The sequence below is a fragment of the Beta vulgaris genome, chromosome 3 (genome assembly GCF_026745355.1).
Source record: "Beta vulgaris subsp. vulgaris cultivar EL10 chromosome 3, EL10.2, whole genome shotgun sequence".
In the NCBI taxonomy this organism is placed as follows: domain Eukaryota; kingdom Viridiplantae; phylum Streptophyta; class Magnoliopsida; order Caryophyllales; family Amaranthaceae; genus Beta; species Beta vulgaris.
In genome coordinates this window covers 52,745,782-52,888,359 of record NC_079204.1, presented here as the reverse complement: position 1 = coordinate 52,888,359, position 142,578 = coordinate 52,745,782, and the positions used below count along the sequence as shown (strand labels likewise).

Here is a 142,578-nt window from a genome sequence, read left to right as displayed (position 1 = left end):
CACAATAGCCAAAAGAGAACAAAACACATCAGATCATTTGAAGTCAAAATTTCATGAAGTAGAGGTAGAGAACAATACATCAGAAGACAATGAAATTTAGAACCTCTATCTATCTTTTTTTTTTTTTGCAAAATGCATGTCCCGTTAAAAATGAAAATAACACCGTCACCCAAATACAAGCATGTGAGACAAAGATCAAGAATTCAAATGCCCAAATCTGTAAAAAGTCCACAACCCCAAAAGTAATTCTCCCTCCTTCACAAACTTTTTCACTTCAACAATCTTATAATTTTTTTTCCATATAACCACCTTATAAACGTTTTTTTTTAAAAAAAACCACCTTATAGGGTCAAATTTTTCCAAATAACCAACTTATAAACACTTCTTTTATACACTAACCATCTTATATGAATTGTTTTCCTAGCTTGCATCACTTAACGAATTCTGTCAAAGAATTTGTCAACTCTCACTGAAATATTCCCTTTTATTTCATGAAAATTTTCATTAGTGGCAATCTAAAAACAAAAGTGTCATATAAGGTGGTTATATAGATTAAAGTGTTTATAAGATGGTATTTCAAAAAAGTCGAAAATCTTCATTTCATTTAGTTGTTCCACTTTAACATTTGCGTTGGTTACTAAACCCCATTTCACCTTTTTTTGATAACATTATGGAAACACATATTTTCAAGTAAGATGTTAGATTTGCCGCAGTGTATACTATCATAATATCAACTTTTTATAGTTTTTATTAATTGGTAATTTTTGGTCTAAGTTCTGCATTAGCAATCGTTAAAGTCGAATAAGTAAATAAAACTAGTGGGATAATTGACACCAATAAGACAGTAATAAACATCATCTAGTTGTCTCAGCTCCTCAATTTTGTTGAGCAAACCGAAAAGAAATGGGTAGCATTTTCTAAATCACATACAACTAAAAAAGAAGTCAACTTTCCAAATTAAGGACTTGACGCGGCAAGTTCATAACCTAATTGAGGTGGGAAAGTTAGAAAGAAGCAGCTAAATGATGAAACTGACCGTTATACGTTCATCATATATCTTCTCCAACTTCTCCTTCTTACGCTGCTCAATGTAGGCATCATATGCAAATGGATCCGCTATTGCCTTTGCCTGCAATAAACACCAAAATATTTTCGCTCAAATGTACATATTAAGGCATATCCAAAAGTTATACTACAGCAAAAACAAGATTTCAACACACTAACCTGGTGTAAACAAGGCTAATGTGTCAAGCTAGGGTAAATGGGGCAGAGACAAATGCATGCTTAGTCGAAAGTAAACATCATAATAAACTTGTAGCAGTATAAGCAAGGATATTTTTTATTTTTTATTGATAAAAAAACAAGGACAGTAAAGAAACATAGTGAAACAGCCAATTGCAGCCACATAAACAATGCATGCAAATATACGTTGCAATTTATAACTTAGTTGCATCTCCTAACATTCACAGAGTTGTAGCACGGAAAAGTCTTGCGTTAAAAAGCATCACTCCAGTCAGTTAGGTTATTGTAAGATCGTTAAAAGGATAACAAGCCCCACGGTCCCACTTAGCCAAGTGCTACATTGCTTATATGTAATACTTTTCAACTATCAAAACCCCAAGATTGCTATTGCTACAGTAGCATAAATAAGGAACTGCACTTACACTTCTAAACATAGAAAAAGCAGTCACGAACTCACGGTGTCATAATAGCGGCATCTTGTTACATCACGACGTGATTTGACAGATTATATTTTCACCCTTTTTCATCGTAACCAAAGCTATGTAACATAGAAGTTTTTCAGATCATAGCTAGATATCTATATATATATCTAAATCCCAGAATAAACAAATGTCATGCTACCACATGTACTCTCCCCTCCTCCACACAATCAAATGAGACATTAAGCAATAAAAAAACATTTCAAGACTCGAACACGTGACCTCTCATTTGATACGCTAATGCACTTACCAACTACACTACAATACTCATTTTGGTCTTTGTGAGGGAAAAAATCATTTAAAGACAAGATACTATTTCTATTTTTTAAGACTTCAAATGCACGTGGGTAAATAATCCGGGGCGTATAGCCAGTGACAAGAACTAGTTCTACTTTCTAAAAGAAGAGGCTCTAACCATATATAGTAACTAGATATAAGTTTGAATGTATCTTACATGTGAATTCAATTGTAGTCATATGTTTCACGATTATAATAGCAGGTCTGGTACAAATGGTACAAAAACTGATGGTCTTAAATACATGCTACGGTGCGTATTTCTAAAATTATTGTAAGATGTAGCCTTTCATAGCGGAGTAGCCTTATTTTAACTCCATGCCTCATAATTTATACTTCGTTTTTTTAGATGGCCCATTTTGACTTTTGATACTATTCACATGTGTAACTTTGACTATCTTTTGTGATTTGTACTTAAAGGAAAAATATAGTCATATGGGATCTTGTTAGATTCGTCTCAATGTATATTTTCATAATATCAACTTTTTGTAATTTTTGCTTATTGATAATTAGAGATATAAAGGTTTAAAATAGTACATTGGCATGTGCGCCCAAGGGAAACAGGTCAACTAAGAAAAATAGAGGTAGTATTTCAGGATGAAGAATACCAATATGTGAAGGTACGAAACCACAAACTACTACTAATCCATAATTTCACACAAAGAACATAGAATTAACTAATATGTCTCGCCACTCTATACTGATCTATGATAAATGACACATATATCATGGATGTCGACCTAATTCGAAATTATGAAAAGGCTAGTTAATTGGATGCCCTTTGCCTTATGAAAAGTCCGACGTAATTTGCTCAGGAGGTAGAAGTTAGAACAGACACACATCAAACATGGCATATTCGACTCTCGCAACATATGCCAGGTCCACCACTCCATGCATATCCACACGCAGAAACAAAAGACTCGAAAAGCGTTAGAAATAGATTAAACTAACTGACCTTTTTATACAACCGATAATCAATGAAGAATCCATGCATATAAGCTCTAAGAAGATTGGTTCCAATTAAACTTGTCAAGTTAAGTTTCTCAAGTTCTTCTTTGGTCAAGAACTTGTAATCATCGTATATAGATGTCTGGGCATTTTCTTCCAGCTCTTCCTGCAAAGACAAGGCAAATTGTGGTAAACAACTGCATAATTTACTTTTTAGAAGGATCACCTAAAGATAACTCAAGGTATATTCAGATCTACATACAGCAAGATCCACGCTGACAATCGCACAATAATAAAGAACTAAGGCAAAGTACATACCGTCAGGTTTTCCATATATGAACACCACTTCGGCGCAGGACCAACAGCAGGAATGAAGTAGGAGGGTATACTGCTAGAGTCTAGGGCCAACAACATTAGCCCACTTTCACGAAATACACAGATATCATTGATTGTGCCACCTGTTGGCTCAATACTGGTCATCCCTTCACCCTGCATTTAAAGACCATTAATGATTAAAGAGTTATAGTCAGCTTAAGTGAGAGTTGATACAATAGTTGGAATACAAGTGAAGGTCAAAGGTGCCAAATAAATTGCCAAGCAATGAGCTAAACTTGGGCTCAGCTCCAGCCAATCAGAACTATGAGGCTCGCTATTTCATCGCAACTCAGATGCTGATAGACCTACTAATCATGTTACAGCTTACAACACCGAGCAAAAAAAGGGAAGACACAGAGTCTTACCAATGGCTTCTAGAGAGAGGTGAAAGAGTCTCACCGTTTCAGGATCCCAAATCCTGACAATGTGATTATCTGTGCTGATTAACTTAGGATGTTCTGAATTCAAAGTTCGATGCCACTTGATATCCAATATTGGGCTTCCATACCTGTTAAACGGTCAAGATTTCAGAAGCCTTAAAGTCAGTCAGAAGAAGTATGAATCATCACCCAGACAACCAAAAAAGGACAAGTAAAACATGAAGACAGCATGCTTACATGTGATCCTTGACCCGAATAGGTTGAGAAGATCGCAAATCATAGATCAGTACCTGTAAGAAGAATTAAATTTAAAATTTATCATCAAACCCTACCAATCACTTAACAATGGGACTCATAAGTATTAAAGAGACTTGACATCAAAGACATATGTAGTTTATATATAGCAACATTCAATGTAAATCACTTTCAGTTCGGTATCCAGAGGATATATGTTATCTTTACCTGCAAACTAAGCTGTTCCAGAATAATAACAAGTTTTAGAATAATGCATCTAAGGTTATGTGGCAACTATAACCAGACCTCAAGTGGCATGAAGTTACCCCAAATGTGAATATGACTCCAGCTATATAGTTGAGATACAATTCAAGTCTTGAATGCTTTTCTGCACAGTACTTAAGAAGTTCACTGAGAAAACCAAAAACCTGGAATGCCAACATCTAAGGCACAGTCTCAGATTCACGTTACAAATAACAACTATCCTACACAGTAGGATTTCTATATGTATATACTAGTAGCACTCAACCAGGAGGCTCAATGTTACCCTTTGAATATCACTTTCAAGTATTCTACCTTTTTCATCCAATAACACACAAAAATTCGCTCCAAAGAGGCAAAGAAATAACTATAACAGGTCTCCATATCTTTAATTGACCGTTTCAATCCACAACGTCCCAACCCCTACAACCTCCGAATTCTTATTTCATGATGGTCCTGAATGAAAAGCCTAATCCTCAAAAGACAGTGAGAAATCCGTTAGATATCATCTTTACTTCTCTTTCTTGATTCTTCAAAAATTTCTTAGAAAGCAGATAGTGAGATTCGAATTCCCATAATGATGGGAACTTCTTCAAGCAGAGCCTTACATTCACATGTTAGTAACGCTGCTTCCTTCATATGGGTCCATCAGTTCGATGTCAGTTCTTTGCAAGAGCTATCAAATCAATATGTGGTCCAAACTTAAATGATTTTACCAAAATCAATACCAACCATCTATCACAGTAGTACAAAAGCATGATAACAGGAGATTGCCCCATTTAAGATTCTGCCAGACATTACAAAGAACATTCGAAGTTCAGCCACACACCTGATGAGAGCATATAATATCTTAGGCTCCTATATATGTAGTCCAAGCAACTGAAAGAGCAGGAAAATCTACAATCACATAATACCTATTGCAGTATTTTTGTACGAAGCAGTTTCTTTAGGCAACCATGACCAAACCAATAAAAAAACAAAAGTACGCCTGACAAAGTTGGACAGTGGAATAAATGTTAGACTTACTAAAAGTAGAACATCTTACCTTTCCCTCACTGCTTCCTACAGCCATTTGGAAGCCTCCATCCTCATCAAACTCAATTGCAGTGACCTTTCAGTGATTTCAGAAAATAGATTATCAAATATTCCTCATCTAAACAACAAGTACAGAAAAGACAAAGGAGCCCAAAAATAAAACATGCTGCCACGAATAGAAGAAAATAATGAAATACATGGTCCATCACTAACATGTCAGAATATCTACAATATGATTAGCTTATCACTTCAAGCTAACAACAAGAACATATAGAAATATTCCACAGCCAAGTCCGCAATCAGAAAGACAAAATCTCCTTTCATACAGCTCAATATAAGGATAAAGCACATAAAAAATCGAGAGCTTGATTTGTTGACTGTACAAACAAATGATGTTCCTGTCACATCTTGCAAATAATTAACTGTACCTGCTCATCCTCATCAGAAGCTGAGACAGCATTAATTCTACCAACAGATGATCTTGTCCTCATGTCAAAGCATTCAACAGCCCCATCCTCACCACCACAAGCAACTAATCCATGAAGCTTGCTGATCCAATTCACAAAACCTTACAGGTCTTAGAACAAAGATATGTTTGAGAGACAGAGCAAAGGCAAATAAAGTATGAGTGGAATTATTACCTTCTAGACACTACATTTAATCCAGGAGATTGAGTAGTGAGAGGGGCAAGAAATCGACCCTATAAAATGAAGCCACATAAAATTTTACAATTAGATTTACGCTAAGTCAAAACAAAGCAAGATAGAGCACGCTGAATCAAGAAAGGGAATTAACAAGAATCAGATAAGAGTGGTTCATCCTTCCTCTTATTCTTAGTCTTTGTATCTATCGTAATTGGGTAGAACACAAGAGTGGAGATAGCATTTTGAAATATGTCAATCTAATCGAGTACTAGTATCCGATGTGCACAGGTATTAAAAACTTTTGGATGTCAGATATGGGTACTGTATTTCTAAGTTCAGCTCTTGGAACCAATTCCAAATCGTCCATGATTCAAGCATGCCTCATCCACAAGCTTCAGCTATGCCCCAAATTCTTTTCCACAGATGGCTATAATGAAGGTGTGAAAAGTGGCATTTAAGCCATGCCCTATAATCTATAACTTACTATAGTGCATCAGCAAGGTGCTATGACGACATGGTATTTCAGAAGACAGTACCGACTGTAAAAGGAAATCTTGCGTGGCTGTGTATTTCAGCAAGCAATATAGTATATAGTTGTCTCAAGTTAAAACAACTAAAACCCACAAGGATCACTGACTAAATGTGACATTACATCCAACTCATTTATTAATCTTCGAACCTCTATGATTTATAACATTATTCAGTCTGATTCATAAATCCAGTCTTTATGAGAGCAACACAATTCACCGAAAGAGTCTGCTTGGGTAATAAATATTGGTGATAAGAAATAATATAAAAGATATCCTCCTCGACCTCGATAATGACAGGCAAATGCAGTTCTTAATCAGCATCTATCATTTGAATACGCACAGAAGCTGAAACGAAGCAAAAGAACAACCAATCTACAAAAGATCATTAGAGCAACCAGGGCAAACCTGCGCTAAATTTATTCTGTAAAGATCTGGTGAAGAGGCAGCACAGAGCAAATCGCAAGACCAGGAATCATATGCCAAATCCCTTCCCATCCTTTTCACAATACACGAAAAAGTTTAGTCCATGAGCAACAACAAGCATAATATTACATGGAAAGTTTCATGTGAGGACAAGTGAAAAATCAGGTCAATCTACTGCAGTTTGTTTTCACATTTGTTTTTCCTTCATAGAATTTCTGAGGCATCACAAAAAGATGAAAGTTCAACTAAAGTGGAAGTTTCTTAAATTTCTTTTCTGAAGAGAGAAAACAAGCCAGGATCCGTCAACAGCAGAATATACCCTTGAAAACCAACAGGACTAACAGAACAAAAATTAGCAATGTAACTGATCTTTATTGTAATTGTTATATAAGATTATGATCCTAACACATAGAACTAACAACTAAGTTAAGAACATCTTTAAAAAAAAGCTTCCAGTAAATTACTCCCTCAATCCACAGCAATGTCTACTTGGAGTGATCACTAACTTTAAGAAAGTTACTTTGACTTAATTCTGCTTATCCTATGCTAAAAGTTCCCTCACTTTATATTAAACTATATGTTTCCATTGAATAGTGTATCGAACATTCTTTTATGAGAATAAGGTATATCTAAGATGGGAAATTCAATGATATGCAGATCCTCCCTCTATAGCTACATTTATTATGTGAACTTTTCAAGCAGATTCTAAGAGTCAATCTAGAGGAGCTTTGGTAGTAAAAACTCTTTTTAGGCACAATTTAAAGGCATGGGATCAAAACATGGCACTTAGTTCCATTACAGAAATGGCCAAGTAGTAATGAATTTTTGAGATCTCATTTGCACAAAACCCCTAAACAGATTGTCGCAATAAATTCAACGTCCTTCGCATCATATGTTACATGACAGTGAATCACTGCGTTAGAACAGTTTTTCCCGTTATGCTTATTATTTAGGTCAAATTTGGCCCCATATACTTTCTTTGTTTCAAATAACTTGCTACACTTCCCTAAAAGGAAAATGTCATAATACTTGCTACATTAAATAGACTTCTTTTTACCCCTAAACTTTCTTTAATACCCTTAAAAAGCTGGGGGTCCCCCCTCCCCTGCCCTTTTCTCCTTCAAAATACCCAAACTTTTTCCTAAACAAATGTTTTTCTATTGAAAAAGTAGTGGTCCCTCACTTTCTCTCTCTACCTTTCTTTAAACTCCCCACTTTCTCTATGTAGCATATAAATTGAAACGGAAGAAGTAAATATTAGTAATTAATTAATGACGCATATTATTTATAGAAGCTCTTTCATTCGCCAAACCATGGTGTCAAAAGAAGGCCGCATCGTATCGTACTGCCCACGTCGTAAAGGTTTTCAATTCTATCGAATTGATACTACCCGCAAAGGTGTAAAAAAACTGTGTTTTAGGGAGGTTCAAGGGATATCTCATGAGGTTGAAAACCCAACAACGAATTTTTGGAAAAAATTCACACTGCTTTGTTGATTCATTTCAAGGTGCTACCATGATGATGTGACTGTTAAGACGACCGCTTCAGCAATTTTATTCCATGTGTAAGGGTATCAGGCTATGAGCTTAAAAAAAGGGACTGGGAGAATCCAAACCTAATAGTTTCAAATAAATTTAACATAAAGCTTTCTTAAAGTTGCAGGGTAAATGTCCCAACTTCATTGCTTGCAAAGCTGCCTTCCATGGACCTACCTAAAATCTCCTTATGAGTTCTGAAGGGCGGAAAGGTCTTATAGGCATTCATTCAATGTTCAATTGAAGAGAAGATAGCACATATTCCTAGGATGAGCATACCTCGGAATCCTCAAACTATAGTGACTTCCATATTTAGCATGAAGTCTGATTGACCGATCAGCACACATAAATGCAAGCTTTGAGTAATCATCAGAAAGCACCTGTTTCAGCAACCAATATATATCCAGTTACCAACAAGAGTTATGCACATACAAAAATGTTCGACAAAATTTATTTGCTAACAGAAAACTCAGCCATCAACTAGTAACTCAAAACAGATAAATCCTATCAGCAAAATATCTGTTGGCTTAACAAAGAAACAAGCATGTAGCTTCATACATATAAATACTTTATTTCTTTCTTTTAATCTCCTCATTTTTAAGAGGACTCAAGAGGAGTAATTTATGTAGATCTGAAGTCAAAAGGTTCCAATGCCATACCACACAACTCGAAATAAAGTACCTGGAAATCAACTATTTCAGAATCCAAATGTCTTTCAAACTTCAAAGAAAGTTCTCTTAACTCATAGACTTTAACTTGTGGAGGGTAAGTACCTAATATTCAGGATATCAGGCATCAATGTCGTGTTGAAGAAAGTTGAAGGGACATGAATATTTAAACAACTGAAAGAGTATCACCTGAAGCAATAAGAAATTCTCCATCAGGTGTGGCCTTAATTTTGCTGGTTGCAGTTTCAAACCTCAAGTCCTGAATCAATTCTACTCTTTGCATATAATCTGAACAAAAGAAAACAAAATTTCCAACAAATCAGCAATCATATAAATAGAAAGGACAAACTAAGAAGCAAAAGATCAATAGGGGTGAGTTTACACTAACATAAAATGTTCACACCAACATAGCAACATCCATGACATTGCTTGAAGATTGCAAATTGCTTACTTAATTCATAAATAACCAATGTCCAAAGATAACTTACTAATTTCCAACAAACCACGGTCCAAAAGGTACCTTCATCCTGCTTGTAGTGACATTGCTATGAAGATTGCAAAATAACTTACTAAGTTCCCAAATTAACCATAAAGCCGTCAAACAACATCAATTACATGCAAAACAAAAGAATGCCAGGCTAAGTTGGCCACGACAGCTGGGATACTGGACACTAATTATCTGTCGATGGAATCATTGCTAGTATATTGTATCTTTTAGCTCAATCCTATAAATCACCCTGATTCTTCTGAAATCCGATAACCAATCAGCACCATATCCCCTCACCTCGCCACAGACTCAAATTACAATCTACGCCTCCTAAATCTGTTTCCAAAGGCATAAACCACTACTATTATTCTCCTTACCATCACTCATCCCCAAATTGTAAGGTGCTGTCAAGAATGCACAAGGTAATTGCCATTTGCCAAACACCAATTGTGCGCCTCTAGACCACTCACATTGAACATCATATATACTCGGAACGTTTTTTCTCAGTAGTTCTTCCTTTCACTAAACTCTTCCTATTTCACAAATATTTACCGCTATGAAAGGAAGGATCGGAAACTCGAAGTAATAAGATCAATGTGAAGCTCAGCAACCTTGAAACAATTACTTCTTGTTCCCAAGCAGCAACATAACTAACAAGTGCAAAATCAAGCAAATTCTCAGCAACATAACAAAATCCCACTTAATTTTCTCCTCCCATGGTTAATTATACATCCAATACTAAAACATCAATTTGTGTTAGCTTAATTCCACCATTAATTAACCTCTTTTAGCTAAAATAATTACTGAACAGTTACACCATAAAAATTTCCACGTGCATTATGTTGTTTTGCAAATTTCACAGGCGTTTACTGTATATAATGATAATCTTACAGATGATATATTCATACATAAAAGAAGTTAAAATTCACCCCAAAAAAATCAAGAGGTGAAAAAAGTTAAACCTTGGTCTTTGCGAAGAGCGCGCTGTTTCTTAGGGTTTAGCCATGTGGCTAAAGAACGGTGTTGACCGGTCAAAGAATACATTTTGACGCCATTATTGGAGGTCGACTTGAGAGTACCACCATGGTAGGCCATTTTTGCAGAACTTGAGTAATTGATCAAATATGTGAGTAGAAATAGCGAAAAATTAGGGTTTCTCAAAGAAAAGAAGTGAAGTGAAAATAGGAAATTAGTGTGAATGTGAAAATCAGAGGAGAGAGAGTGGAGTAGAAGAAACGAGGTTTTGGTTATGCCTCGACGACGATGAAGACGGCAGCCAAACCGAGTGCTTTTCTTTGCTTTGCCCTTCGTTTTTTTTTAATGGGTTTTTTGTCGACAAATTTTGTGGGGAAGGACCTAATAAAAACTTTTTTGTCAAAAAAGACCTAATAAAATACTTTTAATTGTGAACAGCAATCACTTTATCAATTTCCGGCCAATTTATCATTTACTGACGTTGACTCTTTTTTTTTTACCCCTAGTTGACTCTTTAATGTTTTGTTCCTATCTTAATTGACCCAAACATATTGAATTCTCACACTTTCCTCCCAACAGCGCAATCTCCATTGAAGGGAAGCATCAACCTATTCGATCTTATCCTGCAACCTTCATCAAATCCAAGATATGTTTTGCTCTTCAAATTTTTCTCTCTCAATGTTTAAGGGTTTTTGAAATTTAGGGCTCCTATTATACGTTTTTCCCAAAATTGCAAATTAGGGTTCTTAATTTTACGGTAATTTATCTTCTCCTCCTAATTTTACGATAATAGAAACAGAACATTAAAGAGTCAACTAGGGGTAAAAAAAAAGGGTCAACGCCGGTAAATGGTAAATTTGGCCGGAAATTTATAAAGTGGTTCATGTTCACAATCGGAAGTATTTTATTAGGTCCTTTTTGACAAAAAAAATTATTAGGTCCTTCCCCACAAAATTTGTATTTTATTAGGTCCTTTCTGACAAAAAAACCTTTTTTTAATTACCGTTTTTTCACACGATACTTTCGAGTTTTCAAAAAATTCACCTGATACCCCTAATATTTTCAAAAGTCACCAGATACCCCTAAGTTTCACATTAATACACTCAAATACCCTTAATGACTAACAGTGTTAACCACCGTTAGTCTTAACCCCAATTAACCCCTAAATAAACCTCAGTAAACCTAATTAAATACTAATTAAACACTAAAACCTAATTAACCATAACCAAACTTCTAAACCAAACCCTAACCCCCCCTCTCCCCCACCCTCCTACCACCCATGTATCCCAGAACCCACCCTTAACCCATGTCAAGAGCCTATCCCCCTACCCCCCGTCGCGATCGTAGAACCCCACCCCTCCTCTACCCTACCCCTCGTCGGGATCCCATCCCCCCCCCCCCCGGTTGTGAGCCCATAAAACCCCACCCCTCCCCTACCCCTCGTCATGAGTCCAAAACCCCAACCCTCTCCTACCCCCCCGTCGCGAGCAGCTTGTTCGGGTTACTCAGCGAGACCTTGTTTGCAAATTTACCAGGAGATCTCGAAATGGAAGGGGGTGGTGCTGTGGCGGGAGCAAGAGTAGGGGGGGGCTCTTCCAAAATCGAGGGGGTGATGGTGAGGGAGGGTTGGGGGAACTGAGATTGGGTTGTGGGCGCGAGGAAGGGGGAGGGGTGGGGAGAGGGTGGGGCAGGGGTGGAGAAGGTTGCAGGGGTGGTGAAAGGGTAGGGAGGGGTGTTTAGAGTTAGGTTTAGGGTTTACGGTCAGGGTAAGGGTTAGAATTAGAGGTTAATTAGGGTTTAACGCAGAAAATTAGGGTTAATGACTAACGGTGGTTAACGTCATTAGTCATTACGGGCATTTGAGTGTATTTACATAAAACTAAAGGGTACCTAGTGAATTTTGAAAACATGGAGGGCACCAGGTGAATTTTTTAGAAAATTCGGGGGTACTTGGGGAAAAAACTGTTTTAATTATTGCGAGTCGGGTTATATATGTGGGTTTTTAAAGCATCGACTATTTTGTTGGTCCGAGAGATGTTCCAGGTTACAAAAGAAAGTAATATTACTCGATGTTAAAATGATGATATTTTATATTGATGGTCAAATAATTAGGGATCGCGGGTTGGGGAGCTTTATTAAACTTAATTTTTAGTTTAGAAAAGTTGAGAAAAAAATTTATGTTATTTTCAAAAAATTAAGAAAATTTCGTGAAAAGTTAAGAAAATTTTTAAGAGAATCAAGAAAAGTTATGGAAATTAAGTTGTTTTTAAGAAATGTAAGTTTGACTTGTTCAACTGGTGAATATGATGAAGTTGTATGTTATAGTTTATCAAGTTTTAATTTTATATGTCCTCTCTCGATCTTCCCCCTCCTCCACTTTTATGAATCTCCTGTCTTAGGGGATGCTAATCGGACATTATTGAATGTCGATGAATTCTAGTTTATCTGTCCTCTCTCGGTCATCCCCCTCCTCCACTTTATGAATCTCCTGTCTTAGGGGATGCTAATCGGACATATTGAATGTCGATGAATTCTGCTAGTCTTGAAAAGGGTTAGAATTGAACATTGATTGAGTAGTTGCTAGCTAGTTGACACGCTCGATTAAATACCCTTATCTTCCCTTAGAATCAAATTTGATCAAATAAATAAGCCACGTACTGTTATCTATTTTGCAATTCAACGTATTAATTTCTATTCACAAATTATACTTCTAGTTTGCATGTTATGGACCTTATGTAATTGGATTAATGATTTGTTGTATATAGTAAATTTGCATTACACCTATAATGGGATTTATTTTCTTTGATCGTGAGTTTTGGACCTCCTCTCCCCTTGGAATCAGATGTACTTCCTTCCCTTCTTTTCAAAGGCAACAAATGCATTTTTACGTATCCTGATACATTACTTTGACCACAAATATCTATAAGTACATATAACTAAAAAATTATAAAAATTACATATTGTGAAAGTATGTCATGCGACAAAGCTAACACGAATGAGTATCCTTAGCCTCAAATCTTTGGACTCACTTACAAGCTGTTCTTGTTACATTGTGGACATTACAAATATTCTTATGAATAGAGTAAACAGCAGACTATCCCATGTTAGAGTTACTATGGTACATAAATCCATAAAATATTACTTCTGTACCATAATAAACTCTAACTTCCCAAAGGCTGAACTCAAACTACATTGAACATTCCCAAACATGTCACAACTCACAAGTAAGAAAATTCTTTTAATAGAAACCCATTGTCCTGCATCCTTACACTTTAAGCATACTGTGAACAGAGAAAATAATGTAATTACATGTCATATATACAGTTATGGCTGGATGTGCTCTACATTTCACAAGAAAAACGTTACTTACAGAACATGGTATTCACTGAACAGAGAGAAGAAGATGGTGGGGCCCACTACAAGTGAAATTACAAAATTACAACTCTCTTTGCTAAGTAGAGAACAAGTTTGTTATATTGCCAAACTTCTTTCACAGTCGCGCAGACAGTAAAAAAATCAGTCGCGCAGACAGTAAAGAAAATGTCGAGTGTTGTACAGCTTCCTAGTTAGTTAAAATTTTATCAAGATATTTGCAATTTGTTTTGTTCAAAAAAATTAGTAGTCTTTCAGTTGAACATCATGTATTCAGGAGTTGCACTAAACTTCCGATATCCTTTCATGACTTTGTTCACTGCCTCGATGAAATCCCTCTCCGTCACAAACTTCCTTCGAGCTCGAATGGCATAAATTCCAGCTTCTGTGCATATACTGCTTATATCAGCACCTGCAACAACAGCTTCTGTCAAAAACTGGTAGATTTATTTCATACATCAATATACAGTTCAAACCACCCAATCTCTTGCCAGTTTATGCTACCTTCAACTTTTTTTTGGTCTGCAGTGAGCTATTAAGAGTAAATGAACTAAGCTAGTGGACGAGAAAGAATAAACCATACACAGATTAACCAATATCTCCCTTTTTTTGGCCAAATAGCCCCCTTATACACCCGTACCTATGTAGTCATAAATCATAATACACCCAATTTACCCGTAGTATCCCATATATTTAAATTTATGCCCCTATGCATGATCCATCATTCCTCACTAATGGACATCCATTAATAAGAAGGACGAACTTAGTCACCTGTACAGTTGGGGCAAATGCGAGCAAGAAGATCCAAACGAATACCCCTTTCACAATTCATTTTTCTGGCATGAATCTTGAATATTTGAGTCCTACCCTCTAAATCTGGAAGGCCAAACTCAACCTTCCTATCCACCCGTCCAGGACGCATGAGGGCTGGGTCAAGAGTGTCTGGTCTGGAAATTGAAATATATTAATCTAAAAAACTAGATAGATAATGGGGTATATAGATGTTGGTAGTAACATTAGGATCAAATATAACCTGTTCGTGGCCATGAGAACTTTGATGTTTCCACGGGCATCAAATCCATCAAGCTGATTTACAATTTCAAGCATAGTACGTTGTACGTCATTGCCACCACTAAAACTGTTAGAAGAACGTGCACCTCCAATGGCATCAACCTCATCAAAGAAAATAATGCAAGCCTTTTTTGACCTAGCCATCTGTAGCAAAATATACATGCACTTATCTAGCAGTCAAGCAACAAAACAAAGAAGGGAAAGAGCACTCAAGAAGTATAGTATTGTAGCATTCTCTGAGAAGAAAACTACCCGGAATATTTGACGCACTATTTTTGGGCCCTGACCAATATATCTACGGACGAGCTCAGTTCCAACTACACGGATGAAGCAGGCGTCAGTTCTGTTAGCCACAGCTTTGGCTATCAGTGTTTTCCCTGTCCCAGGAGGACCATAAAACAATACTCCCCTAGGTGGATCAATTCCGAGCCTAACAAACTTCTCTGGGTGTAACATGGGTAATTCAACAACCTGCAGAGACAGAGATGATATGTTTAACATTTACATATGGCATGTGATGATGTGAACCACAAGAAAACTTCACAGTGAAGTTAGAAAAGGCTCACTTCTCGGATCTTCAAAATCTGCTCTTTGCATCCACCAATATCATTGTATGTTATATCCGTCTTCTCCTCTACTGTGAACATGGCCACAACAGGATCAATTCTCGGAGGTAAGGGCATTTCTATCTGAAATGTTTTTGAGACCCTGTAAAAACAAGCACAGTGTTGGCGAGGACAGAAAAGATCTCTACATGTTAACCACAGAAACCTTCTGAAACTGATTTGTTTCATACATGCAATTACCAGTTTATGTATCTAAACTAACATATGCCGCGTAAGGATGGATTTTATATAATTGAGGAACATACCCCACTCGCATGCCTTCATCTATATCAATTGGAGAAACATGATCACCAAGCCCAACAACATACTGAAACAACAACAGTTAAGAAAACGCAGTCAGAAAAAATATATACTTTTATAAGTAGTATAGAACAAGTCATAATACATATCAATGTGTGACAGGTATTAAAGCTATTCAACTAGATGACACTTGACAAGTTGACAGTTCATACAATAACCCATTTTGTAAAGGGAATACAATAGTTATCCTCGATTTTTGACACTCTACATTTTACCTCGATTACCCATGATGGATTCAATAGGGCACTTTAGCCCTTTAGTTTGGACCAAAAACACAGATAGTTTTCATCAAATAGTGAGACAGACACTTGGACACATCCCACATATCTACTATCTAGAATCCAGAGAAATGGGAGATATAGTTGGGGAAGAGGGGGAGGAAAGAAACGCTACATACCATTTTTCCTCTGTTATATTTAATCACATATTTAGCTTCTTCAGTGTAAGGGTTGATTATGCTGGTGCATCTCGCAACCTGCACATCAATCAAAACAACTATTAAAAGATTTGGAGACTGATATAAATGAGAGAAGAACTAGACATAAGCTTACCGAGAGAGATCTTTGCTTCGCCATCATTATAAGATCAGACTTAAAATCCCATTGATTAGAAGGTAATAGACCAGTGTTAGATTCCTTAACACCTGTCATACATGAAGATCATTAGCTCACTCAGAAAAAAAAACTATATCATGATTCATAATCGAGAAACAACAAGCAAAGATCCCTAAAAGGAAAATCCAGTCTATATGCCAATAGGTGACGTATATGAGTTATATCATTTGTAAGTTGTAAACCTGGCATATGTGACAGGCCAGACCTTCTAGTACAGAACATATGAAAATCCTTTTAGCTGTTTAGAGAAGATGACCTTATCTCATTGAGCTAGCAGTCTTTTCTTGCGGGGTATGTATGTACGAAATGTTACATGGATCCTTCATCTTTCCTCAAGTACCCATGTTGGATCCTCGAGACATCGACATGGGTATGGACAGTTGAACACTATATACATTATTTTGGACGAACATGTTGAAAATTTACAATCAATTGCTAAGATTGAGATTTGGTTTTGTAATCACATCTTCCACAAGTATCCAAATCCATGTTATCTAACTGTAATTGCCAATACTACAAGGCAAATTTATGGATACTAAGGAAAACTACTCATTAACAAAGCAGATACACTAACTGAATAGAACAACTAGAGACGATTGACTGAATGAATTATTAGTAGTAAAAATTAAGTAATAATCTTTGGACTTGAACATAGATCATGGTGTAGATTTCATACCACTTATGACTTTGATTTTCTTAACAAGTCTCTTTATATCTTTTTCGACTTTCGAAATACTGCTTGAGTAAGGTCCAGCACCCTGCATATATTGTCAAACTAAAGTCTCACTGTCTCAGGAACAAAAACAATGTCACTACAAAAATAATAAAGCTGAACCATCTTAATCTTTTCAGGTAATTAAAACCATCTTAATTAATAGAAGGTTATGCTTAAGGTGGCTTACATAGGTTCCCAAATAATCAGGGTTCTCCTTCTTGTGCTTATTTTTATGCTCTATCCCCATTGTTGTATCTAAGAATTTCTCTGCTGATTTTTTTTCCAGTAATTAGGAATTTGAAACTAACCCTGCAATAAAAGAAAAAAAATTAACAAAAAGTTTACCCATTGAAAAGAACAAAATTGGGTTCCTTAAATCAGTTTTTTTTAGAAAATAAACAATAAGCCTGATTACAAACTACAAAATTACAATAATTAAAATAATTTGTTTTAAAAGATTGCAATAATTTATTTCAAAAGAATGCAAAATATGTAAAGCTTCAAATTCCACAGTAGATGCAATTTTTGAAAATCACAGTTAAATACATAAAATGGTGCACATTGTACAACATTTAATAAGTTCTTCATCCAAGAATTCAAGATTATGATAATAACCTAACATGGGTAAAATTCTACACAAACATATCGGTATAATTCATAGATTAATAACCAAAAATCAAGCGTAAATTAATATAAAAAAAGTACATACTAACTATACATAAAAATGGATAATCAAGAAACTTTTACAATTCTTATATTTGCATTACCATAAAGAAAGCTCGTGACCAATTTAAGGACCAAATGATCAAACAATCAACATGAATAATTACCCGGCACAGTTATTTTTAATGGGTACATAATTAAAGGAAAGAAAGAAGAGAGTAATTTCATAATTTGCATGTAAATAGTAAAATACTAGAATTACCTTAATCAACAAATGGGGTTTTATTTACTGGAAATTTTTGATTGAATTTGAAGCAAAAAGAAAGACTAAATGATCAATGTTGAAGAGAGAAAAGAGAATTCTCTAATTAAACAGAGTTTTCTTGAAAACGAAGTTTTAGTTACTGCATGACTAAGATGAAATGGGTGATGTCAACTGATTGACTCGACTAGAAAATTTTTATGGTAGTAACAAATTTGTTGGCTCTTGTTGGATGAGTGTTCTTACAATGATAGAAGATAAATTCCTTTGCATTATCTATGCGGCTGCCTATGGTGTTGAGATCCTCTAAAGTTTCAAAATAATTAAAGGCTTGTATTTTCTTTCTCAAAAATTCTTCCTATTTTTTCCCGAATATCCTTTCCATATCTTTTCCTTTCCCACTAATCATGAGCCCTTGATTTTATCAGGATTCAACTCTACTTTGTAGAGTTTTCATAAAACTTGAAGAGGATTCAAACCCATGCGCTATGGTATTCTACTATTCTCTACTTTAACAAAAATTGTTATGTGTCCAAAACTTGTTATTGACACATGGATCTATTGGATCGTGCTAGTTTGTGCTTTCAAAAATTCAATCGATCTTAATTAATATTAATTCTAATTGTTTTTAATTTGAAAAAATTTTACGAATTACTTTCACCGTCTCAATTTATCGTGCTTGTATATTATTTTGGATGTTCCAAAATATTCTTGTTTTTATTTTTGAAATGGTACTTTATTTCTTAAATTTTCTCATTAAACAATTTTTATTCCTCTTTTGTCCTAATCTATATATATATATATATATATATATATATATATATATATATTATATATATATATATAAAACAGGTTCATTTTGCTTACGTGTCAAGCCAGCATTATTCAATGTTCACTTCGCCTACGTGTCATGCTACTACTACATCTGCCACGTGTCATTGCCAAATTCGACACTCTATTATATACAAAAATTCTGATGTCACATGGCGTGATAATTTCCTTCCAAAAAAAATACCTTGAAATCAAACAATGATATTATGTGGGAAGTTTTAAACAACTACCTAAATTATAGCTACCGGTCAAATATAATTAAATATTTTTTTACTTAAAATTCAAAATTCACCCACCAAGAATTGTTATTATAGTTGCGGAATAATAAAGGTAAAAAATGTTAATTACTCTATTATATAGATGTTTATGTATCACACCCTAATATAAACTGATTGTCCAGAAAATTAGAATGTGCATTCATCCTAATTTCAATTTCAATTCTAAATTCCTAAATGACAGTTATACTACTAATATATTAAATTAATTTTCACTAACTGTTAAAATTTAGAATCTTGATTTTTTCAATAGGTTTCTCACTCACTAACTGTAATAAATTAGAATATTTTCTATAGATTGGCATAGTCACTATTTCATTTCAACCTCATGTTATTGTTTCAAATAATTTGAATTTTGATTCTTCCCACTCACTGTTATCAATTTTAGGAATTATATGACTCATTTTAGTATTATAATTATAAGATATAACTAATTGCTAAAAACTACATGCAAACATAAAATCATGGAAATTTCATCATAATTAGTCAAAAATCATTTTTTTAAAAATAAACTTACCAAATAATTCCAACCTATATTGACCCATTTAGAAAATTTCTTCGAACTCCACTCAATCCAACTCCTTCACAGATTTGTGATTTTGCATGCGGTCTTTAAATCTTCTTCACTTTGTAGATGGAATGATGTATACCTTGGTTGCATTAAGGGATTATAGTAACCATGCTTCAAATGCAAAGAACATAAAGATAATCAAAGGCTTAATTTCTTTACAAAACCCACATGCGTGAGTTTTATAATTGTTGTTGCAAAAGTCGATGACTTGAGAAGATAACAATTCAAGATGTTGGAGTATAATTTTGATTGATAATTTGTGGCTTTAAAGTATAAAAATGTAGCTACTTATAAATGAGAGATTGTAATTTGATTTGCTTGAAGGCTCTAGATTTTAGAAGATGAGTAGGCGTATTTTTTGGACTTAATTTTTGGAGGGTTTTGGTGGAAAATCAAAGAGGAAGAAGAATGGCTGTTGGTAATGGATAATTATTGTTCATAAAAAAGTTTATATGGTACATCAATATAAGGAATAGGAAGAAAGAATGCATCTCATTTAAGTTCCCTGAATAATCTGAATACAAACAATTGTATAAGTTTGCTATAAAGTGTAACAACTTATAAAGTATTGTATATAAAGCTTGATATAAAGAGTTGAAAATAAAGTCTGATATCTTATTGTATAAGTTGATATTAAGGTTATATAAAAAAATACAATTTTTAAACATATTACTATGGTTTTTATTTTTTGATGTATACATAACTAATTATCAGGTTAAAAAATTGGGTTTTCTCTTTTGATGCATAATGTATGTACTTGATATATGATGTATGCTTTTAGATATAGTTGAAGAATATTTTTGTGGACTGTGCTACATAACAATAAGAAAAAAAATTATATTCTTAACTCATAAGAGCCCTTTATTGGATATATCTAACAGTACGACCAATCATAATTTCAGTACTAAAAATCATACAAGAGTTATTGACTTGGTGCTCGAAATCTAGATCCTAATTTCATAAGGAGCGTCTTAAGGAAAGATATATATAAATGAAATATATTGTCTATTTGATAAATAAACTCACATGTTTTTTTTAAAAAATGATGGAAAACGTAATCACTCTTTACTTTGATTAAATAATATTTAATACATTGGCTTAATTATAATATTTCGGTAAATATTTATGAACTTTACAACATATTTTTGGCGAAACTATCATAAAATCTTATATTTATCATTCCCATGTAATTTGCAGGGGTCAAAAACCTATACTAAAAATTTTCAAACAAATTTATTAGTAGCATATATTATCTCCACTCACACATGAGAACCATGGTATTAGGGGGGCTATTCTTTGTTTTTGTGTGTAAAGAAATTGATATAGACATTTAAAATTGACTATAAGGAACAATGGCATAAAATTACGTGAGTTTAAAGTATCTATGAGACAAGTTTTACCGCTAAAAAGTTAGTTAAAGTTAAATAAATGACTCTAAGCAGGTCCATTTTTTATAGGCCCGTTCTAATAAAACAAGAACAATCATACTACTAATTATAGATAATTCACAAGTCATAATCTTACAGCACAAGGTCGTAAGCCAGTTTTAAACTATTCTCATTACAAGATTCTAAATTTTTTGATCACAAAGCCATAATAAATATTTCAACCTAAAATTACGAGATACACCTCATTCACGAGCATGTTGGAATGTAAATATAGAAGTTTGAAATTGTTCTACAATACAATTCTAAAAATCGAAAAGAATATGAAAAAAAAGATCATATGGTGATTAAGAAATAAAAGGCAAATCAAGAAAAAAAATACCATATTTGTATAATTTTCTTGAGTGATTGCCTCTTTAAATTAATTTTATCACTTAGAAATTTAGAGATAACCCCATTCACTTTGATGAAAATCATGCTATATAAACTTTGAGATTGTTTTTTAATACAATTTGGATAATCATATCATTAAAAAAAAATTTGTAATAAGATAGTTTAATAAGAGAGAGGAGTTGAGCGAAACTGCAGAAAGCAAGGAGTGAAAGTTGTTGCATGATTGAGTGACAGTAGTGTTGCGCATTGTGTTTTTATATGAGCCTCTGTATAAAACGATAGGCAGAACAAAAGCTTCTTCTTTTAACTTTTGTTGTTTAAGAAAGTTTTTTTTGCTAAGCAAGTAATAAAATTAATTAGAGCAAATAGTTACAACCTAAAACCAACTAAGAGAAAGCAAACCTTTGCTAAGCAACAAAAAAAAGTTGGTTGGTCACATGTGTTATCATGACATTAGCTACATCAATCACTGAACATACGGGTCGTAAGTCTGTTTCAAAATTTATTTTTAATACACGATATGATTATGAAAACTTGAAATCAACCAGCTACTATTCAAATCATGATTTTAGGAGAAACATCCTAAAATTTTAAATTTATAAACAAAGTATTCCCCCGCATTTTAACGTGTTTTTTGTTTATTTACGTAATTATAAATGTATATATCACGATTACGATATTTTTAAAGTTCAAAATGTTGTAACAAAGGATTTTTATATATATTAAGTATAATTTTACTTTTTATATTCTTTTAATCTTAAATACATGGACATGGATTCTAATAATCACGGATTCAATATATTTTGAATAAATACAACTACTTAATATAAAAAATAATGTTGTCGTACATTATACACGGCTCCAAATCATTTCTACATAAAACCTCCCGTGCAGTTTTGCACGGGTGGAAAGCTAGTCTATACTAATATATTAAAAAGTGTGCATAACAACGTCAATGCGCCACGTGGCACACTCCTCTTGCCACCAGAATTTCGCCACGTGTTTGTTAACCAACAAAGTCAAGTGGTCATTATTTTAAAAATAAATATGCTGAAGCTTGGGCTCGAACCCCTGACCTTATGTAAGGATTTTCAAAGAATCACCATCTCATCTAACTTCTCTTAGTGATCTATGTTTCCACAGTTAATGTTATTAAACATATCCCTTGTATCCTTAAAAATAAATAAATTTGCATGTTCATTACAATAAAAAAATTTAGAAATTGTGTAGTATAGGGTTTGATCTCGAGACCTCAAGTACATATACTAAAGTCTTAACCACTAGGCTAAGTTGTGTTTATTGTTATTATCATAAATTATTATATTAATAAATGAAATTTTTTCTTACCCGGGGCATAGTCCGGGCCTAATAACTAGTTTTTACATGAAAAGTTGTAGCTACATGACTCACATTTCATTTTTGTCAACATTTTTACATGAAAATTTGTAGCCTCATTTAGTATTGTACTTTCTAATACAAGTAGGGGTGAAAGTTATTCGGATAAAATTTGAAATTCAATCCAATTCGAATTAGTAATTCGTATCTGATTCGAGTTGTGTTTGAATTGAGTTTTTTTGAAAAATTGGACTTTCAGATCGTATTATATTAAGGGCAATTGGATCCAAGAATCCAACACATGCAACCTAAGCCTAAGCCTCCAACTACAGATTTCACAAAGAAAATGAAACAAAGTAATCGAATGAAACACACATTGACATAGTTACCTCATGTAACGCGGTATTATTGAATAACAATTCATATATTGTACCTTTGCCCTCTTCTCCTCAACTCCAGACACAAGAAAACTAGGAACAAATTAACAAAATTATTCTAGTAATGAGACATTTGCTTCTATTGCAAAAATGACTATTGTACGGGCGTTTCTTACTATTTCGGCTTTCAAAAATTGGGAGTTTCATCAAATGGATGTTCATAATGCATTTTTTAAAGGTTGATCTCAAAGAAGAGGTTTATTTGAAACCCCCTCTTGGATTTGCAGGCACTAACTCCAATCTTATCTGCAGATTAAGAAAATCTTTATATGGTCTCAAACATGCTCCACATTGTTAGTTTGCCAAACTTGTCACAACCCTCAAAGAGTATGGTTTCCTTCAATCCTACTCTAATTACTCTTTGTTCACTTATACTAAGAAAAATGTGCAGATCAATGTTTTAGTATATGTTGATCTCATTAATTCTGGGAATAATTTCACTGCGTTACATACTTCCAAAACATACTTAAGCACTTGTTTCAAAATGAAAGATCTAGGTTTCTCTAAAATATTTCTTGAGCATTAAAGCTGCTAGGAGTGACATGGACTTTTTTCTTTGTCAGCGCAAATATACTCTTGACATTATTTCTGAAGTTGGTTTACTAGGTGCCAAGCCTAGCAGGTTCCCAATCGAACATAATCACCATCTAGCGCAAGAGCAACAGGCGCCCCTCTTACTGATGTCGTGGCTTATCGCAGTCTTGTTGTTCGTCTGATTCATTTGGCAGTCATTAGACCTGATCTTGTTTATTTTGTTCATGTCCTATCTCAGTTTATGCAGGCACCTCACCAAGCATTGGGAGGTCGCCTTGCGCGTTGTTCAATATCTTAAAGACACTCCTGATCAAGGTATTCTTTTGCGCGCTGACAGTGATCTCTCTCTCCAGGGATGGTGTGATTCTGATTGGGCTGCTTGCCCTATTACCAGACGATCCTTGATGGTGGGATTGTGTTCTTAGGTCATTCTCCTATTTCCTAGAAAACAAATAAACAACATACAATTTTCCATTCTTCTGCAGAGTTATCTTTCTATGGCTTTTGTCACTTGTGAATTAAAATGGTTGAAAGCTTTACTGTTAAGCTTAGGGTTCAATCATCCCAAGGCTACTCCATTATTGTGATAGTTAATCTGCTCTACATATTGCGCATAATCCTGTCTTCCACGAAAGAACAAAGCACATTGAGGTTGACTGTCACTTTGTTCGTGATGCTATTGTTGGCGGTCTCATTGCTTTATCTTATGTCTCCACGAAGACACAGCTAACTGACATATTCACTAAAGCTCCTGGCAAACAACAGTTTGAATTTCTTGTTTCCAAGTTAGGCATTCTTGATCCTTCCCATGCCCAATTTGAGGGGGGAAGGGGGTGTTAAAAAGTATTGTATATTTATGACTCTAAACATTATTTGTTTAGGATTAGATTTGATTATCCTTCATGGATTATGATTTCTTTAAGTGAAAGTATTGGGTCAGACCGTCTGACCCAATACTTTCCGTCGGACGGCAAGTTCTGATTGTCCTTCTTACTTCGCCGACATCAACAACGTCGACTATGGCGAGGTTGAAGACCAAGCTCAGCAGAAGATGACGATTTGTCAGTGTTTGTTTTAGCAGAAGATGATGATTGTCCTTCTTACTTCGCCGATGAAGACTAATATATGTTTTGAGAAAAAATAATACACAAACACCACCATGGTCTTCTCCAACCCCAACTAGATATCTGTGGTGATTTCATTAGTTCTACTTACATGATTTCTCATATGAAGTGAGGAACAAATCAACTATAAGAGGAATGAAGAAGAAGGAGAAATTGAGAGGAAGAGGTTAGTGTTTTTTTTTTTTTTAATATTAGTTAGTTGTTAAATGAAAGAATAATAAAACTAAGAATCCAAGTTACTTTCATTTAGACCTAACTTACTTTCATTTAGACCTAATTTACTTTCATTTAGACCTAAGGTACTTTCATTTAGACCTAATTTACTTTTATTTATACCTAAGTTACTTTCAGTTAGACCTAAGTTACTGTCAGTTAGACCTAAGTTACTTTCATTTAGACCTAAGTTACTTTCATTTAGAGGTAACTTACTTTCATTTAGACCTAAGTTACTTTCAGTCAGACCTAAGTTACTTTCATTTAGACTAACTGAAAAAATGAAGACTAACTAAAAAAAAAAATTAAGACTAACTGAAAAAAAATTGAAACCAACTGAAAAAAAAAGAAGAGTAACTGAAAAAAATTAAGACTACCTGAAATCGTCCGACGAGAATATTGTGTCGGACGAGTTCGACACAATACGAACTCTTTCTTTAATTCCTAGGACTCTTGTATACTATATATTCATATTACACCAATATACCACAACACAAAATTCATCATTAATCAATATCTTAGCATACTCCCTATCGTCTTTATTAGTTTACCCATTTCTTTTGCACAAAGTTTTGGGAGAAACAATGTTGTGGCACATAGAAGAAAAGAGAAACTGTTATTTTATGTTAAAGTTGAATTTATGTGTGATGGAAAGTTAGTGTTTCGGTATCGAAAACGGTGCCGGACCCTTTGAGAGTTGTCCGACAAGAGATGGATGTCCGTGAGGGATCTGTAACAATGACAAACGTGAGCTATCCTCGGGGGTGTTTCGAGGAAACCCCCTCCGACGCTCAAGTCAGCTAAATGCTTAAGAGAATTCTAGAGAGAGAGAGAGCTTAGAGAGAGAGAGATAGGCTATTTTTAGTATGAGAGAATGTACCTGCAGGAATAGTACTGGATGGCTATTTATAGGCGTACTATTCACCTGACAGGGCGTATAATCTTGTGACACTTGTACTGTTGTGATTAATCTGTCAGAGGGAAGATTCCCTTTGCTTTGTCGTTTTCTATGACCGTGACGGCAGTCTCGGCCCGAAGAATGAATTAGGGTTTGCCTCCCTTTTGCGAGCCCACGTCACTTTGGTTTGCTCCCGGCCAATAGGTAATGTCCGCTAGCAAACTCGGGTCATACCCATACAACTAGCCCCCCAGCATCTTTGACGGTCGTGACCGTCATGGATGTTCTAACTTGGTGACGTGAATGAATTAGGGTTCCTCTGCTGGTTGGTTTTTTCCTTATTTCCACGTGTCAATCTGGGTGAGTCGTTGGTTTTTGAAAAAGTGTAATCATTACTTAACTCTGGAATCCCGCTTGTTTTTTCCTTTTTGGACTTTAGGGTATGCTGCGCAAGCGACATTTGTCATGAATCCGTAGAGGCAGTTGATACGGTTTTAATCCTGGCCCCTTATTTCGGTATTTAAAAGCAAAATCCCTTTTTATTTCCACTTTTACTCAACTTCTTCTCCTTCCTTCATACTCTTCTCTAGTTTTCTCCATTTTCTTGCGAACTTTGACCTCACTGTTTCCTGGCTCTAGATTGTTTCTTTTGCTTCGAAATTATCAAAGTTTGTTGCTTTTCTTCCCCCTCTTCACAATTTCCGAAAAAGTTTGCTTTTTTTGGCTGTGTTTCTGGGTTTGCTCTGTGGGAATTTCTTCATCGTTGTTGCGACATCTTTTCCGGCGAACTTTTGCCTGAGAGGCGGTTTTTCGGGGCGTTTTTAGCTTTCACGTGTGTCTCTGTCCAGGTACCTTTTACCTTTTAGTTTTTCTTTTCGTTTTTCGTTTTTATTTTTCTTCCTTGAAATCATGTCGGACCAGTCAGATAGTCAGAACTCTTTAGGAACTAACTTTATGACTGAGAGTGAGCCCTCTTCCCCTTCCCTTCATGGCGGGCCCAGCTCGTCAGATTCTAGCCCCCGGATGGGAGGACTCGCCTCTTGGCCGACCTTCCTCTTACTTCTGACCGGGAGAAAGAGCTTAGATCTAAGTTTTTAAACGACCGCTCTTCTCCCGAACTGGCCAACTTGACCACTCAGTTCTTGACCGCTAGGATGAGTGGGGACAATCAAACACTTAAAGAATTGAGACACCAAATTCTGGCCCGTAGGACCCTTAGGCATCCTCCCCCTGATGCTGTTCCCGGTCTGGATGTTCAACCCTTGAGGGAGCATGCCTGGTTGGAGAGTTTAGCGGATGCTGGCGTCGTAACCGATCCCAGTGTCTTTGACCGTCTTGGCCGAGATCCAACTCCTTCTCATTCCTCTCACCCTCTTGTTGTCAATTTAGGTTCTGATAGCGACTCAATCACCAGCATGGATACTGATGCTCCTCCCTCTACCTCCGACCGGGACCAGGGTTTTCTTCCCCGCCAGATTGACATAGGTGAAAGCTCCAGTATGCCTTCCCCTTCTCGTCCCGAGCCCATTCCTGTCCGCGATGATGTTCTTCATTCTGGGATATGTTGCCTCCCGACTATAGTCACGGACCCAAAACCACTGTTATTTGTAAGGGTTGCGGTCTAGCTTTGGAGTTAGAATATTGTAAGGTGGCGAAGGAGTTGTATGGTTTTCCTCCTGAGTACAACCTGGTGATCCCAGCTGAGGGAGCCAGAGTAGTCGATTGCCCGGCAGGGCATGTAGCCATATACGCCCATCATCTGGAGTTTCGGTCGCGATTTCCCATGGACTTGGTGTTGGTGAAAATCTTGCAGGCCTTCAATGTCTGCCTTGCCCAGCTGACTCCATTGGCCGTGAGGAATATAATTGCTTACATCTTGGTCTGCCGCTACTTGGGCTTCCCTGAGACCTTAAACTTGTTCCGTCACCTACATTGGCTGAGACGAAATGGCTCTGCGGAGAGAGGATGGTGGTCTCTGATGACGGCCAAGGATAAAATGACCATTTATCCAAAAATGAGTGGCCTGAAGAGCTGGCAGGGAGCCTTCTACTGGCTTAAGGTCCCGGACGATTTTCCTCTTCGCCGCCATTTTACCAAACCTTATCCTCGAATGGACGATATTCCCAAATATGATCTGTCCGAGGCTGAGAAGAAGGCTGTAAAATACTTTGGCACTGTGGATACTAGCCTTATATGCACGCTATACGTGCGAACTTATTTTGACAATTAATTTAGTTACATATTTATATCTAATAAAAATTTGTAAGAAATATATTTATAAAATTTTTAATGTAACAATATATTAATAAAATAAGACATAATTTATTTAATCTTTCATGATCCATATATCACAGTAATCATAATATTAAAAAAAACATCACAGTAATCTCCAAATGTCTCAGATCAAAATTTTCATTCAATGCCTTAAAGAAAGGTACATCACTTCCTCTAAAGTCAATGCAAATTCAAAAGAACTCTTATTTTTGGGTACTCCTCGTACAATTTAGCTTCAACCTTTTAACACTTGCTCTCTCTCTCCTTAGCACCCCCATTATCTCTTTAAATCCTTTGCCTTTATCTCCTTCCTTCCACCAAAATCCACTCCCTCCCTCTGCTCCCAACTCTCTGTCTCTCTCCACCCAACAAAATACCCATTTCTCATCCTTCTAAATCTGAAATCTCTAAAAGTTCACAAATGACGAACTTGAATAAAAGGAAAAAGAAGAATAAATTCAAGAGTCTATTGAGAAAATGAAGAGGAATGAGGAAACGAAGAGGATTGAGAAAATGCCGACACCATTTTTCTCAAGAAAATCTGCCAAGTAAGTTTTTTTTTAAATGATATTTTATTTCGGATAGTTAATTTCTAAGTTGATTTTGAGGAAAAAATTCTCTCTGTATTCTCAAAATGATGTAGGTCAAAATTAATTCAATTTCTCAAATTTGGGTCAAAAATCTGTGTAGAATTATAAAACTGTCGACACCATTCAGGCGTTGGGTTTAAAATTATAAACTTTTGGTATTAACAGTTGATGATAAATTGATTTAATTGACGAGTTGGTTCTCAAATATTTGGAATTGCTTCTTTTTTTTTCGAATATTTGTTTTGGAATGACTTTTAAGAAATTTAATGGCCTTGATTCTTGAAAGTTTGTGGATGACTTGATGGGGCAGAATTGGTCATATTTAGAAATTTATGACAAAAGTTTGAGACTTGATGGGGCAGAGTTAGTTATATTTAGAACTTTATGAGAAAAGTTTGAGACTTGAAGTGTGCAAATTATCAGATCATTTATATCAAGTTGTAGGGTGTAAATCAGAAATTTATCAGTTCGTTTAGTACGTGCAACTGTCACATTTGCATCGCAGTATTAGTAAGAATTACCTTTTTTCGTTTTTCTGATTGAATTTGTTGTTGCTCTGTTTGTTTGCTCCTCTTGATCGATAATGGTACTCACTTCTCATTGTGTCCAAAATTAAATGTTGGACTTCAATAGTTTAAGGGCTTGTATTTTTTTTCATAGAATTATGATGAGCTTTGTTTGTTTTCTTTTGTTTTGCAGGCTATTTAAGTAAGAATTCGATAATAGAAGGATGGGAAGAGAAAGAAGATGAAGCAAGAAACTGCATGTAGTTTTGATTTGGTTTCAAGTGTTTTTGAATTTTCTGGTGCAGTAGTAAGTTAGTAACCGTAATAATCGAATTTTCCTTTTTTTTTTAATTTTTTCCCCTAATCTTAGTGAGGGCAAAATGGGGCTTTCATTATTTTGGTGTCCCCCCTCTCTTCCCATATAGAATAGAGATGGTTGTTGAGGGAGAAGAGACTGAAATAAAAGCTCCCCGTACTTGGCTTCCTCATGCCAAATACATTCTGGGTAACGGACCGCTGTCTGCCGTCTTTCTATGTCGGACTCATCCAGAAGGTGTGTAGTGTTATTCCTGGTCCGACATGGTACTTGGAATTCTTTTTTGCTTTTATTTCTTTTTGCGTACTGACGTACTAGTTGGTTTACATTTTTTCTTGTATTTGCAGGTGATGTCAGCTTAGATTTGGAAGAGTTGGGATTAGACGATCAGTTACGTCCAATGTCTAACATCCCTGAAGAGCCCGTTTTCGACCATGATACCGTTCACGGTTTAACTGGTGGTCCGCGAGGCGCTGGCCGGAATGCTGGACGGGGTGGTCGAGCTGGACGGATTGTCCGCCGTGCCGGTCATACACCGGGTCGTGCTCCCGGCCGGGGTGAGCCGACTCCATCCCGCTCTGCCATCCAGGTTCCCATTAACCGAGGTGGTAGCACCACTTCGCGTCGCCGCCCCAGGGATCCTGAGGTTGAAGTTCCTCACAAACGTCAGTCTGTGGAAGTTAATTCTGCAGACGTGACCGTGACTGGGAACCAAGGGCTTCCTACCTCTCCTGCCCGGGAACCGATGCCGGAGGTTCAATTGTCTCCTTCTTCCCTTCTTCGCAGTCCCAGGACTGCCTTTGGATCTAGCTCCTCCACCCGCCAGAAGGTGTATGAGCTTCTGAGCCGGCCAAGCTTTCTCTCGGACTTAGGTCCGCGAATCTACTGCCGGGCCCAAGAGTGGATTGAGACTAATGTCGTCCCTCTTTGCGCGTCCGTGAAAGCTGCTCTCTTCCATCCTCCTTCAACTGCTGGCCAACTTTTCAGGCCAAATCTGGACGTGAGGGAGGATGAGTCTATTTTTGTGGACATCCCAGCTAATGATGGTACTTTGGGTATCGCCTTCTGAAAGGACTCCAACTGCCTTTCGACTGTCCGGCAGATAAGTTGGTGGCGCCCGCTGCTCAGTTAGCTCACGACCTTGTCGTGGTAAGTACATGCATTTTTCTTTCTCTCTTTCTCTTTTTTTTTTTTTTTTTTTTTTAAAAAAAAAAACTCTTTTTTGTGTTATGCTTCTAGGCCGGGAACTCTGCTGTTGAGCTTATAGCTCAATATTTGGAGTACCAGCGCCTGGCTGAGAGCGCTGGCGGGACCATCCAAGGCTTGGAGGCCGACAAGACTGGCCTTTCTGCTCAGATCGCTCAATTGGAAACCAGCCTAGAATCTGAGAAGAAGGCCAAGGCTGAGGCTGATAAGGAGCTGGAGGAGCTGCGCTTAAAAGCCAAAGATTTAGAGGACCTTCAGCTGAAGTACTCTAATTTGGAAACTGCTCTCCAAGCGTCCAAGGATGAGAGAGAGACTGTTGTGAAGGCTGCTGCTGCTGAAGCCCGTCAAGCTGCTGTGGCGGACTTTAGGAGGTCTGAGGAGTTTGTTGGTCTTCTCGGCGAGCGGTATGACGGTGGTTGGGTGGCCGCTAAGAGGTGTGTCTGCCACTCCCATCCCAGCTTTGACTGGGAGCAGATGGAGGCCGCCTTTGGCGAGGGCGTCCATAGGCAACCCTTAGCAGATGAGCCCTACATCTGCTCGGAGGAGATCATTGCCAACATTCTGCCTACCGCTGAAGATGATGCGCCCCTTCATGAAGACTTTGGCGGTCATCTTCAACCTCCTCTATAGCGTCCAATAGCTTGTAATAGTTTAGATTGTCAGCCTTTGAATGGCATGTAAACTTTGTTTTGACTTTTGCTACTGGATCCATAAATGCCTTGTTTTGAGTGGCTGACTAATTTTGTTTGTAGTTGGCCGCCAAGCCAGTAATTTATGATTCTCCTTTGATAGACAAATTTTCCTTGTATTCAATTTGAAACTTCTATGTCTGTTACACAATTATATTGTTAATGTTCGTTTTGCTCATTATGTGTCCATTTAATCCTTTTATTTTGCAACAATTGTTTGGCCTGTCATATGGCCGCTATCGCTTATTTTGCCTGTTATGTGGCTGTTAGCGTTTGTTTTGCCTGTTATATGGCCGCTAACGTTTGTTTTGCCTGTTATATGGCCGTTAGCGTTTATTTTGCCTGTTATGTGGCCGCTAACGTTTATTTTGCCTGTTATATGGCCGTTAGTGCTTGTTTTGCCTGTCATATGGCTTTGGATAATTGCTTAGCCTGTTATATGGCTGATTATTGTTTAGCCTGTTATATGGCTGGCACGATTACTTAGCCTGTTATATGGCTGTTAACTTTGTTTAGCCTGTTATATGGCTGGTAACACTCGTAACAACTAGTTCACTTTACTTAACGAAAATATGGAGGGTAATGGACAAATAGAAACAGAATATATCGGAATGCTAACAGAGTTTTATTTATGTATAATGTCATCAAAGGCTCTCGGCCCATTACATTTCTCTTTGACTACACATAGTACTTTTTAAGGACGTCAGCATTCCAGCAGTTCTTCAGCTCTTTCCCATCCATTCCCTTGAGAATGAAGGATCCCGGACCTATCTTTCGAGCTAGGATATATGGGCCTTCCCAATTGGCAGTTAATTTACCCTCTGCATGAGCTTTTCCGGTGGCGGCTGTCCTTCGCAGAACTAACTCACCTTCAGCTAACGACCTTTCCATGACCCTTTTATTGTAGGCCTTGCGGATCCGGTCCTTGTACACAGCCGCTCTCAGCTCCGCCTTCAACCTTATTTCTGGCAAGAAATCCAGATCCTCCCTTAATGCTTGGTCATTCCTTTCCAGGGCTTGATGTTTTATCCGGTAGGTGGGCAGGCCTACTTCTACCGGCAGCACCGCCTCTGCACCAAAGGCCAGCTTGAAAGGGCTTTCTCCCGTCGCTTCTTTCTCAGTTGTCCTATTTGCCCATAGAACAGCCGGTACCATCTCAGCCCACTTTCCCTTAAACTCATCGAGCTTCTTTTTCAAGGCGTTCAAAATTTGCTTATTAGTGGCCTCTGCCTGACCGTTACTCTGGGGATGGCACACTACTGAATACGCAAATTTCACGCGGAAATCCGAGAGGAAAGCCTGAATGGGTCTGCAGTCAAAGTGAACTCCGTGGTCAAACACGATCGCAGCCGGGATGCCAAACCTAGTCATGATGTTCTGCCAGATGAACTTTTTTACTTGGTTGGCCTTTATCTTTGCTGTCGGCTCTACTTCGATCCACTTCGTAAAGTAATCAATACCCACAATCAAGAAACGCCTACCTCCCGTCGCAGTAGTGAACGGTTCCAAGATATCCATTCCCCACTGTGCGAACGGTATCGGACATAGGATGGGCTGCAAGTCGTTAGCGGGCCTATTTATCACTGGTGCAAATTTCTGGCACTTATCACATTTTTTCACATAACTTTGCGCATCGGCCAACATGTTGGGCCAGTAAAATCCAGCTCTAAGTGCCTTTAAAGCCAATGCTTTACCTCCAATGTGGTTTCCACAAACACCTTCGTGGATTTCTTCCATTATCTTCACGGCCTCAACAGATGTTGCGCACTTTAGCGAGCAGGCTAAACGATTTTTTGTATAACTCGTTCTGGTATATCACGTACCAATTTGCTTGTTTCTGCAACTTCTTGGCGGCCATGGGATCCGCTGGGAGTATTCCTGTTTGTTTGTACTTCACTAGCTCTGTAAACCATTCCCCTTGTTGGTCAATGCTGTTTATCACGGCCACTTTCTGGGCAATGCTCTTTTCTTTGAGGATGTCAACCGTTACCATTCCTTCTACCTGGAATGAATCTGAGCTAGCTAGTTTAGATAGGGAGTCCCTTCATGTTCTCAGCCCTTGGAATTGCTTCTACTTCAAATTGTTCCAGCTGTGCTATTATTTCTTTGGCTTTCTCCACATATTTGACCATGTTGGGCTCTCGGACCTCAAATTCTCCCTTAAGCTGACTGCTAACCAACTGTGAGTCTGTTTTCAAGAGGACGCTTTTAGCTCCTGCTGCAATGCACATTCTTAAGCCAGCAATGGCTGCTTCATACTCTGATTCATTGTTTGAGGCTGGGAAAGCAAATTTGATGGCGTACTCGAAGGTGTTTTCCTCTGGCTGGTTATCACAATACAGGCCCCAGCTCCGCTCGCGGCCGAAGAACCATCTACCTCTAGCAGCCATGATTCTTTTTCTTTTATCTCTATCTCCTCATATGCCTCAGTTATGAAGTCCGCCAACGCTTGAGCCTTTATGGCTGTTCGTGGCTTGTACTGAATATCATATTCCGACAATTTGACAGCCCATTTCAACAAGCGTCCAGAGGTGTCCATCCTTTGCAGAGCTTTCTCCAGCGGTTGATTTGTTAACACCTGTATCGGATGGCAGTCAAAATAGGGCCTTAACTTCCGAGCTGCTACAATAACCGCCAATGCCATTTTCTCTATCTGTTTGTACCGGCTTTCAGGGCCGTTAAGGATGTGGCTGACGAAATATATTGGGTGCTGCTGCTTTTCCTTCTCTGTTATCAGCACTGCCGCTACCGTTTTAGGGGAGGCCGAGATGTACAATTGTAGTGTGTCTCCAGCCTCTGGCCTTGATATTGTTGGCAGCTTTGCAAGGTGTTCTTTGACGCCCGAGAAAGCTTTACTCTGCTCTTCTCCCCATTCGAACTTCTTATTCCCCCTTAGCAATGCGAAAAACAGAAGGGACTTATCAGCTGACTTTGATATGAATCTTGTCAAAGCGGCCATCCTTCCTGTTAATCTTTGGATGTCTTTGACGCCTTTGGGCTCTGGAAGGCTCAAAATTGCTTGAACCTTGTCCGGGTTCGCGTCAATACCTCTTTTGCTCACCATAAACCCAAGAAATTTTCCTGCTCTAACGCCAAAGACACATTTCTTTGGATTCAATTTCATGCTGTATTTTCTCAATGTTTTGAATGTTTCTTCCAGATCCGCCAGATGCTCTCGGTCCGTTTTACTCTTAACAATAGAATCGTCCACATACACTTCTATATTACGCCCTTTCTGAGCCGCAAATACCTTGTCCACCAACTTCTGGTAGGTTGCCCCAGCGTTTCTCAGGCCGAAAGGCATTGCCTTATAATTGTAAACACCTCCATCCGTGATGAATGCCGTTTTCTTACGGTCCTCTTTTAGCAAACTGATTTGATGATACCCTGAGAAGGCATCCATGAAACTCAGTAGTGCATGTCCGCTAGTGGAATCCACTAGCTGGTCTATCCTTGGCAGAGGATAACAGTCCTTAGGGCATCCCCTATTCAGGTTTGTAAAGTCCACGCACATACGCCATTGGCCGTTGGCCTTCTTCACCATGACTACGTTTGCCAGCCATTCAGGGTAATCACATGGCTCGATAAAATCGGCCGCTATCAGCTTTTCTACTTCTTCTTTGATGGCCTTATTCTTTTCGGCCGAAAAGGCTCTCTTCTTCTGCTTTACCGGTCGGACTGCGCTGTCGACGTTTAAACGATGGACCATCACGGCCGGATCTATTCCCGGCATCTCGTCCGCCGAGAATGCAAATATGTCAGCATTTTCTCTTAGGAGAGTTACCAGGTTGACCCGGACCTCTAGGTCCATGTCCATCCCGACCGCGACCGAACGAGCAGGATCATCTGCCAATGCTTCTTGTTTAGTTTCTCCATCAGGCTGTGGCCTTGGCTCATCCTCTGGCCGGGACTCAAACTCTTCTAGCGGCACTTCCTTACTCTTCCGGACAGTGATTACTTCCTCTTCTTCCTTACCTTTACTTCCCTCAACCTGAGCTCTTCTCTGGGCCCTCCTCTGCTTTCTTGAGGGTGGTTCCTGATTTTCTACCGGGAACCTTCTGGCTGGTTGCTTTAGTGTCGTTAAGTAGCATGATCTTGCTATCTCCTGATTGCCCTTCAATCTTGATGTGGATCCGTCATTGGAAACATATAACATGGTCAGGTGGTAAGTTGAGACGACACCTTGGACGTCATGAATGAATGGGCGTCCAATGATTGCATTGTATGCTCCCGGAACATCCACCACCAGAAACTCGGTCATGACGTCTCTGGCTGACTCATCCTCCCCAATACGTACTGGGAGTGAGATTAACCCTTCTGGCACCACTGATGCCCCTGTGAATCCAATGACGGGATACCTGACCGGCTTCAAGTACTCACGGCTCAGCATGAGCTTTTCAAATGTTGATAGGTACAGAATATTTGCGGAGCTTCCCCCATCCACCAAAATTCTATGTACCAAGCAGTTTGAGACTTTCAGTGTTACCACCAGCGGATCATCATGAGGGTACACCACATGTTTTGCATCCTCGAGAGTAAATGACATCGCCGGCATTGCTGGCGGACTCTTCCATGGTAAACTGGCGTTGAAATTGACATGATGTCGGAATTCCTTAAGACTTGCCTTTGCGCCGTTAACACTTCCTCCATGGATGGGACCCCCACTGATAACGTGAATCTCGCTGATCCGGGATTGAACATTTCGAGTCACGGGCTTTACAAGATCACCCTCTTTTGTTTGGGCCTTGTACTGACTGAAATAACCTCTTCTTATTAAATCTCCAGGTTATCTTTTAAGTGCCGGCAATCCTCAGTTATGTGGCCGTGATCTCCATGGAAATCACACCACTTACTTTTTCACATTTTTGTGGAACATCTGTCTCGGACGTTGCCACTTATCACTGTCCTTATTCATCAGAAAAATTTGACTTCTTGAAGTGGTGAGTTGGGTGTATGCATCGAACCTATCCTTGCGTTCACCTCCTTCCCGGCCACTTTTTTCACGATCTCTGCGATCGCGATCTACCTTTCATTCTCCCTGTCTCGGTCATTTCCCCTTTTGACCATTTTGACTCCTGCTTTCTCTCCTCTCGGCCCCGATCCGCCTCGCGGGCCTTCTCCTTCTTCTTGTCATCCTTCTTTCCAGCCTCCCGTTGCCTACAGCTTTGTCAAATTCTTCCCCTCTTATATAGTCATTGGCCTTGCCAAGGACGGGACCCAGGGTTGTATACGACTTTCGACCCAGATAATTCCGGAAGGGTGATCCCTCCTTGAGTCCGTCATTAAGGCCAAACGGCCACTCCTGCTGTAGTCGAGGTATTGAAACTGCCTCGACATTGAAGCGGCCAATTATATCCTCAGGCTCTCATTTTCTCCTTGTTTGACTGACAGCAATTCCCCAGTGGTGCGCTCACGGCGCCTATTGCTTACAAAGTGCGTACTGAACATGGATGACAGCAGAGAAAAGCTAGAGACGCTACCTGGCTTGAGCTTTTGAACCATGTCTGAGCTATTCCCAGTCAAGGTTGAGGGAAAGACTTTACACCATATGGCATCAACTTGAGTGTAAAGGAACATATGTCCTTCGTAGGCCGCGACGTGTCATCGGGTCTGATGTGCCATCATACTTGGAGGACGGCATCTTGATTCGTGTCATAGGATGATTCAATATCTCCGGAGTGAAGGGGGAGCTTAGGCTTGATCAAGAGGTGACCCCCAGCCGAATAGTTACTAGCACCGACGGTACTGTACTCACGGCGGGAGTGACCTTGCGTTTCTTCTTCAGAATAGTATATCTCCTCAGTTTCTAGAATTTCCTCCTCATAATCAGATCGGTCTATTTTCTTCTCCATCTCCCGTCCCTCTTTTCCCAAGGACTGCATTTTTCGAAGCGGGATTCCGTCCGCGTTCCTACCAGCCATAGCCGGTGGTCGCTTACGGGTACCGCCAGAGGGTTGGGGATGAGCATTTTGTTGAGGATTACCTGTCAGCATTTGGATAAATGATGCTACAGTTTGCAATTGCTCGGGAGAGAATTGACTTAGTTGTGCTAAGTTGAATGGTACTGTGTTTGGGTGTTCCTCGTTTCCCGGTGTCCGGTAGTGGAACTGCGGGTTTCCCAACGCCCCAGTGACGACTGGCTGCGAGGAATTCTGGCCTTCCTCAAACTCAGGCTGACCATGGGTAGCGTTGTTTGTGCTTCCATGACTGATACCTTAGAAAGGGTGAAGTCCCCTCCTTCTAGCGCCAGTTGTTTCGGTATCGAAAACGGTGCCGGACCATTTGAGAGTTGTCCGACAAGAGATGGATGTCCGTGAGGGATCTGCAACAATGACAAACGTGAGCTCCTCGGGGTGTTTCGAGGAAACCCCCTCCGACGCTCAAGTCAGCTAAATGCTTAAGAGAATTCTAGAGAGAGAGAGAGGCTTGAGAGAGAGAGATAGACTATTTTTAGTATGAGAGAATGTACCTGCAGGAATAGTACTGGATGGCTATTTATAGGCGTACTATTCACCTGACAGGGCGTATAATCTTGTGACACTTGTACTGTTGTGATTAATCTGTCAGAGGGAAGATTCCCTTTGCTTTGTCGTTTTCTATGACCGTGACGGCAGTCTCGGCCCGAAGGATGAATTAGGGTTTGCCTCCCTTTTGCGAGCCCACGTCACTTTGGTTTGCTCCCGGCCAATAGGTAATGTCCGCTAGCAAACTTGGGTCACACCCATACAGTTAGTGTTTTCATTCCAAAAATAGAAACAAAAGAAATGGGTAAACTAATAAAGGACATCCCAAAAAGGGGTAAACTAATAAAGATTGGAGGTAGTATATAAAAAGAAATTGAGTAAAAGTACGTAGTGCTATTGAAAATTTAAAAATAGTTTTAATCACAAGAAAATGATAACAGTGAAGGAAATGACAATAATGATAACACTCGGGAGTTTTTTATAACATCAGTATCAGTTGCATTTTTGCAAGCTAAGTGAGACCATGTCTGGCATTAGCTTTGAGATAGCCACTAGAGGTTTTTGACGAGATAAAAACGCAACTTAGAAAGAAAAAAAGAGTTAGGTAAGATAGTGGTTGTAGTAGAGTGTAGAATTATCAGGTTAATGAGATATTTTTCTTATTGTCATATGGTTTTAAAGTAGAAACTCTTAAACGGCGTCAAACCATCCAAAGTGAAACCAATTTAACGTCGTTTATAATTCCATCGGGTTTAATGACAAATTAAAAATTTAAAGTTATTCGAGATAGGGGTGACAATGTAGGAGTTTTATTTGGGACAAGACTTATAAGTTAGGGTTATTATCTGAGATAATACCACTAAATATTAAGGTTTTTTTTAACAATTTGCAATATCTTAGCACCAATTTGCAATAGTCCACGCACATAATAATCCATCTAGGGTAACTTTATACTACTTATTAGGATTAGAAATTTATATAACATAAAGATAAGTAAGGTACCAAGATAACACGGTCAATTATTTAGGATTGGAGATTTATATATGTAACTAGGGGATTTTTTTTTTGTTTTGATTGGGAAATTAAGTCAGCTCAAGGGTTAATCCCTACCAAGGCTACTAGCCTTGTAGGAACTACCAGCACATTGGCTAGAGGGGAGTGCTCTAGCATGCTAAGGAAATGCCCCAACATAATGTTGGGAGTAAGGATCGAACCCCTGACCTCAAGGATTAGAGGGGAGTGCTCTACCACATGAGCTAGCTCCTCATCCTTATATGTAACTAGGGGATGACTTTGGACTAGATTATATGTATTGATAACATATGCATGCATATGTATATATACATATGCATGTATATGTCTATATACATATACATGTATCTAGACTAAAAAAATTACGTCTAACTCCAATTCAATTTTTTTCAATCCAATCCACTAAGACAAGTTTGGATTGGATCGAATTGAATTAGGCTCTTAACTTTTCGCAACCCTCTTACGCCCATAGTTGTGAAGTAGACTGATTCTTCAACTCTTGGTGCAGTTCATACCCATATTTAACATATTCTTATTGTCATTTTTTTATTAAAGAAAGTAATAATAATATAAGCACTTGAATAAAACGAATGGAATTGAATGGGAGAACTCGAAATCGGACTCACGAACATTTACATATATGTAAGACGCCCTGAGCATACACAATGGTTGATCCAAAAATTTGGATCATCAGTTATTCCACCTCACTTATGATTTATCATTAGTTTTTATGCTTTTTTTTACCCACAATGGATGATTTATAATTTAGGCTTTTTAACCATTGGATTGCTTTTCTTAATGTCATTATATTGTTGTCAACTCATCATACATGGGGCCTACCAATTATTCTCTTTCATGAGCTTTAACTATGATCCAACGATGATTAGATCATTGTAATGATCTGATCATCCTTCTCTCTCTCCTCTTTTTTTCTCTCTCCTAATTCTTTATAATATATTTCTCCCTCTATCCTCATGATCTAGCTTGTATATCATCCAATGGGCTCACTCTAAGCCACTAACCTGAAAAGAAGATTGTCGGGGAATTTTACTATTAATTGAGATCTGCGATAATTTTTTAGTGACTACAATATTATTTATGCACATAACCTTGTTTAATTCGAACCATCTATTATAATCTTAGATCCACACTATTCATTCAGTTTACTTTATAAGTAAATTTTTTTTATAGGAATTAAATTAGTTACACATTAATATATTTGTAAATTAAAATGTGGATATTAATTTGATTTATATTTCACAAATCTTTGTTAATGGTGATAACGAAATTTCTAAAGAAAAAGAGCGAGGAACAATACTATACAAGGATGAAGATGAAGATGGTGGGAATATAAACCACTTTAACACTGCAGCTGGTATTGGAAAATGATATGCCTAGCTAAAGATCAAATGAAGATGAAGTTCTCTTATCAGCAGAATCACTAACATGACAGAGTACTCTATTAAGGATGTTCACAAAAAAGATGATTGAAGTTCATCCTGCTGTTCCTTGGCATGGATTTGTATGGAGTAGATACAATTTACCAAAGCACAAATTCTTATGTTGGTTGATGATGTTGGACAGATTGAACACAACTGATAGATTAAACAATGTGGGAGTGATTGATGATCCTGCTTGTCTGCTGTGTGGGAATGAAAGAGAGACTCACGATCACTTATTTTTTTCATGTCCTTTCAGTGAGGCTGTAATTAGGAGATGTTTGAGATGGCTGAACTTGAGCTGTCAGGATAGATCAATTCAAGAATTGATCTTGATGGTGAACAACAGTGGAGGTTCCAGATTCATGCACTAAGTGAGAAGTGATGTGATTTGTTCTGCTACCTATCAGATATGGTGGGTCAAGAATGATGTGTTGTGGAATAGTAAACTGGATATGGTGTATAAACAAGTATATAGGATTAAGCACACAATTATAGATAGAATCTATAATGTTATGCCAAAAAAAGTTTCTAGAAGTGATAGAATGTGGTTAAGAGAGCTTACTCTTGATTGTAATCAGTTCTCTTGGTGTAGGTTGTAAAGTTTTGGCATGAAATATAACTCTTATTAATTACTTAGCGAAAAAAAAAATACTCTACAAGGAAGAAGATGACTAAGTAACTAATATTCAACGACAATTTGCTTTCTTTTTTAAAAAAAAATTGAAACTAGTTTTTTTTTTCATTTTTCTATGTTTTTAAGGTTCAACTAAATTAATGGACAATCCCGTCAAAAAAAAAAAATTAATGGACAAGATTGGTCTATTGTAAGTGGCTTAGGTTGTTATGGTTGCAAGGTGGTTTAGTCTGCTTTCATGGTAATATAACTTACGTTTTACCGAAATAAAAATAAAAATAAAAACAAAAGGTTAAGATTTCAATAATTATTGGCAAACACGTGTCGGGCCTTTTATAATTTTATATAAGTTCACAAATTAATTCACTTTAATAATAATAGGTTTCAAGTAAGCGTATATTTTTTTGTTGTGTAGAATAAGACTTAACCAATTCATAATCACATAAGAATTAACTTTGTATTGAGTAATTAATTTCTTTGTAATTTGTTGTGTATAACAAAGCTTTCGTATACAATTCATTTTGTACATAACTACAATCATATTTGGGACTTAGCAAAGCTCAATGCAGTATTACCAACACATTTAACTCTGAAATTAAAATAAAAGGCATTCCGCGATCCTCTCCTTTTTCATGATGTGCCCGACACTCCCATTTGGGGCCCTAACTCTAGTGGGGTGTTCTCAGTTAAATTAGCCACTTGGCTTGCTCATGAATTCCCTCCAAAACCACCTTGGCCATATCGATGGATATGGAAGCTGGATATCCCTCTAAATCTCCAGATTTTTACATGGCAAATTTGTCATAATAGTTTGGTTGTTAGAGACATAATGTTCTCTCGTCATATCATCCCCATTTCAAACTGCCCTCGTTGTGATATAGGCATTGAAAATATTGACCACTTATTTTTTCAATGTCAGCACTTAAAGGATCTATGGGGCCTACAACAGGTTACTGATTGGTGCGCACCTATTCCTAGATTCACAGCCACTCTTCAGTTTCTCCAAGATGGAAAAAACTCTCCCTACTTGCCCAAAATTATTTTCATTTTTTGGAGTATTTGGAAGGAGAGATATGTTATCATTTTTAATAGTGACAAGTGGATTCCATCTCGTGTGGTTCATAGAGCTTATTTCGCTTTTCATGAATGACAGACACGTACCCACTTAGACATTTGTCAAGCTAACGAATCTCCTTTTATGGGAGCACCACCCCTTCCCCTTTCCCCCTTCACCCAACTATTGACGTAGCTTGGGATCCTCCTCCCCCAGCTATGTTCAAACTTAACTTCGATGGCTCGTCCGTGGGTCAGCTACAGCAGCGGGCTTCATCATCCGCAATCATCAAGCTAAGGTCATCTTATTCAAGCAAAAATGTTCAATCTTGGTCATGCCTCAGTCACTATTGCCGAGGCTTCGGCACTTCACCACGGCCTAAAGGTGGCTTTAAAAATGGGTATTCAAGACATCATTGTAGAAGGTGATAACCAACTGGTTATTAATGCTATAAATAATCTTTGGTCAGTTCCCTGAGAAATTGCTACCATCATTGAAGATTCCAAGCTTACTCTCAAAGTTCCACTCTCATCGTGTACGACATGTCTTCAGAGAAGTCAATAGGGCAGCCGACTGGATTGCTAATGTTGGCCACCTAGTTTGTTCATCTTATGAGATCTCATATTGTAATTGTTCTTCTCTTTTCCCCATTCTTGTATCCGACGTATTAGGTGTTACCCTCGAGATAAGGGTAGCCTAATTTTTTTTTTTATCTTACCTTTATAAAAAAAATACAACTTGCTGCAGTAATATTATATTCATACATGTACAGTTATTCCAAGTATATCATAAACTTCAACGATGAAGAAAAAAAATTAAAAATAAATGCAAGCATGGTACGTCAATCTAATTAACAACACATTTAAGCTTTACTGGCATAATCATCATCTTTATCGCTATCATTAGGAATAAGCTCACCAGCTGCCTCCTCAAGAGACAAACCCTTGGGCTCAGGCAATAACAAGGTGAAAACCATACCTAAAAAGTTGATGACAGCAAGTACTATGAGTGAGTTCTTTTTTCCAATACCTGCAGGATAACCTGCATTCCTCTTAGCAGGGTCCTTCTCTTGGGAAGCATACAAAAAACCATAGGCACCTACAACAGCTCCGGCCTTGCCCGCCGCAGCTGATATCCCATGGCAAGTAGACCTCAACCTACCCGGGAATATTTCAGCTGGTACTACAAATGTTGTGGCATTAGGCCCAAAGTTGGCGAAGAAGAAGGTAAGTCCATACATGATTATGAATCCTACCCTATTTGCCCTTTGTTGCCAGTGTTCATAAGGGATAGCAATGGCAAACATGAAGACAGTCATGAAGAAAAAACCCATCATTTGGATCGTAAAACGCCCTATAACGTCGATGAAGGCTACAGTGAACCAATATCCAGGGACAGTTCCACATAGCGCGATTAATGTTTGTGCTCTAGCAACCATGTATACTTCACGAATAGCACTCATTTTAGATGCATCTGGAAGCCACCCAATTGAGCTAAAGATGTTGCTTTGAAAAAGGTTCTGACTGTAAAATGCAATGTCAAGTAAAAACCATGTGCTTGTGGTACCAAGAAGACGAAGGCCATATTTTCGTGCAAATTGTGCAGAGAATAGGCCAAATGTGTTCCCGTCATCCTGGACTATTCTTTTAAGCTTGTCTTCCTCACCTTCGAGTTCAAGTTGTAACACCTTGGACATATCCTCGGCAGCCTTTTTAGCGTTCTTTGCCACCAAAGCAGTATACCTAGCAGTCTCAGGTATTTGCATTCGCCAATAGTAGGTCATGGCAGCAGGAATGGCTCCGAAAATCAACACAACTCGCCAAATGTAGTCAGCTTCAGGTGTAAGCGATCCCTCATGATCTTGTTCAAAAGAAGGTGGGTTATACCTATTTTCAAATGCAGATGATACAATAAGTGCCACTGTTCCCCCAGTCAAGATTCCAATTCCTTGCATGGCAAAAACTGTTGCAATGAAGGATCCACGAGTCTTTTTGTTGGCATACTCGGACATAATAATGGCGGATAGAGGATAATCCCCACCAATACCGAACCCAAGCCAAAATCGAAAGAAGCAAAGGGTGGTCATGACACCTTTTGGGGTGCTTCCAAAGGAGAGGCCAGAGGCGATAGAACAAGTTGTCATGAGAAGCAAGGTGATACCATACACTGACTTCCTACCCATTTTGTCGCCGAGCCACCCAAAGAAGAGCTGGCCAGCGAGGGCGCCGCACAAGGCTACACCACTGACAGCAGCAGAGACATTGATGGGTAAGGAGCCTGGTTCTGTAGGGTTAGAAGAAGTGTAGTATATACGGCCAAGGAGCTTGGTGACCACAGAAATGCAGAAAAGATCATAGGCATCTGTGAAAAAGCCCATACCAGCAATGATAATTGTTGTAAAGTGGTACCATTGTGTTTTTGCTACATCAAGTGCCTTCAGAACATTTAACTGTTCTTTTGCCATTTTATGTTCGGTTTTGTTTTCTTTTATACAGTTTCCTGTCAAATAAATTTCGAGTTAGAGATGGTAATTTTATGCATCAAAATCAAAGCTTAACAAAACTTGAAGAAAATGGGCGTAAATTATATGGTGTTGTTTGGTTGCATTTGGAAAGTTACACTTTCTTTGTTTTTGTAATTACTATATATTCTCACTTCATGCAATTGAGTAATATTGTGTGGTTAAGCATATGGAAATGGAATTCCCTCATTTTGTGGATCATGTCAATTGTCAATCAAAACAACCTCTTTCTTTCTATTTTTTTTAGGAAATTAGACTGTCCATGAATATAATGTCAACCAAACAACTACTCCCTTCCTCTTAAAATGATGTCCCTATTTGTAAGTTTGGCACTATTCAAAATAAGTAAAACTTAGCCATTTGGATCTTGATTGATTCATTTCAATGTTTATAGTACGATAATCAAATTTTTATAAATATAATTAACATGGAATAAATATTAATGATACAAAATATAAATTATTACACGTGAGAAGAAGAAATGGGAACATATTTTTGGGATAGATGAAGTAGTAAATGTTCAAAACCTTCTTCCCAGTTGAATATTGTAATATTTCTTAGATCTTACATCAGTGGAGTAATTAATTATAGCGAGTATATATGAAAGCAATACTGGCTGCTTATGTAATTAATTTCATAATTTGATAACAGTGAGCTCTATTAGTTAAATCAGAATTTAATTGGCTGAAACAATGTTTTCATGCTTTACTCTCGACCATAGTATACTCATTGGCTCTCATTAATTCTACAATAATTTGCTTGTGAGTTGTGAGGGAAGCGATACGTCGTATATGAATAAAAAGCCAACTATCTTAACTCACCTAATGATTAATGACTTAATGATATAATATACTCTCTTCGTTTTATATTATTAAGTATTACTTTCATTTGACCGCATATATTATAGTATAAAAATGATCAATTAGATTCGTCTTGAAAAAAATACTATAACAATATTATTTTTTTACTATATTACCAACATAAATTAAGAGTAATTAACGATTAAAGATTGACATCAAATATCGTGCGCACCTTAAATTGTGACTCAGAGTTGTCTAAATGTATATTTTCTAGAGATAAGTAGTAACAAGTTGTTATTGATATTATTATTAAAATTATATAGTGAAAAGTGTAAATATCTAAATATTATAATTTGTATTAAAATACAAGTCAACAGACTACTACTAGTAGTAGACGATACTTTAAACTAAGTATTACTTGGTCTACTTGATGAAACAACATTATAAGCACTTTAGAGGTGAAATTTTCTTACCGCCTACATACTCTCTTATTCCCAAAAGGAACTACCTATAAAGTTGAGTTAGATTAACTTGTATCAAGTTTCGGTCTAATAGGGCTCCTTATCCCCTTACTATAGGCGGATCCAGCGTGGGTTCAGTGGGCTCAACTGAACCCACGAAAATCTGGAGAAAAAAAAGAAGGGAATTCGCGAAAAATAAGAAAAATAAAGGGCTTTTATAGACTTTCCGCACCACCTTAACTTTTGTTTTAAAAGTTTGGCTCAGTGTTGTGCTAGCTTGCAAATCTTTAGCTTTTGTTGGACCACGCGGTACGCAGGTTCGATTCTCTGGAGGACTCTTTTTTGCTTACTTGTTCTCTTCTTTTTGTTTCCATTTAATTGGTGGTTTACATTTTCATTTTTTACTCTACTTTTTATATCCCTTTTTTAATTCAACTAAACTACTTTCTAATTTTGTTTGCTTTCTTTTAGTTTTAAGTTTTATGGAGCATTTGTTCATTTATTTTTTGGGGAAAATTCTCAAATAACACCAACTTTTATCCATCTTATAATAATCTTTACTTTACTATTTTCAAAAACACTCAAGTTTAAGTGTACCATATCGAAATAATATGAGCTCTTAAATTTCCTATATACAATGTACCCAAAATATATTTGCTAGTATAAAAAGATAAGAGTTTGGATTAATATGAGAGCCATTCCAAAATGTGAAAACATATACGGGTTAGTCATATTAACTTTTACCTATTTTCAATTATTTTTAGAATCAAAACTAATGTTTGATTATGACTCTATATTATTTTTGAATTTTTGCCTTCCAATTTTTCAGTTTATAAATAGTGAATATGTAGCTACTTGGATTTGTATTTATTCCAAAAGAGTTGGATATAATTATCCTTTTGTAAATCTATATTTTTGAATACTCAAATATATGTTACTGTTGCATAACTGGTAATGCATAAATAGCTTTAATTTAATTTCTCTCGGATTTTCTGAAAGACTCTAAACCCACGTAAGTTAAATCCTGGATCCGCCACGATCTTTTTAAAGAAAAAGTAAACATTACTTCAATTTAGAAGAGACACAAACCTGGTCAGAAGAGTTGCATAACTTGCGTGGGCACAATGGAATAAAAAGGTAGAGGTGAAAGAAATGGAAACTCGGATAGCAGGCTAGCAAGAATTTGATTTGACTATGGTCTATGTATGGGAGTGAAGTTACAAGAAAGCACGACATAAATATTTATATGCAATTGGAACACACAATTTATGTGTAAATCTCCTGCAGCATCTGAAAGGCATATGCTCTTATGAGTCAACCATTTTCCCTCATTTCTAGGCCATTGTAGTCATGTACTACAGCATTTAGTCAACGCTTTAATTTTAAGCTGTTTGTCTTAATTGGATAACTCTAGTATAATAATTACGCAATTCATGTTGATACACCCTCCCTCCCATAATATAATTCTTAGTTCATTTTTGGTGGGTCAAACTTTAAAATATTTGATCGTATATTCTCATTTGTATATATAAAAAACATATTAATGTGGGATCGTATTAGATTCGTCTCAATATATAGTTTCATAATATCAACTTTTTATATTTTTTATTAATACGGAATTGAAGATATTAAAGGTCAAAGTTACGTCTTGCAGTCGGTGTAAAAAAGAAATAAGCACTATACTATGGGACGGAGGGAATAGATACTACATTAACTAATATCTGGTCTTGCATCAGCTGTTTTTGTAGCAAAGTATATATCCATTGGAAAAAACTTTATTTACCTAATGGGTCAACAACCCACTACTAATAGAAATAAATAAATAGTGGGATCCAACTCATCAGTTATAATCGTTTTTTAATGCTCTTTTTCTAGTAGATTAACTACATACTCGATAGATGTAGCATTGCCTATATTGATTGATGCACCTAAAGAACATATCACAGAATCCCAAATTTGTCGTGCCTCGCATAAGACTCCAGTTTAGTGGTTGAGGCCGTTTAATGAATAATGAATAAGCCAACCTTAGACAGAAGTTTATGATTAAAATTCCTCTGTTTAATTAATGCATCATTATTCAATGGCTATAATAAAAAAGGAGCTACTATAATTATTGAAATCTTAATCCTTTATTTTATGTAGACTAATCTTACTCGTTAATATAAATGGACCTTAAAAACATTAAAAAAAAAAATAGAGAAATGGCTAGTTTCAATAAGAAAAATGAAAACAAACATAAGTTGCTTTGTCATCTTCTTTTTAGAGTATTGTTCCTTTATTTCTTAAGATGTTTTGTTATCACCATTAACAAATATTTATGGGATATAAAGCAAATTAATAAGTTCAAATTTTAATATATAAATTTCGTTAGTGTAAAATTTTAATTATAAAGTCAAGCAGATGAATGGCGTGAATGTAATATTAAAAATAAATGTTTAAATCAGACAAATTATAATGGCTACAATTTTTGTTTAGCCATTATAAAATTATCCTTAATTATTTATTGGTAAGATAATAACTTTTATTTTCAATATCTATCAAACCACGACTTTGATTGTTAAAGCCGTTAATTATTTATAAAATATACAAAGTCGAATAGTTTCAATTCTGGAGAACAAAGAAAGTGTAAAATAATAAAATCCCTAAGTGTTGCATTGGCTCTGTTCGGGAAAATATTTTAGTTACCTTTAATGATAAGGTGCTAACATATTTTGGGTGCTAAAATGATTAGTAGTGTTTGGGAGTACCTAAAATAAAATTCCAGGTGGCTAAAATGACTTAAATAATAAGTTAAAAATTTTACCTTTTCAAATCAGGTGACTGAAATTTTGAAAAATCTTTCCAAAATTTTAACTAATTTTGCCAAAATAATTTATCAACTTAATCAACTAATTTTGCCAGACAATTAAACTAATCAGTTACCTTACCAATTTCAATACCTTATTAGTTTCAAAATTATCTTATCAATTTCAGTTTATTTTCAGTTAGTAATGCCAAAAAGAAACATTATAATAGATCTCAAATCTTTTGTCCTATAATTTGAATATCACCTGCTACATGCCACTTTTTATTATAATTGGTTGAATATACTTTGTTCTATGATTTTAAATCTAACAAAAAAGTTGTTGGCCATAGTAATAATACCAACCAACACGATAAGGTAGCACAAAAATCATAAACAAAAAAGTCTATGAATGTACGTTTTCATTATTGTAATAAGAAAGATATGACATATGAGCCTCCTTTTCTTTCCTATAATATTTCACTCGTGATGTAATTAAATCTAATATAAATAAGTGCATATTGGGTATAATATTTTTACACCGTCATTATTGTGTAACATGCATAATGAAATACACTTTACTAAGAATGACATGGACTACATAAATAATGATATGAATCTCATGTTATTTTGACATTTACTTCATGTCATTGGAGTTCTTTTTACAGAAAAAGTGGTGATTTGTAACAGTTTACAGTTACACGCAAGAATTTGTGAATAAAAAATAGGTTCAGATGCATAGCCACATGTCTCTTTATTTTAAGAATCAAGGATTCAAGGTCGGTCTAATTATTTGGAAGCTCTCCGTCCATCCTCATGACAATTGACAAGGGTTATGATTCTTGCCCCTTGGAGAACGGGATCCTCAAATTTACGCAGTCTTCACTTGTACATGAGATATTGATCTTAACTTTAAAAAAAACCATAATAATATGCACATCTTTATTCTTGTGGGAGTTTCTCTCGCATAGATATATTACTAGTTCCTAAATAATACACGAAGGGAATATACAGTAATACAATCTTTAGTTTATGATCCATCATGAAACATGAAATCAGTGTGAAAAGGTTGTCAAAATCGCGATTCTACTTTAAATCGGAAGGGCGTGTCAGAATCGGATCGTAAAATCGTAAGATTCTACGAATTTTGCAGGAATAAGATTCTATATAAATATATAAACTATTTACCTATTTTTTCAATGAACAACACTAAAAATTCAATTTTATGCGTAATGGTATCAATATGAGATGAAAAAAGACACTATCAATAAATTAAAGTTGAACAAAATACAAACATACAGTAAAATTAAAGTTGAACAAAATACAAACACAATAGTTGTCCTTAATTTTAAAAAAGTACTCAATTTAAATTAATAATATTCATTAATCATTAAATCCAAAGCTCCCATCGTCGACATCATCACTCCCATTGGTAGTTCTCGTGGTATTGCCCCATTTCATCACCATAATCATCAATACATCCAAATCAATATCATTTGAATCAAATGTTGTTGCAACTTCATCATCATCACTTAGCATTTGAACTTCAACATTCTCATCTACATATAGAGGAAAAAAAAGAGAAGTAGAAGATTAGATTTGCAATGTTATTTAATAAAGGGGAAGAAAGTTAGGGAACAAAGCATACTTTGAGATCCATTTAACTTCGTACTGATGCCTTCATCTCCATTTTGCACAGCTCTTGCAAGTCTCCTAGATGCTCTATCAAGAGCACCTAACCATGTGTTGGTAGCTGGAAGAACAGGTTCTTCAATTTCAGTTATTCACTCATCATCTGAAGGCAAGTCATCCAAAACTATTGGTTGTTGTATTATGGACTTGCTTGCTCGTATGTCATATCTCCTTTTTAATTTCAGATTGTACATCACGAACACTAGATCATTCATCTTTTTCTGATGTAATCGATTTCTTTTCTTAGTGTAGACCTAAATCACATCAACAAACATTAAATAATGGGAAAATTCCTCAGCTACCCCTGAGGTTTGAAGTAATTCCCAAATTACCCCCCACATTTGGGGAATTCCTCAGATACCCCTGAGGTTTGTGTTTGGGCTCAAAATACCCTTACTATGGACGGAACCCTAACGTCGTTAGGTTTTCCCTCTCTCTCTCCCCAATTTTCTCTCTCATCCCATTCCCCTACCCACTGCCAACCCCCCTCCCCCAGCCGGCGACCAACAGTCGACGACCACCACCCACTTCGGCGCCGGTGACCCTACCCTCTTCCCTTCGCCGGACTAAAGAGCGGCACCCCCGACGACCCCACCCTCTTCTCTTCGCCGGCCAGAACAGTAGCACCTCCCCACGACCCCACCCTATCCCTTTCCCCCACCCTCGACACCCCACCCTAGCCCTCCCCTTCCCCATTCTCGATTCCCCCACCCCACCCACCCCGACACCACCCCCTCCCCCCTTCCGTGTCTCCCATCATGAGTCGACCCCCTCCTCTTCCCCACCCAGATACGCCGCCCCCAAACCTTTTTAACTCACCCTCAAAACCACCCTAGGCACCACTCTAGGCTGCGGTTCTGCTATTCTGGCTGGCGCCAACGTCGAGGGTAAGGGAATCGGGAATGGGGAAAGGAGGGGGTAGGTCGCCGGCGCCGGAGTGAGGGGGGTTTGGTAGTAGGTGGCAGAATGAGAGGAGAGAGAAAATTGGGGAGAGAGAAAGAAAACCATACGGCGTTAGGGTTCCGTCCATATTAAGGGCATCTTGAGCCCAAACACAAACCTCAAGGGTTTCTAAGGAATTCCCCAAATGTGGGGGGTAATTTGGGTATTACGCCAAACCTCAGGGGTACCTGGGGAATTTTTCCTTAAATAATTTGTAATTTAACCAAAATCATAAGTTCTATAAAATAGGATAGATCATTAATATACCATCTCGAAGGCACTCCAATTTCGCTCACAACCAGGAGAACTGCAAGTCAAGCTCAAGATCCTAATTGCAAACCTTTTCAACTCTGGACATTCGTCCCCATATGAATCCCACCAATCGGCTACACAAAGATAATTACATAAATATGCTTGGAAAATAACTATAAATTTCAAAAACTAATAATAAAATGAAAAAAAATGCACCTGGAGTTTTTTTTTGTCCTGGTCATCACAACAGTAGGCAACCCAAAGAGTCCTTTGGCATTTTTAAAAGCATCCATTTGTAGATCAATAAGCATTCTTTCATCAGGATCAAGGACCATTCTTTGTAAACAATTATACAAACCGATTTTAATGTCTGCACTAACTTGAAAATCAGCACTATATTGAAATTGTGGATTCAAAAAGTACGCAGCAGCATGTAAAGGTCTATGTAGTTGATCCACCCAACGCTCATCAACAATCTCTAAAATAGGTTTATAGCTACATGGAAGAAAACACAAATAAGCTTAACAAAGTCAATAACTAGCTACATGGAAGAATACACAAATAAGCTAAAAAAAAAACGTATTTTTTCTCAACATTGTTGAAATTTGTTTTGATTTGATTTTTCGCTTGTGCCATTGCTTCATATATGAATCCCATTGCAGGGTTCTCATCGGAATCCACCATGCGAAGAATTTTCACAAGTGGCAAGGCTCCCTTTAAACATGTTAGAACACTTTGCCAAAATCCACGAGTATCCAAGACAATTCTTTGGATTTTTTTCCCTTCAACAGTTGAAGTAAACTTGCTTGATTTCCACTTATTAGATGCAAAAAGAGCTAATAATGACCCTTTATTCTCATTTAAGCACCTTAATGTCAAGTAAGAAGTTGCAAATCGTGTTACACCGGGTCTAATTAGCTCTCTACCCTTAGTACTTTCTCTCATCCAAGTAAGCAACAAAGTCCTAGAATATATGTATGTCGTTATTTTCCTAGCCTTTGCAATTGTCACATTGTGAACCTTAATCTTTTACTCTAAATCCTCTAGCATTAGATCAATGCAATGGGCAACACATGGAGTCCAGTATAACCTTGTTCTTTTCTCCATTAACTTTTCTCCAGCAGCCTTATAATTGGCAGCATTGTCAGTGACAACCTGAACTACATTCTCCTCACCAACTTGCTCTACAACAACATCTAACATCTCAAGGACTTTGTCTGTTGTCTTAGATATGTCTGATGTATCTATAGATGACAGAAACACAGTCCCCTTAGGGCTATTCCCTAAGAAATTACAAATAGAACGCCTTTTTCTATCACTCCAACCATCAAACATAATAGTACAACCAGTTTTTTTCCATTCTTGTTTGAACTCATCAAGCATGACCATGACATTAGTCACTTCTTTATCTAGGAATGTGACCCTTCTTTCATGATAACTAGGAGGTTTAAGACCAACTCCAAACTTAGCAATCTTTTCAATCATGGTTGGAAATTCAAGATTATTGACAACATTAAAGGGAATAGCACTTGTATAAAAAAAAACGAGCAATTTGTTGGCAAACTTCCTCTCTTTCTTCCTTTTTAAATTTCTGATTAAGTATTGTTTGCAATCCTGCCTTACTTCTACCCACAAAAGAATACATAGTACCCCTTCCTCTTTGAAACTGAAAATGTTCTTCTTCCTCTCCAATGTCATTAAGTTTGTTTTTTTTTTCTATTAGACTTCTCCACATTAGCCTCTAATAGTTGCATAAATTTATGTTTAACATCATCAGGAACTTGCAAGCAAGCTTCCACATTAAAACGAGTCCCAACAAGATGATGTTTGGGTCTGAAAATACCACCACCACGCACAACACCACAATATTTGCATCTTACCTTTGTAGGATCACCATCTGCCTCTGTACCGTGCTCCCATCTAGGGTCTGTTCTATTACCAGCAACATTTTTTCTCTTTTTCCTAGAACTTGAAGCAGAGCTTGACATGTTTCTACAAATGATTCAATAGAAGGAAGTTAATTCAGTACTAAATTATTCGAAAATTACCGGAAAAAAAAAATAGAAAACTAAATTATCAATTAAAAATATAAAACAACTATTGATGAGACAGAAAGAAATAGATAATACACAACAAAAAATCGAAAATAATTACCTGGAGTGGACGAGTGGTAGCTGAATCTGAAGATTTGAAGAACACAATGCAAGAACTCAAGAACCGAAGGAGAGAGAGAGAATTGGCAGCGTGTTATTTTCAAGTGAGTTTACTGTGGAATTGGCTGTATTTACTGAGCAGCGGCAGCGTGCATGTTTGATGAGGGTGAGAAAATGGGCTTGGCCCAATGTTTTATAAATCCCCAGCTACAAGAATTGGGCTAAAAAGAGAATAGTTAAAATCGGTTTTAAATCGCGATTTTAGCGATTCTAACCGATTTTAATGATTCTACTTGTGATTTTTTTTAAAAACGATTCTGTATGCGATTTAAATCTTTTAGCGAAAATTGAATCGTAAAATCGTACGATTTTACGATTCAAATCGCGATTTTGACAACCTTGAGTGTGATCATACATATAATTTTAAACCCATTCTGATTATCCATACATTAGCTAGGAAGATCAACCCAAGTGTTAAACTCTATCGGTGTTAACCTAAGTCAATATCAGGGGAATTTGATCACATATAAGACATAAGCTAATTCGTTTTAGATGGAGTAGCCCATCAATCTTATAACTATATTAGTAATTCTCTCTTTGATTCTTTAATGTGGAACAACTAATTTAAACTTATATGTGCGATATACTTTTAAATGTAAGCATATAGAGATTTTGTGGTTAAGAAACTCTCAATGATTTGTCTTGTTTTCAGCCCGTTTATCATTATATCAGTTGTAGGGATCTCATATTGTTGGGTTGTTAGCTATTATTTCTTTTTCCTTATTTATTTTATTCCTCCTCTGTTATTTTAGGAAGGTGGTTCGAGTTGCTTTTGTTGATAAGTGGTATATATGTCTTTCTTTGTAATAAGATTGATTTGACTTTCTAAATCAGAAATTAGAGAATTTTTCTCTCTTACTTTCCTTTCTCTCTCTTCTTCTTTCACTCCATTTACTTTATGTTCACATATACTTTCTCCGTAACAAAATAGATGTCACACTTTTCAAAACACACTTTTGTAGGCAAATTTTTGAAGAGGATAGAGATAGAGAGAAAGAAAAAAAAAGACACGTGTGATAGGAGAGAGATAGAGAAAGATTGTTGCCTACAAAAAGAAAATGTGACATCTATTTTGTTACAACCATATTTAAAAAGTGTAATATCTATTTTGATTTGGAGAAAGTAGGAAATATGTGTTGTCATTGAAATTGAAATTCATGGTCAACAAATCACTATAGTCATTAAACTGACATGGAAAAGTATAAATGTAGCATAAAAATTTGAGTTCAGCCCGAGATAGTTGATAAGTGTGTTTCAAACGTACTTTATGGACTCCTTTTAGCTCATTTTGATCATCTTTCTTCCCTTTCTTCCCTCTTTATTCTCCATTTTCCCTTCTATATCATTCACTTGATCATACTTGATCATAGTGATTTTTGCTAGATTTTTAGTCATTTTTGACCGAATTTCTAGTACATTTGCTTTCACCTTGTTTTGCCATGTTCTTGATATAGGTGAAACTACTAAGATGGCTACGATTTGTAAAGTTGGAAAAGGTAGCAATGAAAACAAAGACACATTGATAAATGGTGCACTTGCACCATTCCCCATGTCCGCTCGCACAAAGGAGCACATTGCACAATGAAATCTTGAACATAGAAATTCAAATGGACATAACTTTCAAACCACAAATCGGATGAAGGTAATTCTAGTTGGAGGTGAAATATCGTTTCGATATCTTTCCAACGACTGGTCATAAGCTTGATTTGGATATAAAACGAAGAAGTTATGCTCGTTTTAAGTTGAACTGTCCGGTTTGAGGCAGAAGGGTTTGGTGCGCCCGCACCTGTTTTTGGTGCGCCGCACCTCTGTTTGGTGCGCCCGCACCTCATCTTGGTGCGCCCGCACCAGTCGTTTCCGGAAAATGAAGCTCGTGGCTTCATTAAACGAGTTTTTGTTTTATTTCGAGAATCACGCTTTATTCTAGTTTTCACACAGTATTTTAGGGTTTTGTATTAGAGAGAAAAGACTTGAGTTTCATTGGTAATTGAGATTAGAGATCATAGTTTGTGATTCGATTTACATTCAAGGTACTTTTTATTCAATTCAATTCAAAGTTTTAGTTTTTATTTCATTCTCTTGGTATTGTTTATGTTCTATATTATTTAAGATCTTCATTCTCTTAGTTTATGAATCGCGATTTTCATTAGTTTAATCATTTCTTAATCATGTTTAGCCTTAGATTAGTCATAGATTTTAGTTTAATTGCTTAAACTCCATGATTAGTGAGTAGTAATTTCATATCTAGGGTTAGGGTGAAAGTATGAATTAGGGTTTTAAATATGTTGTTGATGTGATTGTGATGATGGAGAAGTTTATGCATTGATCTTGGTGTTTTGAGACCTTAGGATAGATATTGATCACATTTATACTTGGTATTTTGATTTCAAATGTTCTTAAATCGGATTTTGAACTCTTTTATCATCCCCAAGAATCAACTTAATTTCCATACCAAGATATTGGATGGAAATTAAGGGGATCCTTCATTAGGGGTTTTCCAAACTTATCGAATCTCTTAATCAATTAACTAAAGACCATTCGAGAGAGGATTTAGTTGATAGATTAAGCGATTACTCTTGAGGACCATTCGAGAGAGGACTCAAGTATTTTAGAGGAGAACTAAACCTTGCATAATCGTCTTTGTTGCTTCACAATCGCATTAACAATCATCATCCGTTCTTATTATACTAGTAGCCTTAACTCTAGTGTCTTTTATTTGATATTTAAACTCGTATTAGTTGCTTGTTCTTGTTATTAGTTAGTCTTAATTGATACCAAAACTCTTTCAAACCCCCAAAAACTTCTTCAATTAGGCGTCTAGACTTGTTAGACTTTAACCAATCCCTGTTTCCCTGTGGATCGACCCTTGACTTGCCCTTACTATTCTCTTAGTAATTGCTTGTTAGGACTAAATATTGTTTGGAAAGCGGTTCTTAGTGCCTTAACGACACACTAAAAACCTCTTATCAAAATGGCGCCGTTGCCGGGGAAATTGTGCTATTGATTGAAGTTTTTTTAGTTTAGTTTGCTTAATTGATTTTTTTTTTTTTTTTGCTTTTCTTTACTGGTTTTTTTTATCTTGTCTTTATTTTATGTGGTAAGTGTTGTTTATATGAGTCTAGGGTTTTGTACATAATTTTTTTTTTATAATTTTTTTTTAAAGAGAATTCCAAAAAATGACAAACTTCTTTTTTCCTCAATATGAGGATGAACCATTTTGGAATTATTATCAGAGATTTGAGAACACTCTTCTAATTAAGTATAGACTTGAGATTTGGGAGATGTGTGAGGTGATATATGATGGTTTGAATATGCATACAAGAGAAATTGTGGAGTCTATGTTTAATGGTGAATTTCGATCCCAACACTTTGATGAAGCATGGAGTTTTTTTGGGTGGTTTTCTAGAAATACTTATGAGTGGGACCATGGAAATACCACTTTCTCAAATTTAGAAGATGTATCTAGCTGTGAACGCCATGTTTATTCTGAAATTCTTAATTCACTTAAAGAAAATATGGCATTGTTAAAGAGATGTGATTCTATGATGGACAACATTGTCGAATCTAGCAAAATATCAATTGAAACATTGGGTCAAATTATCAATAATCAAAATCACTCTTGTATGACCATAACTAATAATGAAGATGATGATGATTGGGATATGGATGAGAATCCCATAGTAGAGGAATCATTTGTTGAGAAAGCTTGCACTATAAAGTCTAATGATGTTGAAAAAGTAGTTGATGAGACTTTTGTTTCTACTCGTTCTCTTCATATTCCTTTTTCAAGAAAATCGACTAGTTCCTTCCTTTCCCATCTTATTCCCTCGCCTCAAAGTTTCACCATTGGAAGAGCCTTTGACCTCTTTAAACCTTCACAATACCCAAATGAAAGTCATCGAGGACATGACCAAGCTTAAAATTTGCAAGAAGGATCATCAAAGGGAGAACTCATTGTTTTCTTCTTTTTATGTGAATTTTAATGTTTGTTCTTCATACTTTTCAGGATTCTCTTGGAAATTTCATTATTTCCGGCACTCATTACTTGGCAAGCATATAGATGCATTGAAATTTGTGCATGCTCTTTATCTATATCATACCTATTTGATCCATTGTGAAATGTTTGCTAATGCTTATGACAAACTATTGAGAGCTTTTTCAAATTATTTAGTGGTGAGGTCTAGCTAATTATCCTAAAAGAGTTTTTTTGGCAGGTATGTTGAGACCTTTCTCCTTATTTTACTTGGTTAGGATTTTTGCTTGATTTTCTGCCTTTACCTCATCCCTTACTTTCTCTTTGCTTGTATACTCCGAGGACGGAGTTTGTATTAAGCTTGGGGGAGTTAGCATGTGTTCTCTCCATCTCAACATTTTTTTTTCTCCTTTTTTCATTTAGGTTCTTTTTAGTGCTTTTGCATGTTAGGTTTGCATAAAAAAACACAATTTTTTTTTTATTTTTTTTTGTCTGCATTTAGGATAGCTTGGTTGCATGCATGATTTGTGGCTAAAAGTGTTCATGACTTGATTGGAAGACCTTCTCTACATTAGACTGATGATTTTGGAAGCCCTGTTGTGACTTTAAGCGTCTCTTGAAAACAATAACTTTTGGTAGAGTCTCTTTGAAATTAGGCGAGTTGGATGAATGGATTGCCTTGCCCCTTGTGCGACGAATCCCGAAGGAGGGCCAAGAACCTCGTAAGACTCACTCACAACCCTCACCATTGATCGCCTAACTTGTGACTTGCATTTTAGCTCCCCAAGATTACATAAGAACGAGCCTCTAGAAGAATGATTTAGGGCGTTTCTTTTGCTAGTAATAGGAGCTACAAAACCAAAAGCTTGAATACCTGCATAATATCCACTTCTCAACCCATCTGAGCCTTTCTATCCTATTTTTGCTTAACCCACATAATGAGTCATAGCCAAACTTTCCCCAAAGTGGAGTGCATATCTAATTTATGTTGAGTTGAGTTGTTATGGTACTAAGTCTTGGTTGAAAGTGAGTTAATGTGCTTGTATGGTCACAAAAGTAAAAGAAAAAAAAATTTGTGAAAAAGAAAGACAAAAGAAATAAAAGAAAGAAAGATCAAATTGATGAGAAAAATGAAAAAGTTCACAAAGTGAAAAAGAAACAAGTGAAATTCAAGGTTATGTGTGAGATTTCTTTAATTGAGATTGGTGTTAGGACTAGCTTGGGGGAGTATTTACCCCTAGTTTGTACTCCACTTACCCTTTTTGCACCACATTCCTAGAATATAATCCACACCCCTAACATAGCCCCGTTACAACCTTAACAAAGTCCCTTTTGACTTCTAGTTTGGACTTGGTCTATTTAGTAGTGGCGGGCGAGATTTTGTGCAAGTCATGATGAGGGTCATCAAAACATGGTAGAGGCGAGCAATTATGGTTGAGCATCCCTAGGGAGGAGTCAAACTTGGGTCTTGGAAGTGGAGAAGAGTGAGAAATCATTCTTGGAAAGCTTTCTTTCAAAAAGACTCGGTTGATCGGTGGATTGAGCCCTTAGAGTCACTCTTGTGCTTCCTAATCATCAGCCCTCTTGTGTTTGGTTGGTCTCCTAAATCTTGCTATGAACTCATTTAGCTTGCATGTCATGTTTGTAACCTTGCATTTAGAGCATATAGGTTAGTTTGTTGCATGTTTCCCTTTTCTATTTATTCTCTTTTTCTTCTTCTTTCCTTCATTCTCACTCTTGGTTTACTTGAGGACAAGCAAAACGCTAAGCTTGGGGGAGTTTGATAAGTGTGTTTCAAACGTACTTTATGGACTCCTTTTAGCTCATTTTGATCATCTTTCTTCCCTTTCTTCCCTCTTTATTCTCCATTTTCCCTTCTATATCATTCACTTGATCATACTTGATCATAGTGATATTTTGCTAGATTTTTAGTCATTTTTGACCGAATTTCTAGTACATTTGCTTTCACCTTGTTTTGCCATGTTCTTGATATAGGTGAAACTACTAAGATGGCTACGATTTGTAAAGTTGGAAAAGGTAGCAATGAAAACAAAGAACACATTGATAAATGGTGCACTTGCACCATTCCCCATGTCCGCTCGCACAAAGGAGCACATTGCACAATGAAATCTTGAACATAGAAATTCAAATGGACATAACTTTCAAACCACAAATCGGATGAAGGTAATTCTAGTTGGAGGTGAAATATCGTTTCGATTCTTTCCAACGACTGGTCATAAGCTTGATTTGGATATAAAACGAAGAAGTTATGCTCGTTTTAAGTTGAACTGTCCGGTTTGAGGCAGAAGGGTTTGGTGCGCCCGCACCTGTTTTTGGTGCGCCCGCACCTCTGTTTGGTGCGCCCGCACCTCATCTTGGTGCGCCCGCACCAGTCGTTTCCGGAAAATGAAGCTCGTGGCTTCATTAAACGAGTTTTTGTTTTATTTCGAGAACTCACGCTTTATTCTAGTTTTCACACAGTATTTTAGGGTTTTGTATTAGAGAGAAAAGACTTGAGTTTTCATTGGTAATTGAGATTAGAGATCATAGTTTGTGATTCGATTTACATTCAAGGTACTTTTTATTCAATTCAATTCAAAGTTTTAGTTTTTATTTCATTCTCTTGGTGTTTGTTTATGTTCTCATATTATTTAAGATCTTCATTCTCTTAGTTTATGAATCGCGATTTTCATTAGTTTAATCATTTATTAATCATGTTTAGCCTTAGATTAGTCATAGATTTTATGTTTAATTGCTTAAACTCCATGATTAGTGAGTAATTTCATATCTAGGGTTAGGGTGAAAGTATGAATTAGGGTTTTAAATATGTTGTTGATGTGATTGTGATGAATGAGAAGTTTATGCATTGATCTTGGTGTTTTGAGACCTTAGGATAGATATTGATCACATTTATACTTGGGTATTTTGATTTCAAATGTTCTTAAATCGGATTTTGAACTCTTTTATCATCCCCAAGAATCAACTTAATTTCCATACCAAGATATTGGATGGAAATTAAGGGGATCCTTCATTAGGGGTTTTCCAAACTTATCGAATCTCTTAATCAATTAACTAAAGACCATTCGAGAGAGGATTTAGTTGATAGATTAAGCGATTACTCTTGAGGACCATTCGAGAGAGGACTCAAGTATTTTAGAGGAGAACTAAACCTTGCATAATCGTCTTTGTTGCTTCACAATCGCATTAACAATCATCATCCGTTCTTATTTATACTAGTAGCCTTAACTCTAGTGTCTTTTATTTGATATTTAAACTCGTATTAGTTGCTTGTTCTTGTTATTAGTTAGTCTTAATTGATACCAAAACTCTTTCAAACCCCCCAAAAAAACTTCTTCAATTAGGCAGTCTAGACTTGTTAGACTTTAACCAATCCCTGTTTCCCTGTGGATCGACCCTTGACTTGCCCTTACTATTCTCTTAGTAATTGCTTGTTAGGACTACAAATATTGTTTGGAAAGCGGTTCTTAGTGCCTTAACGACACACTAAAAACCTCATACCAATAGTCCAATATGTTGGTATGAGGTGTAGGATGAGCATCCTACACCAGCTCCAAAACGCAAGGCAAGAAGAATGAAACGCACCATTCAACATGCAAAAAGTAATTGATTTGACAGCCAATGTACATTCCCATTACATCCAGTGTACATGTCGAAAATTCAAAAAGTAACTGATTTGACAGTTACTGTTCACCATTTAACAACTGATTTGATGTCAACCGCCATCATTTCCCCCCACATACTGTTCACCACTTCTCTCTTTTCCACACTCAACCTCCTTGTACATTCTTGGCTTTCGTGGTTGTTCATTAACAAAATCAAGATGTACAATGACAGCCCCCAAGCTGAAAGTAACCCAGTTCCTGAAGCTGATGTCAAGTGAGTAATTTGCAATCTTTGTACACTGGTGTGTTGATATTTGTTCACTAATGAAATTCAATATGTACAATTACAGTCCTATACCTCATAGTGCTCCAGGTGCCACAATTCAAAGTGATGAAATTCAATATGTTCACTGGATACGAGTCAATGTACAATATTATTTATTGAATATTCACTGGTTATGACTCAATGTACAATGTTATAGTAAGATTAAATAAGAAAAAATCACAATGTACACTGATGGTCATTACTTTGATCACTGAAAATTCCCAAATGTACACTCGTATATTATTGTACACCAAACCATATGCATTTGTACATTAAAAAAAATTATTTCAGCAAATAAATGAGAGAGAAAGAGAGTGAATGAGTGAGTGATGAGAGAGAAAGAGCTGACCCACTTTCAAAAATACTGCCAAAAGCCATCCAAATTTTGGCTCCCCTAAAACCATCAAACGACGTCATTTTGGGCAAGGTGTAGGATGCTCATCCTACACCTCGGTGCAGGATCTAATTTGCGGAGATAGTCATTAGGGACCTAGGGTAAACGAGCCTCGATGTTAGTGACATGATCATATCATATTATCATGTCATTTGTATGAACACCCTGTGTCCCAGTTTTAAATTGGCAATTTAATTCGAATACGATCTAAAAATATCTGAATCAAATATGATAAAATGAATTTTTTCTCCTAACTAGCTTAAAATTTTCATTTAGAGGAGATATACAAAAAATATCATGTGCTTACCAGGTAGTAGATTTCTAAAGTTTGCAAACAAAAAATTTTGGAAGATAAGATCTTATGCTTCCTCCGTTTCTAAATAAGTGCAACATTTGCATAGTGTTTACTATTCACAGTTTAAACTTTAATTAGCTTTGGTGATTTACATTTTAGGAAAAACATAGTCATGTGGGACTTGTTAGATCGTCTGAATGTGAATTTTTTTAATATCAAATTTTTATAATTTTTACTTATTGATAATTGAAGATATTATTAATGGTTAAAATAATGCATTGACAAACGTGAAAACAAGAAGTGTTGCACTTATTTAGAAACGGAGGAAGTGTTAGATTAGATATCCAAACCTAGCTTGTCTTCCAATTTTATTTTATTTTCCCTTTTCTAGCGGAATCTAGCTTGTCTTATTGAAATAGATGTAGACATGTACAAGGATGATCACCCATACTGTAATTAATTGATTTTCATCAAAATTCTGGTTCTCTCTTCACAGGGCACATCCCCATTCCCTTTTCCCTACACCATCCACTATCCTAGTTGTTTGGGAGCCGCCTCCTATCAACTCCTTCAAACTCAACTTCGATATGGTTCCGTTAGATGTTTTTCGGTAGCATCTGGAGTCGTCATCCGCAACCACTTGGGCAACCTCATCCACGCTCGCGCTTTCAATATTGGTTCTACTTCAGCATTCATTGTCGAAGTTGGTGCTCTTCACCAAGGCATTCTCCTCGTCATTCAGCGTGACATCGGAATATTATCATAGAAGGCGATAATCTTCTGGTCATCAATGCAGTCAAATGTATGAGAGCTCCTTCATGTCAAATAGTTAATATCACGAAGGACATCAAGCTTCTTCTTAACCAGTTCGATAGTTGGCAGCTCACCCATATTTTTTGAGAAGCTAATCGTGCGGCCTATTGGATTATTAACGTTGGTAATCTAGTTACATCTTCTTTTATGGTCGCTCCTTTTAATAATTTTGTACTTTTTTCTATCCTTGTAACTGATGCATTAGAAGTTCCCTCGGGTAGAGCATCTCCTGCTGCTATTTATCATACCAAATCAAAAAAAAGTGTTTGATGTATATCCCAGTGTTACGAGTCACGTATATGTCAATATTCACCCTTTTAGTAAGGAAAGGCAATATCAATCACCTAAGTGTCAATATTTTTTCTTTTTGATGGGGACCTTGTTCAACACCAATTCTTTAATACACTTAGTATTCAATTATACCCATCTACAGTAGGTGAGTAGTAATTTTAAAGCATAATTGAAACTGGGTGTTCAATTATCGTAAATTGGCACGCAACAGTGATGTCAATCATTCATAGCCTTCAATTTGTAATTCTGTTTTTTGTGTTCTATTTTTATTTCTTTTACTACTAATGCATTTTATTACTTTTGTGGATCCCAAAACCTGCACTTCTGTTATTGTTTTTTGATTTTTTTCACTTCTCTATTTATTAATTGATAGGCGTGTCGCGCACCTAACAAAAATAAATAACCTAATTAATCCTCCTAACCAGAGAGAAAGTTGTTCTATGATTAACCCTTAAATAATGGTAAGACTAAAGGAGATTAATATCAATGATCGTCGAATCAACTATACTAATCAATATATAAATAGAAGACTCTACAATTAAGTATCCCCACTAGCACGATGTAATACAAAATAATTCCTACCCCAAACTAATCAATTAAATGTTCACAAGGAAAAGTCCACCCTATAAAGTACCATAGACCTCTCCCGAGTATCTATGGCCTCTCTAATATGCATTCAAGCCTACTCCCGTGGAATTATGCAAATTAAAGACATTAAACGCGGTATTTTAACTTCCTAACAATCCATTTTACCTACTCCCATGGAGAACTTCGTGTCCTTAATTGAAATACTCAAATCCATCAAAATCCAACTTCCGTTGTGATCAAGACAATGGAATTAGAATAATACTAGTTATCCCTAATCTAGTATGGGAATATGCACAATCAATTAAGCAAGAACAATTAACAATTAATATGAGAATTTAAAGAAACAATTATGAATTAAATCATACTAGGGTTCAACTTAGCCATAGATAAAAGGAACTACTCAAGCATAATTGAAATAAATAAATAAACTAGAGAGCAATAGTTAAAGTTCATAATAGAAAACAAAGAGAAAAGAAGAAGAGAATAAGTACTTGAATTAATGGAAGAAAGATAGAGTCTTGGAGAACAATGAAGATCTACAAGTTTCTCTCTCTAACTTCTCTCTAAAAATCCTAAAAAAGTGTTTACAATAGACTCCCCCTCAAAATAAAGTTTAAAGTACTATTTATAAGCTAAGAATAATATGAACCGACATAAGTTAGGTCACACGAAAAATACGACACTACAGCAGGTTGCACGGGCGTGCAAGTTCATGCACGATTGAGCGGAATCTCGCTCGGTCGTGCGTGCAGGGCAGAAGCTTTCGTGCCTTTTCATTGCAGGTCGCACAGGCGTGCATAAATCCGCACATGCGTGCATAAATCCGCACAGGTGTGCAAGCGAAACAGAGGTTTTTGCTGAACTTTGAACAGGTATAACTTTTGTTCCAGAGCTTTGTTTTGTACATGTAATATATCGTTGGAAAGCTATTCAAGTCTAGTTTCCAACCCAATTGGAATCACTTTATTATCATTTTTTTTATCAAAAGTTATGGATATAATGGTGCAGAGGTGTCATATTTCACACAAGTGCATGAAGTCCTTTGTATCTTCTTCAATTCCAATCCGTTTTGAGCACATGATATATCGTTTTGATGGTAATACAAGTGCCTTAATCATCATGTCTTTAAAAAGGAGTCCAAAGTACCTGAAATTATATCAAAACATCAAACAACCCGTGAAAGCATTGTAGCTTATAAAAAAGGACCTAAATATGCAGAAATGCAATGTAAATGCTCTAATGCTACATGAAAATGCACCCTAATATGCCTATAAATGATGTTAGAATATGCACTTATCATTAATCCCTCCAGTCTTTATTTGTTTACCCGTATTCCTTTTTGGGATGTTCCTTATTAGTTTACCCCTTTCTTTTGTTTCTATTTTTGGAATGGGACCACTAGATTTTCATCACACATACATTTAATTTTAATATAAAATAATAATTTCTCTTTTTTTCTATGACCCACAACATTATTTCTCCTAAAACTCTGTGTAAAATAAAAGGGTAAACCAATAAAGATCGGAGGGAGTATGTCCGAAATCTTGTTGCGAATGGAACTTTGATTATATTTAGGAAACCCTTAAATATTTACTAAGTAACTTCAACTAGTTTTAGGTTCTCTATGATTTAATATAGGTTAATTTTTTGACCAATTTACAACAACTTAAATATTTTAAGAAAAATTTATGGTAATTTCTATTTTTAGGGTAACTTTAATTGGTTATTTTTAGAATAAACTTATATATTTTATGGGTAACTTAAATAACATTAAGTTATTTTTAGGCTAATGTTATAAAACCAAAAGGTTCATTTGTTACCTTCCATAGTCAATATTCTTGAAAAAAAAAACTATCTTTTAGAAATATTCTTTCAAAAAACTATCTTATATATATAACAAATTTCTTTCAGTATACAACTATTTTACCGCAAATAGGATTTAATTACTAATAATTGAGTCAACGTGGATTGCTTTTCTTTTTTTTCCCTCTCGTTTCTCTCCTCTTTTCAATCTAGCCCACCGGCAGCAACACCTACGACGATTGTCATTTATTCATTAATATCAAATAAACTTAAAATGATAGTATATTGAAAGGAATTTGTTATATAAGTTAGTTTTTTGAAATAAAATTTTTAAAAGTTAGTTTTTTGAAAAAAGTAAATTTGTTTTTTTGAAATTTCGCCTTTGCTTAGATTTTCTCAAATGTTTGTATTGTTCCTCAGCAGCTGATAAAAATATCATTTTTCAGGTTGCTCGCAATTGTAATGAGGTGGAAAGAAGAGTTCTAGTTCAGTAAAAATACCATTTTTTTTTGTTATCAATAATGACTTTGAATTGCCAAAAAAATATGTAAATAATATTTATGATTGTTACATTTTAGTATAAAGTTTTGACTTTTTTAAAACAAGCGATTACAAATAAGACCAACGATGTTGTAAAATTTTCTTTCAGAAAGTTCAGAAAAAGTGTTAAATTGTCCCAAAAACAACCAGAGAAAATAAACGTATATTTTTTGTTTTGTTTATTTCTCTTTTACAAAACAATGATTAATTGAAATTCTACCACAATGAATGGATCATACAAAAAGGTTAAATGGTGTTAACAAGCAAAGAATATGCTTAGTTAGAAGACCAAAAAATTACCTAACATAGAAGGTTGTTCTAATCCTTCAACCCACACAACTTTTTTTATCCTTTCTTCATGCATTTTACTACTACTATTCTTACAATTTTCATTTCTCTCAGATTTCTTATTACTTTCACTAATATGTTCAGGCACATCTTCTTTTTTAAATATTCTATAAACAACAGATTCCACATCAATTGCTTTTACTCCATCTATACCCTCCTCTTTCACCTCTTTCTCTAGAGGAATAAAAGGGGGCCTTTCTAGCCGTATGATCATATCCCAATCTACCCCCTTGAAAAAATCGTGGCCCTTGATTCCCTCTAATGATATCCTCTGCTTTGGATCTTTCTCAAGTAATTTCCTAATCAAATCTCTCAACGGCGTCGTTTCACCAACCAACTCAGGTGACTTTGACAATATTCTGTAAAAAGTTTCTTTCCTATTTGCCCCTCTAAACGGTGTCGTTCCGTACAACATTTCATGCAAAACGACACCAAAGCTCCACCAATCTACGGCGAAATCGTGACCATTCCCTTGAATGATCTCTGGCGCCACGTATTCCTCAGTCCCAACAAACGAGTTGGACTTCCCGACCGAGTCTGACTCGGACGAGTTGCCGGACTCGTCCCCTGTTTTACTCGAATACACCGAATCTTCCGGTGAAATCCCAGATTTACTACATTTATAAAAGGAATATAATTTGGATAACCGAGATCTTTTCCTTTCTAGTTCAGGCTTCTTCAATGAGTCGTAACGCGGCTGCTTCGGCGATTTCGGAACAAGTTTGGTTGAGAGATCAAAATCCACTAGCATTAAATGCCCATTTTCTTGAATTAACATATTTTCTGGCTTTAAATCTCTATAAACTATTCCTTTTTCATGCAAATACTCCAATGCCAAAACCATCTCAGCCCCATAAAACCTGAAACCAGAATTAACAACTTTGTTAGGGCATGTTCTTTATTGTTTTTTGTATTCTTTTCAATTTTTCTGGAAACAATTCAAAACGAAATACTTCCTTCACTTATAGTTCAAAATGTCCGGCTTTTATACTTGCCAATGCATAATTTTATCATTGCATATATAGTTCATTTTGTTCATTTGCTCATTCGCTCATTTTGCTCATGGTACACCCAGATATACTATAAATATTCTCCTTGCCCAGTTCATGAATATGGACCGTTTACAAAAGAAAAAAATCTGAAAATATCACTTGGGTGTGACAAGTGGCAAAGTATTATTGATTAATGGGAAATGTGATGACCCCAAAAGTTGGTCTAACCATTGGGAGTAAGAAAATAGAGGTTTTTGAGTAGATTGGATATGAGTGATGTGGAGGAAAGAGAAATTAATATAGTATTTTTTTTTTTTTTTTTGAGGGGAATTAATATAGTATTTGATAAACCCTTTAAAGAGTCTAACCATTGAACATACTCTTTTATTTGATTTGAGAAAGCAAGATAATCATTCAGAGTTCACGCCTCAACAAATGAGCTATTTGGGTACAAAACTACAAATTTATAACAAAATAAACAACAAACTTGGCTACAAATTATAATTTGTCAACCATTAACATTGAGAATAATTAAGAACATAAATATGATTAATCTATTGTCGGTTTTCATAATAAATATAATTAATCTATTAATCTTAAAAGCTTCGAAATTTGAGAGATTATATAAAAAATTTACCTGATAATATCATCAGAGAACATCTTTTCAACTTGTTCCTTCCTCAATAAATTAAGATTACCACCTGTGCAATAATCAATTGTATACCCAAAAACATTCTCTGTTTCAAGAATCCCTTTAAGTTTAGGCAAAAGTGGGTGATCAAATTCCCTTAAAACTTGTTGTTCAAAAAATATTCTGTTTTGCACTTCAACCCCATTACTCTGATTCTCCCTTTTGCTTTTAATGGCAGATTTCAAAACCACTTTTAACGCCAAATCTTCGTCTAAACCATCAATTTTAATGTGAAAAACTACGCCTTTTGCTCCTCTTCCAACTGGGCCAAAAACTTTCAATTGATCTAATTCCAAATTTGGCACAATTGATTCTTGTTTCATCACTTCCACTGTTTCTTCTCTCCTAGATATCTGATTTTTGAATGAAAAATATTTGATTTCCTAAAATGTGGGATTGTCTGTTATTTAATTATTTTGGGTTGGTATTTTTTATTTTTTAAGTGGAAGAAAGTCAAGATTTTTGGCTTGGTGAGGAAGAAATTGAAAAGGAGGGTAGGAAGAAATGAGGGAATGTTTTGTGGAGAGGGGAAAAAAGGGAGCTTAAAAGGGGAGGAATATGATGTTAGGGAATACGTAATGTTTGTGCTTTGTTTTCTAGAAGTTGACACATGAAGGAAGAAAAAATGGTCAAAATATGTAATTATTTCAAAAGGAGAAAAATGTGCTTGGTCATACATTATTAGTTTAGGAATATACTTCATACGGTGATTTGTTTCGCAAAGCATGCAAGTTGTTGTGTTGGTTATGTTTGACTTATGACTTAGGGAATTGAATGTTCATATACTGCGTTAGTGGTGGAAAAAACTTGGTTAACTCATCGGGTAGACTACCAACCCCATAATATAAGGTTGTGGTAATTATGATAGTGGAATCCAAGTAGACTTAAATACTAATATTTTGATTGTCTATTAATAGCGGGTAGTCTACCCGGTGGGTTACTCAAGCAATGTCCGTTAGTGGTTACGCTTTGGTACAGGTATAATTGCAGAACTCTTAATTATTCTAATTCTATCTAATTGGTTTTTCAATGTCATGCTCATAATATATGTTTCCCAATGTACTTTGTCTTGGTAGGGCTCCTGAACTTCTTCTTGGAGCTAAAGGGTATTCAACGGCTCTTGAAATGTGGTCTGTGGGGGGTATTCAGAGTGTATGAAAGTGTCCTAAAGTGTCGGAAACGTTTAAAGTGTCGGAAACTCGACAAGTTGACCCAAAGAGAGTGTTCGTGCATCATAGCTTATATATATATGTTCTTGTCATGGAGTTTTGATACTTGTGCTTAGTCTGGTTTCCTCATATTGATACAGTGGTTCCAGGAGGTTCCTCTTCCCAATTCCAGGGAGTTACTTCCTCTCTCTTGTGCTTTTACAGATGTTCATGGGGCTGGGTGCTTTGTGTTGGAGGCTGCTGCAGTGGTTATCCATTGTGCTGCTGCATTGATCATACATTGATGGTTTTGTCTATTAATATCGGAAGTAACAGATTTTTTTTGACTGATTATACCTCTTAGTGAATTGGCTTTACCACCATTATGTCCTTTGCTCTTACAGATTTGAGCTATTTTGGAAGATTGGACATATATGCTGCCCCATAACGCGGTTCGTTTAGACTTTGCATCTGGGAATGAGTTTCCTGTTTGACCTCAAATAATCTCACAGGCAGCTGCTTGAACGTGTAAGGTGTGAAGTAGCAGTTCCTTACTCTGCTGATCATATCTTTGCAAGAATTGCTGTATGTTATCAAAGGGGTACTGGAAATAGTTTACATCATGCCTCAGCTACAGGAGAAACTTTCAAGCTTTTAGGTAGTAGTATTACTAACAGTCAGATTGAAGATGTGGCAGTGCAATTCTGAAGCTGTTTTGTGAAACTGTTATGTTTATGCATTGCTTTTCAATATCTTGCTTTTTTTCCTGCATTCTCTTCCCAGGTTTAACACATTCGAAGATACTCAAGGGTATCTTCATTTGAACAGCAGTGATTGTGATCCAAACTGAGGCTTCTTTTTTTAAATGGTTATACATGGGAAACATCATCTGTGTTAGTTGAGACCTATGTTACTCAGACACGGATTGATGAGTGTCTACACGGATACGGGTGTCCAAGTGTCCGACTCGGCTATTTTGTAGAAAAAAGACAAGTTTTTAGTTAAAATTGAAGTATCCAATTAAAGTGTCGTGTCGGACACGCCACGACACCCTGTTTTTGAGGTAAATGAAGGTGTCGGAGTTAACACTGGTTGAGACTCTGGTGGTTGAATTTAGTTTGCTAGAACATTAGCACTATCCACTAAGATGTATCAAACTTTTCCTATGGTCTTGCATCTGAAATGCAGCATTGAAGTTCCAAGGTGTTGAAACTATGTGCAATTAATGGCTCTAATACTTGTATTAAGTTGCCAATCCTTTTGTGTACTCAATCATGTTTATGTTGGATGAGGGATCTTCATGAGAGATGGAGTTACCAGTGGATCCAATGCAGCTTTCTACATTAATAATGAGGAGTACTGCTTGTTCATTTTACTCGCACTAAGAGTTATGTAGTGGTGGCTGATCATATGCTTTTTACATTCTGTAATTTGAAGTTGATCAGGGGTTGTTGAACTTTGCTCAACTAAATTGTTGTAGGCCAAAGCTCTTTTGCTATGATAATTGTTTTAGCTTTCAGTTGTATGGTTAGGAACTTGTGTGGTCTTGATATTGTGGTAATGAAGTAAGTTTCCCCTTTTGCTATATAAAAAAAATGAGAGAGCTAAAATACTTGCTACGAATTGTTGGTATTATTTTAATTATATTTTTTGAGGGGAATTATTTTAATTATTTTAGGTGAATAGTAAATGATTGTTGGTTTGGTTGGTTTGTTCTATTTTCACCTTTAAGTAGTAATCGAGTAAATTAAAGCTCATTAACTAGGTTATGCCATTTATATGTGAACTATTGAAGTATAGTAAAGTAATTTATACTATATTATTATATTGTAGATTGCGGGTTCATAGATGTTGGTTTGACTCTTTGGCATTATCTGGATTCCGGTCCGAATTATCAAAACGGTAAAAAAAACCGAATCGAATATCTGAAAACCAAATCGGATCGACTGAATCACGGATCGGATCGACCAAATCAAATATTTAAGAACACCGCTACATACAAGGGTTATCGTAGATGACCCTCAATTCACGTTTAATATAATCTAAAAAGATAAGTTAGTCTTTTAACCTATTTGACTGTATTTAATTTTTTTTTTTCTATCCGCTTTATCTCTATTATATAAGGGAAGGGGGAGCAATGGTGTTCTCTTTTGAAACGCCTATTTTGCCCCCTTTCTCTTTCTAAATTACAAAAGGAGTGTTAAAATCAAAATACCTAAAATAAATTTACGATCTCACTCATAAATCACTTAAAAGAATAAACTTTACAAATCACCCATACAATTGAAAAAATCACGTTATAAAAATCACGCAAATCACTCAAATAATTAGAAAACTTTATTAAAACTTAAAATTAATATACAAACTAAAACTAATAACCTAGAACGTTATGGTGTCCCCGAATGAAGAGACTATCTTACCCCCTTCCCATTCTAAATTACAAATTCACTTACAAATCAAAGGGGGCTTCAAACAAAAATATCAAAAATATAAATATAATAATCACTCACAAGTCAACTAAAATCATAAAATTGCATAATCTACGTTATGCAAATCACTAAAATGAGGAAACTTTACAAAAACTTAAAAATTCACTTACAAACTACAACCTATGAAAAAATTGACTTGAAATCAAAGTGTCTACTTTCTTTACAATTTATGAAGTACTGTACTTAATTCAAAAATCAACTAAAAAATTATAATATTAGAAATCATAAATAAATTCAAAAAAAATTCTATTTTATTCACAGAATTTAACTTTGAAAAGTAAAAAAAAAAAACAAAAAGAATGGTGAGAGACTTAAGTGACAGAAACTAAACCAATCAAATTTTGCAACTAAAAACAATTATAATTCGTATGTATAATGTTTAAATTTTGACTCTTATGTCAAAGAAAATTGAGTTTCTGTTCGAAAAAAATTCAAACACTGGCGTGCAAAAAATTCTAGTACTTCATAACACAACTCAATGAAAATGCACTGACCAACTATTGTTCAATCTGATATCAATTATGACACTTTTTTTTTCAATTTTCGTTCTTTTTGGACTTGTTCAGTCAAAAGCTCCAAAAATTTTCCTTTCTCTCACCTCTAGTCCTCTACTCCCTCTTTCTTTCACTCTCTCATTTGCAAAACTGGCGAAAAATCGAGAAGACGAACTCACGCCAATTCAAATTTGAATTTTCGTATTTTCTCTCTCCTCTTCCTCTTCCTCTTCCTCGTGCTCGTATTGCAGAAGCTCGTTCCAGGTTCTTCTTTTGTTTCTTAGATGAATCTACTTGTTCAGACCATTTTTGTTTTTTGTTGCGAATTTTAACATCTACTTCATGTGATTGGTTTTATGCGATTGTTATTGTTTCTTTCCTGAATTCAACTTATTTTTTCTTTATCTCATATACTTCGTTATTTCATGTTTTTATGATTCGAATTTCTGGTATAACTTTATTAAATCATGTTTGTTTCATGGAACTAAATTATATGAAAAGTTATGTTACAATGTGTAGATGCTCATATTTTCATGCCATTGTTCACTTGTTCTTGTTTATTTCATCAAATCAATTTTTCAAGTGTTGTGGTTGGAAATCAATTTGATCATTTTCGCAAATTTTCTTGTTGTTGGATGTGAGTGATTTGTCAATCTCTCTTGCACTTTGATTCTTTGATTTATTTGCTTTGCGAATATCGAACTTGTTTTCTCATATAAACAAGTAGTGAAAGCAACATTGTGAAGTCATATGGTTCTAGTCTTTTTTACTAACAATGGGTTTCGAAATATTGAATGCCTTCCTATGTGAATGTTGTTGGCGAATACCTTCATAGGAACTTAATATGCTTCAGAAATTACGCATTTACACCATGCTTCTGATAATGGTTTCTGCTGCGTGAGTGCGTAGTTTCTGAAGCATAGCTGATATCCCATTGCTTATCAGCGTCGTTCTTTTGATTGCTAATTCCCTTACAATCTTTCTTTTTGTATCACTTTGGGCTCAATTATGTGCATTTTAGAACCTCTACTGCAGTACAGGGTGAGAAGTTGTCTTTCATTATATTACTTGCTATACTGAATCATGATGCCCCATCTTCAAGGCAAGGCGTTTTCACGTTGTCATGGACACTTCATCGGCTGGCTTTCTTGTACCCCATAAGAAGCTTATCATTGACGTTAAGGTTCATTCTCTCTCTGAAAAGTGTTACTTAAACTACATAATATATATTGTTATTTGTCCATATACCTTCTTAGCTAGATATCAAGGCAAATATAATGTAGCATGCTCACATACATACCATAGGTTCACCCAAGAATTTAGCAACTTAAGCTAATGCCAAACTTAATAAAGTTGCATTATTTTGAAATCCTACTCAATTTCTTTTCTGGAGCAAAATAAAGATAAAATTTGAGTACCTTATTGTTGTAAATCTCATGCCATGTACTGCTTGTGACATTGTCTTTGTTCATGATGTGTGCTTCAGTGAAGTTGTCTTCAACTTTGTGCTTACATATTAATTCTTAATTATGGCATGTCATGTACTTCCTCCTCACAAATTCCGGCCCCATTTTCTATTTTTATTTTTCCTAATATTTATCTAGTAAGCCTTTTCTCTCGACGTTTTCTCGTAGGTGGGTATACACCTGCCGACCACGTTTTTTTTTGTCTACGTTGTCACCCTCTCTGGAAAGTGAAATGGGAAATAGAACAAACAATATGTGATGGAGTGAGTAATGTATCATTGGTCATAAATGTGGGTTGGCTTCTATAAGTTTTGCTTGTCAGACCTCTTATAATCCCTCCTGTGTTCCTGCTTCAGAAACTTCTTGACCGGTGTTCCTTCTATTACTTTTGTCCTTTGAAAAAAATTACTTGCAAGTATATGAATAATCATCTATTAATTTCGAATGTTTTGGGTAATATTGCCTACGGCCTACCTCTCTAGTCCTCTCTCTTTTTTGTCATCTGTTTTGAGTTGTTGGCTATGCTGCCAGAAGAGATATATGTTTTATATAGGTATAATATCCTTTCTGCTTATACATGCATCCATATGTTATGACGTTCACTAATCCAGTAAAAGCACTTGAAGCATTAACAATAACATGAGCATGGTGCTTTACTTTGCTTGCAAAATTGAAGTAATCTAGTCGGGAATGAAACATGTTCTTGATTAAAGTTACTTGGTAGTGGTATGTTTTAGTAGCTGTAATGCCAGTTTGAGTTATCATCGGACAAGTTATTTGGACTTCAGTTTATGTCGGTGTTTTGACACCATCATCTTGATTGTGTGCTTGCATTTCATTTGGCAGGGAATTAAAACAGATCTGGTTATTTGTCGCTATGAAGACCATTTCCTTGTGAGTATTAGACTCATCTTACTATGTTTTGTGGAATTCTGTGTTTTGCGGCATTTCAAGTTCAATATTATTGGTTTATTATCAGTTGATGATAATTTAAGTTAGAGGTATGGAACAGGTAATTGTGACCCAGATCGGAAGTATGGGAACATTAATGCAAGCGAGAAAGGAGGAAGGTGTATCAGTTCAACCAACATTCCATGTGTCTATCCTCTTTGGCAAACGAGATGAGGTAAGCTGCTTCAGTAATTCTTATTTAAATGATTATTGATTTCGTGGGAAAGTAAAATGACTGAGAATGGTGTCTATGCAGCCAATGCTATTGGCATGTGCTCGACAGCTGATTGAACATATAAGGTAAATTCTTTCCTTTGTTAGTTGTTCCTTAATAGCTAAACCTTTTAATAATCAATTCTTATCCATTTTATATGAGCATTGTGAAAAGTGAAAAACATATATGAAAAGTTACGTGATAAGTGGTTCATATTCCATCCTAATTTTGGGATTGTGTAGGTTGCTAACCCTATCACTGTATTTTGTTTTTATTTGTTAGACTACTTGTTGTGCTTTTACTTTATAAAGAAATCGTGTTTTACCATTCTAACAAAAAAATATGACTTTATATCTGAATCAACAGAAACATGTTCATGCCCAAGCCTATTTATGCTTTATGTTTGAAGTTCTGAAGTGTTTTTACAAATGTATAGAGCATAGCCAAGTGGAGCCCAACACATTACTTCCTTTGAGAGTACCCAAATCACTCCTATTAGACTTATCTGGGATTTGAAGGGGATGGGAGGCAGATGATAGGAATTAGGAAATACCTAAATAGGTAGATTTGGCACCTTTAGAAGGGGATGGGATGGAGAGACTAGGTAGTTTGAGGGAACAAAGTACTCTTTTAGAACTACTTTTATGAATGTTACATGGATTTCACCCCAGTTTTCAACTTACTTAGCAAACTCTTCCCATGTCTACTGTAGAGTTAATCTGCCCTTTTCCTGGGGTTGGTGTGTTGTGTGGTTTGGGGGGGGGGGGGGGAGAGGGTAGCTGCTCCGTATTGGGGTTTTTGATATGTCGAGGCCTAAGGCAACACTCTGCAGTCTCTGCTCTAGTCATTCATGCATCAAGGAGTGATACTCAGGTTCCCTCAATATCTGATCTCATCATCTATACTTGAACTTTGTAGGCCAATGTGACTTTCTTAATGTGAGTGAAGTTCTTAGTATACGGTACATGCAACTAGTTGAATTGTCAAATTGAAACTTCTTGAATAAGCTTTCCTCCTATTGGCCTTTAATGTAATTGCTTGTGACAACTCATTTTCGTTCCTCCTTGAAAGAAAAGAAAGGAACAAAAACAGTCAATCTAACCACGATTTGGGTATGGAGATCTAATAAGCACAGTATAGACTCGTTAATTAGGTGAAACGAGAGACTAAAGAACCAGTACATTTTACTAGAGCGAAGGTTAAAATTTGAAGCTGTTGCAAGTACAACCCTTGATATGGAATGCACAATCTCGAGGTTACTGAATGATAAGAGCTTCTCTAAGTAAATTAATTGTACGGGAAACATTGTAGCCTATAAAGATTGAGAATTGTTACTTCCCTTTCTGTAAATTTGGGATTGATTGGGTTCCATTTAGCTTCATTTATTCCGGAGGGAAGGAGTAATTTTCATGTATTCCAAACTGCTACTATAGGAAATTGTTCTGTAAGCATTCACAAACCTGTTATTGTTTCTTCAGTGCTGCTGGCTCATCCAGGTCGTTGGTGCTTTCTCTTGGTCTGAAAGACCATAATGTGGTATAATTCTGTGTCATTCCTTCGCCGTGCCTCTATTAATTTACTGGAACTTTAATGTTCTTTTGTGAGAACATAATATGTGCAATGATGGTTCTTGGGGTGTATTTGCAGGGTACAATGAAGGCCATAGTTTCTGCAGTGATAGAAAATCGAATGTGGTAATCTTCTTGATACAGATAACATCCAACATACTGCAGTTTTGTCTTCTTTTTCTAGTCAAGCTGGCTGGGTGTGCATGAGTACCAGAGCAGACAAATGACGCTGCTCACTCTGTGGTGATCTTACTCGTATCTACGAGAATTCTCCTAGGCTGATTGTTAGATATATCACGCTTTATTTGCTCGTGTTAAATCATTTTTACTAGTAAATTATCCGAAATTACTTCAATATATTGCTTTGCAACGGAGCTTGGGGAGATCCCTCAGAGAGAGGCTTTGGCACCAACGTCATCTTACAGCATCATTCTTGTCTTTAAGGCTCCGTTTGGTTGCGCGTAAAACATTTTCAGTGTAAAATGATTTTTATGGAAAACAATTTACAATGGAAAACACAATTCCAAAATTAGTTTTCCGTTGTTTGGTTCTATGTAATAAAAATGATGAGACGAAAGGAAAATAAAAGAGAAAGTAAGTAGTTAGAGGAGTGTACAAAAGAGATAAGGAAAAGGAAGAAAAATAATTCTTAGCAATTTTGAAGGGAAAATGGTTTTCCATCACTCGAGGAGCAGTTTTTACTCTTAGCAAAATGATTATACACTCCTTTGCAAACCAAACAATGTAAAATTGAAAATAGAGGAAAACAATTTTCCACGAAAATGTTTTACGTCCAACCAAACGAAGCTTAAATGCAGCATTGCCCTAGTTGATTGTGTAATTTTGAGTTCAATATCTTTACATCTGATGATTTCCATCTCAGCTGCTTGAAAATTCAGGATTTTACATCTTTCATGTTAAAGTTTCTTTTTTTTTTTTTCCAATGAGAGTGTTGTTAAAGTTCAGTAAACAATTGGTCCAATTTGTTGAAACACACAGTGAGTCAAGTTATAATATACCATACTCCTACAACAATCATAGTAAAAACAAGATAATAATAAAGCAACTTTACAAAAAATTGTAGACCGCAAGTCATGAAATGGCAACAACAGCCCTTCAGTTTCCAGAAGGATTCACGTCTACAACATCCCACAGCATCAAACAGTACAATGTTCGATGAAATTGCAAGACTAAACAAATGAGGCCTGAAAGAAAAAAGAGAGCAGAGAAACCAGATATCTCTTCCATCATCATTACGATACACAACGATACGTGACATGAGACTGCGTGATCTCACCACTATATGTCACTTTGAGTACCTGCCCCTTCTCAAGTCCATAATATCGTACAATTGCATCCTTCACTGACATTCGAGGAAGCTGAAAGTAAAAGGGGAAGGGAAAAAAGAACACATGTAATAAAAGACGGAACAATATGCAATTAGTTGTTTTGTGATTACAAAATATAGCAAGATCAAAGGTAAGTGTAACCAATTATCTAAAAGATGCATGACAAGCCTTTTCCAAAGGATGACAAAAGATGTCAATATATTGTGAGGTCAAGCCAGAATCCTCCACAAACAACAGGTATTGCACCTACGAGCGTCCTTAGAAGTACTGATGTAGACTTTAAATTTATTCTAAGCTCTCATCTTACTACATGCAGCATTCCTGGTACTCCATAATTTTTCCTCTCTCCTTTACAATCCGTGTTACCCCCTGCATCTTGTTCTTACCCCCTTCTCATCATCCTCTTTCTCACTTTTACTAATTACTATCATCACATTTTACGCTGAAGCAATGCACCCCATGTATCAAAGCACATATCACAACACAATTTTACATGTTAAATTAATCTTTCCTGTTACTAATTCTGAATGATTTTGACATATCGTGACACTTACATTAAGACACTAGATAAACTGATAGATAGTCTTAATAAAACTTAAAATCGAGCAAGTATCTTTTCCACAGAGATGCATTACTTCGATCAATATGCTAAGCAAAAAAGCGTACCAGACCTAAAAGTATGACCTGTTTCTCACAATTTCTAGGGTTTGGATCCCCCAAAGTCAAACTCATTGAAATAGATTAACGTCTTCCATATAAAACATGGCTCTACTCAAACAAGGAAATGATAGGTCCCATGAAAGCTGATCACCTAAGGCCATTATATATGTTTCTCTACAAATTTATTCACACACACACACAAATGGCAAGACAAGTGTATTCTCCATGAAGAAGCTTGCGAGTACTTTTAAAAAATGCCAGGGACGTTTGAGTACTGACTAGTACTAAACCACTTGATTCTTATATTGCTGGAACATTTGATCATAAACCGAAATTTTAAATTTTAATCACACTATATACTGACCTTAGCACAGACAAGCATACAACATTTCTTAGGTTCAAACTTAAAAAAAAATGGCATGGCCGCAAGACAAGAGGATCCATTATTTAGAACGTTTAATTGTATGTGAAAATAATCATTACCCATAGTATATCCACTGAATATAAGTTTCATACCTGCTTTTCTTGCAAATTGTATTTCTTTAGGAGCTTCTCTTTCTCCCTGGGGGTGAGCACTTGATGCCTTGGCTTCAAGACATGCTTTGTGATATTGACAAGCAAATCAGTTATCTGAAATAATGTGGAAAAGATATGATTACCAGGGCATGAGATGGATAAATTTTTAATTGGAACCAGACTCTAAACATTATAGCATGAAGTAATTCCGCTTATGAAAAATTGCAACAGAATATAGAGCACCCGGAAATATAAAGACACTGAAAGGGTGAAAAGTCACATATAGCATTATTATTTTCTATTAAGAACTTCTGCATACGAGATTACATGCAGCAGAACATCATATAGAGCTCCGAGAAAACAAACTTACTTGAAATATCTCAACTTTAAATTGGAATAGATCCACAGATTTCTGAGCTTGATTTGTTATTTTACTTTGCAATACCAGTATTAAGCCACTCAAACTTTCTCTGTTAACAATCTGAGCTCCAATTCCACGTATTGTGTTCACCTTGACCAGCTGAGGCCCACAAAAAATCACCAAGATCTGCATTTAAGGTGAAGTTAGCCTGGTAAATGAGCTGTGTTGATAGCAAAAGGTGTAGACAAAATAGATGAAACTTTTTCTTGTTTGATGAACTTCACCAGATCAACTCATTACATTTTACAGAAGAACAAATGCAGTGGTGATATATATCTAGATTATAGCTATGGGTGTATATATATTCAACATACAAACTGTCAAATCATAGCACAAATCAAACTATGCCAAGTGCTTGAAACAATTTCATTGTCGGTTAACAAGTTTAGCTATCTCTTAATACACAGATAAAGTGTTACTACCACAAAGTAAATAAGGTTTTCGTGCATTATATCATGCAAAAGAGACCACAATACAAGATATGAACCAACAGTTCCAGCAATCAAACCTCTTTCCTCAAATTTATTCACTTCCCCAATAGCATATCCAATATGATCCCTTGTTGATGACAATTCAGTTTTCCATTTAAATCAACTCATATAACAGAGAACACCTTCTAAACAGAACAAAATCTTGCGTACACCAATGTAAAATCGTCTATACATATTATAAAACACGCATCCGAGGCCGGAATATGGCATGGAAGAAAGCTAGAGTTCTACTATAGACTCCCAATTACTTCTAAATAATTATGAGAACATAAAAACTTGACACAACTTCAGTAAAAGCAGTAGCAGTAAGCATTCTGAGTACAACCAAGACCCAAAATGACCAGTTGATCATGCAACTTCAGAAAATCAGTACACTCGCAAGAGCTAAAAAGAGACAGTAGATGTACAACCTAGGTAGCACCGGTACTTCTTCTAGGTCATATACTCGTACTCATACCCGATAAGATATATTTCGTGTATGGGTACGCCGTACGTGTACCCATTCCTAAAATTGTGAAATCTCGCCGTTTTCCGTCCCCTACCCGAATCCAAACATGTATCCATCTCGGTCTCTATGCAACCTAGTGTACAACTATACATATTTGATCAACCTCCTAAGCCTTTACCAAAAACACCCACCTTAGCTAAGCCAACCAAAAGAATATCTATGTATTAAAAAAATTGCTTTCTTCCCAAATTAAATTCACCAAAAAATAAGGGGAAAAAAAAGGAGGAGAAATTTCACTAATCTCCTCCAAGTAGAATAAATGGCACATGCAAGCAATGCAACATGAGTATAAAATTTAAACCCAGAAATTACTCCACCAGTTAATACTCAATATTCAAGCCAGTTAACAGTAAACAAACAATTACACAGATATAATCAACAAAATTAAACCCAAAGCTAGCAAATTGAGATAAAATAAACAAAACCCACAAACTAAAAAACCTAATTTTCCAAACATTTACAAAAAAAAAACATGACAAAATTACATTTTTTCTTAAAAAAAGGACAGAAATTGAAAGAGAAAAGGGAAATTAAAAGAGTACTTTTTTGGACTCGTCGGATCGGAGAGCAGTGGAGATGCGGAGACGATCAGGGTCAGGTTTAGGGCCATAAATGTTGCGAAAATCGTGAAGAGAGAGATCAATTTCTGAGTTAGGGACAGCATATCCTCTATCTTTGAGCATCTCTAGAGTTGTTCTTCGAGCAAGAAAGTAACGGTGACTTTCAGTGGTGCCGTCATCAACAAAGCTGCTCAGACATCTTCCAACTGATTCTCCGTTAATCTCTCCGTCAACCTCCATTGTCAGAGCTTGCAAGGTTTTGGGAAGTAGTAGAGGGGTTTTGGCACTCTCAATTATGGGTAGTATCACTCACCGTAAATTTTGCTTATTTCATTATTTGGAATAATTTTAAATGAGTAATAAACAATAAAATAAACTTGAATATATCATGCTAAAAAATTTATAGGACATCTAAATGTATGATAGAAGTACAAAACTTTGTATAAGGTTCGCTTCACCTTGAACAAATAATGCTGCTAGCTAATAAAAAGGTTTAAATTAGGCCCTATAATGAAGTTCAAGTGTGAATTTGTTTTTAACGGAGTAACTTTTTGAAATAGGGATTACTTTTGTTAAATTTAGGGTTTTTTTTTCTAATGCTAAAATGTTACTTTTAGTGAAATTAGAGGTTACTTTTTTGAATGCTAAGGTATTATTTTTAGTAAATTAGGGGTTACTTTTTCAAATGCTAAGTGGTTATTTTTATTGAAACTAGGGATTATTACTTGAAATTAAGGATTACTTTTTGTAATGTTAAGGGGTTACTTTTACTTTAAAGTATGGATTACTTTTACTGAAATTAAGGGTTACTTTTTCAGAAAGTAGGAGTTACCTTAAATTTACTATTTTCGTTTCCTAAAGATCTTCCTTGTTACTGTTCCTACAGATACCAAGGAGAATCTATTTGTGTGGGGTGTGGGGGTGGGTGAAGTATGAGAGAAAAATGGGTTAAGATAAAATAAACAAATAAAAAGGGGTTAAAGTAGGAGAGAGAAAGTGAGTAAAATTGAATTAATAATGTAATGGTGGACCATATGATAGGGACATGAGAGGGTAAAAAGGAAAAAAAAATCCAAATAAGGAATAAAGTAAAAGAGAGAATATCTTTTGGAAACGCACTTAAACGGATTAAAGGAAGATCTTTAGGAAACGGATGTAGTATGATAGAGTTACTTCATACTTCGGTAGGAGGAGCTTGTTTAGGCCTCTCATAGGGGCACGCTTGACATTTCGCGCAAAAAGACAAAAAACAGACATTGAACTTTGGTACCAACTTATACAAAAGTTCAGTAAAATTGGTACTAATACCAAAGTAATTCTTATTTTGGTACCTAGTGTAAGTAAACTTTGATATCAACTTTGAGTTTTGGTACCAATTATACTTACTTTGGCATCAAGCCACCAATTATACTTGCTTTGGCACCAACTATACTTACTTTAGTATCAACTTTAAACTTTGGTATCACTAATACCTCCTTTGGTATAGTACTTTGGTATCAACTTTAAATTTTGGTATCACTAAAACCTCCTTTGGTACATTAACTCTTACTTTGGTACCTATGACTATGAGAGACCATTTTTGACCTCTCATGATGAGACGCCAAGTTACCTTAGAATTAGGAAAGATAAAAATGTGAGATTGGAAAAGGAGATCGGAACCCTAAGGTGGAGTGACGCCTCCCAATGTCGATGGCAGCATTTTCGCATTTTGCTTCCGTCGTCACTGCTGCTACTCGATTTGTTTCTCATTTGAGTGAGTCAACAAACTACAATTACACCTTCAAATTGGTTCAAGAAATCGTCCTTTTGAGAGCTGAAAAGATGGCAGAGAAGAAGTTGAAGATAGGAGAGAGAAAAGAAGAAGAATGTGAGGGAGAGAAGAGAAAGAAAAAGGTGACATCGGAGAATAACTGATCTCCTCCATCTCATGGAGATAGCAATGCTGGATTCATCGGCGGCGATGAAGGTTGCGCCGACGAAGGTGAAGAAGCCGAAAATTTGAGGAAGGAGGATGGCGATGTTGGATTAGTATGGTCGAGCGATTTCGCTTTTGTGTGGTGTATTGCACAAACAATGGACTGTAATATATATATAGGATCTATCTGACATTCAAACTCGAAATTCCTTATTTTTCATACTTATTTTCTAGTGTTTTAGTTCAAGTCAGCTCTATTAAATGTAATTGATTTCGTTCAATTTGGCTTGTTACAGTTTTTTTAAACAATAATTATAATAAAAGTAGAAGAAGAAAATCTCAGTAACTTCATTTCTTGGCGTTTGCATTACGTTTTCCATTAACCAAAATCAATAGTTGATTTTACTAAAACTATAATTAATAGACAAACAGTCAACAATAAGATTGCCAAATACCCTAGTACTAATTTTTTTTTTATTTGGTAAAATAGAGGATAGAAACACAAAAGAGATTTTACTAGATTTGTTTTTAGTACGACTTTGAAAACATTAACTTTTTAAAGTTAACTTATTTATAATCAAAGATATTTAAGTGAGAGTGAAATAGCTTAGTGGTTAGAGCTTCCTTCTCGGTTTCAAAAAGTCTTGGGATCAATTCTCACCCTTGACAAGTTGAGATCCCCCTTTATTCCCTCTAATTTGTCAAAGTTTCTCCTTACCTTATTAAAAAAAAAGGAAAAATTGATTTTATCAGTCCCAACTATGGGCGCCCCGATAAAAACAGTCCCAACTTCAATTTATTATTGTTCAGTCCCAACTTTTGGGGGTATTTTACAATACCGGTCCAGATTGACCAGTAACCTGTTTAAGAGGTCACCTCCCCTCCCCTGCTCTAACCCCCCCTTGCCACCTTCCCTCCCCTGCTCCAACCCCCCTCTCTCCCCTAACCCACCACCCCCGACAACCCCAGCCCCAACACCCAGCCCCCCTCCCCCTCCCTGCCAGTCGCACCGCCCCTGCCTTTCCCCGTCAGTCGCGCCGCCCCCCTCCCCTTCCCCGCCAGTCGCGCAACCCCCCTCCCCGTCCCTTCGCGCACTCAGCCCCCGTCGAGTCGTCGGTCTTCATCTCCTCTCACTCAGCCCCCGTCGAGTCGTCGCCTCCTCTCAATGTTCGCCTCGTCGTCGTTGCAGCGGCGTTTGCGGGGGAGGGGGGGTTGTGCGACGGTTGCAGAAGAAGGGGAGGGGTTGCAGGGGAAGGGGAAGGGGAGGGGGCTGCGGGCGGTGGGTGCGACAGTTGCAGGGGAGGGGACTGCAGGGGGTGGGGGGTGGTGGCTGCGGGGAGGGAGCTGGTGGCTGGTGTTGGTGGTTTCGAGGAGGGGGTTGGTGGGGCTGGTAGGGTCGGGGTTGGTGGTGGGGTGGTGGACTGGGTGGGGTGGTGGGCTGGGGTTGTTAGGGTGTGGGGTTTTTTTTTTAGCAAGTTTACCGTTATTGTAAAATAGCCCCAAAAGTTGGGACTGAACAATAATAAATTGAAGTTGGGACTGTTTTTATCAGGGCGCCCATAGTTGGGACTGATAAAATCAATTTTTCCTAAAAAAAATTAAAGATATTAATATTCAAACTTACTCATTTTGTTTTTCTCTTTAAGTTCAATGTGCAATTGGCCTTAGTTTATAGTTTTATAACTAACGAATTATGTTAAGAATTTTTTGTCAAAAGAAACCTTTTATAATGTTTTGGTTGTCAGCATAGACCTAATAACCAAATGTGTTTGTTGTTTAGGACCCAATAGTCAAAATCCAGTACTGAAACAATTTGACCTCAATAGCTCAATCAAATAGATGGAATGGACTACTCGAACTACGATGGATTTTTCCTTTACTATCTCTTCAATTCCTTGTTGCAAGTCCCCTACTTCCATCGTAGTTAGCTGACATATCCAAAAAAAACTATTTTTTTAGGTTAAAGTTGAATATATGTGTGATGAAAAATTAATGGTTCCGTTCTAAAAATAGAAACAAAAGAAATGGGTAAACTAATAAGGCATATCCAAAAAAAGAATACGGGTAAACTAATAAAGATAGGAGTTAGTAATTTGCAAGTAAAACCAACAAAACCCAAGAATTATGGGATTAGATTTCAAGCCCCCAACATGAAAGCACTTAAACATGCAGCAATCTAGGTGAGGAATAATAAATGTCGAGCAATCATATAATCTTATTTGCAAGGACAATGAACAAAGACCTTTACTTCTCCAAAGAACTATTGTACGACAAACCATCACAAGCAAGCACTTTAGAAAATGTCATGATTCATGAGTAACAACTTATACAACAGTGAATAAACTCTTTTGAATAGGGCAGATCACAGATGAGAGACACACACTCAAACCTCTATGCTCTTTTATCAAAAGCAACCTATCTTTAGGCAAAGAAGGACTACATATATTCAAACTGAAAATGCTGACTTAATGTCATATCAAGGAGAACGCACTAAGCCCCTTTTGTTCAGTCAAATATCCTACCATTAGCACTTAGGCAACTAGGCAAGAGAAGTTACTAGCTATCCTTGAATCAAATACACTTTATATTTCGAATCTTTTGAACTTCTAATCGCAACATTATCGTAAATGCAGGTGTTCATGGGTTGTTCGGATTAGATCACAGTATTAAGTGCTCGTTTGGTTGGGACAAAATGCAAGAAATTGTCTATCTAGGGGGACCACAAGCCATAAGTGAGTAGAACTGCCCATGAAAAGTTCTATTGTCATTAAGTAACCAAACAACTTATTTTACTTCCGGCCTCCCTTGGAACATGCAATTCAGGGTGGTCGGAAAAGGCTTCGGACATTTCATCATGCCGGGGCGTTTATCATAACATCAAACAACCGCACTAGAAACTCAATGATAAGGGATATGGCACTGAGTCACACACTCACAGTCACTACAGTTAAGACAAGTATAGTTGAGGAATAGGTCAATGAAATAAATGACCTTATTCAGTATTCACAAGGTCTGATTGACAAACATGCTGTCTGTACCATAAAAAATAATGCAAGAGCCAATCAAGAAGGGGCTATTGTAAGCAATCATGGTTAACAGGCAAGCATGAGGTGACTCATCAGGCATTATTCTCAAGGTAGGAACAGGACCACCATTACCATATGAGAGGGATTTCAGAGAATACATTAACAGTTAAACTTTCCTAGTCCCACCATTATCAAATATCTGTTGCTTTAACAACCTTATTGCTTCACAATATACAAATGAAATCAGCTTCATAATACTGATGCAGCACCTAACAGATCCTTTATTTGTTCGCATTAATCTTGAACCACAAGTATTTAATCACCAACAACCACTATGAATCAATCTTCATAATATTTAATCCCCAACAAGGCAACAACCACTATGAATCAATCTCCATAATTTTTGATCACATCTATAGTTGATAGTACTAGGGTACTCTTATGCAATAAAAACAGACACATTCTAGATATAAGATTCGAGCAATCAAGAGAAATGATCAGCCTTCCCTACAACTTTACATTATACAAAATTCAATTACAAGCCATCAAGTTTAGGATGCTACCATTGATAGAAAATAAAGATAGATAAGATTAAAGGACATATCAAGACCTAAGCATTAACAAATACGCGAAATAATTACTACCAAGAAACTGATGGAGTTTCATAGTAAAATGAATGACATGGAAGCTGCATTCATGGGAAACAACCCGAGCAACGAACTAACCCGTTCTCATTGCAGTCAGGGCACTTCCTTGTTCGTCCTTCCTCTTCTAGAAAAACCTTCCGACTTCCATTACAATTCGAGCAAGGAACAAACCTCGCGTCACCACAACTATCACATACAAACCCACAATCTTGGGTAGGAAATCCATCCAAAAGCCTCTCCAATTCTCCCCTTTCATGCATCTGCTTAATCTCATCAGCACCTCCTACATGCTTCCCTCCAATAAAAAGTTGAGGCAAGCTCATTGCCTTCCCACTAAGTGCACTTTGCAATTCCTTCCTATAAGTTGAATCCATAGATATATCCTTTTCATCCACCATCACTCTAAACCCTCTAAGTATCAATCGAACCGCGCAACAATCTTCATAAGTCCTCCTAATCCCTCTCAAACTAGTAAAATAAAGCACAATCTTGTCCTCACAACCACCCACTTTACAAGCATTATCATCACCAACACTTAATTTCAAACCCAAAGGGCTAGAACTAGAATCCACACTCTTAATCATAGAAACAATCGGACTCGAATCAACCGACATATTCATCCTCCTAGATGAATCATAACCTAAGTTTTTACTTGACAATGCCCTTTGATAGCTAGAAGAAACATTAGGGTCCATCTTAGAAAGAAGTGACTCCTCAGACAAAAGTTTCCACAAAGGTTTAGAATTATTCAAGTTACTATTATTACTACTATAATCTTTCTCAACTTTTGGTTGAGGCATTTCAACAAACACATAAGAGTCACTCAATTTCTTAACAGAATCAGAAAAATTTAACCCTAATCTCAAAGTGGGTATTTTCTGGGCATCTTCAAAATCACATAAACTCAAACTTTTAACCTTAAAACCATTACCAGAATCACGATTAAACCCATGGTTTTCCTCTTCCTCAAGACCTTCCATAAGTTCCCAAGTATTAATAACGGAATCCGGCGAAGACTTGCCGGAAAACTCATCAATTTCGCCGGAAAAAGACTGTTTATCGACGACAATAAGAGACCCATAAGTTGTTGAAGTGAGAGAAACAAGATGGTTTGTGTCACCTTTACGAGTTGCAGGATGATGAACAAGTGGCACAGAAAGTGAGCGAGTTTTTGGAATTACAGATGAATTAGCAGAAGACGAAGATGATGAAGATGCAGCATGTGTTGTTGTTGTTGAAGAAGAAGAAATGGAAGAATATGAGTTATGAGAGGAGAGAGAAAATGATGGGTCTTCAATGGCTTTTGATAATATAGTATCAAGTCTTGAGGCTGAACACCCCATTGAAATTGATATTGATTATGAATTGAATTAACACGAAAAATACTCAGTATATATGATTGTCTGATTATTTCTGGGAAAGATTATTGATTTCTGGGTATCTTATAAAAGTTGATATTTTTGTTGATTTTTGTGGGAAATTTGACAGTCGGAGGAGAGAGAAAGAGAGAGTTTGGGAGTTGGGGAAGTGAAAATGTTGCAATGAATGCGATTATTATGGAAGTTTGGAGTAATATGGTTAAGGTATTAATGAGGGTTGAAATTTGGATTTTTGCTTAGTTGAAAAGGAAACTTCTAACCTATTGTTGTATTGTGTAAATTGAGTTGTTAATTGTTTAAAGTGCTTTTATTGAGTAGTATTCCTTGTTTTTGAAGTTTGATTAACGACAATGTTGACTTTTGAAGGTGACAGTATTGATAAGGGTGAAATGGAAATTAATATTATTTTCTTATTTTAATATTGTTATATATCCATGTTCATTGTATTCAAAATACAAGTAATTCATCTTTTCCGAATTAAATGCAACATATCCACTTTTTCACTATTTGCATTTTTCTTTTTGATTAAGATTTGTGATATACATAATGAAAATCATAGTCAAGTGGAATCTTGTTATATTCGTCTTGTGACGTACTTTCACAAAATATAATTTTTACTTATACGTAGTATGTAATTATAGATATTTCATGCGTTAAAGTGGATTTGTTGCATTTAATTCGGATGGGAGGAAGTAAAAAGTATTTAAATTTCTCTCCTTTTGATTATTTTAATGATCTTCGATCCCATTCAATCATTTTGTTATCATCCGATAAATATAACATATTCTGGTGGAAAATTTAGCCTCTTTTTGGATAACTTTAGAAATTTTGTTCATCAATCCCTGTTTTTTTGGGCACAATTTCAATTCAGTTTATTTCAATTCAGCTCAATTCAATTCAGTTGAATTCAATTACTTTGCTCTTGAAATTTTACTTTAGTTTCATTCGTTAAGCTTCCTTCATACAGTACAATTTAGTTAAACCCAAAAGCTTAGGACATTAACGCTCTTAATCTACAGTATATTTTCTACACAGTTAATCGTGCAATGGAATACTTTGCTATTTACGTCATTTTTTCCCAACCCGATTCTTTTCTAGATACAAAATTTTCAAATATTATTTTTATATAAATCAATTAATGCCGACACAAATCAAAAGAAAGATAGACAAAGAGCTAAAATAGACACCTTAAACATAAAATTTAACATAAGACTTGTTTCGCCAGGATCCTACAGAAGATGTAGTTAACTAGTTATGCTACCAAAATCATCATAATAGGTAACTACTACCTCCGTCCTTTATCAGTTTACCGCTTTTGACTTTTCACATTTATCGATGTAAAACTTTGAGCAATAATATCTCTAATTATGTATTTGTAAAAATTATCTATACTAATATATTAAAAGGCGTTCCTAAACGTGGAACGGTGCCACGTGGCGCTCCCCCTAAATCATTGTACTCCATGTAATCCTCATACAATAAAAAACTAGAAATTGCTAACATAAGGTTTGATCCCATGACCTCAAGGTCATATATTAAAGTCTTAACTCTTAACCACTAGACCAAATGATAATTGGTGTTATTATTTTAAAGTATAATATTAATAAATGAAAATTCTCCTTACCCGGGGCATAGCCCGGGAATAATAACTAGTTAAAAATTAATATCCCGAAACTACATATTGAGACGAATCAAACAATATCACACATGATTATATTTTCCTTACATATAAAGTACAAATGACGGTCAAAGTAATAAAAATGAATAGTGTTATAAGTCAAAGTGGGTAAACTAATAAAGGAAGAAGGGAGTAATATATATTCCAGAGATGTTATATAAGAATACGAGATAGCTAGTTCCTTACAAAATACAAATGACCATATTTAAACAAAACTATAACGTGAAAGATTGTATCACATTTACAACATTAATCTTTGTTTCTTTATAGACACCCAAAAGAAAATCTGATAGTAAGAGTAGAAATTAAGAACTGCCGTGTTAAGTTGGAGTTAATAAGAGTAGAAACTAAGAAGTGCCTTGTTGAGTTGGAGATAATTTGATCCATCGATCATTAAGGAAAATGTCATGAACATGCTGTATGTAACAAAAGTCTTCTCCATTTGGTATTGCACATCTTGTTGTCAACTGAGAGCAGTCATGAATGGCCATTTTTTGTAAAGAACTAAGATATCGAAAGCCTTCTGGCAAAGCCACCAAATTAGGACAGTTGAAGATATACATTCTTTCAAGATTAGTGAAATGTCTCAACCAATTTGGAAGTTCATACAAGCTCCCACAATTTCCAATGGAAAGATATTGAAGAGATATCGCGGCTGATTGAATACCGTCAGGTAAAGAAATCAGCTTCGGAATTCCTGAAATCTCCAACTCTCGTAGGCTTTTTAAGCCATGTAAGCCTTGTCCATCCTCCAAATCCATCTCTTGACAGTCGGAAATGACTAGCTTCTCAAGAAAAGCAAGGTGTTTCATGCTGTCTGGAAGACGGGTTAGTCTAGGACAAGTTTCTATTCGTAACTCTCGAAGAGATGTGAGGCCTCCAATAACTGCAGAATCCCACAATGTTGTCAATCTATTGCAGTAGCAGAACCCCAATCTTTGTAGAGCTCTCAAGCCATTAAATGTGGTGTCAGTTAAGGTCGTCTGGCAAGTAGTCACACTAAAATTCCTTAAGCTTACCAGCTTGTTCATATCCCGGGGAAGCTCTTTCAGCTGCTGACACCGATAAAGATGCAACGTTTGTAGATTTACTAACTTGCATATTGTATCTGGAAGAATTTTGATACTTTCATTGAACCTTAAATCAAGATATCTCAATTGCTTCAAATCTCCAATTGATTTGGGCAACTCCTCATAATCACTATTCCCAAGATCTAAGATACGCAAGAGTTTGAAGTTGGAAATAAGATCCCTGAGAAAGGATTTACTGATCTTGCCCAGCTTATAACCAAATCTAAACGTTCGAGCTTTTCTGGCTTTGAGTAGCTCTTTCGGGAATTCTTCATCTGATAAACCATTATATCCTTCACTTCCCCAAACTATATGTCTTGACATTTTAGAAACTTTAAGCGCCTTAAGTGTTACAGTGGCTAATTCTTCTCCTAGAACATTTGTGGCTAGATCGTGTAAGAGATCATGCATCTGACAATGGAATACGGACTTGTCAAAAGCGATCCATGGTTCTTGAAGAAGGGATCTTGATATCAACTCAACACAGAAATTGTGTCCAATGCCTTCATAATATTCATCATCTGTGTTACTTTGTTGCAACAATCCTAATGCCCTCCAGTAATATGACAAGACAGGTGGATAAAGTTTAGAATCCTTCACAAACAAGGAACTATAAGCAAAACATGGCTTCAAGTGTGACGGAAGCCTGTCATAACTGAGTTTTAAGACTTGTATAACATTACTGTATTGCGTGTGCAAACCTATGAGGCTTCCCTTTTCATTAATGCGCTTCCATTCTCGCTCATCCCTCTCAGTTCGTAATAAACTTGCTAAAGTTTTAACAAGAAGTGAAACCCCAAGGCATTTCTCAACAATAGATCTTCCAATATTAGCAAGACTGGGACATCTTTGTTCCTCCCCTTCTGCAAATACTAACTGACTGAATATGGACCAGCAATGAAGATTTTGAAGACCACCCAAATCATAGGGTCTAACAGTTCCTGTAACACTAGCGACATTTGCATCTCTTGTAGTAACCAAAATCAAGCTTCCGTCTTTACCAGTTGTTAGCATGTTCTTAAACTCTGTCCACACAACAATGTCATGAAGCCATACATCATCTAGCACAAGAAAATACTTCTTCCCCTTCAACAAATTCTGAAGTTTTTCTACCACCTGTCCTAAAGTTAAATGACATCCATTGTCATTAGTACCAGACTTTAAAATATCCTCCATCGTCTTCCGCAGGTCAAACTCGTGAGAGATACATGCCCAAAGCTTCATATCAAATGCACGAACAACCCACTCGTCATGGTACACTAACTTAGCCAATGCGGATTTTCCAATTCCCCCCAGCCCAACTATAGGAAGTACAGTGAGACTACTAGAATCACCGACAGCTGAAAGCATCCTTATAATATCCTGCTTAGCCTCATCTCTCCCAATAATATCGGACTTATTCACATAGGCACATGCATCTAAAGGATTCCTATCTACAAGTGTTGTTTCAATAGGATGATCAGTCAATCCAAAATCATTTTTCTTAGCCACGATCTCATCCAACTTCTGACGGAGGTCTTTTATTCTGTGAGTCAAATCAAACCGGAAGATTAAGGGATTTGAAGCGGAAAGAAAGTACCTCAGCTGGATGAGGAATTGACCCTCATTGGCAGTACGCTGCAAAGCATCAGTTGCGACTTCATCCAGAAGATCATCTATGTCGTAAACAACATCTTTGAGATCTCTTAACCAAATCTTGATCGACTCATTAGTGTACTGCCTCTGCTCTGCATCTTGAAGCACAGCACAGATTGCAGAAAGCTTGCTGGCTATCATCTCGAGATCCTTTTTAAGTACTCTGGCAGCTTTGATCTCTTCTGTAGCAGAGGTCAAAGCAAGATCACCAGTAAAGGAAGCCAGCTTTCCAAGAACGGATTTTGTGACAGATATAAGAATTGCTTCTGCCATTGCAAGAAAAGGAAAGCTCCCAAGATTTTGTGTGAGAAAACGGTGAAGCTTGATATAGTTATATGTTGATTGCAATTGCTGTATTTCTATAACAAGCAAAAAAGTCAACAAATCATATCTTTAAACTGGTCAAAGATACACATCCCATTTCCCAAAACGATGCAAGTTGCATTTTGTTCTGAATTTTGAATGAAAAAATGGTGTTAGAATATTGTAGATCTGTAGTTTGTCTTACAGGAAACTCATGTCATATATAATCTAAGATAATCTTTTCTTATTCTTCAAGGGTGGTCTTTGTCTTTCAATTATTAATGGTAATAATATATTACAGGTCCAAATAGTATGGGGGAAAAATAACAAATATTAGAAACAAAATATCAAAAACAAAAGTATGGAAGCGAGCATGTTCGCAATTTCACACAGATACAAGCTAGAACCAAGTATCAGGAAAAGACAGCAAAATTTAATCATTTGAAGACTAAGCTAGACCTGGCATGGTTCTCATTTACTACTATGACTTTTCTAAGCGTCTAATCTGCGACTAAGCTATTACGATTTCGTCGGTGGCCGCAATATAAGCAAACTCCCCGGTGAAGGAAGCTTAAACATTTAAAAAGAAAAGAAAAACTACGAGAAGCCTTGAATTTTATCAATGACTCAGATATAATCTTATAATTCTTTTCTCAGGACAAAATAAGAGGATTCAATTAAAAGAAAACTCACTTAGAAACAATGTAGAAGGACAAAACATCTTGGCCGCGTGAAAATTACAGGTTCCTTTAAAATTTATTGCGAAACTAAACAAGAAAAGTTTAATCACATGTGGATGTCAAGTAGCTTAGTTGGTAAAGTCATGTAGGGTGGTACCCTTAACCTGGGATTGTGTCCTGTACTCCTATCTATATCACTGCTTTCATAGCTCCCTATACACCAGAAAAATCTTATCGAATCTTATACAATATTATGTGCATCTTGGTATGATAAACCAAGAAACTAAATCACACAACACTACCATCCAGAAAAGCAGTAGCACTCATGCTGCCACGCCTTGAGATCATCATCCCATTTCTGCATCAGCATGTAATACTTGACTGCTGGTTACTTTCTAAGGAGAAACCTCATGTATCCGTCAAAAATAACCCAGACGCTTGTCAAAAGCATAGATGAACATGCGCATCTCTGAGAATGAAAGCAGTGAGAACATACTACTGAGCCTGGCCCATCGCAATCTCAGTGCTCCAATGCAACCTATGCATTGGAGCTGACACTTGATCCTGCGCCCCGGCACGTAAATTGGGATGTATGCTGCTGGCGCCAGACATGGTCCTCACGAGAGAGTACTTATTGGCACAAACCTCAATGCTAGGGACAGAATGAAGCATACAATCACCTCCAGGCTCCAAGCACCTAAGAGTAAGACAACTGGCAGTGAACTATAATCTCCCACTCTGTCAATTGTCAAATATGATAATTCATTAGTTGGTCAAGAAGTTATACTCAGGACTACATAGAAGTTAGCAAGCCCAGAGTTCGGAACATCAACATAAAGCGCATTTATCTGATTAATGAGAAGGCCACAATTCCAACAACAAACATAACACCATTGAAAATTTCCTAGATGAGTGAAATTCAAACAAAAATGAAGTTCCAAGGCATTGTTCACATAGCCTTAGAATAGCGTGTACGACCTGCTTAATTGGAGTATCATGATGGTCTTATTATAAAAAACAGTTATATCCCTAGTAGAAAGTCCACAATCAACACAGAAAATTTCAGTTCAAAAACCACACAGGTTTCCGCTAAAGGTCCTGCCTTCCTCACTCCCCTCTTTCCCGACGGCAGAGGCTATTAAATTTGATTGGGCATACGATAGGGAGTTCTTTTAGAGATCTGACAAAGCTCAACATGGAGCGTTTAATAAATCTATGTCTAAAAAAACTGACCCTCATTTTGTCTCATATTCGCATTCACAAAGTCAAGAGAATTTGTGGCTTGCAGAGGGCTTTGAAGCTGTGAACTTTCACTTCCTATAATTGGGGATAAAGAAAAACCCTGCACTAATCTATCCCCAGTAACAAAAAGGCATCATACGAACAAGACTTGTTCAAAGCCTATGCTTCCCGTCCCAAGGCCCAGCTAAATCAATCATATCATACCCAGTGAACCTCTTACAGAGCATTCGACTGGACGAAAATATGGAAACAACTGACCGTTCTATAAAAAGTTAGCAACATCAACACTACTACTACTAGTAGTCAAACATACACGAAACAATTGAGGAATTCTATAAAAAAAGTTAGCAGATCCAATAACATCCTCTTGAGCTTGTCATAAAGTATCATTAGTAAGTCTTGTGTAAGACTGTTTTATCATAAAATTTGGACAAGTCCGCCTCACTTTGTTCCCCTAAAGAGTTAGTACTTTTGTAAGATTTTTTTTTTTTTGGCAACAAGTACTTTGTAAGTTAAGGGTCATTCTAAGAGTTATTCTGAAATAACGGGTCACTCCGTGTCTTAAAAGAGTCTCTTGTACCATAAAATGACCCTTTTTAGTTTTTAAGACAGCAAGTTAGAACTTATGGTAAGACGGTCTCATATATGAGACTTATGGAATTATGAGAGTGCAATTTGCACAGTTTTGGAAATATTATGGATATATTTGGAAATCCAAATAATATAGGGATGCTTTGGAAAGTTGACTTGATTTTTTCTTTAAAATCATAAAAAAAAAAAAAAAAAAAAGTCGATGTAACATGCACTATTTTACATATCACAGTGAAAATTCAAGATCCGCACTTTCAAAACCTTGTAAATGGAAGAATTCACAATTTTGCGGTTATTATAAAAAGTCAACCACCCAAAAAAAAAAAAAAACAGCCATTACAAGACCCTACATAGCTTCTACTCTACCATAAGTAGTTCAAAATCAAATCAAAAAAAGTGAAATATACATATCGAAACAAGCAAACTAAAATCAACGATGTCTTGGCCTAGTAGTTAAAATTGAGCTGCTGTGAACGATAAATCACTGGTTCGAATCCACCCTTCCCCTTCTTTGTAGTTTGTATTGCCTTTGGGGTTCATATGAATCCAAAAAAAAAACAAGCAAATTAACAACAAATAAAACCTCAAAATCCAACAATTATTTAGATGTACGAACTACTCACCATAAAAACAAAAATCATTCATTCATTTCATTGATCAAAGCTTATAAAATCCGAATATTCGGGATCAAAGAAAGTAGTTACTCACCTAAAAAGAAAAAGTAAACAAAAGAAGAAAGATAGAATTCAACCGACATGGAAGGCACCGATATCACCGGCGCGCATAGAATTAGCGATTTCATCGGCGACAATCAAGCAAGAGGTGATCCAACCAGCAAGTGCCAACCATACGATATTTGATATCCATAGTGTTACGCTCCATGGCATCGTGATCTTTCGAATTTACGCCAATTTTTCTTGTTACTTGTTACTGAAGATAATTCAGGTTCAATTTCTATTTGGATTATTGGGATCACAAAAGTTGAGGAATAAGTTGATTGAGATTTGAGATTTCAGATTTGGGGGAGCCGAGGGTTTGGTAGTTTGAATTTGGAAGAAAGGGACTGATATACTAGTAGTTACTAGTTAGACTAGTTGGTTTAGTGTCATTTACTTGTGAGTCGTGAGTTGGACAGTCAGATTAGAAGGTGACGGGTTGGAATCTCACGCTGGTCAACCAAGTTTGCAATTAGCGGGTAAGAATTAAGATACTTCGAAAGTAGGAAAAGGCCAAGAGAAGGTTAAGGCTATGTTTAGGTTATGTTCAGTTCACCTTATTTTTGCTTATTTCAGATCTAATCAGATCAGATCAGAAAAAATAAGTTCAGATCAGATCAGTTCAGATCATGCTTATATTTAAAAATCACTATATCTTTCATTACATATTAGTAAAAATTATAATAATTGAATATTAATAAAGTACTCATTGAGCCGAATCAAACAAGACCCCACATGACTATATTTTTTCTTATATATTGAGAAAAATCTAAAAGATAAGATCTTATTATCAGATCAGAAAAAATAAGTTCAGATCAGATCAGAAAATTTCTGGTGAACTAAACATAGCCTTAGTTCACCTGAAATTATCTGATATGAACTTATCTGATCTGATCTGAACTTATTTTTTCTGATCTGATCTGATCTGAACTGATATGATAACAAGATCTTATCTTTTAGATTTTTCTCAATATATACGAAAAAATATAGTCATGTGGGGTCTTGTTTAATTCGTTTCAATGAGTACTTTGTTAATATTCAATTATTATAATTTTTACTAATATTTAATGAAAGATATAGTGATTTTTAAATATAAGCATGATCTGAACTGATCTGATCTGAACTTATTTTTCTGATCTGATCTGATCTGATTAGATCTGAAATAAGCAAAAATAAGGTGAACTAAACATAGCCTAACTTGATATAAAATAAAGGAAAAGTTGACAAGAGAGGTCTGAATTTTAGCCGATAATTTTTAAAAGGTACCAACTTTGGATTAACATGTGGTGGTCACAACTATAGGGGGTCCTAACTTTTATTGGTCCTTACAGGTTGTCAACCTACAAAATCCGGTAAACCCTCACGTGACTTTATAAAAAAGGCATGTTAGGTTGATTTCAGTAAAATCTTTCTTTCTCTTTCTTTCTCATTCTTTCTCTGTCTTTCTCTTTCTTTCTCTGTGTTAATCTCCAATGGAATCGCAAAAATCTGGCAACTCTGGATCTATCAACTCCAAAAGTGAAGCAATTGTAAGATGCAACCATGGAATTTCGGCAAAACTGAGGATATCGAAAAACAGTGGAAGCTATGGGAAAAGGTTTGACGGCTGTTCTATGTGGCCAGTAAGTTTTCTTCCCCATTTTTCGGTTTTGCGCAAATTAGGGTTTTCAGTGTTTTTTTTTATTGTTAATTGCAATTTCAAGATTAATGAAATTGTTGCACTTTTTTGTTGTAGAAGCATGATTGTGAATTTTTCTTGTGGGAGACTGGGGCAATGTTTACAAAAGGGTGCAACCAATGTGAGGACTTGCAGTCACAGCTAATGGAACACAACAGTTTCTGAGACCGAATTAGGTTTCAAAACATTGGAAGAGAAGCTTGGAAAACTAAAGTTGAAGAAGGATATCATGACAGTGTCTATGCATGAAATGAACGCTGAGATGATAATAATGCATGGGGAAATGCAGAAGACAACTAGGGGACAGAGATATGCTATAATGGGGATGATTGTTTCATGGATGTTGTTAGCTTACTTTTGGATGTGTAAGGAGTGAAATTGGCATTAGGAAGATAGATGTTTCATGGATGATGGATGTTTATGTAGGTGTTTAGGCTGGTTAAAGTGTCTTAGATGGCTTATTTTGTGGGATTCAATTTCATGAATGTAACAACTTGTCAATTATTATGCATTTTTGGATGAATGAATAAATCCTATTTTGACATACTTTATGTATTACTCTTTCATGTATTTGCAAATATTGAGAAACAAAAGTAATTCAAGTGTATTGATTGACACAACATGTAATTAAAATATCAATAACTGTCAACAATGGACAATTGTAGCAAACAAATTGATTGTAACAACAGTTGCACAAAATAGATCAACTTTGTTCCAAAATCAGAATAATGTGGCCAAAAAACAGAATATTGTTCCCAAAACAAAATTGGACATATAACAGTTTTAGTTTGTTGATGCTTGGGTTGATGCTTGACTTGAACCTACAGTTTCTCCAATGATTATTGGTACTCTTCCTGTAATATCCTAAAAATCTTAAACGTACTTAAGTGAATAATTAACATTTATTTTATTCGTTCCACTAATTAAGCATCGTATGATAAAATGATTATAGAATTTTTAGCATAAAAGTTTATCAACTTAAGTTATGATGATAATTTACAATTTACGATTTTAGGAGTTAATCAAGAAGGCTAATGTAGTTGTTAATTCATTAAAGTACAAAGTGTCAACATTTCACCCAAAGTCTTACTAAAGTCACGTTTAGGTGGTATTGTGGGAATGAAATTCTGATTTTGGTTTGGGAAGCAAAGAGGGAAAAAGAGAAAAGAAAGCATGGTCAAATCCCCCATTAATGGTGTCTTCTTCCCCACTCCACCATGTCCATTTGTCACTCATGCAATCACAACTTTCTTCTCCTTCTTCAGAAAATCTGTCACCAATCCTCACCCAAAGCTTCTTCAAGTTAACAAAATCAGATTATTTACTTCACCATCTTCCTCCAACACTGATTTTAAACCTCCAAACTCCACTATAAATAGCCATGGGGATTCAACATCAAGAACCCACCAACAATAACCTTCATCCTCTCTTCTCTCTCTAAACAGAAATTCAGTCAATAATCGACGGAAAATTGTAACAAAAATAAATCCAAAAAGAAACCCCCAAATTTTTACTCTCTCCTCTGTTTCGGTTCCCCCCCCCCCCCCGCGCCGGTCTCGCGCCGCGCCCAGTTCCGTCCCACACCCGCTATCGTTCGTCGACACCGCGCAGCTCGCCGGAGACCCGCGCCAGCACCCTCACGCTCTCTCTCTTCTCCGGCGGTCTCTCACGCCCCTCTCCTTCTTCGCGCGACGCTGCTGCACGCGCAGCACTGCGGACGACCCACGAGCGCTGAACCGCCGGAGACCGTCGCCGGAGATCGTCGTTGCTGCTCGCCGGCGTCCCTCCCTCAGGCGTGATTTCGTCCTCCTGCTCCTAGTAGCAGAGGTGATGGTTTTCCCCTTTTAACTTTCTGATTTCTTATTCTCTAATGCAAACCCAAGTTTTTAACCCTTAACATTTATTAAATTATTTGGGCCTAGAACCTTGGATTCAGAAATAAGCTTAAGTTTTAAATCTGAATTATATTATTGTTGGGCTAAAGGAGTTAAACTAAAGCTAATTTAGTGCTTTATTAAGTCATGTTAGTTTAATTATTAAGTTAAGTATAATGTTGGGCTTATAATCTGAATTTACTTAGTTTAGTCACTTAAGTTAATCTTGTTGCTTTAATATATTAAGCTTTAATGGACTGATTTAGTTAGTTTTATTAAACCACCTAACTTATTTACTAAAATCTATTATTGGGTTATAATTCATGATTTTTAAACCAGTTTAGCTATAAATTCATTAAGTTTATAATTGAGTTTAAGTTATGAGTACTTCACTAATCCTTAAGTTCACTTATAATAATGAGTTACTTGACTTGTTAATTTTAAATGACTAAATAATATCAAAATAATGTTAATGGATCTATTATAACTTTAAATTTAATTAATTTATTAATGGACGACTAATTAGTTATTAACTATGAACTAGAATAATGTTATGTTTTCGAAAGATTATATGATATGTAGTAATATAACTTTAATGTTTCGATAATTCTAAAAATATAGCTAAATGAGTTATTTCATTAAGTGGTTGTTAAAGACTCACCTTAATTGAACAAAGTTATTAACGATTAAGAAATAATGACCTTTAAGGAGACTTTACGACGTTATAATGACCGTTATGACCTCAATAAGCGCTAACTAATATTTAGGCTTAAAAGCTAAATAACGAAACGTTCATTAATAAAATTATTCTTGAATAGATTAAAGAAGATAAAGGATATTACAAGCCTCCCCCGGCTATCAAGGTTGGTAAGCAGGAATTCAGGTAACGTCTACTGCTAACACCCGCATTCCCCTTCAAAGTATGTTTTGATATGATTAATATTATGTTTTATATGGATTGCGGGAAATGAAATGTTTTATGATGGTTATTATGATATGATGCTATGAGAATGATGATGACGTTTGATGAAATGAAAGAATATAATTATTCACGATGATGATGTTACTTAAAAATAATGAAACATGATAAATTCAAGTGAAAGACGGTTCTGGCAGTATGATACGGGCACCGCAAGTGTCACCTATGTTGTGACCGCCTGATGATTTAAATGATACGGGCACCGAAGTGTCACCTATGAGTGACCGCCTGACTGTTTTATGATACGGGCACACAAGTGTCACCTATGTTGTGACCGCCTGATGGTTTAAATGATACGGGCACCGCAAGTGTCACCTATGATGTGACCGCTGACGGTTATGTAGTGGGAGACGTCCCCTATGTTATGATGTACTAGCCAAGTTACCAAAGTAAAAGATATATGATGATGAACATGATAAAGAAGATAATGTAACATGATATGATATGTTTGTGAAATGGTTTGAATTATTCTTTTCTCCTTGTTTATAAATAAAATGATGTGAAATGAATTTACGATGTTAGAGTAGTATGTTACTGAGCCTCGGCTCACGACGTTTTGTTTTATGTTTTAGGTATGGGAGAACAGTTGTGGATCACGATTATATTGCGTTATGAAGATTATGTAGGATTCATGAGGTTTTAAGATACTTTGTATAATGGATAAACAAGTATTATTATACGATGAGTATTTGTATAGTGAATTTTAAATTTTAGGCTACTATTTTATTTGTGGGCCATAATCCACAGGATTAAGTTATGCTTCCGCTGACGATTAAGGTTATGTAAATTTGTCGGGGCGTTCCACTTCCTCCCTGTGCACATGACAGGTTAGTGTAAGTTAAATTGATAACAACAAAAAAGTAACATCTGGGTAAATTTTGTGAGCTTATTACCCCCACAAAAATAGATCCATCATTAGCTATGAAAACACCAACTCCTTTAGGCACCTGTTATTTTGAGACATGAACAACAAAATTACAAGTGAAAATGGTGAACTTGGAAATATTGAGGAAACAGAGGGAAGTCAAATGGTTAACTTATAGTGGTTGTAGCTTTCTTCCCCCCTCTTGAACCCTTACCACCTCTTGAACCCTTCCCTCCTCTCCCTGCTGTGCTTGGATGTGGGTCTGAGCTGCTTGGATCAGCATTTGTAGTTCTCTTTCCTCCTCTTGAACCCTTCCCTCCCCTGATGACCCTTCCTCCTTTTCTAGTTCTGCTTGGCTATGTTGTTGCATCAAAGTGAGGGTCATTCTGAGCACCATGATGAGTTGAAGCATCAGATGTCTTGGCCTTTTTGTGAGGTGGATGACTAGGAGCTTTGTCTTTATTTGGACAAGTCCTCTTGTTATGGCCCTTAAGTTTGCATATTGTACATGTCATTTCAACCCCATGTTTGGTTAATCTCCCAGGCTTTTTTGGGTTTTCATGTGGGTCTTTTCTCCTACAGATTATTGGTCTCCCAAGACCAACTTTAATGGGTGGTGGGATGAGAGGAGAAGTGACTAGTGGCCAGTGTCTTTCACTTACTAGAGGTGGGATTGACCCAGCATAAGATCTCAGGTAATTCTCTCTTGTGTACACTTGGTCCACAAAGTCTTCAGCATCTCCTTTACAGAATGATATGCTGGCTACAACATGACAACAGAGGATACCAGTGAGGTCCCACTTCCTGCAGGTGCAAGATTTAGCTTCAAGGTCAAATGTTACACTATCCATATGATAGTTAACCTGAAATATTGTATTTGTTGATGGAATTGGAATGCAGTTGGCAGCTAGGTTTTTTTCCTTCTCCAACCTAGCTTGAATCCTGGGACACAACTTTGCAGAACTGGCCTCCATTTCCTGTCTTTTAACCACCAACCTTTGCATCAGGGCAGTCCTGATATCTCCAGCATGTAAATGAATGTTTGGTTCTTGCATTGATGATATACCCATTGAATGTCTCTGATAAATTGCTAGTGATCACATCTGTCTTGCTAGCTGTCTTCAGAAATGCCCTACAAAACACATCTGGATTATGTTTCCTAAATGCAGCAACAGCATCACTATTAACCTCTGACATCTCTTCCATTGCTTCATTGAAATCAGCCACACTATAGGCTTTAACAGCTTTCTAGAATATCAATTTCATCTCATCACCTTTAAAGTCCTTATGCCAATGTGCAACAATGTGTCTTGCACAGTGCCTGTGCTCACATTTTGGTAGTATTTTTGGCACAGAACTTATAATATTCTGTAAGTATATTAAACATATCATGAGATTCAACATAACATTATTAGTGAATCTTTCATGAAAGAAAAATAACACACTTACCAAGTGTTATCAAAACAGTGGGATCCTCTCCCTCACCTAAATTGAGGGAATGAGTCACAAACCACTCCCAAGAAGAATTATTTTCCCCCTCCACAATTGCCCACGCAACTGGGTACATCTGGTCATTTGCATCCTTACCAGTAACTGCCAACTGTTGTCCACCCAAAATGTTTTAGGAAACAAGCATCTATGCTTAAAAATTTTCTGAACCTTCAATCCACCCTCTCCTAACACCATCAAAGCATATGAAGAGCCTTTGAAATACTGGGACCTTCTCATTCTTTTTGCAGGAGCATGAACCAGTTCAATCACAGTGTCAGGGCAGCTAGCTTTGATGGCAGCTATATATCTGCCCAGTTTCATAATGATCAACATGGATCCATGAGGAGCTATGAGCCCTGTGTTTGACTTTATAAGCTAGAGATCTCTTAATTAAAACCTTGTAACCCTTCCTCATAGTATCCATAATCTCCTTAGTTGGCCAGTGAGGCCTAGCCTTAAAGATTTCAAGCAGTTGTTTTGCCAGCCAAGATGACTTCATTTGCCTATTGCTATCCATGTTCCTTGTGCAACTGTGTGCACTGTCAACAGATTTGACAACAAAACACGCCCTCCTAGTATCCCAAGATCCATACAACCTAAATGGACATCCTTTCTTGCATCTAACTTCCATTCTCTGTTGCCTCTTTTTATTACTACTTGAAAAACTCAAATTCCTACCTTGTTGCACAGCAAACATAGCTACTGCTTCTCTAAAGCATTCCCTATTTGGAAATCTCTGCCCCACTGTCTAGGAAAAGTTGTTGTAATCAATTTCTCCATGAATCAATAACCCCCTGCCTGTTCTCCTAGGCCCTCTGTCCTCTCCTTCAACATCACTGTTCTCAAGTGTGTGAATATCATCTTCACTGTCCTCATATTCACTCAGAAACCCACTCTCACTAGTGGTTGTTTTTCATTTCCCCCTCTTATCTTCCTTTGCAGCTTCCCTTTGCAACTGTTGTGCAATTTCAAACAGTTTGTGTTGGTCCCTCTAACTTTACTTCTTGCAATCCTAATTCATCATCACTGGTTTTAGGATAATCACCATCAATAATTGTCTCAATTTCATCCTCATGCACCTTCTTATACTCCTCATTCAACAGATCATGTAACTCATCTTCACCTATTTCAGATTCATCTACATACTTAGATGATCAGTTTCATTTGAGCCTTCAGTGCTAGGTTCATACATAGAGGAATCACTATTGTCTTCTTCACCAACTAACTCCCTCCATGTAAGAGGACTGTCAGGCCTGTTGTCATACCATTCATAGTAATCATGTGGAAGAGTTTCTTGGTCATCTATGAAAGGTTCTTTGGTGGACTCATTAAAGAAGGGAGTTGGAGCTGAAGGTGTTTGTGAGGGGGTCTTTGATGACAATGAGGGGTTGGGAGGACGGTCTACAAATGTAGCTGAAGGTGTTTGTGAGGGAGCCTGTGATGACAGTGAGGTGGGAGGGCAGTCTACAATTGAAGCTGAAGGTCTTTGTAAGGGAGGCTTATTTGCAAAAGGGTTCTCAGAGAGTATCTGAACTTATTGTAGCCTAAGACTAGACCTAAGTAGGGGCAGTACTTGTGGGCCCTTTTCTTACCAAAGCATTTGAGTTTTTCTGGCCTTTGTTTTGTGAGGGAAGGTTTACTTGTGGGCAGTTCTGGTTTTATTGTCTGAACAGGTACAGATGGCTGACTTACAGGCTTTGGTTCAGCCCCAACTTTTGATCCAGGCCCACTCCTTTCATTTGGTTCAGGCCCATTTGTTTTAGGTCCATTTGGTTCAGGCCAGCTTTTGACATACTGGCTTTAGGCCCTTGACTAGGTTGAGTTTGGTCAGGCCCCTCATTGGGTTTAGGTTGCTTAGTGGCCCAGTCTAAAAGGTTCACTTCCTCCTCCACCATTTGAGGTTCATCAACCCCATGTAATACAAACAGGTCAAATACACCTGCTTTTTAATGTTATTTCTCCCATCTCTAACACCTCCTTATCTCTATAAACTATTCTCAAACCATCATCTAGTGTCTTCCCAGGAATAAGGTAAATTTTTTTATCAATTACCCTATATGTACCACATTTTTTGGCCATCTCTTCCAAAAAAAACCAACATAGTTCATCAGGATCAACAGGAAAGGTCCTCCCACCTCCACCAATGTATTCCATACCCTTATCAGTTTTTTTGAAAATTCCCTCATGCCAAAATCTTAAGGTCACAATATCCATCACTTGCAAACTACAGTAGTGAATGAAACAACAAGAAAACAATCAACATGTTGCTTTCACAGTTCAATTCATGGAGCATAAAACAAAAAAAATAATTCAACCTTTACTAACTAAATAAAAAAAATTCAACCTCTACCAAATATATTGTTTCTTGTTTAAAAAAAAATGTTGTTCAAACTAAACACCATTGCCAAAAATTCAAGCTTTACAAGCACAAAAGTTCGAGACAATTCACTTACTAGGGTTTCTTCAAAATCGCGAAACTTGTCTGCTTTCCTTCTTCATTTAACTTCAAAATTGCACAGTAATGGCGATGGAGGAGGAAGATGAACAGTTCAGGGTGTTAATTTTAGGAGGGAAAACAATTTTAGGGTCTGTTACTGGCCAACTTGTAAAACTTACTTTCATTAAACATTATGTGGGACCCTGTATAATAGGTTATGACCTATGTTGCCAGTTACAAGTCACACAAGACCAATAAAAGTTAGGACCCCCTATAGTTGGGACCACCATAGGTCAATCCAAAGTTGTTACATTTTAAAAATTATCGCCCAAAGTTCAGACCTCTCTTGTCAATTAATTTTTCCTAAAATAAATTTTGTACTAGTATAATAAATTGAGAAATTATGTTGCATAAAGGACTGAGGTTGAGATGGTGGAAATGTGGAATAGTAACATCATTCCTCATTTTGTATCTTTGAGATTTAGGAATCAAACATCATTAGACTCATTTGAAGAATTTCCCTTGCCAAGGCATCTTGTATCATAATATTTGCAACACTTTCTATTTCGAAGGGTGAAATTACTTAAATAATAATACTTATACAAAATAGTGTTTTTGTTGCCTTCTATCTTATTTTGCAACTTTACAAAAGCAAACACTATATTCGTTAACGCACAAACACAATTTTCGTATTAGATGCATCTAATTGTTAAATCCCTATAATTTCTCATGAGTTTCCCATGTTTTTCCTTCATGCTTGTGCTTCAAACCCTCCAACATCTCGTCTAAAAACTCACCTCTTACTTTTTGCCCTCAATGAACGACCTTGCCCAACATCACTAAACTTATGGCTCATCTTTAGCTATTCAGCTACACGTTGAATTTACAAGCAACATCAAGAATTCGTATTCTAAGGACAGGAGTTAGCTCAAGTGGGTAGAGCGCTCCCCCTTGGCCCCTAAGGTTGGGGGTTCGATCCTTATCCCAGCATTATGTTGGGATATTTCCTTTGCATGTTATGCATGCCTTACCAGCCAATGTGTTGGTATTTCCTACAGGCTAATAGCCTTGTAGGGGTTAACCCTTGGGCTGACTTAATTTCCTAATAAAAAAAAAATCAAGAATTCGTATTCATCCTTTAGATATACTATTAATTGTAGAAGTGGAGACCAACATGACTATATGAGTAGGAGTCTTTTACCAATAAAGTGCTACAAGTTTAGTTATGTACAACATTTTTGAACAACAAAAAAAAAATCAAAGTGACAACTTAGGACTCACCAGGTTTGATTAGGTGCAAAAACAACTAAAACTTAGGCTGATCAAGTTTAATCAGTTAAGATAAATTTAGGTGAAGATAAGTTTAGGGCATGTTTAAATTTTGGGTAATGGATTAAGGGGATAGTAAAAGTCAAACCACCTTAATAAAGGAAAAATAGAGGTGAATTGCGATGGTTCCAAAGGCATAATGTGATTTTGTTGTGATGAGAAGAAGTTAATACCTCGAAAATGAGGGGGACAATTACTCTAGAGGGTGGTGGGTAACTATTACCCGGTTACCCTGGTAATAAGAACAATTTCCTTATTCATTTATTTTCCTTCTCACTATCACTAACTTATCCCTTTTATCATCACTTTTTCTCCTTTATAATTATTTCTAACGGCCTTACTTTTCTTAATTTTGTTGTGAGAAATATGGAGAGAGAGAAGCTATGTAAATATATCAGAGAGTATTATATTTGTATTGATGTGTAAAACTGATTTCTTACACCGGTATTTATAGGCAAAATTCTACTATTTTAACATTACACTTTCAACATTTTCTGCGTGGAGAAAAAGCTTTTCCTAGCATGCATTAAATGCATGTCAGGACATTCACCATACTTAAACAGTGGAATTTGCCATTCCACTAAAATTTGACTTTTTTAGTCGCTTAATACATTACCATACATTTACACTCCATCCAAGCAAGACCTTAGTTGTATTTTATTTTTCCATGGCTAAAAGCTCATTAAAAAGTCAACAATTCAAGAAACGTTAAATTCCCGCCTATTTGAATGCCCAAATATATTCAAATTCAAATTACCAACAACTGAACAACCAAACGTCCAAAAATCAATTTCAGGAGCTTCTTCCTTTTTCTCTCTCCTCTTCAAAAATGGCTCCCACCTTCATCTTCCCCCCAAATCTCCATTCCCTCGAACAAGAAAACGACGACAATCATCTCTTTGCTCAAAACCCTACCAACATCACCTCCTTTACTTCTTCCGACCTCGAAGAATTCGTCAAAGGTAATTTCTCTCTCCTCCTTAATTCCAAACCCCCAAATATAAAACCCTAATTTCACATTTCTCTGACGAAATTTCCCTCAATTTTTGATGTTTTAGGTCTTTCATTCGACCTGTCAGATAAGGAACTCTTCTGCATTGAAAATCAAGATGTTTTTGATCGAGTTTATTCATTGGTGAAGTGTTTTTCATCTCTTACGCCTCCTTGTAAGTTGAACTTTGTTGAAAGTCTTCGATCGAATTTCAGTGTTCTTCTTCCGAATATCGATTCGCTTTCTAGACTGTCACATTCACCCCAGAATGATGATGATGGTGGTGGTGGTGGTGGTGAGGATGGTTCTGTGTCGGTGCTTGAACGAGTTGCTTCACATCGCAATGCTTTTAAAATCTATACTTTCTTCCTTGTACATATCATTCTTGCGGAGGAGTCTAGTAATACGTCTACCAATACCTCCAAAGTAAGTACATTTTTTGTTGGAATGCATTTTAATCAATTGACATAATTACTACAACATAGACAATGTCAAAGCCTTAATTTCGATAGGATGGAGTCGGCTTCTTGATCCGAATACTTCAAATTTACATAATTACGCATATGTTTTATCCCCCCGCTCCATCATGATCATCAGACTATTTAACCAATTTTTGTTATTCTATAGTATCTGTTATGTACAATGTTATTGAATTATCATTTGTATGTTTCATGTACTAATGCACTAATACTATCAAGTTTAAATACCAATGCGATAACAAAAGCTTCCTTAGATTAAGTAGAGTAGCGTATTGGAGACAAACAAAAGCTTCCTTAGGTTACTAAAGCTTCCTTAGATTAATTAAAACTTTCTTTGAACATAAATGACCTTAAATTGATATTTGAAAGGAAATGGAGGGTGTAGCGTGTTGGGTTGAGTTGACATTTAATGTATACTAATGAAGGTGGCTAAAGTAATAACAATAAGGTTAGGGCTCTGTTCTTTTGGACTGAATCAATGAAAATTCAGTTTAGTTCAGACAAATTCAGTTCAATTCAGTTAGTTTCCCCTCTCAGTTTTTATTCAATCAGTTTAGGCAAATTAAGTTCAATTCAAAAGTTTAGTTCCGTTCTGTCCAAAAGAAAAGAGCCTAACTGCCCAAGTAGAGTAGTCTTCATTGTACTTGCTTCATCACAACTAGATTGTGTCTTAGCATATGTAATTGATGAAAAAGGTTTGCAGTTTGAGTATGAAAAAGGAGGATAATTTTGAAATGAGGTATGAAAAATAACATCCATTGTATTTACTTCATACTTAAAACGCAAATAACTTATTATGTTGAGTGGTTCGATGTGAAGGACTAGCCAACAACAACAAGCTGGGCCACTAGAATTAGCATCCTTTTTCGAGTCAGAGAGATATGTTCCTCATTTGTCGAGTAATATCAGAAATCATAATTGGTCTTTCACTCTAAGTTGTCAGTCATTTAATGTTGATGGATTTTCCAATAAATTATGTGGTTTTAGACGGCAGCTAGCAGCCGGAAGAAATTGCCAATAAATTCCTGGAAGTGGGAAGGACAGCGAGGGAGGATACTAACCTTGATCGCTAATTCACTTGAGGTCAACCTATCATTGCTCTTTGGATCCTCAGACACTGATGAGAATTACCTTTCTTTCATTACAAAGTAAGTTGGACGCAGTTTTTTTTTGTTGTTGAATTTGGTATTATTATTTATCTAATTATTGACATTGTTCCAATATCTGTAGGAATGCCTTTCTCATGTTTGAGAATCCTATACTGCTAAAGGATTCTGATGTAAAAGATGCTTTATGTCGTATAATTGGGAGCTGTGCTACTAAGTATCACTACTTGGCACAAACATCTGCTTCAATCATTCATTTGCTCCACAAGTATGATTTTGTTGTCATTGCCATGGCTGATGCCGTGGCAGGAGCTGAGAAAAAGTACGCTGATGGGAGCTTAGCGACCTCTATTATCAGAGAAATTGGAAGAACAAACCCAAAGGATTATGTCAAGGATACAGCGGGTGCAGATAATATAGGGCGCTTTCTTGTTGAGCTCTCAGAGAGGCTGCCAAAATTGATCTCGACAAACATTGGCATTCTAGTCCCACATTTTGGTGGAGAATCTTATAAGATCAGGAATGCACTTGTGGGGTTGCTAGGAAAGTTGGTGTCTAAAGCTTTTAAAGACGAAGAATGTGAGGTGAGCTCGAAGTCAGTTCGGCTCCGAACTAAGCAGGCTATGCTAGAAATTTTACTGGAACGTTGTCGTGATGTTTCAGCTTATACGAGAAGCAGGGTGCTTCAAGTTTGGTCTGAACTCTGTGAAGAACATTCTGTTCCAATAGGTCTGTGGAACGAAGTGGCCGCACTGGCAGCAGGGAGGTTAGAAGACAAGAGTGCAATTGTGAGAAAATCTGCTCTGAATCTTCTTATTGTAATGCTGCAGCATAATCCATTTGGGCCTCAACTTCGCATATCGTCTTTTGAAGCGACACTGGACAAATACAGGAAGAAGTTAAGTGCTCTTCAGCCAGAGGTGCATACAGGGAATGAAGTAGATGGAGCGTCATCTGATATAGACAACTGTAACGGGGATGGTGATGTTGATCACGTCAACAGTGAAGCTAGATCTGATGAGCAGCCTAATAGTTTAACTGATAGCTATTTGTCCCAGGTGGAAGAAGACACTGTTTTGAAAGATAATTCTGTTCCTGATGTTGGAAACCTGGAGCAGACCAGGGCTCTGGTTGCTTCCCTTGAGGCTGGCCTGAGCTTTTCCAAGTGTATATCAGCTACAATGCCAACCCTTGTTCAACTGATGGCTTCGTCTTCTGCTACAGACGTGGAGAACACTATACTTCTGCTCATGAGGTGTAGACAGTTTCAAATTGAAGAATCAGATGCATGCCTACGGAAGATGTTGCCTCTGGTACTTTATTATCATTTCACATCTCAATTGCAGGATGTTATGACTATGAATATGTGCTAAACTCACGAGGTTGTCTATTCATATTTAGAGGAATCTAATGCCACTTCTCTTTCCGCTTTCCTGTTACAGGTTTTTTCTCAGGACAAATCAATATATGAGGCAGTGGAAAATGCATTCGTCACCATATATATTACAAAGAACCCACTGGAATCTGCTAAGAATCTTTTGAATCTTGCAGTAGATTCAAATATTGGAGATCTTGCAGCTTTGGAGTCCATAATTGGTGCTTTAGTGCTCAAAGGGGATATATCTCCTGGCACGGTAACTCAGTTTTTCGTCTTTAAATCATATGTTGAAATAGTTGCTTGTTGAGCTCTCTGTTTGACATTGGATGATATTAAGAATCATTCACTTTGATTAGTTAATTTAGTTTTGTTATTTGATTAAAATGAACTCTTATCTCTGGTTATGTTACACCAACACAATCAATGTAATTGTAGGCACTTAGTCAGACATTCTTAAACTGGATAAATCTGCTACAGTGCTACCTAATCATCTGATGTAGTGAATCACTACCTTTTTCTTTTACTTGCAATATTTGATTATTTCAATACACTCACCAAAAAGTCATTTGTTGCAACTAAAAAAACGGAGGAAATATTATATATTTATATATGTTGCTTGGGGGTCTGCTTTTAACTCATTAGTGGTGGACCGGAAGTACGTAACTGTATTTGTCCAAAGACATGACATTGCAGAGTTTATTTTCTCAAAGGATGATAGTGTCGCATCACATACTATCAGCAAGCTACCTATCATATTAAGATTATAGCTTACGAGCCATTTGTAATCAACTGAATAACTGATGTGTTGCTGATCTAAAGCTTCCAAATGTCCGGGCTACTGGATCATCCAGTAAAGAGGATATGCTTGTAACTGGAATCACTCTTTTTGTTAGAAGATAATTCGAATGTTATAAGTGGTTCATAATTTGTAAAGCTGAAAGAGTTAATACTTGCGGACAGAACATTGAACTGTCACAAGACAATTGGGGTTAGCAGATGAACTTGAAATTAAGGTGAAATGTCTAATTTTCATGCGATGACTTTTCTGCTGTATGTGTACGACACTGTCGCCACTCGCCACATCTCTAGGAAATGGTAACTACTTTCATTCATCTGTTTGATTTAATCTTATGACCTAAAAGCTTGAGGATTCATTTGCATTTTGGATTTGTGAATATGACATGTTGGTAATGTCCATCGCGGCTTCTGCAATGTGTCGCTTATACCTCTCTCTCCCTTGCCTTCTTCCCCTGTGTTTAATTATACAATATTGCATGTTTTTAAAGTGTTTGTGCAATCTCTATTACGATTATTATGTTTGAAACCAAATATGGTGGATATTCTGATCCAGTGTTTCTTGTATTCTAAGTAAAATTTGACTTAAAAATTGCATATTCCAGATTTCAGCTCTGTGGGACTTCTTTTGCTTTAATTTACCAAGAACTACAGCGGAGCAGTGCCGTGGTGCCTTAATTGTTATTTGTATGGCTGCAAAGTCATCAAGTGAAATTCTAGGTTCTCACTTACAGGACATTATTGATATTGGATTTGGGCGATGGGCAAAGGTTGATCCCTTGCTAGCAAGAACAGCATGTACTGCTCTCCAGAGGTTATCTGAAGATGACAGAAAAAAGCTTCTGGCAAATAGTGGGAGTCGTATGTTTGCCACGCTAGAGAGTCTAATTACTGGTTCTTGGCTGCCAGAAAACATCTGGTACAATGCTGCTGATAAGGCTATAGGTGCAATTTATACACTTCATCCAGCCCCAGAAATTATTGCTGCCAGGGTGGTGAAGAAATCCCATACTTTTGTATTCAATCTTGGTGAATCTGGTCCTTTGTCAAATGACATGGAGAATGGGACTGCTCATGGCTCTACCACAGTTGAAGCTGGAAAACTTAGTAGATACTTGTTTGTTATAAGCCATGTTGCCATGCATCAATTAGTGTACATTGAATCTTGTGTTAGAAAGATACAGAAAGAGAAAGCAAAGAAGGAGAGACAGAGTGCTGATGGTAGCGGTTCAACTCTTGAAGCTACAAAGGTGAGTTGGCAAAATGCTCACTAAAAAATAACATTTGAAAGTTACTTCCTGATATCGAGCTGTTGCATCTTCTTCATATTTTTGTTTTTTTTTAATTTAAACATATTTGCCTGCATTTGATTGAATGTATTTTGGGTAACTACAGGACAGTGGTATAAATGCTGAACTAGGTGTTGCTGCCTCTGAAGATGCAATACTTGATTCACTAGCTGACAAGGCAGAGAGAGAAATTCTATCTGGTGGTTCAGATGAAAAGAATTTGCTGGGATTTTGTGCACCTTTTCTGTCTAAGCTCTGCAGAAACTTTAATTTGATGCAGAAGGCGAGTTCCTTATCTATGGTCTTAATACTGCTAAGATATATGAGAATAAGAAGTTCACATCAATGCATCAATAAACCTGAACAGTATGTTTCGCGTAGCTCTAGAAGATTTTGATCTTTGTTTGTCTGATCTCTGAAGTTTCAAGGACTTAACACACTAATGCTTAATCTCTCAAACTTTACATGCAAACTTAGCCTTCTTTTACGTTCTTCATCCTGATAATTTGCTTTTCTATTCCTTCTAGAATCCAGAACTGCAAGCAGCTGCTATGCTTGCTCTGTGTCGTTTTATGGTTGTCGATGCAGCTTTTTGGTGAGCATTTTCTCTTGACTTTATTTGCATGTTTGGTCACCGATTTGACAACTAATAAGTGAACTTCCTTTCTATGTATCCAGTGAAGCAAATCTCCAGTTACTGTTCACAGTTGTGGAGAGTGCATCATCAGAAACTGTTCGATCAAATTGCACAATAGCTCTTGGAGATCTGGCAATCCGTTTTCCTAATTTGGTTGAACCTTGGACTGAGCACATGTATGCCAGGTTACGTGATCCTTCAGTTTCCGTTAGGAAAAATGCTGTGCTGGTCCTTTCACATCTTATCTTGAATGAGATGATGAAGGTATGGATGAACAACTTTTTGACTTGCTTTCATACATCACAATGAAACTGATGATGGCCACTTCATAATCAGGTCAAAGGTTACATATATGAGATGGCTATGAGATTGGAGGATGAAGATGACAGAATTGCAAACTTGGCAAAACTCTTTTTTACTGAATTAGCAAAGAAAGGTAAGAGAAAATGATACATGAGTGCTAGGAGAAAGGGAATTGACTTGAAATTGAGATATCCCAAATGATCTCTCAATCTTTTATTAAAGTAGCCTGAAAGATATTGCCATTTCTCAGGATCAAATCCAATATACAATCTACTTCCTGATATTCTTGGCAAGCTTTCCAAACAAAATTTGGAGAAGGAATCATTCTGCAACATTATGCAATTCTTAATTGGTTCCATCAAAAAGGTAAAAGACATCCCTTATTGATCTTAGTGTATTAAATTGTTGCCCGCATCATATTTATACCCTTCCCGACTTCTCCAGGATAAACAAATGGAAGGCTTAGTCGAGAAGCTTTGCAACCGGTTTAACGGGGTTACAGGTATAGCTAGAATAGTATCTGCTCATTCTGGTTTCTTCTATTTTACATGCTGTCTTATAGCAAATTTGCAGTTTATGATATTGATAATTCTAAATGATGATTATGTGAAGCTCTGAAGTTATTGTCTTGTGTTCTTACCTGATGACAAGAACCTCTCTGGTCATCAAATTTATCTGAGTATGTGTATGTTCTTACACCTGTGTCCTTTATTTGGATTTTCTTTTTTCCGCAGATAGCAGTCATTGGCAATGCCTTGCTTATTGCCTTTCTCAGTTGGCCTTCACTGATAAAGGAATGAAAAAGCTTATAGAGTCATTTAAGACATATGAACATGCTTTATGTGAGGATTCTGTGATGGACCATTTCAGAAATATAATAAACAAGGTAATTTCAACATATATTTGCTCAATTTCTAGGTTCTAGTAATGCGTATATAACCATTCAATGAATTAAAACAGGGCAAGAAGTTTGCAAAACCAGAACTGAAATCATCTATTGAAGAGTTCGAGGAAAAGCTCAACAAGTTTCATTTGGAGAAAAAGGAGCAGGAGGTTACAGCACGAAATGCACAAGCCCACAAAAACAGAATCGAAAGCTTAGAAAGTGTAATGGTTGGTGGCAAGACCAAACTAGAAAATGAAGAAACTTTCATTACTGAAGGTAGATGTTGCATCTAACTCCATGCTCTTCTATTTGTGTGCTGCATTTCTGCACATCATGTTTGATACATGCAACACTTTTTGACAAAATTGCATTGATATGAGCGTAAGGAATTGCCAGATACCTTAGGCCTATCCCCCATTGCAACTTGGATAGCATGCTTGCTCTGATTTTGAGTAGCATAGGGCTTGGAGACATTGGACACATTATCTTGCTGTGTTATTATTTCTGATCTTTTTTCAATCTGGTTCACCATTCATAAAATGTAACCTATTTCATGAACTTGATTATTACAATGTGTTTAGATGATGGAGGTTGGAGAAAGGATAGGGAGAGCGAGATCCATTATCTCTTAATTGGATATGACCACGGGGAAGGGTTTGGGGATCAAAAACAAGTTAGATGAACACATCTGCTGATTGAATATCCTATCCTCGTTGTCCCTTTATTCCGTATGTTAGCATCAACAATGAACTGAATTGTTCATCTTCATTTTTCAGCCCGTATTTAGCTGATGTAGAGGAACCAAACCAACTGCATACAATAGTAATATTAGTGATATCAAATAGGACTTATGTGCTGTGTTTAATATAAGCATCTAATGTCCTCATGTGTTTGATATTAGTGCAGAAAAATACTTCACCACAGCTTAAGTAGCAGGTGAAGGAACTTTATAGATAGATAAGGAAAACTACATTGCAGTCAACAGTTAACTTGATGATAAGTGTAATACAGAAATGGTTCCTGGTCCTTATGGCGATAAATGATTGTTAAACTACTTGATAATAGCATAATTTCTCTTCACAAGCTAGCTTAATGTCAAATAGGGTTATAGAAAATGGAAGTTCAGGTTTGTCCTTGATCATAGAGTATTGTAGAAACTCTCCTGCAAAAATTAAAGTTGGCCTTCATGGTAGCTTGATTTTGCTCGAACTTAACTTTCTGAGAGAAGGGAACCACGAGATCTGTGGTCTGCAATGCATCCCCCCCCCCCCCCCCAAGCTAGTCAGACAAATCTAATATTATTTCCCCGCATTTTTTGAAGTAGAAAATCCATACCTCATCTGCTTAATATATCAACATCTTGGTGAGTCACATGAAAACGGCCTTAATTAATACATGTTTTTGGATCTTGCTTCCTAATAAATGGTGTACCCCCTTGGTGTTGGTCTCTAACACTTCTTTATCGTGTAGATGTAGCAGATGGCGAGGTTATGGACCCTTCTGCAACAACATGCTCAAACGACATTGCAAATACAAATGCAAATGCTGATGAAGAAGATCATTCCACTATTACTAGTGAAGGAACACATACAGAGGCTGGTGGTGAAGAAGTTCTATCACCAATAGTTAATCAAAGAGGTACTTCTCTAGAAAAGTAATTAAATTCCTATTTGCTATCTAACAGTCTACTGTAATGTGCCAGTCACTCTGTATCATGTAAGTATAAAGCTTTGTTGTTGTGTTCAGATATGACTACTTCTAAATCCCGAAAGTCGAAGCAGAAAACTCAGAAGGTTGTAAGCAGTGCAACAGTTAGGACTAGGAGTACAAGGTCAAAGCAAAGGTCAGTTTTCCATCTTTATTTAGTCTTGTGTTTCTTTCCTTTTGCCTCTATATAACTGTGGTTCAAATCGCTACTGGGGATATTCCAGAAACTCACAAAGAAAAAAGCTAAGTGAATTAGACAAAAAGAGAACCAACTTGGACAAAAAGAGACGTAACTTGGACAAAAAGAGACGTAACTCAACTTAGGCAAAAAGAAACGAAACATGTGTCTTTTTACGAGGCTAAATAGAGAATTTGTTTACCGGTAAACATGTGAGAAGGGTAATTTCGTAAATTTACCTGGTCGGGACTCATATCAATCCCTCTCTTGTTTAATACTCCCTCCGTCCCAAAATATAGTTCCCATTTTCATTTTGGGGGTCCCAAAATATAGTTCCCATTTCCATATTTAGTTCCACATTTTTCCGTAATTTGTCTAGAAAAACCGTGTTCCATCATTTATTTGCTTCTTGAATTTTGTTTTTTCCTTTGTTTATTCAACCAAAATGTTACAATTAATGCTCTTTCACCAATTATTCTTCATTCTCTCCTAAAATCATCTTTTCCCATACAACATTTATTTAAATAAACAAAAAATCTTTATTATCCCTTTTATATTCTACTTGCATAAATTACCATGAGAAAAGGGAAATGAGAACTATATTTTGGGACAGAGGGAGTACTAATGAACACGTTTTCCAAATAATCTTTTCTTTTTGATTGGTAATTTGGTAGGGCATGCTTTTGTCTAACTGAACTTTCAACTGTTGAGATTTGAGATTTGTGAACGAGTTTGTTGTGTTGATGCAGGTGAGAGAGGAGAAGATTTATTTGGTTCCTTGTCGAAGTGAATATTGTTTTGGAAACCTCTTTTTAGTTAGTAAAAGGAAGAGGGCCTGCTAAGTGCTAAAAATCATCAATAGGCTGTTGACTTGCATTTTAGTGTGAATAGGTCATTTAGCAAATAATAGTGTATCAATCTTTCAAGGTTGGAGATCTCCTCCACTTTTATAAAAAAAAAGGTGGGAAATAGAGAACTATATTGCGAAGAGAGAAATAGTTTGTTGTAGTTATGTATATGTATTTTGAATGATGAATGTAACCCAAATATGGAATTTGAATTTGGAAAAGAGGACATTTTATTTCGCCCTTGTGAGCTATGCTTCCTTCGTCTATTTAGTTGTAAAAGTTTGAACTTCGACATTTATATTAGTGCATGAATTTAGCTGGTAAGATAATTACTAGTTACGATAATTGTATAAACATATTTACAAATGTAATATTACAAATTATTAAAATTCAAGATGAAAATTAATGAAACAAAAAAATAGCTAAATCTGAAGTAGATGGAGTTATACACATACTTCCCTTGTTCTTTCTCTTACCTAACTCAGTTTAAGATTTTGATATATCCCTTCATAGAAATGCCTGGATTATTCTATGCTCCATATGGAAATTATTGTAATTATAATAGTGTAATACAATACTTTTTCTCAAGGATGTAAAATTTAAGCTAGTTAAGTGATAATTTTGGCCGATTTAATACTAAAGGATATGAAGTGTGAAAAGAATAAATGTGAATTGAAATAAAATTTGTACTTCTTCTGTTTCAAATTATATGCAACAAATCCATAAATGGCAATTTCAAACTAAATGCAACATTCTACCTTTTATATTCTTGGTAAAGATTTTGAGTGTGAAATTACAAATATACCCTTACTTAAAGTAATTAAGCCTTATTAACTTAGTCAGATGCCCTTACTTTTTATGTGGTCTCATTTTTTCTCTCCTTATTAACTTAGTCACATGATCCTATTTTTTTTTTATTTCACCCTAAGAAATATTACCTAAAAGAATGTGTTATTCAAATTGTTGCATTTAGCTTGAAACGGAGGAAGTAGTTTCAAATATGTCAATGGTGATGTTAGAATATGGCCATTGTTTTGCGTTAGTTGAATACTGTAAGTTAGCTGAATAGATAATGAATCATGAAGAAAGAATTATAGTGGGAAGCATTCCAATTTCCAATGAATGAAGCTTGAAGTTAATGTTATTTAAGCTACATGTGTCCTTTGTTGTGCTTATTTTATCTGTGATACCATAAGCCAAAGCGGTTGGTTGTTAATGTTGGCATCACTTCATCTTTGTTACTTGATAGGTCAATGGACAACATTGTCCTTCCATTTGCCTAAAACCCTATAATCATGGGTACCCCAATCCCACAAAAGAGGATAAAATCGAAAGAATTGATAAATGATGCAAATTAGTGTTAACAAATCCCTTTTTATTAGAAATCATAAAAATCATTTTTCATTAATGACATTTTACTAAATAAGATGAAGTCTAGCTCTTTACAATCTTTATCATACATCCGGGTGTACCATAAACATGGTATTTAAGACTGTTTTTTGCCCATTTGCAGGTTTCAAATGAGCGGAAAATAGCCTTGTTCGCATGTATGATGAAAGCACTCTTAATTCTTTGTCGCATTTACTATTTCATAATTTTTAAGATACATATCTAAATATATCCACTAATTAAATCCCATACTATAATATCTTATATATATTTTTTTATACTTTCTCGATAACACAATAGATATTACACTTTTAAAAACACGGTTTTATAGGTAATTTTTTTTTTGAAGAGAAAAGAGATAGAGAGAAAGAAAAAAAGAGATCCATGTGATAGGAAAGAGATAAAGAGAAATTATTGTTTAAAAAAGAAGTGTAACATCTATGAGATAAAGAGAAATTATTGTCTAAAAAAAAAAGTGTAACATCTATTTTATTATAATCATATTTAAAAAATGTAATATCTATTTTGTTACGAAATGAGTATATCTATCCCAACAAGAGTAGGAGGGAAGTCATTATGTCCAAGATTTCCATGTGCTTTTGTAAGTTTGTTGTGTCGGTATTGTGTGCATGCTTTGCATAGTTGCATGCTCGTGGGCAAAAGGGTACTTACATCAATAAGAGTAGGACTGTAGGAGGTCCATTTATGTAATTTCAACTTGTCTCCCACCTACCTTTATGTTTTATGGATTATTGGATCTGAACATCTCATATTCTCATCTGACTATTACTGTATACACTAGCATTTCAGGCAACTTCCCAATTAGCAGCATCTATGATCTAAGCAAGTGATAAAATCTTTCTACAACAACAACCATAAAAAAAAAAGTCAGCTTTTATAAAAGATCCTACATTCTCCTGTTTTTGCTACTACTATTATCTTGATTCTGTTCAACTTCATTTGTTACATAGTACACACACTGTTTCTCTCTCCTCCATAGCTGAACAAGATGCCGGGTGGTCAGATGGTTGTTATTGAAGAGCCTGTTCGTCTTTCCTCTGTTCTTACTCCCTCTAAAACGGTAACTTTTTTTTTTACTGCTTTCCATTTTTTTATCTCTTCAAGAATATGCAGGGTGGTGAGATGAGGTTTGCTAATTCCTGCTGCTTTTTTTGGGTACTTGGGTATCGTCCTAAGATAATTTAATTGAAGTGTGTATTTTTGTATTATTGAACTTCTAAAGTGTGTTTCTTTTGCATCTTTTAGAACCAAAAAATAAATAAAATGCTTGTCTTTAAAAAATTACCAAGAGTGATGTTTTTATGGTGTTTATATGCATTCATGTTAATGGAGTACAAACTACTGTTTGGTGGGAGAGTTATGGAGTACTATATGATAGAAAGTAGAAACCATGAAGTGGTGGGTAATAATTGCAAATTCAATTGATGATAGGTAGTTTAGCCCAAATTAGTACATACACACGTCCGTAGGATGATAAGAATATGCACGTTGAACATGAAGGACTAGATTATGAACACAAAGATCAATACAAATGAACATGAACATGAACATGTACCAACAGAGATGTACATATGTTCATTTGGCTTGTTAGTTATGTACATGTATTCATTTGGCTTGTTATCCATGTACATTTGGCTTGTTAGCCATGTACATGTGCGCACCATGCTCTATGTACAGACTATGAACTTATTTGTTAGTTGTTAACGATGATCGTCATATGAAAGGGTTTCTTTTTTCGGATTAGGCATTTAGTGTAATACCTGAAACTGACTATAGGCCGAGAGTTGTTACAATGTTACCAAATGCACATCTAGGACCGACTACTTGCCCCAACTTATATCCGATTAGCGCATTTTGTTCTTACCCCAAGAGTATACTTTCACGGTCAAATATGCTGAACGATTCAGAATTTTGGCATATGAGCTCTTTATAAGCAAGGTGCACCATTTTATCATAGGTCAAGCATGAGTATTACATCTAGAATTCACCATTATTGTTGTGACATAAGCAATTAATGAAACAAGCATGAACAATTGATACAAGGATTTAACGTGATTCACTAACAAGATGTTAGCTACGTCCGCACAGCAGGGAAGAATGATTTTATTAGGTTTAGAGAGTACATATAACTGAATAATAGAGGCAGAAGTTTATTATAGGGTTTATATAGTACCCTTCTAATTAAACTAAACAGAATGGGCCTATATTAAACCCAAAACAGAAACTGTATACTAAACTACATATACCGAAAAGCTCTGTGCTTGGTTGATACTAGCGCCAGTTAATTCAAGGTATATTTCAACAATTATTATAATCTTGAGAACAAAGATAAGTATATGAATGTTCAGGAATCCTTTAGTTCTTGCATATATTGAATTTCTATTTAGAGTTACACATTATAAGCCTATTATCTGAGTTACAATGGTAGAAAGTGCTGGAAATGTTTACTGGTAGTCTCTAAGTGAAAGTTTCCTAGCCTGTAGTCTAAAAGGTATTAATATAACAAGTGCCTGAGTACGATAATCTATTTTAACCTTTTCTTGCCTCAGAGCCTCTCCCACAATGGAAAGGGGTGGGTAGGAAGGCATGATGAGTTACTGACACTGATTAATAGACATGGTAGAGAAAATTAAGCTTAAGTGGGACAAATGAAGCCATTGTTACTATCTTTTTTGATGGTTTCCGACTGCTAGAGTTCGTATCATTCTGGCAGATTGCTTGGTGATCATCATCAATGTGCCATTATTTCTATCATCTTGTATGTTTGATGTTTATTAAACATTCTCCAGCAACTAGCACATTAGAAGGTACCATTGTAACGTTTTCTCAAGTCTTCTACAGGATGATTCTCCATCATTGACCAAGATTATGGCAACCCTTGGACCAAAATCCCGCTCTGTCGAAACTATTGAGGCTTGTCTAAAAGCAGGAATGTCAGGTAAATTTCAATGTGGTTCTTTTGTATGCTTTTAACATGTTAGAGGAGCACTTACATTCCCTTTTTCTTTTCCAATGATTGCAGTTGCACGATTTGACTTCTCGTGCTTGGACATGGATTACCATCAAGAGACCGTTGACAATTTGAGGGTTGCTGCTAGAAACGTTAAACAGCTCTGTGGTGTAAGTAAATATCCAGTTATAGTTGGTGAACTGGACAATTTTTTTGCTTCTTTTTATTTAGTCATGAATAAATAATAATACATTGCCTTGCAGGTGATGCTAGATACTGTGGGTCCAGAAATTCTAATTTCTAATGAAACTGGAAAATCTATTGAGCTGAAAGCTGACAACCTCGTGACAATTACTCCGGATATCACTAAAGAGCCATCAGCACAGGTTTTGCCAATCAACTATGCTGGACTTGCAAAGGTATGAAAAGTATTTCCTTGCTGTGCAGAAGTTTCTATGAGCTAATTGCTCTTGCTGTGATTAACAGTTTTTACGAACTGCAATAATTTCCTGTTTCTTATGTGTGCTTTGCACACTTCTATGCATCATAAATAACTTCTTTTTGATGGGGGGTTTTCATGCAGAGATTTTCTTCTTACTCGTAGCAACCCATTTGGTAGCCGTGAAACAATGGTGGTTATGGTAATAATATAAATGTAATTGTGTAAAGAAAGTTTTGTGATAATTCCCATGGCCATGGCAATGGAACTTCAGTCCTGAACAGTGTTTTTCCTCCAATTTCTGGAAACCAGTATTGAGTATATTTTATTAATTGATACCATTACCAACTAATAACAGACTGGCCTTAACTAGCTAAATCATGGGAATGAGAGATCATTAGGTGTCTGCAAGAATAATGCAGATTTGACGCCTAATTTGTACGTCTTGAAGGATGGAAACTAATATACTAAACCTATAAGAATAATTACTGTTTCTGTTTTTATATTTTTTGTGATTCCTTCTCATTCTTAATTGCAGAATGTGAAGAAAGGTGATACTGTTTTTCTCGGGCCGTACCTCTTCACTGGAAGTGAAAACTCCTCCGTTTGGCTTGAGGTTGAAATCTTCATTCAGGCATCCTGTGGGCAGTGGAACCTCTTGCTCTCTTGTGTTTCTCATATTCTTCTTCTTTTTTATCCTGATAAATACTAGGTATCAGAGACAAATGGCGCGGACATAATCTGTGTGGTGAAAAATAGTGCTACATTAACAGGATTCAACTTTAACTTGCACATTTCGAGGGCCCAGGTCGATGCGCCTACTCTGACTGATAAGGATAAACAGGTAATTGATCTTATTTCATGACCAATATTGAGCTTGACCTTATCCTCAAACATATCATTTCTCCTTACATTTTCCCAAGGATCAAATTGAATATGCACTTTCTCATACAGTCAACTTTAATTCTTGATGGCTTAAATACTGAAACATTGAAAGTTCAACCTTGGTAATACTTTTCAGTTTTCACGTTCCATGGAAATAACAATGGTTGGAACATTTATACATTCAGAATTCTCATGGAAATTAGTCTATAACATACTGTATTTGCTTTCACTTCATGGGGACATTATTTTTATGACAGATTATTTCCACCTGGGGATCTCGTAATAATGTCGATATTATTTCCTTGCACTATACGCGCCATGCTGATGATGTCCGTGAGGTCAGCAATTTTCTCTTCACCTAGCAGTGTTTCATTGATGTTTCATTTCCATTGTTTCAATTATATGCCATCTTTCCCAGGAATAGTAAATTTTGAGATGTTACTTAGAGTGATAGAGAAATTACTTGAGCTTATAATTCTTTCAAGAAATTTGAATTTCATTTAGAGAAAGTATTGTGAAAGATGTGTCTTAAAAACTGCAAAGATTCAAAAGGAGACAGAATATAAAATGATGGAATAAACTGGATTGCTCATACACATGCAAAAGCTGAAGATCCTCAATTTCGTCTGATCCTTTACCAGGTCAGAGCATTCCTTGCTACTCAAAATCTTCAAGAAACTCAAATATATGCGAAAGTTGAAACAGTTGAGGTGAGCTGCTATGGGCATTAACAAGCCTTGGAATTCATTGTTGGATTTCCTATTTAAACTTTCAGTAGTTTAACGCCTCTTTGTTTTTCCCGTGGAACATAATCCAGGGACTGAAGCATTTTGATGAGATCCTTAAAGAATCAGATGGTATAATCCTTGCTCGAGGTAACCTAGGAATTGACCTTCCTCCAGAGAAGGTCAGTGGGATATATTTTTTGTGTCATTGACAAAATTCATGAACTCCTTCTGTTTCTTTTTAGTAATCATATATGCAATCAGGAACTTCAATATACAGCATGTAAGATGTTTTGGTGTAGATTACGACATTAAGTAGATACAAGGTCTAAGGAGTAAGAGAATTTTATATTTTTATATTTGGTCTCCGATGAACTTTGTTTCATCTATCAGCTGTATTTTACCTTGATCAAGCTAGTAAATAAGGTTGAAAGCTAACCAGAACTCTGTTTTTCTTAAGAAAAAACATATCTAAAAAGTATGCACAACTTGTTACATATCTCTTGATGGTATAATGCGTAGTTGTGCTGATCATTCTGTACTAGTAGTATATATTAAGGCCTGTTTTATAGGTTTTAGTAAATGGAGGTTATGGTAATGAACTTTAGCGTAAATTCTGTTAACTAGTTGCATTCCATTGTTAATGATAATGAATTTCTATCTCTAAACATGAGTTTTTCTTCATAAATTTTCATTACCGCTTGTCTTCCAAAATGGTAATTGATAATTTGATGGTGACTAGATTTTATGAAGAAAATAGATGTCATGAATGTTGAAATAAGACTTTCCTTACAAAATGACACTAAAATTTATTACCATTAATGTCGTTTTATTATTGCCTACCAAACAAGCCAATACGTCACTTGTTGGAATCTTTAGGTTACAATGCTATACGCAGGATTTGTATCTAAGTGTATCTTGATGAATACTGATCAGTGTTTGCGTTTATTTCTAGGTCTTCTTGTTCCAAAAATCTGCTGCATATAGATGTAATATGATAGGGAAACCTGTCATTATCACCAGAGTTGTGGATAGTATGGTTGGCAATCTGAGGCCTACTCGAGCAGAAGCAACAGATGTTGCTAATGCTGTTCTAGATGGTTTGTGAACCCTCCATGTTTCTGGCAACAGCCTGATTACACTCCCTCCGTACCTTTTTGTTTTTCCTTAATGGAATGCCTCGATCACATAAATAAACTTTGGCCATAAATTTGGAGCGATGTATTTACAAAAAAACAATATCATGTGTGATCTTGTTAGAGAAATTTAAGTCTTTTCAAATGATCAACTTTTCATAATTAAAGATATTAATGGTTAAAGTTTGCGTTGGAAAATGTGAAACACAAATGGGAAGAACAAAAAGGAACATAGGGAGTTTTTACTTCAAGAGTAATTCTTTTCTTTCCCTCCTAGGTTTATAAATTTTCTGGTGTCGTCTACAGGTGCGGATGGCATATTGTTAGGTGGAGAGACTTTTGGCGGTCTGTATCCAGTTGAAACAATCAAGACAGTCAGGAACATTTGTGCTGAGGTGAGTCCTCTATTACCTAGAAGGCTAGAACTATCAGATCAAGAAGTTTACTAAAACTTATAATGGTTATTAACTTAGGATACTGCTGATTCTTGCAGGCTGAATTTGTTCACAACCAACCATTAATTTACAAGCGTATCGTGAGCTACGCTGGAGAACCTCTGTCACATGCTGAATCTGTTGCTTCTTCAGCGGTACTAATGAGTGGCCACTCTTATACTGCTTAACTAAATGAGAAGTAACTTATGTTGTTTGTAAAAGTAGATTTAATGCGATGATGCATATGCAATAATCATGGATAGATTCAACCAGTTCTAGATCAAGAGTTTAAAGTAAATTGTGTGGTTAAGACTCCTATCTTTCTATTAGCCTCACTATTTCTCTCAAAAAAGCATCCATGTAGCTCCAATGACCCCACTATCCTTGGTTTAATTGAACTAACAATTTAGACGGAAGGAGTATTACCTTTCATTTTTTCAGTAATAACATGTTAAAATAACATAGTAGGGTTATTCTTTAATATAGGTACGGGTTGCTGTCAAAGTTCATGCAGCTATGATCGCTGTGTTCACAATCTCCGGGGCAGCAGCAAGGTGCATCTTCGTCCATTCACCTTTTCTCCGTCTTTTTGTATGATGACATTTTTTTCTGAAATGGGTCTTCTTTTCCTCTTTGAACAGGCTGATTGCTAAATATAAGCCATCTATGCCCGTCTTTGCTATTGTCACCCCTCTTGTGAAGTCTAACTCTGTAAAATGGAGTCTCACTGGCTCAATGCAGGTAGTACCTCCTCATCTCATCAATAAGTGTATACTATTTCACCATTTTAGGCCTTTTTTATGGCATTCAATTTTGGTTAGTTTATCTCCTCAATGTTTGTTTTCATTGTTCAGGCTCGGCAGTTGCTTGGTGTACGAGGAGTTTTCCCTGTCCTAGCAAGCACTGTAGCTGTAAGAAATTTTCAACTTTTCTCTCTCAAATTGTATGGCTTTTCGATGTCCTTCACTTGTATGTCATCAATGACCTCTTAACTGTCTTAGTTTGCACTTGGTTTCTTCTGTTTTTCGAGTGAAAACAGATTGTTAACTCAATCGAGCTAGATAATGTTAAAAGGAAATAAGTAAGAGTTGAAACCAAGGTCATTCTGATATTTTGGTGTCTACATTGTGTAAGAACTTTTGGTTATTGCTCGCGGATAAACCTGACAAAACTGACCTGTTGCCTGATTGTGCAACCCAAATTGTACGTAAAGTTTCGTAGCAAATGATGACCCAGACAGAAATTACCTCACCTCGCCCCAACTCGGATAATTAATGTGAGAATTATTGATTTATATATCAAGCAAATTGACAAAGGGTACATATGACATGATCCAATATGACTTGATCCTACTGGCTACTAGATCTGATATCAAACTCAGATCTGAACCTGTTTGCCTCCTCCACAGTCATATGCTAGGTAGCCATATGCTTCATATATTCTCCTCGACTCCTCGTAACTTACATGTTAACTGATATGTTAATTCTACAATGGAGAAGCCAAGAACATAGCTTTTGTTGCTTCATCTGAGACCTGGAAATTCTGGAAACTTTATTTTTGTATTGTCATATTTTCCAGGCTAACATAGGGGTAATCGATGAAGAGTCGGTGTTGAAGCTTGCTTTGCATCACGGAAAAATGAAGGGACTGCTGAAACCTGGCGACAAGGTGGTTGTCTTTCAGAAGATTGGAGACTCATCCGTTGTTAAAATCGTTGAGTTTGATGGCTAGATACAACATTACATTATGCTGTGCTGTACTACTGTTCTTAGTTATCAAATTCCCTCTTACTGTAATTGCTTCCATTCATTGATTGTTCACGGGACAATTAAGCAATATGTAGTTTGAGATTCATAGTTAAAAGGAAGAGTGGTAGCTTGTGCTTCCGAGTACAAGAATAATCAAGCTTAGGTTAGGCAGAGATTGTGGATGTCGACATAGTTCAGCAGCACAGAACTTTCAGTGTTCAGCTAGTACATGCTTGTATCTTATGTCTATTAATAAAAATACTAATGTAGTTGCATCTTCCAAGTGATACACTTTAAGTTTGCTGCCAATTTTGTTTACCTATATCTAAGGTTGTTAACGAGCCGAACGGAGATCAAGCCTGGGCAAGCTTAGATCGACTCAAAAATTGGCAAACTCCAATTCGGCTCGAAAATGGGCAAAGCCCGATTCGGCTCGAGCTCGAGAAATTTGAACACGAGTTCGACTCAAGGCTTAACTTGAGCTTGAGATCGTCGAACACAAGCTCGACTCGATTCAAGCTCGAGCCACTCCAAATACCTTGAATTATGTGTTTGCAGTATTATAAAATAGAGAATATAAACTTTATATTTCATTTTCTCACCAATGTGGGATTTTATGAAGTGACCTTTTTCATTATGTAAACAGAGGTTTACATTTTGTTCATTTTAAAAAGAAGATAGGCTTAATTTTTTGCTTCTCTCAACCAATGTGAGACTAGATCAAAACATTATAACTAGGGTAGTAACATTTTATGAAGAAAAAAGATACTGTTTACACTATCAACCAATGTGGGCACTTAATATTTTTACGTAAAAATCCTTATTTAAAGAATTTTCTATTATGTTCATGAGATCTGAAGCCGAACCAAAGCTAGCTCAGGCTTGGTCATTAGCATACCAAGCCGAACTCGAGCTCGGCTCGAACCCCCTCGAGCTGATCTTTGACCGAGCCGAGCTCAAATAGTTCACGAGCAGGCTTGGCTGCTTGACACCCCTACCTATATCCATGCACTTTGTGAGCATTTATATCCTTGTTAATTTTAAAAGAAATATTAGTTATAGACCAAGTTACATCAAAATTGACAGTAGGAGCTAGGGGTATTCATGAAAAATCGAAACCGAAAAATCGGTCTAAATGGCTTGTAATAGTACTGTTGAAAAGTTTTAACCGCTTAGGCGGCAACTGGTCTAAATGTTTACGGTTTCCAAAAGAGTGAAACAGAACTTTCGGTTACCGAAATCGAAATATTGTTTTGGTACGATTAACCACCTACGAACACCCTAATATAGTAGCTAACAACTAGGTCATGCATGTAGGAGGGTTGTTGCTTGCAAGAAGGGTAGATTTATTGCGCTCATTTGGAAATCTTTCATGCTAAAAACTCAGGCCTCGTTTGGTTCACATGGGAAGTAATTTCCCATGGGAATTTACATTTCATGGGAAATTCTTTCCCATGTTAATTTCCTAGGAATTAGACAAAATTGTTGGGTTGCCACCATAGGAAATTGCATTTCCTAGGAAATTACTCACCAAGGGGGGCTTGGTGAGTGATTTCCCATGTTTCATGGGAAATTCTATTTCCCTTGGAATTTGTATTTCCTATGTTTCTCTCATTTCCCTCCAACCAAACACAACACTCATAATGTATTTCCTAGGAATTTGTATTTCCAAGGGAAATAGCTTCCAACCAAACAACACCTCATTATAAGAGAAAATAATAAATGAAAAATAATGGTAGTAATGTTTAACGAAAATTATAATTTATACTAATGTCGGTGATCATGTTTGTCCATGCAATATCTTTTTATTGGTAAATATCGTTACAATCCTTAATTACCCATTTAACACCCAATAAAAGGTATTTCCTCCGTTTCTACATAAGTGCAACACTTCTTGTTTTCACGTTTGTCAATGCATTATTTTAACCATTAATATCTTCAATTATCAATAAGTAAAAATTATAAAAAGTTGATATTGAAAAAATTCACATTCAAATGAATCTAACAAGATCCCACATGACTATATTTTTCCTAAAATGTAAATCACCAAATCTAATTAAAGTTTAAACTGTGAATAGTAAATGCTATGTAAATGTTGCACTTATTTAGAAACAGAGGAAGTATAAACTAGTTATAGAAAACCCATTTAACACCCAATAAAAGGTATAAACTAGTTATACAATTTTATGAAGAAAAACATATGTTTGGTGTGAAGTTGTATTACTATGAACAATGTTTGGGTGCGAAGTTGTATTACTATGAACATTAGAATGCAACATATGTTACCAAATTAGATATAAAATAAATTACTATTGTAGGATCGAAAATAGAAACTTTAAAAAAAATAGAAACTTCAAAGAACTTAGATGAAACAACTGTTTATTTTCTCGATCTGGACTGAAAAATCAAACTAACAAAAAATTTTGTATCTAACTAGGATCCTAATATGTAGGTTCGCCTTTAGTTCCATTATCTTTGAAGCTTTAATCAGAAAGAAAACAGAAGCGACCGTTGTTGGCCGATGTTACATGATATCTTTGTTCGGCTTGCTTCCTGTGTTAATGTTGATTTTAGTTTAGTGAGGAGATCATGCAATATGGTAGCGCATGTATTAGCAAAAAAAAGTTTAACTAGTGAAGAGATGCTTGTATGGCTTGAGGAGGTCCCTACTGGGTCTTTTGTAACTGATGATGCTACTGATTAATAATATTGCCTGATGTTCCCTGCCAAAAAAAAAAGCAAGAAGATGAGTTTAAAGTCAGAGAAGTTTTCAATCAGTCAAACTTTCCTTGAGTAGCTTAGCTAATTAACCTAAGTTTTCAATTTTTCATCAATCGCGCTCGTTAGAAGCAAATCTTAGGAGAAGGTGGAGTTATTCCCAAATTATTAAAGTGAAAGTATTAGATCAGACCGTCTGACTAATAGGTTCGTCGGACGAAGCTGCGAGAACAGTGCGGCGACAACGATCGACAAACTGCAGCAACAACTTTGAACGATAGTCTACTAAATGAAACTCAACTGAATTTCTGTTCCTTTTAGTAATAAAGCTCGATTAGGCACTTGATTTTCATCCAAATATATCACATATATACTGATGGAGAGAAAAGATAGTGATTTGGAAGATAACAGCAAGAAAGTAGATGATGATGGGGTTTATGAGGATTCTTTTTTGGGGGTTTCTAGTGAGGAAGATGGAATAAACTCAGGAATTATTCATTGTTGAAAATGGAAATAAACTCAACAGCGAATAAAATTGGTGTTTTTTTTTTCCAGCTGATTATTGTATTCTTTCAGTTGGTGTGTAAATTCTTTCAGCCTGTGTTGTTTTTCTTCCATTTGGTCTTCTGTGTTTTTTCAGGTGTGTAAATTCTTTCAGCTTGTGTTATTTTTTTTTCATTTGGTCTTCTGTGTTCTTTTAGTTGATGTGTAAATTCTTTCAGCTTGTGTTGTTTTTCTTTCATTTGGTCTTCTGAACAAAAATTGAAACCAACTGAAAAAAAAATTTGAAACCAACTGAAAAAAATTGAAACCAATTGATTTTTTTTTGAAACCAACTGAAAAATAATTGAAAAAACCAACTGAAAGGCGTCCGACCAAATATAATGGTCGGACGCGTCTGGCGCAATACCTTCTCATTATTAAAAGATAAAAATATTATAAGAAGATTACGCAAAAGTCTAATCATTGCAATCAATTTTCCAAAAAAATCATTAATTTGTGATACATGCACTCCTAATTTTAGAGAATATTTATAGTACACTGGGTGTACCATGCTCATGGTACACCCAAGACTATTTTCTCCAAATGAGCAAAATGAGCGAATGAGCAAAATGAAAAAATGAGCAAATGAGCAAACATTTATATTCATTTAAGAAAATAAGCAAACACTTTTATTACAAAATGAGCAAAATGAGTAAATGAGCAAAATGCCCATATAAGCAAATTTGATGTAAAGTGAGCACCTAAAGTTCTAATTTATTACAAAAATACCCCTGGGTGTACCATGAGTGAACTCCTAATTTTATGAAGAAAACGCGATCAAAGAGACAATTATGTATTTATGTGCATAAATCTCTATTATATTATGGGAAAGGGGAGGAAGATGGTGTCCCCCTATGAAAATACTAAATCATCCCTAATGATCTAATAGATAGAATAAAATTACATAAAAACCACTTAAGAACTTTTCTCTTTTCAATTTAACAATAGTATATGCATCAAATATTTCAATAAAACAAGTAAATGGACAAAATATTTTGACATTTTTTTTTACAAGAGAAGATGATATATATGACATCCACTTGCAAAGAAGGAAACAACTCACTACCTTTAATACTTTTTAATTTAGTCAAACCAAACCATTATTTTTCTATGTTTTTCTCACAACCTTTGTTAATTTTTAGGGAAAAGCTATATGCAACCCTAAGGACTGTATATAAAAAGTTAAAAATGGAAATAAGTTGCATTATTTGATCATTTATAACATCGGGTGATGCAAAATTTTTTCATAAAATTCACAACTTATTTCCATTTTAAGTAGTAAACTTATGTCTTATATGCAACCCTAAAGGCTGCATATAGCATAACCCTAGTTTTTAACATTAGCGAATTAATAATATATAAATTTATCTAACTATTAATTTTTAACATTTTAATTGTAATCATAAGTATAATATGGATGATTATATAATAGAATAATAAATTTTATAATTAATGCACGCGATAGAATAACAAGTTTTGAAATTAACGTACAGATCGCGTGAATATAAGGCTAGACGGGAGTAAATGACTAAACTAAAGTTTGGGAACACGATAAATTTCTTTTCAAAAAATGTAATTGGGATAAAAGTATATAACAAAGAAGTTGAAAACCCCCAAAATTCAAATTATATGCCCTTCCTTCTCAAGTTCTCATTATCAGTCATCACCCTCGACATTCCTACAAAATTTGCCAAAAATCATTTCAATACTCATTTCCGACGAATCACCCAATTCCAGAATTTCCAAGTAATCACCGAAAATCCACCCTTTCCATTAATTCAGGTACATTTTATTTTTTCAATTTATCACTTTAACAGTTTAACCTAAACTTCAATGTCACCCATATAATTTCTATAATTAAAACGATTCAAAATTACAGTTCCAACAATTGGGTATTTGGATAGAAACTGTATAGACTCAGATTCGAAATTTATTTCAACCTATTTGAACAAAATAAAGATGTTTGATTGACTAATTGTTATAGTTTAAATTTGCGCTAAAGTTTTTTTTTTTTTTTTTTTTTTTTGGGTTGGTTCATTGGTGAAGAAGTATGAGTGATATGGTATCTGGGTCTGATCCGTCGGGCAGTGGGTTTGATGCTGCCCGAATTCAGGAAGTAAAAGCATGGCTTCTTTCTCAGTTTGATGGTGTTGGCAAAGATGTACCCGAATTTGAATACACTCCTAGAAGTATTGCCCATTTGCATAATCTTGCTTCTGTTTCTCAAGCTAAGACCCAAGCTGCTGGCATTGTTGCCAATGATTTTCGACAAAAGGCGGCCGAGTATCGTTCTCAAGGTTTTGATCTTCACCCTTTAACTTATACATACTTGATCTTTATAGTCCAGTGTGGCATTGTGGAATGTTAATTTTGTTTGGTGTTGGGTAGTCTTGGTCTTGTGGGATCACTTGTAGTAATTGGTTTCATGTGCTTGGTTGTTGAATTGTCTAATTAATAGTGATGTTTATGCACGTCTAATCTATGAGGTATCCGGTGTGATATGTGAGGCTAGGCGAGGGGAATGCTTAAGTTTGTTATGTTTTATCTATTTATGATGATTTTGATGGAAGTTTTGAATACTTAGCTGCAAGGATTAGGGAGTTATTGGAGAATGTGGGTTTGGCTCAAGAGAGTTTGCCATCCAGTGTAGTGGGTTCAGCGCAGGTTTTGGCGAGTGTTGCTAATTTGTTGAACATAAGAGACACTGAGTTGAGCAGGTGAGTTTTAATATGGTTTAATTTTGTTACTTGGTGTTGAAAGGTGTTACTAACTAGAATAATTTTGTTTTTAGTTTCCTTGTGTCAATGGGGGATGTTTCTCTGAGAAAGTCTGGAGTAGAGGAGAAGAGGGCAAAGGTACAAAAAGAGTCTAAGGTGCTCCTGGATTATACTCGGAAGGCTATAGCAAGGCTAACTTACTTGAAAAGGTATGCTACTGCCAGTGACATTCTTCAAAAATGTTGAGAGATTGTAGTAGTGTAGTTGTTTGATTTTTATTTTTGTAGATATATGGTTGTTTTTGAATTTTGGCTGATTTCTTCATTCTGGGTTATACTATTGATTTGTAGCTGCTTTGCATTCTTTTAGAGTACTTGCGCAGCTGGAAGATGAAGTTGCTCCTTGTGAGGCTCAGATTGAAAACTGGAAGACTAACTTGCCACTCCTGGTTTCAAAAGAGCGAGAATACAATCAGAGATATTCCAATTACAAGGTATTGTACATCACTTGCTGCAATTAGACCTAGTGGTTGCCTTTATTTGCTAGGGCCACAGAATGCCAATAGTGGTCTTGTTGGCTTTCTCTTATTGTTGTGATGCTTGTCTGATATGTGAAATTGAAGTGCTTCAGTGGTCTCCACATATGTCCAATCAATTATATGAATTGTTATTCAACAATACCGTGTTGCATGAGGTAACTATGTCATGTGTGCTCTATCTGATGATTGTGCTTCATTTTCTTTGTGAAATCTGTAGCTGGAGGCTTAGGCTGCATATGTTGCTTGATGTGGCTTTGTAAAGCTATTATTTTCTTGGCTTTACTTTGGGGTATAAAAAGCCACAAAAGTCAGTGATGAACTGAATTTGATTCTAGGACTTGGTTGTTAATCCCCAAACACTTACCAATCAAGCTAGCTGGCACGTAAGACTGTGTTGGAATATGCTTTTTACCATGGGGAAAATACATGTAATTTTGGTTATTTATTTCTTATCTGAATTCTGTCAATCGCAATGGGTGTTTATTATTCGAGTATATGAGATGGATGATCATGTAATATACAATTGGATTAACGAATCAAATGAGTGTTCAAAACAAAAAAAAAAATTAAATGAGGGAAAAAAGGAAGAGTGCTGAATTATTGTGGACTAATTTCTCCATTTTGTTATAATGTACATTGTACAGTAGTTTTCATGACCCAGTATAGATTAAAATTCAACACTTAAAAAAGGAAAAACAAAGTTTACTATCAAAGATTTTGCTGTCTTTTCTTAATTTTGGTCTGTGATTAAGGTGTTTTCCTTCCCTGTGTGAGCAGGCGCTACTGAATCGTGTGGGTTACAGCCCTGACATCAGCCATGGGGTACTGGTGGAAATGGCGGAACACCAGAAAGAGTTGGAGAAGAAAACTAAACCAATTCTAGATACATTGAGAAGTTACCAGGACTTGCCTCCTGTAAATCTAAATTCTCTTACAATAGCCTCATACTTGATTTGAGTTTATTCTATGATGTTCTTAGTTAATTCGCTCTTTCTTTTTTCTTCACTTTGCTAGGATAAAGCATTGGCTTCCCTTGCAATCGAGGACAAGAGAAGACAGTTTGCTGCTGCAGAGAAGTATCTGGAGGAGGTTTTGCAATCTGCGCTTGCTACAACAGATTAATTGCATCTCTAGCATATATCGTGTTTTGGCGAGGCTTACTTGGTCATTGTTGCCAAAATCTTTGGTGCACCCTGCTGTGATTTGATGCAGTACTACCACTGGAATCTCAAAGTTGATATTGGAAATTTATTGTTATTCCTCACATTTCGTGAGCTCTCGTCTTGTTTATAGGTTGTGAAAGTGTTACATTGTTAATGCAGTGCAATGTTGGCTGATTGCATGAGAACGTTGATGTGTAATTGAGTGTTGTGGTGTTTAGTACGTAGAAGTTTGGCAACCCCCAAAACTCATGATGTAGGAAATTAGCCTTAAAAGCTGAATCTATTGTATTTTTAGAAGGCCTTCAATTCATAGTAGTTGCTTGTATGATAAGAAAGTTATGGTTTAGTCAACTTTTACTGTATGTTAAGCTTTGCCCATGAGTTTTTTTTTTTCCGCAAATTTAACGTTGAAATTAACCCTTACTTCTGTATCGACTCTGCAATTTTTTTATCCCCTATGTTTTAATTTGATAAGATTATAATTGTTCGTTTTTTTTTTTCTTATGAGTTATTGACTTCAATTTTTTTGAACGTGATTTATCACAAAATTTGCTCCTTCATTATATTAAAGGGAAAGGCCTCAACACCTTGAACTATAGCTCGGGTATACCCAATATCACCAACTATGACTAATAGCCAAAACACCACCAACTACGAGGTGGGGGTGTAGTCTGTACCACCAACTACGGGATGGAGTGCATTTTGTACCATATAACCCACCGTCTTCGGCAACAATTTAGGCTTTCGTCCTCATTTATAGTACACAATGCACCCCACCGCATAGTTGGTGGTGTTTAGGCTACTAGTAGTAGTTGGTGGTGTAACATTTTAGGCTTTCGTCCTCATTTATAGCATGGAATGCACCCAACCGCATAGTTGGTGGTGTTGGGTGCACCCGAGCTATAGTTCGCGGTGTTGAGGTCAATTTTGCCTATATTAAAAGATTGTTATATTATCTAAAGATACTAACAACCAATATGATTATTGTATTATGTTACGAATTATATGCCTTGAATTTGTTCGACTGAATGTTCGCAGGGCCGCCCGATCAAACCCGAGTCGAAGATGTCCAGCAGGCTACTTTGTAGGGCATCCGATGGCTTCAATCACTGTTTAAATAACATGCAATAACGGACTATCGTCATTAGTGCATAACATCATGCAGATTAAAGCCATGATCAATCAATGATCCCGGTTTCTTTTTTCTATCTTTAAGTAGAATAGTAATTATAACTTAAGACTTATTAACAGATAAGGTAATCTAATCATGGCAAGATTAAAGGGTTTTGTATTGGACAACACACTATAATAATCCGGTTTAGTTATAATTATAACCAAAGAATACAGTTTAGTCCTAATATGCCTTAATCATTCAATCCTAAATGTTATCCAATTAATATAGTTTTTGTATTCTTATCATACAACAACACTATTAACAAAACCTTAACCAACTCGGTATTAACTGATTTCCTAACGAGGTCTTAATTAGCTTCACCGAGTAGGAGTAGGAGTAGATTTGTCTACCCTTAAAAGCTATAAATACAACCTCCCCCTCCTAACTCTTACATTCTTAGCGTATTCTGCTAATCTTTGAGCGAGCTATAACAATGGCTAGTATGAAATTGTTCTTGTTCTTGGTGATTGTTGCTCTTTTCTCGTGTGTTCCTCGCGGTCTACATGCAGTTCCTCCCCATTACCAAGTTGAAGTTGATGCAATCTATCAGTTTGGAGATTCGATTTCGGACACGGGTAATTTGATTCGTGAGGATCCTGTTGGATCACATACAACCTTTGCACGACTTCCTTATGGACAAAACTTTTTCCATAAACCAACTGGTCGTTGCTCTAATGGTCATCTCATGATCGATTTTATTGGTATGTGTATGTCACTCATCATCATTTACATCATCAAGTTCCTAGCAATTTTTCTATATTGTAAATTGTTGTTGATTTCATAGATATGTTTAATGCCTATAATGGATCAGTATATACTATATAGGGAATCATTAGTAATAAGAACTTTAATACATACTTGTTTGGGCCCATTAACTCCTTCCAAGGAAATCATGCCGCGTGGCACCGCCACCTAAGGATCGTGGGCCCCACCAGAATCGCCCTTTGAAAAGGTATCACCAATCCCCAAGTGAGCTGTCATGTCCAGCACACCACTTTATGGAGATTCTCACCACTATAAATACCTCTTGTCCCATCAATGCAAAGGTATTGAATACTCACCTAACTAACTTGAGTTTCTCACTCTAGACTCTCTCTCTACCTCAATCATCAACTGACTTAGCGTCGGAGGGGCGATCCCGGAACAACCCCCGGGGTAGTTTTTCTGTGTTTTGCAGGTTTCCGGTGAACTGATAACCAGCCTTGCTCGGATCTAAGGACTTGTTCAGCACAGACCAATAAACTTAATTTCCAGACAGAAACAGTTTGGCGCCGTCTGTGGGGATAGTACAAAAAGTACTTCGCCACCACTTCGAAAGACTCACTTGCTGCTCAGCAGGACTTAATCACAGTGCTAGTCAGCCATGGCACCTTCCAAGAACGCCGTAACAGATCTACCCAACCTCAGCAAACCGAGAGGGAACCCTCACCCCAACCAAGGAGGTCAGCGCGAACTAGATCCCCGTCGGTTCATACACTGGACCCTAACCTGGAGCTCTCTCAGGAACTTCAGCCCTCTCCCTCTCGGGAAATCCAGCGCGCTGACCCCCAACCTCTGCTCACCGCTGACATTGCACTCATAGCAGCTCAGCTGCAACAAACCTTGCAACAAAGCATCATGCAAATGCTGACCACTCTCCGCAAGGGAAGGCATAACCAGCTCAACCTCCAGCAACGTGATGACAACGTCCAGAGGCCCTCTCATAGGGAAGAGCGAAACCCTCGCTCCCTTCATGACCAGCCTAACCGGCAAAGGTCAGCCGCTCGGGAGCCTACTCGGTCTCAAAGGCCCCCCTCCCGGCAAGATGAACGCCCTCCTCTGGGCGAGAGGTCGGCCCCCCGGGAAGCCGCTCTCCGAAGGGAGGAGACACATGTCTCCAGATCGCCAAGGGGGAATCCTGGTCGCAAGCCGGAGGACGCTCGGGATTTCCTTAACGAGAAACGACGGAGTCAAGGGTATGATGCTCGTCAGCTCCTAGACCGCAAAGCGGCTCAGCGGGAAGGACACGGCGACTCCGCCCAATCCAAACCCCTAAGGCTAGGAAACGGGAGCTTGAAGTTCATGACTCCGTTCAGCCGAGAGATCATTGGCACCCAGACCCAAGGGAAGGTCAAAACACCACTAATTGAGCCATTCGCGGCCTAACCGACCCGGAAGATCACATGGCCACCTACAAGGCTCAGATGAGCGTGCAGACCAGCTGCGAGGCCACCTGGTGTCGGTTCTTCCCCACCACACTAAAGGGCTCGCGCTGAATTGGTTCCAAGAGTTACCGGCGGGAATCATCACCGACTTCTCGGTGCTTGAAGACATGTTTACTCATCAGTTCGTGGCCGGGAAGAGGCAGAAGAAAACTAGCTTACACCTCATGGGGGTCAAACAGGAAAAGAATGAAAGTCTAGCCGACTACATAAAAAGATTCAATGAGGAATTCTGAAGTATCCGACCTGCAGGATGCTGTGGCCTTTGCTGCTCTCATGTCCGGATTACAACCTGGCCGGCTAAGATGGACATTGGCCGAGAGTGAGGTCAGAACCTTCTCAGAGGCCATGGCAAAGGCTCAAAGATTTATCCAAGCGGCGGATATTTGCCGCCACTCGGAAGAGGGAATAAGAAGAGAAAGGAAGAAGGAAACAAAGAGACAGCCCAAACAGCAGAAAACGGGCGGTAGGTCGGATAGGTTCACTGATCATGGAAACGACCCTCGTTTCAATAAGAACCGAAGAGAAATATACCTGGACATCAAGCACAAGTCCATGCTGCCCAATCCCCAACCCATCCGGACCTCAGCTTACCGGAGGGACAAAAGCCAGTGGTGCGAGTACCACCGGGAATGTGGTCATACCACAAAAGATTGCAGGGAGCTGAAGAAGGGGTTGGACAATCTAGCTGACCAGGGGAAGCTGAACCGCTACCTCAAGCACACGAGTGAGAGAAGGGAAGCAGAAGGTCGGTCAGTCCAATAGTGGGGATACTGAAGGTACATTGGGGTCATCTCGGGTGGCTTCGCTTCGGGGGCCTAACCGGCCGAGCCAGGAAAGCTCACTCCAAAACCTCAAGCACCAGTACTGAGGTCAAACCAAGCCGGTCGGACTGTCCTATGACCTTCGGGGAATCCAGTCGCCAGTCAGGTACCCCACGATGACCCCTGGTCATCGAGCTCAAGGTAGCCAACTCCCGGGTAGGCGAGTCTTGGTCGATAGTGGGTCGTCCGCTGACATCATAATCTAGAATGCCTGAAAAAGCTGAAGTACAGCGAAGAGGATGTCATGCCACTCGACCAGCCACTCATAGGCTTCGGGGTAACTCGGTACACCCGTTGGATCGATAAAGCTCCCACTCGGATGGGTGAGAAAGGCAAAGGCAGAAGCCTACCGATCGACTTTCTAGTGGTCGACATCCTCCTTCCATACAACATAATAATGGGGCGACCCACTCTGAACAAAACCAAAGCTGCTATCTCCACATACCAACTCCTCATGCAGTTCGAAACAGATGAGGGGAAGGTCGGAAAAATTCAGGGAGATCAGCAGGCTGGACGAGAATGCTATGTTAATAGCTTAAAGAGCAGAACTGAATCGACGTCCAAGAGGACTCGAAGAAGAGAAAAAGGGAAGAAAGTTCACCAAGGAACTTGGGGGTGTACATAACAGAAAACCCCAAACAGTACGAACGACCTCAGCCAGCTGAGGAAGACGAAGAAGTAGAGATCGGGACAGAACCCGGTCGGACTGTAAGAGTGGGCAAGGCCCTAAACCCAGAAACAAGAGCACAAGTAGTGCAAGTGCTCAGGGAATACCAGGACGTGTTCGCCTATGAGGCCTCAGAGATGCCGGGACTTGACCCCAAAATTATGTGTCATGAGCTGAACATTAAGGAGGGATACAAGCCGGTCAAGCAAAAGCTAAGGCATCAAGGTCCGGAAAGGTGCAAAGCTGCCGCAGTGGAGGTCAAAAAATGCTCGAGGCAGGATTCATTGAGGAATGAGTACTCGGAATGGCTAGCTAATGTAGTATTGGTGAAAAAGCCGAGGGGGCTTGGCGCATGTGCGTGGATTTACAGACCTGAACAAGGCCTGTCCGAAAGACAACCATCCTCTGCCCAAAATAGACAGGTTAGTCGATTCGACAGCTGGTCATGCCCTTCTAAGCTTCATGGATGCTAATGCAGGCTATCACCAAATTCCCATGGCGGAACATGATCGGATTCATACCGCTTTCACCACCCGCAAGGGGTATACTGCTATAAAATGATGCCATTCGGACTGAAAAATGCCGGAGCCACCTACCAGCGGACAGTTAATAAAATTTTCAGTGATCAGTTGGGTCGGAACATCGAGGTTATGTTGACGACATGATCGTCAAAAGCAAGGCCCACTCTGATCATCCAGACGACCTGAGGGAGACGCTGAGCACACTGAGGAAGTATCGTATGATGCTCAACCTAAAAAGTGCGTCTTCGGAGTGAAAGGGGGAAGTGCCTCGGATTTCTGGTGATGAAAGGGGTATTGAGGCCAACCCCGACAAGATCAAGGCAGTTCTGGAAATGAAATCCCCCGGAACGTCAGGGAAGTGCAGCGCCTAACGGATGTCTAGCTGCCCTTGGACGTTCCTATCACGGTCGGCTGATAAGAGCCTATTCTTTTTCAAGGCCCTTAAGAGAAAAGATTCGCATGGGACGAAGAAGCTGAGCAAGCCTTCGCCTCCCTCAAACTTCATCTATCAACTCTTCCCAAGCTCATGTCCCCCTTGCCGGGGGAAACATTGTTTGTATACTTGGCCGTATCCGAATACGCCCTAAGTGCGTTCTGGTAGCCGAAAGGGAGAGGGACGCAACACCCGGTCTACTTCATAAGCCATGCCTTCCGAGGGGCAGAAGCAAAATATAGTGAGGTGGAGAAGATGGTCTTCGCCCTCGTCATGGCTAGTAGAAAGCTGAAACCATACTTCCAAGCCCATCAAATCAAGGTCCTTACCGGACAGCCTCTCCGCAAGGTCATAGAAAGCAGGAACCACTCCAGTCGGATGACTGATTGGGCTGACCAGTTGGCTGATTTCGGCCTGGAATATGAGCCCAGAAGGGCCATCAAAGCTCAAGCCTTGGCGGACTTCATAACTGAATGCACAACTCGGCCCCCGGTCGGCCAGAATGAAGAGTGGGACTATACGTGGATGGTTCTTCCACCAAGTCAGGATGTGGGGCGGGGCTAGTGCTTAAGCCCCCGGTCGGAGAAAAAATGGAGTATGCAATCAAATTCGAGTTCCTGGGGTCGAACAATGAAGCGGAATATGAGGCTCTCATCCTCGGACTTCAGCTGTGCATTCTTGCAGGGGCCACGGCCATTGAGGCCCGATCAGACTCCCAGCTTATAGTCGGTCAGGTCTCGGGAGAGTACGAGGCAAGGAGGACAATATGAGAATGTACTGGCCAAGGCACAAGAGTTATCAAAAAACTCTCCCATTTCCGCATCAGCCACATACCCAGGTCGGAGAATCAAAAGCCGACGCTCTGGCTCGTATGGCTAGTTCGCAGAGGGTCAGCCCTCGGACTATCATGTGGGAGGTGCTTCGCCAGCCCAGCATAAATGCCAAGGAACAGTTGATTCTAGACCGAACGGCCACTTGGATGGATGAGGTGGTCGGATACTTAAGGGATGGAGTCCTCCCAACAGATGCCAAAGAAGCGAAAGGATCAAGCACCGAGCAGGTTGGTTCTTATGGCATGACGAGCAGCTCTACAAGAAGTCATACACGCACCCATTGCTGAATGTGTAACCCCTGAAGAAGGAAATTACATCCTAAGGGAAATACACCAAGGGGCGTGTAGCGCCATCAAGGGGGGAGAACCATAGCAGGAAAAGCTCTAAGGGCTGGGTATTACTGGCCTACCCTCAAGGCAGATGCACAAGAATTGGTGAAAAGTGCCATCTTGCCAAATCCATTCGGATATTCCCAGATCCCCAGCTACCCCCCTCAATCCCATTCAAGCAGTTCTACCATTTGACAAATGGGGCATGGACCTGCTCGGCCCGTTCCCACCAGCATCGGGTCAGCGGAAGTTCTTGATAGTGGCCATAGACTATTTCACCAAGTGGACTGAAGCCGAACCCCTTGCCTCCATCACTGACAAACAAGGTCCAAGCCTTCATTTGGAGGAACATAATCACAAGGTTTGGAGTGCTCCCGAGCCCTGGTCTCGGACAATGGCCGCCAATTTAATAGTGGACCAACTCGGGAATATTGTGCTCGTTTTGGAATACAGACCAGGTTTTCTGCCGTGTCCCGACCGCAAACTAACGGCCAAGCGAAGCGGCCAATAAGTAGTGCTCAAGGGGATCAAAAAATCCTTGACGCAGC

General features: G+C 36.8%; 13 protein-coding genes, 2 long non-coding RNA genes and 1 pseudogene across 18 annotated transcripts in view; 6 read left to right on the top strand and 10 right to left on the bottom strand.

The window, feature by feature from the left end:
- The window catches only part of LOC104889479 (uncharacterized), a 13,112-nt gene extending 2,245 nt beyond the window's left edge, over positions 1–10,867 (bottom strand). Inside the window, exons 1-13 of the mRNA XM_010674704.4 lie at positions 10,498–10,867; positions 9,238–9,336; positions 9,062–9,153; positions 8,660–8,760; positions 6,828–6,918; positions 5,890–5,948; positions 5,677–5,797; positions 5,259–5,324; positions 3,956–4,008; positions 3,738–3,846; positions 3,282–3,452; positions 2,971–3,129; positions 1,037–1,129 (exon numbers count right to left, since the gene is read on the bottom strand). Coding sequence (XP_010673006.2) covers positions 1,037–1,129; positions 2,971–3,129; positions 3,282–3,452; positions 3,738–3,846; positions 3,956–4,008; positions 5,259–5,324; positions 5,677–5,797; positions 5,890–5,948; positions 6,828–6,918; positions 8,660–8,760; positions 9,062–9,153; positions 9,238–9,336; positions 10,498–10,630 — 1,347 coding nt within the window. The 5' untranslated portion in view covers positions 10,631–10,867. The remainder of the gene's footprint in view (positions 1–1,036; positions 1,130–2,970; positions 3,130–3,281; positions 3,453–3,737; positions 3,847–3,955; positions 4,009–5,258; positions 5,325–5,676; positions 5,798–5,889; positions 5,949–6,827; positions 6,919–8,659; positions 8,761–9,061; positions 9,154–9,237; positions 9,337–10,497) is intronic.
- Positions 10,868–13,870: 3,003 nt separating this feature from the next.
- Positions 13,871–18,322, bottom strand: LOC104889477 (26S proteasome regulatory subunit 7). Of its 2 annotated transcripts, XM_048640700.2 has the most exons (11): positions 18,134–18,322; positions 17,396–17,517; positions 17,170–17,251; positions 16,431–16,522; positions 16,277–16,354; positions 15,825–15,886; positions 15,520–15,661; positions 15,206–15,424; positions 14,916–15,097; positions 14,654–14,829; positions 13,871–14,294 (listed from the first exon to the last, which is right to left on the bottom strand). In XM_048640700.2, the coding sequence occupies exons 2-11, from the start codon at positions 17,453–17,455 to the stop codon at positions 14,137–14,139; spliced, it is 1,251 nt and encodes a 416-aa protein (XP_048496657.1). In that variant the 5' UTR covers positions 17,456–17,517; positions 18,134–18,322; the 3' UTR covers positions 13,871–14,136. The 2 variants fall into 2 exon arrangements, with proteins under 2 accessions (XP_048496657.1, XP_019103947.2); XM_019248402.3 differs by lacking the exon at positions 18,134–18,322 and having other exon boundaries at positions 17,396–17,608.
- Positions 18,323–43,042: 24,720 nt separating this feature from the next.
- On the bottom strand, positions 43,043–44,800 carry LOC104889599 (probable inorganic phosphate transporter 1-3). Its single transcript, XM_048641652.2, has one exon. It carries the CDS (start codon positions 44,798–44,800, stop codon positions 43,199–43,201), a length of 1,602 nt encoding a protein of 533 aa, XP_048497609.1. The 3' UTR covers positions 43,043–43,198.
- A 5,483-nt stretch (positions 44,801–50,283) lies between these two features.
- On the bottom strand, positions 50,284–53,908 carry LOC125495768 (uncharacterized; annotated as a pseudogene).
- Positions 53,909–64,878: 10,970 nt separating this feature from the next.
- On the bottom strand, positions 64,879–69,171 carry LOC104889475 (serine/threonine-protein kinase OXI1). The gene is made up of 3 exons (XM_048641654.2): positions 68,622–69,171; positions 66,945–67,852; positions 64,879–65,447 (listed from the first exon to the last, which is right to left on the bottom strand). Exons 1-3 carry the CDS (start codon positions 68,996–68,998, stop codon positions 65,419–65,421), a joined length of 1,314 nt encoding a protein of 437 aa, XP_048497611.1. The 5' UTR covers positions 68,999–69,171; the 3' UTR covers positions 64,879–65,418.
- A 124-nt stretch (positions 69,172–69,295) lies between these two features.
- Positions 69,296–71,342, top strand: LOC125496114 (uncharacterized). Its single transcript, XR_007272818.2, has 2 exons — positions 69,296–69,653; positions 69,752–71,342. It is a non-coding gene; the product is annotated as an uncharacterized LOC125496114 (long non-coding RNA).
- Positions 71,343–72,849: 1,507 nt separating this feature from the next.
- On the top strand, positions 72,850–77,362 carry LOC104889473 (uncharacterized). Its single transcript, XM_010674700.4, has 7 exons — positions 72,850–73,070; positions 73,909–73,989; positions 75,119–75,166; positions 75,285–75,398; positions 75,480–75,523; positions 76,916–76,973; positions 77,085–77,362. The coding sequence occupies exons 2-7, from the start codon at positions 73,930–73,932 to the stop codon at positions 77,133–77,135; spliced, it is 375 nt and encodes a 124-aa protein (XP_010673002.2). The 5' UTR covers positions 72,850–73,070; positions 73,909–73,929; the 3' UTR covers positions 77,136–77,362.
- A 681-nt stretch (positions 77,363–78,043) lies between these two features.
- Positions 78,044–81,834, bottom strand: LOC104889472 (DNA-directed RNA polymerase V subunit 5A). The gene is made up of 4 exons (XM_010674699.3): positions 81,493–81,834; positions 79,901–80,077; positions 79,531–79,644; positions 78,044–78,384 (listed from the first exon to the last, which is right to left on the bottom strand). The coding sequence occupies exons 1-4, from the start codon at positions 81,748–81,750 to the stop codon at positions 78,259–78,261; spliced, it is 675 nt and encodes a 224-aa protein (XP_010673001.1). The 5' UTR covers positions 81,751–81,834; the 3' UTR covers positions 78,044–78,258.
- A 5,101-nt stretch (positions 81,835–86,935) lies between these two features.
- On the bottom strand, positions 86,936–88,730 carry LOC104889471 (hypothetical protein). The gene has a single exon (XM_010674698.4). The coding sequence runs from the start codon at positions 88,439–88,441 to the stop codon at positions 87,146–87,148; it is 1,296 nt and encodes a 431-aa protein (XP_010673000.2). The 5' UTR covers positions 88,442–88,730; the 3' UTR covers positions 86,936–87,145.
- A 1,772-nt stretch (positions 88,731–90,502) lies between these two features.
- Positions 90,503–93,133, bottom strand: LOC104889597 (putative disease resistance protein RGA1). Its single transcript, XM_010674855.2, has one exon. It carries the CDS (start codon positions 93,131–93,133, stop codon positions 90,503–90,505), a length of 2,631 nt encoding a protein of 876 aa, XP_010673157.2.
- Positions 93,134–93,868: 735 nt separating this feature from the next.
- On the bottom strand, positions 93,869–96,578 carry LOC104889470 (uncharacterized; the record flags this gene model as incomplete). The annotated part of the gene is made up of 2 exons (XM_057393432.1): positions 93,869–94,581; positions 96,385–96,578. A coding segment is annotated over one exon (156 nt), but the record flags the coding sequence as incomplete, so codon positions are not given.
- Positions 96,579–99,729: 3,151 nt separating this feature from the next.
- On the top strand, positions 99,730–101,633 carry LOC130590745 (uncharacterized). The gene is made up of 3 exons (XR_008968592.1): positions 99,730–99,897; positions 100,763–100,827; positions 101,496–101,633. It is a non-coding gene; the product is annotated as an uncharacterized LOC130590745 (long non-coding RNA).
- Positions 101,634–102,144: 511 nt separating this feature from the next.
- Positions 102,145–102,762, bottom strand: LOC125495767 (uncharacterized). The gene has a single exon (XM_057393431.1). It carries the CDS (start codon positions 102,760–102,762, stop codon positions 102,145–102,147), a length of 618 nt encoding a protein of 205 aa, XP_057249414.1.
- A 5,032-nt stretch (positions 102,763–107,794) lies between these two features.
- LOC104889469 (condensin-1 complex subunit CAP-D2) lies at positions 107,795–117,889 on the top strand. Its single transcript, XM_010674696.3, has 17 exons — positions 107,795–108,007; positions 108,104–108,462; positions 109,503–109,663; positions 109,746–110,934; positions 111,064–111,255; positions 112,400–113,044; positions 113,190–113,366; positions 113,611–113,678; positions 113,762–113,984; positions 114,057–114,156; positions 114,274–114,389; positions 114,468–114,525; positions 114,758–114,909; positions 114,984–115,185; positions 116,380–116,547; positions 116,656–116,752; positions 117,544–117,889. The coding sequence occupies exons 1-17, from the start codon at positions 107,875–107,877 to the stop codon at positions 117,545–117,547; spliced, it is 4,044 nt and encodes a 1,347-aa protein (XP_010672998.2). The 5' UTR covers positions 107,795–107,874; the 3' UTR covers positions 117,548–117,889.
- A 1,885-nt stretch (positions 117,890–119,774) lies between these two features.
- LOC104889468 (pyruvate kinase 2, cytosolic) lies at positions 119,775–127,652 on the top strand. Of its 2 annotated transcripts, none has more exons than XM_048641653.2 (16): positions 119,775–120,112; positions 121,884–121,990; positions 122,075–122,172; positions 122,266–122,421; positions 122,980–123,057; positions 123,154–123,285; positions 123,584–123,664; positions 123,968–124,036; positions 124,144–124,233; positions 125,007–125,151; positions 125,494–125,582; positions 125,681–125,776; positions 126,108–126,175; positions 126,263–126,362; positions 126,476–126,532; positions 127,200–127,652. In XM_048641653.2, the coding sequence occupies exons 2-16, from the start codon at positions 121,921–121,923 to the stop codon at positions 127,350–127,352; spliced, it is 1,482 nt and encodes a 493-aa protein (XP_048497610.1). In that variant the 5' UTR covers positions 119,775–120,112; positions 121,884–121,920; the 3' UTR covers positions 127,353–127,652. The 2 variants fall into 2 exon arrangements, with proteins under 2 accessions (XP_048497610.1, XP_010672997.2); XM_010674695.4 differs by having other exon boundaries at positions 119,776–120,112; positions 121,894–121,990.
- Positions 127,653–132,198: 4,546 nt separating this feature from the next.
- On the top strand, positions 132,199–135,429 carry LOC104889467 (AUGMIN subunit 1). Of its 2 annotated transcripts, none has more exons than XM_048641659.2 (7): positions 132,199–132,412; positions 132,680–132,927; positions 133,215–133,347; positions 133,422–133,556; positions 133,717–133,840; positions 134,663–134,800; positions 134,900–135,429. In XM_048641659.2, the coding sequence occupies exons 2-7, from the start codon at positions 132,681–132,683 to the stop codon at positions 135,005–135,007; spliced, it is 885 nt and encodes a 294-aa protein (XP_048497616.1). In that variant the 5' UTR covers positions 132,199–132,412; position 132,680; the 3' UTR covers positions 135,008–135,429. The 2 variants fall into 2 exon arrangements, with proteins under 2 accessions (XP_048497616.1, XP_010672996.1); XM_010674694.4 differs by having other exon boundaries at positions 132,677–132,927.
- Positions 135,430–142,578: the final 7,149 nt, after the last annotated feature.

Excerpts from the sequence above, each read along its gene's own strand:
- LOC104889477 (XM_048640700.2), bottom strand. The coding sequence starts at position 17,455 with ATGGGGATAGAGCATAAAAATAAGCACAAGAAGGAGAACCCTGATTAT. Across the intron at positions 14,830-14,915 it reads GTTCTCATGGCCACGAACAG|ACCAGACACTCTTGACCCAG; the intron begins GTTATATTTGAT and ends TTCAATTTCCAG. Across the intron at positions 14,295-14,653 it reads CATTTGCCCCAACTGTACAG|GTGCTGATATAAGCAGTATA; the intron begins GTGACTAAGTTC and ends CTGTTGTTGCAG.
- LOC104889599 (XM_048641652.2), bottom strand. The coding sequence starts at position 44,800 with ATGGCAAAAGAACAGTTAAATGTTCTGAAGGCACTTGATGTAGCAAAA.
- LOC104889475 (XM_048641654.2), bottom strand. The coding sequence starts at position 68,998 with ATGAAACAAGAATCAATTGTGCCAAATTTGGAATTAGATCAATTGAAA. Across the intron at positions 67,853-68,621 it reads TTCTCTGATGATATTATCAG|GTTTTATGGGGCTGAGATGG; the intron begins GTAAATTTTTTA and ends TTCTGGTTTCAG. Across the intron at positions 65,448-66,944 it reads AGAACAACCTTCTATGTTAG|GTACTTTGGACTCCTTTTTA; the intron begins GTAATTTTTTGG and ends ATATAATTTCAG.
- LOC104889473 (XM_010674700.4), top strand. The coding sequence starts at position 73,930 with ATGGACACTTCATCGGCTGGCTTTCTTGTACCCCATAAGAAGCTTATC. Across the intron at positions 75,399-75,479 it reads TCTTTGGCAAACGAGATGAG|CCAATGCTATTGGCATGTGC; the intron begins GTAAGCTGCTTC and ends GTGTCTATGCAG. Across the intron at positions 76,974-77,084 it reads GTCTGAAAGACCATAATGTG|GGTACAATGAAGGCCATAGT; the intron begins GTATAATTCTGT and ends GTGTATTTGCAG.
- LOC104889472 (XM_010674699.3), bottom strand. The coding sequence starts at position 81,750 with ATGGAGGTTGACGGAGAGATTAACGGAGAATCAGTTGGAAGATGTCTG. Across the intron at positions 80,078-81,492 it reads GATCCGACGAGTCCAAAAAA|ATCTTGGTGATTTTTTGTGG; the intron begins GTACTCTTTTAA and ends CCTTAAATGCAG. Across the intron at positions 78,385-79,530 it reads ACAATTTGCAAGAAAAGCAG|CTTCCTCGAATGTCAGTGAA; the intron begins GTATGAAACTTA and ends TTTTACTTTCAG.
- LOC104889471 (XM_010674698.4), bottom strand. The coding sequence starts at position 88,441 with ATGGGGTGTTCAGCCTCAAGACTTGATACTATATTATCAAAAGCCATT.
- LOC104889597 (XM_010674855.2), bottom strand. The coding sequence starts at position 93,133 with ATGGCAGAAGCAATTCTTATATCTGTCACAAAATCCGTTCTTGGAAAG.
- LOC125495767 (XM_057393431.1), bottom strand. The coding sequence starts at position 102,762 with ATGGAGGCCAGTTCTGCAAAGTTGTGTCCCAGGATTCAAGCTAGGTTG.
- LOC104889469 (XM_010674696.3), top strand. The coding sequence starts at position 107,875 with ATGGCTCCCACCTTCATCTTCCCCCCAAATCTCCATTCCCTCGAACAA. Across the intron at positions 113,045-113,189 it reads CAACTCTTGAAGCTACAAAG|GACAGTGGTATAAATGCTGA; the intron begins GTGAGTTGGCAA and ends GGGTAACTACAG. Across the intron at positions 114,526-114,757 it reads CCGGTTTAACGGGGTTACAG|ATAGCAGTCATTGGCAATGC; the intron begins GTATAGCTAGAA and ends TTTTTTCCGCAG.
- LOC104889468 (XM_010674695.4), top strand. The coding sequence starts at position 120,041 with ATGCCGGGTGGTCAGATGGTTGTTATTGAAGAGCCTGTTCGTCTTTCC. Across the intron at positions 125,152-125,493 it reads TGCTAATGCTGTTCTAGATG|GTGCGGATGGCATATTGTTA; the intron begins GTTTGTGAACCC and ends TGTCGTCTACAG. Across the intron at positions 126,176-126,262 it reads ATCTCCGGGGCAGCAGCAAG|GCTGATTGCTAAATATAAGC; the intron begins GTGCATCTTCGT and ends CTCTTTGAACAG.
- LOC104889467 (XM_048641659.2), top strand. The coding sequence starts at position 132,681 with ATGAGTGATATGGTATCTGGGTCTGATCCGTCGGGCAGTGGGTTTGAT. Across the intron at positions 132,928-133,214 it reads GGCCGAGTATCGTTCTCAAG|CTGCAAGGATTAGGGAGTTA; the intron begins GTTTTGATCTTC and ends TTGAATACTTAG. Across the intron at positions 133,841-134,662 it reads AGAGATATTCCAATTACAAG|GCGCTACTGAATCGTGTGGG; the intron begins GTATTGTACATC and ends CTGTGTGAGCAG.